Source organism: Thunnus thynnus, chromosome 6, assembly GCF_963924715.1.
Source record: "Thunnus thynnus chromosome 6, fThuThy2.1, whole genome shotgun sequence".
Taxonomy (NCBI): domain Eukaryota; kingdom Metazoa; phylum Chordata; class Actinopteri; order Scombriformes; family Scombridae; genus Thunnus; species Thunnus thynnus.
The window spans coordinates 18376817-18505190 of NC_089522.1; the positions used below are offsets into that span (position 1 = coordinate 18376817).

The 128374-nt window shown below is 40.8% G+C and overlaps 8 protein-coding genes and 1 long non-coding RNA gene across 15 annotated transcripts; 4 read left to right on the plus strand and 5 right to left on the minus strand.

Annotated features, from left to right (window-relative positions):
• The first annotated feature begins 874 nt into the window (after positions 1-874).
• LOC137184554 (leucine-rich repeat-containing G-protein coupled receptor 6) lies at positions 875-46634 on the plus strand. The gene is made up of 18 exons (XM_067592339.1): positions 875-5399; positions 24528-24599; positions 30922-30993; positions 32981-33052; positions 36217-36432; positions 36607-36678; positions 39002-39070; positions 39537-39608; positions 39764-39835; positions 40202-40270; positions 40702-40773; positions 41066-41131; positions 41262-41333; positions 41783-41854; positions 42398-42523; positions 43152-43306; positions 43999-44079; positions 44222-46634. Exons 1-18 carry the CDS (start codon positions 5155-5157, stop codon positions 45475-45477), a joined length of 2931 nt encoding a protein of 976 aa, XP_067448440.1. The 5' UTR covers positions 875-5154; the 3' UTR covers positions 45478-46634.
• Positions 46635-46661: 27 nt separating this feature from the next.
• On the minus strand, positions 46662-50316 carry ube2t (ubiquitin-conjugating enzyme E2T (putative)). The gene is made up of 7 exons (XM_067592346.1): positions 50174-50316; positions 49734-49843; positions 48268-48337; positions 48053-48158; positions 47834-47932; positions 47379-47462; positions 46662-46999 (listed from the first exon to the last, which is right to left on the minus strand). Exons 2-7 carry the CDS (start codon positions 49840-49842, stop codon positions 46883-46885), a joined length of 585 nt encoding a protein of 194 aa, XP_067448447.1. The 5' UTR covers position 49843; positions 50174-50316; the 3' UTR covers positions 46662-46882.
• Positions 50317-50413: 97 nt separating this feature from the next.
• Positions 50414-63473, plus strand: etv7 (ETS variant transcription factor 7). Of its 2 annotated transcripts, XM_067592341.1 has the most exons (9): positions 50414-50563; positions 57887-57939; positions 58214-58355; positions 58496-58660; positions 58753-58929; positions 61329-61472; positions 62351-62493; positions 62605-62705; positions 62792-63473. In XM_067592341.1, exons 2-9 carry the CDS (start codon positions 57907-57909, stop codon positions 62979-62981), a joined length of 1095 nt encoding a protein of 364 aa, XP_067448442.1. In that variant the 5' UTR covers positions 50414-50563; positions 57887-57906; the 3' UTR covers positions 62982-63473. The 2 variants fall into 2 exon arrangements, with proteins under 2 accessions (XP_067448442.1, XP_067448441.1); XM_067592340.1 differs by lacking the exon at positions 50414-50563 and having other exon boundaries at positions 57579-57939.
• Positions 51140-57441, minus strand: zgc:194242 (uncharacterized protein LOC100005854 homolog). Of its 4 annotated transcripts, none has more exons than XM_067592343.1 (5): positions 57297-57364; positions 53059-53092; positions 52311-52567; positions 51835-52015; positions 51140-51686 (listed from the first exon to the last, which is right to left on the minus strand). In XM_067592343.1, the coding sequence occupies exons 3-5, from the start codon at positions 52563-52565 to the stop codon at positions 51490-51492; spliced, it is 633 nt and encodes a 210-aa protein (XP_067448444.1). In that variant the 5' UTR covers positions 52566-52567; positions 53059-53092; positions 57297-57364; the 3' UTR covers positions 51140-51489. The 4 variants fall into 4 exon arrangements, with proteins under 4 accessions (XP_067448444.1, XP_067448445.1, XP_067448443.1 ...); XM_067592344.1 differs by having other exon boundaries at positions 53059-53089; positions 57297-57362; XM_067592342.1 differs by lacking the exon at positions 53059-53092 and having other exon boundaries at positions 57297-57441.
• A 1439-nt stretch (positions 63474-64912) lies between the features above and the next one.
• pnpla1 (patatin-like phospholipase domain containing 1) lies at positions 64913-67509 on the plus strand. The gene is made up of 8 exons (XM_067593613.1): positions 64913-65120; positions 65203-65435; positions 65552-65617; positions 65707-65910; positions 66196-66256; positions 66383-66634; positions 66962-67079; positions 67383-67509. The coding sequence occupies exons 1-8, from the start codon at positions 64913-64915 to the stop codon at positions 67507-67509; spliced, it is 1269 nt and encodes a 422-aa protein (XP_067449714.1).
• Positions 67510-79202: 11693 nt separating this feature from the next.
• kcna10a (potassium voltage-gated channel, shaker-related subfamily, member 10a) lies at positions 79203-97792 on the minus strand. The gene is made up of 2 exons (XM_067592348.1): positions 97528-97792; positions 79203-84661 (listed from the first exon to the last, which is right to left on the minus strand). Exon 2 carries the CDS (start codon positions 84481-84483, stop codon positions 82738-82740), a length of 1746 nt encoding a protein of 581 aa, XP_067448449.1. The 5' UTR covers positions 84484-84661; positions 97528-97792; the 3' UTR covers positions 79203-82737.
• Positions 97793-104433: 6641 nt separating this feature from the next.
• Positions 104434-112391, minus strand: kcna2b (potassium voltage-gated channel, shaker-related subfamily, member 2b). 2 transcript variants are annotated; one of them, XM_067592350.1, is made up of 2 exons: positions 112152-112391; positions 104434-110378 (listed from the first exon to the last, which is right to left on the minus strand). In XM_067592350.1, the coding sequence occupies exon 2, from the start codon at positions 110259-110261 to the stop codon at positions 108759-108761; it is 1503 nt and encodes a 500-aa protein (XP_067448451.1). In that variant the 5' UTR covers positions 110262-110378; positions 112152-112391; the 3' UTR covers positions 104434-108758. The 2 variants fall into 2 exon arrangements, with proteins under 2 accessions (XP_067448451.1, XP_067448450.1); XM_067592349.1 differs by lacking the exon at positions 112152-112391 and adding an exon at positions 111127-111494.
• LOC137184560 (uncharacterized) lies at positions 111577-119087 on the plus strand. The gene is made up of 4 exons (XR_010928685.1): positions 111577-111667; positions 115706-115828; positions 116674-116746; positions 117424-119087. It is a non-coding gene; the product is annotated as an uncharacterized lncRNA (long non-coding RNA).
• A 537-nt stretch (positions 119088-119624) lies between these two features.
• On the minus strand, positions 119625-126797 carry LOC137184561 (potassium voltage-gated channel subfamily A member 3). Of its 2 annotated transcripts, XM_067592352.1 has the most exons (4): positions 123688-126797; positions 121831-121905; positions 120680-120797; positions 119625-120543 (listed from the first exon to the last, which is right to left on the minus strand). In XM_067592352.1, exon 1 carries the CDS (start codon positions 126592-126594, stop codon positions 124999-125001), a length of 1596 nt encoding a protein of 531 aa, XP_067448453.1. In that variant the 5' UTR covers positions 126595-126797; the 3' UTR covers positions 119625-120543; positions 120680-120797; positions 121831-121905; positions 123688-124998. The 2 variants fall into 2 exon arrangements, with proteins under 2 accessions (XP_067448453.1, XP_067448452.1); XM_067592351.1 differs by lacking the exon at positions 120680-120797.
• Between the last annotated feature and the right edge of the window lie 1577 nt (positions 126798-128374).

The following is a 128374-nucleotide window of genomic DNA, read 5'->3' on the forward strand; positions in this document are numbered from 1 at the left end:
ATTTGTGTAGTCAGCATTCTCTATGAAAGCTACAACTCAGTGAAACCAGACAACAGAAAGACTCACAGTTCTGTCAGTGGCTTTTAAGTCAAATTGAAAAGTCTGCTGTTGTGACTGTTTTTGCTTTGTGTACAAATATCCTTGCTTTTAATTTATCTAACATACACTTTTTGCCAGTATGGTTTGTGTTACGTATTGTTGAGTGTAATTTTTTTTTATGCATATGATCCAGTATGTTTAGTGCTGTTGGCTGCAGATGAAACAATACATCAAATGGTAACATTTATATCTAATATTTTACAAGTTCCCCTACAAATAAATGAAATAAATAAATAAACATATAATTCCCACTGCTGGAATAAAGTATCTATAATTGTGAACTGTGATGTAGTTTATCTGGATTATTATAAAAGACACAATGCTGCTGAACTTTGTGCTTATAACTAAATTAGAGTTTTTACATCTGACTCATTCATTTGAAGTAAGGCATTAAAAAGAAACGCTTCGTCAATAAAAGTTCTTAAGTTTTACATAACAGAATGATGACACAAACCACCAGCCCTCCAGCTGAGGTGAAGAGCTCAACACCCCAACCTGTGATGGAGTGCTGTGCTGAACTCCATGGCTAACCACATCCCTAGAGGCCTACAATCGTCCCACACAAACACACAGGAAAATACTTCCACCCCTCCAGTGTTTTGCGTGCTCGCTAGCACCCCCTCCCCCCACTGCCCCACCCTTGCATCCTCAACCCCTTACCTCATCCCCCTTCCTCCATCCCTCTTTCTTTCATTCATTCCTTTCCTTTGTACTGTGAGATGCAAAGAGGAAGAGAGGGACGGGACGGGGGGGGGGGGGCTTTCAGGTGGTTGGCTTTCAGGTGGTTTCACATGAAAAGCCAGTGAACACACCTAGGTTGCCGCCACCAGCGACCCACGGCGTCTCACTTGCTTCCGCTGAGTATACCTGAGTTAGCCTTCAATTGCCTCTGTACGGCCCAGGCATGCACAAATACAGACACAGGCACATGTGTCTATAGACATGTGCACACAGGTGCACGCAACACACACACACACACACACACACACACACACTCCCGTTGACTTTTGGTCTGAAATTTAGTTTGGATGTGCAGGAGATGGGGAGGAGGTTTTCTGGCGAATGGAGAGAGTGGGTGGGGCAGAGGAGTTGGGTGAGGAGGGTGAGGTGGGATGGAGTGTGTGTGTGTTGGGGGGGTGGGGGGGGGCTGATTGCACGGCTACTCTCTCTGTTCTCTCCCTGAATGGACTCTTCTTGCTGCAAGGAGCTCAGGTAGCCTTGTGTGTGTGTGTATGTGTGTGTGTATGCGTGTGTTTTATTCCCAGGTAGACCACAGTGAGTGCTCTCAAGTTAGTGTCAGGTGTCAGGTAGCTACTTGTCTTTGTGTCTTCAAGGCTGCCGTTGCTTGGATAGTGTTTACAGCCCAGAGAGCATGGCGGAGAGAGAGAGGGAGGATGGGGGAGGAGAAGGGAGGGAGCGCTGGCTTTGATCTGATGTAGACTGTTTGATAGCGTGTGTGTGAGTGTGAGCGAGTGAAAGAGAGAAAAGAGAGAGAAAGGGAATAAGAGTGCACGCATACTTTTTCAAATGCATGTACAAATGTCTACACATGCTAACAACTGTGTGTTTGTTTGAGGCATTCGTTCAACCCAGAGCCGAATCGGTATCTAAAAAATTTGTGATTTGCACATTATTAACACACAGAGCTCATTAATCTAATACTGACATATACACAAGGGCCGCCATCAGTCCAAGCAGTAGATTTATCACACACCAAATGCATCATACAGACATAAGTAATAGCCAAGATACAGTAGCTGAGATGTGCCAATCTGGAATGAAATAAAAATGGTGCTTTTGTGAAAGAGTTTTCATGCTGGGAAATAGGACAGTGGCATATCCTGATGAGTTGTCAAGACACTGCTGTTGTTTGTTGCCCTTAACACTACTGGCATTAGCATTTTGGTAAGTTGAAAAGCAAGTATTTCTAAGCTGCCACTCTCTGTTGACAACTAAGTGACATTGCACGTGATCTGTCTAGTCATATACATCAGATAAATCTATAGAGAACGTTATCCTGCTGTATGCTGAATGATTTATCTTCACATACATCACAGTGTAGGTCAAACATCCTTAAAGAAGCATTTCCCCTCTCTGTTTGAGAGTGAAATCAGCTGCTACAGTGTTCAACAGATATGAGGATCTGCACACTCCTTCATAGCAGAGGAATGAATCACAGTGACTCACATTTGACCTTTCACACATCAATCACAACCGTGTCAAAACAGGTGCAATGTGAACAAATACGCAGCTTACTTCTGTAATGGTAAAAGAGCTCCATGCGTGGTTGTGTACAGTACAAATCTGTGATTGAAGAGAAGAGAAATAGACCAAAAAGAGAGAGCGAGAGACAGACAGAGAGACGGGCAGCAGACCAGACATGCATGTTTTTACAGTATGTGTGTTTTAGGGCTCCCCCGAGGCCAGACAATTAAAGAGCATTTAAAAAGATGACAGAGTTCAGCGCGCAAGAAGGGGGTGAGGCGAAGAGCCCGGGGAGTGGAAGAGTTTGCAGGTGTATGAAGAGCATGTGCATGTTTTTGTGTATGTGCGTGTGTGCCCATGGGAAAGAGTGTGTGTGCTGTACGTGGGTGTACTATAAGATCACGCAAGGCGCTCCTGTGAATTATGTGTAAATCTGCCTACAGAATGTGCATTGAGATAATTGCCCGTTCCGAGTAAAAAAAAAAATACCATAAAACATCACTTGATAACTCTTCACTCAGCATTTTTAAACTGTCAATAGACAAAGGGAGCAACAACAGACATTCCACTACAAAGACGAAGAAAAGCTAGAACAGAGAGAGAGAGAGAGAGCATGAGAGAGAGAGAGAGAGACTATGTGAAGAACAACTCTGAAAGAGTTTTTGTAGGGCCATAACAAAGGCCCCTCAGAAAACACAGTGGCATAGGAATGTTAATTAATTAATGAGAAACTATTCAGCCTACAGAGAATGGTGGAGAAAGAAAGACAGAAAAGGAGAGAGACAGAGAGACGGGTCGGAGGGGTAGACAAACTCGAAATGGGTGCAAGGCCATTTAACTGTGTAGCTCTATCTTTCAAATAGCATGTTGTGAACTTATTCTAGGTTCAGTTTCTATGCAAAGCTTGCACATGAATGATGTTTTACTTGGCTGTGCATGTGTGTGCATGTAACATACTGTCACTGCTGAATGAAAGCCTCAGTTCCTCAAGCCTCAGCTTTCCAGGAACTAAGAAAACAGCGTTGTTTCCACATTGACTTCCATGCATTTTTGAATTAATTTAGTGTGGTTTGAAAAGATTTTAAGAGCCCAAATGGTTGGCATATTTTATCAACTCATGGTTGACCATGTAATCCCTCTAGTACAACATGAAAATCACCAAAACTGGAATCATTAGGTGTGAATTAACCGAAAATAGAGTTATGAGATGTGATTTAATGCTAACCCAATCTAGGATTGCCGCAAATTCCTCAAATCTATTGTCAGCATTAGTTGGTGCGCTGTTTTTTGTATATTTTCTTCTATTGGAATAGTTCTCTATCTCCCCTCCTTACTGCGGCTTATTACTGGTTTGTTCTTGCGGCTGGGAGATACGCCTGAAATTTAACAAAAGGACAGAATAGAGACGCCACAGCTTTTAAATTGCATGCCGGTTTTTCTTTCTTTGATTTGTCATAATTATAGAATGCATCATTAGGCGGTTATGCAACATCCTGTGCAGGTGTACAGTATGTATTCTGCTGGAGTTTAACAGCTGCTGTATACTCACTCATTTTTCCTCAGCAGAAAAGCAGTTTTCTTTTTCAAAACTAAGTTTACACAAACTAGAATGATGTGTTCTAATAAAAGATAGGGGGTTCAGATGAGATTATGTTCAAGACTCTGTGGAAAAACTGCGAGTGAGCACAGATAGGCTTTTGCCCGAGGCAACTGACACTTCACAAATCCACACTCTTCTCTCTATGGACTGGAGTGCGTGTATGTGAAATGGATACGCAAGCTCCTTTGCGCTGGTCACCCATAATCTGTTATTTTCTATGGGTGTCCAAGTGCGTGTGTGCATGCATGCTTGCGGTGCTTTCTGTGAGTGTACGATCACGACATTCCAGCAGCAGAAACCTGAGAAGGTGTGACTTACGAGACACTGGATTCTGCTCTTTCTGGGGACTAAGGGGTGCTGAAGTGTCAGAATTCCAATTTCCTCCAAACAGTCACTCCCAGTCACACACTCTGACCCTCTGCATTTCTCTCACACAGCCAAACACACTCTACTGCCTTCATTCTTACCCTCTAGAGCTTTTTTTTTTCCTTCTTTCTCTTTCAGCTGTAAACACTGTCTCTCATTTTCTCTCAGTTCCATTCATAAGATCCCACACGGAGAAATCTTGTCCCACACCACAGTACTGTATTGCCCCCTACCCCCCCTTTCCCTTTCTCAAACTAAACACCCACTCTTTCTCTTCACATTGAGCTTCTAAGCAAAATAAAACAGGGGGAAAGGAAGAGAGAGGGAGAAAGAGAGGGAAGAGTTTGAGAATCGCGGGCCCCTCCCACTTTCCGGAGATGCTCCAGCCCATCCCTAAATTGTGGGCCAATGAGGGTAGCTCATTCACAACTCATGCGCTCCTTCTACAATAGGTAAGGAGAGAGAGACAGAGAGAGCAAGAGATATATACAAGGAGAGAGAGAGAGAGAGAGGGAGAAAGAGTGACTGTGTTTGGGGGAGAAAGACGATGAGAAAGTAGAGGGCAGAGTGAGAGGGAAGACAAGAAAGAGGGGAAAGAAGTAACAACAAAGTTAACCCCTGGGAATGAAGTGGTGACTGAGAGACAGAGAGGGGAAAGACAGACAGTTAAAAGCAGATAAAAAGGGATGAAGAGGTAGAACTTGTGACAAGTGTGGACAACCTGCACTGAAGAAAAAGGCAGTAAAGGGCTTTTGAACTGAGACAGAGGAGAATTTATAAAAGAGAAGAAGCTCTGGGACTTCCTCACTTTGTCACAGCTGACACTTCAAACATCAGAAAGGACAGAAGAGAGTGTGACGAGACAGGAATCCATACAGGTGTAGATGCAGACAGGTGGACAGTCAGACATGTTGCCTGTGCTTCTGATTCTCTGCATGGCTGGAGGAGTTTGGGGGTCCGCCCCCGGAGTGTGGGGGTACGGAAGGATCCAGGACAGGCAGGGACCGGCGGCACTGCTGTGCCCGTCTCCGTGCCAGTGTGAGGAAGATGGGATCTTTGTCATGGTGGACTGCTCGGAGTTGGGACTATCGTCTGTGCCAGCCAACATCAGCCCTCTCACCACTTACCTGTGAGTAAAACGTGTTACAGTTAAAACATAAAGTTCTTGGGTGTGTTATCTTCTCCTACTTTCACTTTAACCTCTCCACCTCCAGGCCTCTTACTGCTTCCTTGACCTCACTCATCCTTTTCCTGTCTTTCCACCTTGTATCTCATCCCAAACCCTTCTCCTTGATCCCCAAACTTCTTCACTTCCTCTCCCCTGCACCATGGTTAAGTGCCATTTTCATTGTAAATCCTAATTGTTATTCTTGTGGATGAAAAACCTGCTGAATTGTAGCTGAGATTTCAACATTTTTTTAAAAAATAGAGCATTAAGCAACAGTCGGTTGGATGTGCAACCAGGAAACAGCAGCATAACCCGCATGTAGATAGAAACGGACAGGGCCAAGTGGGAACGTGTGTGTGTGTGTGTGTGTGTGTGTGAGAGAGAGAGATAGAGTGTGTGTGTGTGTGTGTGTGAGAGAGAGATATAGAGTGTGTGTGCGTGTGTGTGTTTTGACCACTAAGGCAAAATTACTGGACCTTTTCTTTCAGTGTCAGGTTTCCGAGCGCCAACTGGAGATCCATCGTGAGAGTGTGTGTGCACATGTGTGTGCTTTGTGTATATGTATGTAAGTGTATTTTTTTGTGTGTATATATATATGTGTGTGTGTGTGTGTGTGTGCATGAAAGCTGGAAGCACATGACACAAACATTTGTTTTTGTGAATGAGGAAGTGTTTGAACACAGATGGCTAAATATGTTTGAGGTTTAATCAGTTTTCTGCCACCACTCCGCATCACACTGTTCTGTGACACCGAAACTCAAGGGTTAAATGGATAGAAATCGTTAGCATGTAACCTGGAAATAACTAGTGTCATTTTCTATTTTCTTTTGTTTGAAAACCTGACAAAATGACCTCTTTGAATGACTTAATTTTGCAAAGGCTGAAGACAAGTCAACATAATTTTAAATTATGATTTGTGAGCATGTGTTTGAAAGGTCGGCTAGAGCACATGGCATATAGTGTAAATACCACTAAAAACACGATAATTCACAATATTCATCAAAAGTTTTTACCACCAGGAATGAGAGTAGCTTTAGACCTATATTATGCAAAAGACAGGAGATCTGAGCACTTTCTTACACCACCCTGCTGTGGCTAACAGCCATAGACCGTAATCTATGCTTACAGCCAGATATTTCAAATTGCTTTGCTGCGTAAGCCTCTGAGGACAGATTAGAGACACTCTGTGATAACTGATATTGAAGTGATAGAAGTCAAATCCAGGAAACAGGGTGTGATAGAGCAGTTGCTCACCAGAGGATCTACAAGTATTATAACAGGGGAGGGACAGATTTCAAGGGAATGAGGAAAGATCAACAGTTTATGTAGCAAACGACTCTAAAGGAGACACATAAAAGACAACTCTATTTGAATAATGCCCAACTTTTGGGCTGTCATGGGAGCCTGCGACGGCCAGATTTCACTGTGTTCATTTGAAAGTTAAAACACATGTATTTGTTTATTTGTTCAAGTGGATCCCCATTACTATTACTATCCCCATTTCTGTAAGGGTAGCAACTATTCCTCCTGGGGTCTACACATAAAAATCAACATAAAACATACATGAACACTTAACAACAATACCCAAAACCTAGATTACCTCACACCCACCCAGCACCCCCAGATCACCGCTTAAACACACAGAACCCTCTCAGCTTCAAAGGTAGGGCTGAGTGATACGGACAAAATCAAATATCACAATATTTTGACCAAATATCTCAATATCGATATTTCAACAATATTGTAGGGATGACTATTGGTGCTTTCAAAAAATATTTACACAATGAGATTTTAGATAAACAATCATTAGTAATGTGGATACAATGACCAGATGGGTAAGGCATATAATAAAAAAATTATTAAATAATAGATAGGCAAAAAATAGAACAATTGGACAGTCTGGTGACAGCATCCGTGCCAAATCACGATATTACGAGAGATATATTCAAACAATATATTGCCCAGCCATACTCAGAAGAAAAATATACCAACAATAATGATAATGATAATAACTCTAACATTAAACAGAAAAAACAAAATAAAGAAAAAATAGAATTAAACAAAACTCCCAGAGAGGAAAGCACTAAACAAATAGAAAACAAATAAAACAGAACCAACTAAACAAAACAAAACAAGATCTCTGGGAAGGTCCACAACAAGACAACAATAATACCCAGAGTCATATACCAGAATACAGTTGACGCTTTGCTAGTTGATTTTTTTAGGGAACATGGTAGCATATTTCAATGAATTGTAGCTCTGTGCAAAACTGTTCTCTGCATTGCACAAGTTCTAGGTGCAGGAACTACTACATGACTGTGGCTGTCATTGATATATGAAATCTTTAAATGTAAGCTTTTAGGCTTGGCCATAGTACAAATATAACAAAAGAAAACTAGAGGATTGCTTAAAAATCTGTCCTCAACTTTTAGCTAGGAGAGAGCTTCATGCATGCCCTCTACACTCACCCTGGATGAACAGTGAAGAGATAGATGTGCAGCTTTGTTCTGCACAAGTTGAAGCTTGTGCAAATCTTTTTTAGTTGCACTTGACCAAACTACTGAACAGTAGTCAAGATGAGACAAAACCAGTGATTGTATAATCTGTCTGGCTGAGTGATCAGTCAGAAAATAGGCACACCCCTGATGACAGACACTGCTCTACCCATTTTGGCTACAATCCTATCAATATGACAAGACCAGGTAAGCTGCTCATCCAGGGCGACACCTAAAAGCTTTACTTCAGGGACCTGCTCCAAAGCTATACCTTTCACTGAGAGGGAGAGAAGCAACTCACTCCTCAATGCATGATTCAAATCAAAGATAACACACTTTGTTTTAGATACATTTAGCACAAGCTTGTTTTTTTCTACCCAATTTGACACACATTCAAGTTCATTTTGCAGAACATCATTTAGACCGTTATAGATGACTTATTTAACACAAGGGGTAGGTCATTGGTAAAAATTGAGAAGAGGAGAGGACCAAAGCAGCTACCCTGGGGAACCCCAAACTCAAGCTTTCTTGTAGCTGAAAAACTCCCATTAAAGTACACACTGTGACTGTTAGTCAAGTAACCTTTCATCCAGCTGACAGCCTTTTCACTGAAACCAAATGCCAAATGTTTTTTTAGCATTAGTTCATAGTCAATTACATCAAAAGCAGCACTAAAGTCAAGCAAGACAGCTCCAACAATTTTTTTTATCATCTATTTGACTCAGCCAGTCATCCGTCATCTGTGTTAAGGCAGTAAAGGTTGAGTGGCCATCTTTATAGGCATGCTGAAACTCAGGATCAAGGCCACTGACAGAGAAATAGTTTAAAATTTGAGAGAAGACTAGTCTCTCTGTAAGTTTACTAAGAGCAGGAAGAATACTAATAAGTCTGCTGTTCACCCCACTGAAGGCAATCCTGCTGTTCTTAGATATTGGAATGATTTTGGCAACTTTCCATGCTTGAGGGAAAATATTTTCCTTCAGGTTAAGGTTAAAAATGTGACATACTGGTTCAGCAATGTAATCAGCTATAATTCTTATTAATTTACCATCAAGGTTATCCAGTCCAGACTGCTTATCATTTTTTTACTGAGATAAGGTTTTTTTAACCTCCTCTAGTTGTATTGGTTTCAAGTTAAACCTACAATCTTTGTTTTTCATGATAAATTCTTCAGTTAGTTCTACAGACAGTTCAGCATTTGAGTTATTCATATTATGTCTTAGACTGTCAACCTTTTCAATAAAGAAGTCGTTAAAATAATTAGCCATTTCAAGGGGTTTTGTAATCTGACTCTATGAAGGATGGGTTATTTGCTTTTGACCTACCTAAAATGATGTTAAAAGTATTTCATAATTTCTTCCCATCATGCTTTAGTTCATGAATCTTGTTTTGATGGAGATATTTTTTTCAGTCTGTTTTTTTGTGATCTCGTTCCTGAGTTCATGGTATTTCTTCCATCGAATAGTCTCCCAGTTTTATTGCAGCACGTTTCAGTTCATCCCGGTCAGCCATGCATGTTTTCAATTCCTCACCGAGCCACAGGGCCAAAGCACTTCTCACAGTGAATTTTTTTGTTGGAGCAACAGTGTGTAACATCTCCAAGAACATACATAGTGCAATATATGTCTTTCACTGTGCATACCCTGTCCCACTGTAGATTTTTTATATCATTGATCAATTTTTCTTTGCAAAAGGATTTATAAGATCTTTGCAGCACAATCCTTGATCCAGCCTTTGGTCCTTTAGTTTTTCTTGCTATAGCCACTATATTGTGGTCACTAAAACCAACAGGGATAGATATGGCCTTAGAGCAGAGTTCACTGGCATTAGTGTAAATGTGGTCAATGCATGTAGCTGATAAGACTCCAGATATTTTAGAGCTCACCCTGATAGGCATGTTCATCATCTGAGTAAAATTACATACATTCATTACAACTAGTAATCTCCCTTTCAGAGCACAGAACAAAGAAAGCAAGTCAATGTCTAGGACCCCCAGAAAGTACATCTCTCTGTCTGCATCTGTAGTTCATATATCATTAGAGCTAGGGGGTCTGTTGCAACAACCAATAAGTACTGGTTTGATGTGAGGTAGGTGAATTTGAAGCCGAAGGGTTTCTATAACTAGTTTCACCACATCTTTTTTGACCCTAACTGGGATATGGTTTTGTAAATATATGGCAACACCTCCCCCATACTTATTTCTGTCATGTCTGAAAATACTATAAGCAGATATGGCTAATTCAGAGTCATTAGATATCTAAATGTGTTTCTGAAATAGCAATTACATTTATCTATATTATCATTGTTTAGTAGTATCAAGAGATCTTTAAGCTTTAGACTACAGATGTTAAGGTGTGCAATCCTTAAGCCTATCTTAGGTAAACCCAGAGACATTATTCATACAGTCATATTAAAAACACTATCCACTCGAGTTAAAAGCAAAACAGGTCTGCTCATTTAGCCTGGGTCTGATGCCTGGGCTGAATAACAAGTTTGTCATACCTCAGGCTGGCTTTGCCTCCTTTTTCTCTGGCTTCTCGGAGCTTATGAAGTATGTCTCTCCTCCTTTTTTTCACTATGTCAGAAAAGTCTTCATTGACAAAAATATTAGTTTCTTTTAGCCTTCTCACTACAGAGAGGATGGACTGTCTGTCTTTAAAATGAAGAAATTTAAAAACAATTGGTCTGGGTCTGCCATGTTGATGGAATTGGCCAACTCTGTTTGCACGCTCAATCTCCATGCACTCACTTCTCAGGCCTAGGTTTTTTTCCAGCATGGTTTTGATCTTATTTTCAGAAGTTTCTCAGCTCGCTCCCAGCTCATCAGTGATGCAGTCCACAAGTAAGTTGTTCCTTTTCGACTGATTTTCCATGTAGTCAAATTTAGACATAATCCCATCGATTTCCTCCCGCAACGTGCAGATCTCAGCTTCCATAGCCCGTAGTTTCTTTTCAGTGTCCTTTTCCACTTTTTTTTTTGATCATCAACAAAGCTCTGTGTGAATTGCATGTTTGTTTTCACCTCCTGGATATCTTTTATGACTCCTTCAAGTCTTTTGTTAGTCCCATCAACTATAAGTTGGATGAAAGACTTGAAGTTATCTTGCTGCTGGAGTAGAAGCTCCTTGTAGAAGTCCTTCTGCTGCTCTAACAGATTTGATAGTTGACTCGTGGTTACAAGACTATCTTCCTCAGGCGATTGCCCTTTCTTAGGAGGTATAGTGCTGCTCAGATGAAGGTACTCTGCAGTCTTCACACAGCCACAGGAGCTGCTGAGTTGTTAACTCCCTGCAGGCTTCACACAGCCACAGGTGCTGCTAAGATGTTAGCACCCTGCAAGCTTCACGCAGCCACAGGTGCAGCTCAGATGTTAGCACGCAGTTAGCAGGCTAGTTAGCAGGCTGTAGAGTTTATGACGGTGAAATATGGTCCCTAACTCCGTCCAGGAATCACTCTATCTATGAGAACATCAGGCGGTTGGCCCAACAATGGGGAACAGCACACACACATACACACAAGCAGTGATGAATCTGAGAGGGAGTGTTGAGCCTCTCAGTCCTCCTCTAAAATAAAAACAGTGATGACCTGAGACTCCCTCTGTGGAAATCTGCATTGCTTATAACTGCTCCTCTACAGCCACACACACGCACACACACAAACAAACACACACACAAACAGTCATGTTTCCATCACTTCAGAGAACATTACATTGACTTACATTAATTTCCTGGAGACTTATCTTAAACTTAACCATAACAACTACTTGCCTAACCCTAACCCTAATCTTAACATAAACCTACTTACCTTAACTTTAAACCAAGTCTTCACCCTAAAATTAACGATTTACGTTAAGGGGACTTGCTTTTTGTTCCCATAAGGGGGTTGAGTCCCCACAACATGACTGAGTAAACAGATTTACGTCCCCACAACATAAGGAATACCTGGTACACACACACACACACACACACACACACACACTCACACACACACAGATATGCACACAAACACACATCATTCACTACAAACACAAGAGTAATTGTTCATTTCCCCTCGTTACCTAACAGTGGAACTGGACCAATTAGTGAGTTTGAGGGCTGATTTAGAATAAGATAAATAAACTCAGCGACCAACCGCACACGCCCACACACACAGTCACACAAACCCACATACTTACTGCAGAGGGAACGCAGGCAGAAGAAGGGAATGTTGGACAGCATGAGAGATGCCGCAACAAATTAAGATACCACACACAAGAATCACAGATTTCTCTTTAGCCTCGCTCATAAAAATCATCAAACACAAATAACATCAACAACCTCCCCTCAACCTCCCTGCCCGCATGCATGCATACACACACACACACACACACACACACACACACACACACACACACACACAGAGTAGATGTGGCTCATCAAGCCAGAACACAGCACAGCAGGCTTCAGTTTCTCATTTCGTCCTGGAGTATAAAAGGTTACAATAGCGGAGAGCCAGTCCAATCCCCACAAAGATCTGCAGAACTGTCCAGCACGCCCCACTGTGCTGTGGAGGCTGGATTAGCCTCCCAGCACATACTGTAGGCTCGGAGGTCACAGGGATTTGGTTGGGAACAGTCCACATTACAAACCACATCCACGCAATGCTGTGAAACTACATGACATCATTCACCCGTGTCATCGGAGAGCTCTTCAAAGTGAGCGCAATTGTACGTGCTTTAGTGGCCGAGAGGGCAATCCAGGCTATGCATGATTCACTCTATTTTACTAGTGTTTATTTGCACACTTGGGCGACCCCACTGCATACAGGTACATACACAATGGTAATCAGCAAAAGCAATTGTATCATAACACTGATGTGAATGCAGGTCGGCTCTGCAGAGGAATTTAACTATTCGGAGGCAAAGGTGCTCGGAGCAACTCAGAGCAGAGTGGGCAGAGATTTATGACAATAATCGTTTCCGTGGGCTACGCATGAAATGAGCTGTCATGTGAGACGCTTTGAAAGACCTTCTCTTTGATATCAGATTAGAGGAAAGACAGTGCCCAGGGGTGTGTGTCTGTGTGGGTGTGTGCATGTGTGTTAATGTGTGTTGAGTTTGAGAACACTGTGTACAGTACGTACACTGGGGATCTGTGCTGTTTTATGCGTAGCTGCAAGCAAGGCAACTTGTCATAAGGGATGGCTTCATAGTGACACAGTAAGTAGCTTGTCTGTCACAAATGTTTGCTGGGAGCAAATGAATTAGTCAACTGTCCTCTTGATGGACTCTTGCCTATCTAAAGCAAATGTTTAATCATGTTGAAAATAATTAATATGTTCATGATCTAGCTGGAATGTTTGCAGGTGTGATAATATCCACAGACTGTCAGTTTCTAAAGTTGTCAGGTGCTTATGTTTACACATCTCACACATCCTTCAGCAGTTTTCAGTGTGTGCATGTGTTTGTGTAAGAGGAAAAGTGTGCGAGAGCATTTGTATGTGAGTCTGGGGCTGGTCTGTGACTGCAGTTGAGCAGCGATTAGGTGATGCTTTGTGGTAGCGGTGAGTGCGGTGAACTTCTAACGGTGTTTTGGCCGAGGCCAGGAAACCACAGCTAGCGCATTACCAGACAGAGGAAAACCAAGGAGTGTGTGAGTGTGCGCATGTCTGTGTGTGTGTGAAGACCACCCAGACTGCTGAGGGAATTATTTTTTTTTCTAGCCAGTGGAGGTGAAGCAAGAGTATAAGGAATATGGAGGGAGGGAAGATGAAGAGAAGGGGTGAAAACTGACAAGGAGAAAGGTGAGAATTAGAAATTGGTGACAGAGAAATACATATATTAGAAGATTTTGAAGAGCCAGTTTAAGTTAGGCAGGCAAACATACACACACACAAACAAAAGCACACACATACTTTACGTACACATGCAGGAGACAACATCCTGCCGCTGTGTGGTGGCTGTAACAGTTGTGTGCGTGTCATTTAGCCATTATGTTGATGGAATGATTCCTATCATGAGCGACCGGGGTCACACTGTAAACATCATGTCTGAGACAGAGAGAGAGAGATTGTAGGGGATGGAGGAGGAGGATTGGAGGGGGCAAAAATGAACAAAAATAAAAGAATAGCAGAGTATACACACACACACACACACACACACATGTATTGTCAGTGGAGGGTCTATACAGCAGCTATCAGCTCCAGCATCAGTGTCCTGGCTCCAGACGTCTATGGTAGCCCCCCGCCCCATCTACACTCCTCTCCCTCCCTCGCTCGCTCTCTGTCAATCCTTCCTCCCCCACCTATTCTCCTTTCTTCACCTGTTTCCTCTGGCCTTCTTCAGTTAGAACAAGAATCCATACATTAAGTGCTTGAGTGTGTGTGTGTGTGTCTTCGGAGCAGGTGTTGAAGCTAGTCATACGGCACTAAGTGTGAATGTATGATGTGCAATGAAAAATCAAAATGAATGTATATAGCTCAGGGCAGCAGAGTGAGAAAAGTGGAGGGTGTGTACCCAAGCAGTGTTTCCCCTACATTCATTCTGCAGCAGTGCACCACTGCAAAATTATCAGTGCCACTGCTAAAATTTCACACTATCATTAATATCAATGGGCTACTAAAGATTTTCACTCGCACACTGTGCGAGCACAATAACACCCTATGTTATTGTGGAATTGTTTCAAGTCATCCTCCCTCTCCTCATTCTTCAAAGGACATCTACTTGAAAGGCACTGTTATGTGTAGCATAGCTCATTTAAGGAATAAGGAAGTGCATAATATGTGCGCGTAGTGATTGTGTTCTTGAGCGAGCAGCAGAAAAGTGATGGTGAATGAGTGGAGTAGAGGAAAAGGTTAGCAGTAAGTTGTCAATATGGCAGTAAATGTACAGTGTAGGCTACAGTGTATCATTTAATAAATGCTGCAGCTTCTCAAGACCAAGAAAAGTCTCGTCTGTTGTTTCCCTAACTGCTGGAAAAGTTAGGGGGTTAGCCCTGAAGTTAGCGACAATGGATTAGCCTAACCTGACCAGGCTCACTTAAGGTGACTGACCTTTAAGGTGGACCAGTTATTCTCATTTTAGTGTCAATCTCAGCTGCTCTTAAACAGAGAATGGAGAAATGTCTGGCTGCTGACTCTCTTCTGAGTTTTGCTCAGTGCACCGCCCCCCCTCTCCGCCACCTCAAAGCAGTCAACCTAAGGGAAACACTGCCAAGCCAAATGGTGTAAATGTTTTCAAGGTGTGTATGTGTGCATACGGTGGTTGGGGGAGGTGCTCTGGCTACAAGCCAACTAACTGTCAGCTATGATCAGAGTTGGGGAAGAGAGTAGCGCACCTCTGATTATACAGAGGAAGCAAACAGTGACATATGCCATCATAGTTAATCTGTTCATCTTAAAAAGTTTCATAAAGAAGCATTTACTGCACAACTTTTCTCCATTCTTTCCTTCTTTCTGTCCACCCATCCTTCCCTCCTTTGTTCCTTCCTTCCTTCCCGCAAACTTTAAGTGTTTGCCTCCAAGTGTCAATTCTTCAGCTCTCTCCTAGATTCCCTGGAGGCCCTGCAGTGAACACCAGCAGAAAAAGCCACTTCCGCCTGCTACAAAAGTGATATTTATGCCAGAAGGGTGTTGGAGAGAAGGGATAGGCAGTTAGTGTTGGATAGTGCAGTGGTTTGTGGTTTCCTGAGAGCAACCTGGGAGGCATTTAAATGTCGCTCAGGGACAGACGGCAGGTAGGCAGGTAGAGGACAACAATGGAAACAATGACAATTCCCTCAGGAGCAGCAGGCAGAGAAGACACAGAGGCCATAGTGTGCTCTACCGCTCCACATCCTGTCCTTTAGAAAAAAAGCAGAAAGAAATCCCGACACAAGATCTTGAAGGGAACTAGGGTGGAGGAGGTGGAGATCAGGGAAGTAAAGTGGAGTGTATATGCACCAGAGCCTATATGTCACAAGCCCATGTGGACTAAACACAATAGTGGTTGGTATTTGTTGGGGTCAGACCTGTGCCCACTGACTGAATATCTGGATCTGTATGTTTCGTGTGATAGCAGCATGACGCAAGTATGACATGGGGGTTTGGAATGTGCTCCCCATGATGTGTGGTTGAGGGGTGAAGGGCTGTTTCTGACTGAGAGAATTCAGAATGCCTGCATGGCCCAGATTGCTGTTTAGCCCAGAATCCATGGGAATGTTTGCATGTGTGAGTGTGTGCACGAATCTGTGCAAGTGCACTAACCCTCTCTTTTCCACTACAGAGAAGGCATTGTCCTATCCTGGGCCAGGCCACGACAAATGTCCCTAATTGTCCTTGTGCGTGTACATGCACATGTGTGTACCTATGACCTGTGCGAGCTATCATTTATGAGATTGGTTGGCAGACTGGTTTAAACTTATTTTAAATACAGTTTTATGCTCCCACAAATCCAAACCTTGTTTGGTTTCCTGCTGCAAGAGGACGCTGTTTACCACAGTTCACCACTGACTTTCAATCATCGACTTTTTAAAATACGATTTTTACCCATCTTTAATATTCCAAATAAACACAATAAATTCCAAGATTTGTGTTGAATAAAAACAGAAAATAATGAGCCCTACACATACAGTATAGGACAATGTTAACATGAGTGCTGATAGCAGTCTACGTAGGCCATAGCTCTTTAAGTTCCCTCCGTACCTCAACATGGGTCTGTCTGTCTCTGTCTGCCTATCTGTGTGATCGCTGGCCAGGTCTGCTGACTAAAGTGGCTCATGTGGAGCTGGCAGTGTGCAGGTGATGACTAGTAAGAGCTAATGATACTTAATGCCCTTTCCAACAACGTACACACACACATACACATGCGCACGCACGTACCCACAGTACCCCCATGTGCACTTTATACACATGGAAACACGTTGCACATGCATAGGCCTATATTTACAATCATGCTTGCCTGCACACACACACACACACACACACACACACACACACACACACACTCACTCACATGTACAAACTGACTTAATGATGGTTAATGCCCTATCCAATCCCCCTGTGCAGCATCAAAGCATCCCACAGAGCAGTGCTGATACAGCGATGCTAGCAGGGATTAGGTTGACAGAATGGACCACTGGGATGGGAGTTAGCTAAAGGGAACAAAGAAGCAATCGCAGACACACTTAAATGTCACACACATGTGCGCACATGTGGGCACACGACGAGAACAAAAATGACCAGAAAGTGGAGGAGGGGATCTAGAAAACAGAAGGTGGAGAGAATGAAGTAGATGGAGAATTATAAAATCTGTTTCACGACTCTTAATTTCAGAGGGTTAGGTTAACTGATCTGAATGCAGAAACAGCAGTCAGGTCATGATGATGGCATAAGGCAATAGTATTACTTCTTTCTAAAAGTGGACTTCACAGGTGTATTTTCCATCTGCCGTAAAGGGAGGCTGCAGGGAATTCTGCCACTGCAGAGTCTCTGCAACTGCAGCCAGACTTACTCACATCTCTATTACATGTCTGAGAGGGAGCAAAAGAGGAAATCTGGACTTTTTACATGCATGGCAAGAGGCCAAACTAAATCTCTTTAAACCAACAGCAGCCACATGTCCTCACTGGTATGGGGTAAGATTTCATCAAGTGCTGATCTAAGTTCAGTTCTAGATGTTATCCATGGGTACTGTTAAATATATGGAGCAGATGAGCTGATCATAGATCTGTGAGTGCAGCAGTAAAGGAGGAGCGAGCCAGGATTGGATTTGAGCGGTCTTCTAACTGGATCCAGTGTCCTCCTGTTTCTGCCATTCAACCAAATGAAGTCATAATAGAGCCTGACACTAATACTCATCGGGTTTCATTTACTCCTGTGTCCACTGCTGTGAATCTGCCTCAAATCAATGTGCAGGAAAAAAAAATCTCTGTAAGAGATACCTTTTCAGGATGTGTGGAAAAGTAGTGAAATTTGTAACCCATTTACCACACATTTTTTCCATTATTTCAATAGGTTTTAGTGGCATGTGTTTGTCCTGTGCTCATGAAACATTTCCTTTATGTGGCATAAATTGTTAGCGTTGATTTACAATGAAAAATGCTCTCTGGCACATGTCATGTAAAGAACATATATGAAAGCCAGACAAAATATACATGCCAAAACAACAGATTAGTGGACTATGGGCAGGGCTATGAATGCTTTTCCGAAGCTATGTCCTACCCACAACAGCTGCCTGTCAGTCCTGTCCACATGTTGGAGGCAGTTGTATGTTGTGTAGCACCGACTGTTCCAACACTTCCTGTTCCATTACTGAAGTGCTTGACCTTTCACCCCCCTCCCCTCTGTCTCATGACAGGGTGTGTGTGGGAGGACAAGGAGCGGACATAAAGTGTGTATGTGCACGTGTGTATGTGTGTGTGCGGTATACCAGGGTATGAATAAGTCCCAGAGGGCATGAATATGTTTCCCATGACATGGCCTCAGACTAAACAGCCGTTCTCTCCACCCAGACATCCGCCTGTCATTCTCCCCTAAACCGCAGTAAGCGGAAAAGAGCACAAAACACGGGAATACAAAAACACAGACGCATCTCCCTTTTCTGTCTCGTTATCTTGTCTTTTCTCTTCCTCCCTCCCTCTCCGTTTCTCTGCTCTTTTGTGGCAGAGTCCTCCCCGTGGCCCTCCTTGTCCAGGTGAAAGACTTCTCCTCGCCCTCTCCCTCACTCTTTGTGCCCAGTGAATGAGAGAAAGAGAGAATAAGAGAGGGAAAGATAAAGAGAGAGTGCCTTTGGACACAAAGGGCAGTGTACCCCTCCCAGGAAGTCTGGGAGAGAGGGAGAAAAAAAAACACATCTTTAGAGGAAGGAGGAGGGGAGGACAGCATTGTACCCTCCTTCCTGACCCTTTGTGTGTGTGTATATATGTGTGTGTGTGTGTGTGTGTGTGTGTGTGTGTGTGTGTGTGCAAGCTCATGTGTGACCACGAGAGAAACTGAATGCCAAAGCAGTCAGTCTATTCAGATAGAAAAAAGCAAACACACTTAGACCTCACCCTCACACATTGTACACACACATTCTGCACTCTCTCTCTCTCTCTCACATACACACACACACACACACACACACACACACATGCTAATACACACAACCATTTAGGCCCTCTTTAAGGCGGCGCCCAAGCATTGACTACCAGTTGCATTGTGTGGAATAAAAGATCCTCTTTCATCATGGCTTTAACTGTTTCAAAGAACTAAGCGGAGAGGATCAGACTGGCTGAATCCGACTGAAGACATTACTGTCATAGTTACTGTAAAAGACAGCCAAGGTGTGGTTCAAGCACTGCTAATGCAGAACTCCTGCCCTGTGGGCAAGGCTCTGGTTGTTGCTTTCCACTAAAGATCTATTACTCTAATGTTCCTCACAGATAAGCCGCCTTCAAAGGCTCAGAGCTTACTGCCATTATTGGCTGTTTGTTTGGTAAGAGTCTCCACCTGAGTGAGGGAGAAAAGGATTGGCAGGGAGGCAAGAAGAAAGAGATCGAGAGCAGAGGAGGAAGTGAGAGGGAAGACCTCAGGGTATGGCTCTTGTGTGTGTGTGTATATGTAAGAGAGAGAGTCATGAAAAACATCCTTCACAAGGGCAACAATGTAAGCTAGTGCATGTGATGCATGCAATTTTATGCTTGAGCAACATGCCAGAAACTTTTCCATACAAAGATTTTCTTTTTACTTTGAGACTATGAATATCCTTCAAAGAGAAATGTATCAAGTCATCTCTCCTCAGCCTGCTCCTGCCCAGCTTTGTCTGACTGACACATTTAACTATTGATGCTAGAAACAAACACCTGACTGCTGATCGCATCTGTCCTGGTCTGAGGGTATATTCATTCACCAGGGTGGTCCATCATCCACCCCACAAAAGCCACCCGGAGCCTGGAGTGCGTATGAGTGCATGTGGATGTAGCGTGGGTGTGTATGTGTGTGTGTGTGTGTGTATGTCTCTGAACATAAACAGGAGTGTTTTTCATATGATGTGGCCAGTTGTTTTGCTGCGCTAAATCACCAGCCCTTGTCAGAAAGGCTTCCAGTTTGAAATTGGCTACAACGGAGCTAGGGGCACATTCACACCCACACACACAGTGCCTTTGATCACACAGCCGATAACATACTTCAGTAGTTCTGTTGACGGCGAAGGGGAAATATGATAAATCACATTATTGTAACTACCGGACTATGTAACCCCATGCTCCAGTTGAAATTTGAAACAGAGATGGAGGGAGAGAGAGTTAGTGTGAGCGATAGAGTGGCACAAGAGAGAAGGAGAGAAAGGGCTGAGGCTGATGAATGGAAATGTACCTCTGCTTCTTCATGCTTCTGTTCCCCCCTTAAGACAAGCTCCTTGCCATAGTCTACTCTATCAATCACAGCATAAAGCAGTCAAATATCCAGTGCTTTACCTTTCTTCCTATGCCAAGCCTTCCTCTCTTACATTCACATGCACACATGCATACACACACTCACACACTTTGGAACGGAAAGACTAAATGATCTATCAGAGCACATTGTGTATCTGCAAATCATGGAACGATACAGGGAATAGGAATGGAAAAATGTCTTTTTTTTTCCTCCTCCAATTGCTGTAATATTTACCTCAATTTTGCACGCGCTACTGTGCTTAAACACAAAATAACATGCATGCACATGAAAATCTAATTCCTCTCCAGGGAAACAGAAGGAGATCACTGGGGGCTTTGTCAGTCATTCTGCAGATTGAGAGCAGAGGGGGATAAAAAGTCAGTTAAGAGGCACATTTGTGACTGTGTTTGTTGAGGGATGAGCATGGGTCTCCTTGTCTGCATGCTCTGCTCTGAATATTGCTGAAGGAGTCTTTAGTTCATCATTCAGCAGCAGACGGAGATCTGAGGGGAAGAGATGGCCCGTGTGCCTCTGCCAGTTGAGAGATGTGTTGTCCGGCAAGCAATATCAGCCTGTTTTCTTGACGCCGCGATGGCCAAGATAGGGCAGGACGGTTCCCTACTGAATACTCACATGAAAAATAAAGAAAAGAAACCACATAAGCTTCCATTATGTCTCTTTCGTTTTGTCTCTCCCTCATACACATATACACACACACACACAGACCCACACAGCAATCCGTTTCCATGCCCCAACAGCGTCCATGTATGATGTGGTGAAGGCACGACCAGGGACTGTACCCACCACATCTGCAGGCTCACTGGAAAACAATAGGGGTGTGAAAATGAGCGACAGACATCTTACCACACACACCGCAGCCACCTATAAATGGAAAAAATATTGTACTGCACACACAGACACAGATACTGACACACATACTTGCACTAAGTCCCCCTCTCTTTCACATAACACACACACACATAAGAGATGCCCATAAAACGGGGACACAGAAACCCCAATTCTAATTGTGAAACTCCCATATACTGCAGAGGCTGCAAAATCTTTGAGCGCTCTCTTTCTCATTTCTTTTGCGGCCGTTTATTTGCGCTGAAAATATCTGCACGTCACAGCGCCAGCCGACACAATGCACATGTGGTAGTCATCAATCATAATTATCATGGTTTAAAAAAGCCACAGCTGTTATTTGATTTTAAAAACAAGCCATAGCGCAACGCCTTCCAACGATACGTCAAGTTGTCAGCGGAGGCCTTGGCCTGCAGAGCAGAAATGTCTCTCTCTCTCTCCGACTTCCCAATGAGCTCGTTGGAGAGCACAGCCGAGCTGAGCTGCATTCAACCTTTCCCCATGACTCACCACTGTGTGTCTTTATTTTTAAACATTTTCTCTCTCCATTTCTGCGTGTTTATTCTGTCTGAGTGAGGCCGCTGTTATGGACTTCACACAACGTTTGTTTATGGCTTCTTTAATCAGGACCAGATAATGGAGAGTTGTCTCCATCCGTGGGTGCATCCCCAGAAGCTGGGTGATGTGTGTGCCTGCATGTGTGTGTGTATGTGTTGCTATGCTTTAATGATCCCTCCTGAATGTTCCAATAAATATTTTTTCTCTATAGCATATTAATACACAGACAATGACTAGGATTAAGGTGTGTTTGTGTATTATTCATGAGGTTATTTGTGCTCTCTGTGTCATATGTGATGTCACCCAGGCTTGATTATGTCAACTGGTTTGCGGTTACCGCTAGATGCGTCATCTCCATGGCAACTCTGTTATCACTTATATTTACCTCTGACTTTAATCAGGCAGTAGTGCATTACACTTATTGTATTCATTCATTCCCAAATTACTGCCTGGAACTGCGCAGATTGTGCCAAAAATGGGACAAACACGAAGCATATAATTTACATGACATCACCTCAGTGCTTTTGTTCAGAGGGAGACCTGAGGTATCATGTCAGCAACAGTGTTTGGGGTCATCACAAGGACAAAGTAATAAATGACGCAATAATGCTTAAATTTACTGAATCGTTTTACTCATAATTACTTAAGAATTACTTAAGAAAAAAGTTAGAGTGTTTTAAATTTTAAATCCATTAAAGGAGCTGATGAGGTGCACTTAAAAGAACATTTCAAATTTGGGATTCATTATATTTACTATTTTGTTAACACAGCCATGTGTTATGTGTCACTCACTTGTAACCTTGATATTTTACTGTAAACTGAAGGCTAAATAAGATGAGGGGAACATACAGACATAGGTATATATAATGTCAATAATAAGGCCATAACATTTAAAGGTGCCCGGTGGAGTTTTAGTGTAAACAAAGACAGCATGCATTCAACTTTTCACTCCTAACTGCATTGTACGGTAATGCCTTACAAATATGTAGATTTAATTTCCTATTCTGCCAAGAGCAATCAAAAAGCCTTTTTTGAATGTTTTGATACCTGCATTGTTTACGCTAACTGCTGCCTTCTTCTTCTTCTTCTTCTTCTTCTCTTTTATTTGCCCATTGCTACTATTTATGGCACATTACCACAACAGCTCTCAATATGCATTATCACTCTCTGCAGGCTGCATAAATGTGTACAATGCCACTCCTGTGGTTGTGGTGTGCCAGCAGAACAAGAGATACAAACAATACAGCAACTTGCTCATCAAAAAATAAGAATAGAACACAAGTTAAGTTCAGTAATGGTGATGTGATCACTGAAATTGGAAGATTAATGGCCTACTTCTGTTCTGTGTTGTTCTGCATTGCCATTGATCGAAAGCACCCACCCTGCGTATGTGTCCTTGAGTAACACCTTGAACCTCTCTTAGCTGGGATGGCACTGTCAGACCTCCCAGTAGGGGGGCGTCTGTAACAGGAAATTCCCATGCAGGCAAACTAACATGTCTTTTATAAAGAAAAGATTCAATGTCAGCAGAAGTTGTAAAAAGGCTACATAATTATCTGACCTACAAAATGTGAAAGGACATGGGAAACGTTGCAAGCTCAATCACATGATGAGAACATTCCACACCAGGTGACAGTGGGAGGGGAGAAACCTAGAGTCTCATATTAAATGTTATCCTTGACAGAGTACCAAACAGTTGGTATACTGGATTTGTCTGGTCACAACTGCTAAATATGGCTACACAAATACCCAAATCTGAGAACCAGAGCGTTGCCGTGCAGTGTTTTTTCCACATCTCCCCTGAAGCTGAATATAGATCACGCCTGCGGATAGATCCATCCAGCTCCCTGTCAGCTTGGCTGACTTGACAAACAAACAGCGAGTGTGTCAAAACTCCCAACTGCGAAGGGCTTCTGAGAGCACAGTTTACACTTGCTAGCCCGGTGGTCTGGCTTTATGAGCAATGGTTAGTGTCACACACACACAGACACACGCACGTATGTGCCTCACTCTTCAAGACTCATGCAAGACCCCAAGGGCTGTGAAAGCAAAGAAGGGGTGACGTCACTCCTCCTTGCTTTCATTGTGTTTATCAAAGAGATGACCTTACATGACTGGGGCCACAAGGTTATATATGTTTTCTACCAGAGGCTGACACATAAGTTGTCCTCATATTGTCCAAGTGTTAAAAAAGTAGGCTTCGTATGTGTGCTGCATGTATGTGTGTGTGCGTGTGTGCATGCATGCATGTATGCGAGCATCCTGCACCTCTCCCTCTTTGACCGCAACGCAGCTGCGTCAACACTCACCCCCCAACACACCCTCTCACGTCAGAGAGTGTGTCAGAGAAGCAGAGAGAAATGGAGTGTGTCTATGTTACAGCAATGAACAAAAGGGGGAAGGAGGTGGTCTCCTGAGAAACCTGACGGAGGAAAATAAAGAACAGGAAAGACAGAGAGGGAAAAGAGATAGATATGGAAGGAGATTGAGGGGTCAGATCTGAGAGAAGGTAGAGTGAGACATCTGGAAAAGAGAAAGAGTCATTGGAACGAGGAGGAAATTACAGCTGCCCAACAATGATTCATTGGGGAAAATTCTCTTCTACATCTCCCTCTTCTCCAACCTCTCTACCTAACCCTCTAACCTCTCTCTGTGTTCTACTCCCTACTCTTGATGATTGATTGCCACATGAAAAATTTTAAACATTTGTAATTTACATGTCCGAAGTATCTTCAAAGAGCATCGATAAGGTATGAATTGATTGATACTTTGATTCTGATGTTCTTCTGTTTTCTCTCTCTAGGGATCTGAGTATGAATAATATCAGTGAGATCCAGCCCAGAGCCTTCCACCGACTGCACCTGCTGTCAGAACTGTAAGTACAAAATCATTCAACTCACATCCAATTAATAAAATTCTATTGCCACAACTCACACCTGACAAGACACAGTCATTCACCAAGCCGCTGATATGCGCAGACCTCAGTGATGGGGATTGATGACACTGGCCTGCCTCTAATCTCTCCTACCAAGAAACTGCCTGAAGCAATACACTAGTAGATCCACAAAAGAGGGAGGTGAAGGGAATCTGATAGTCACTCAGAGAGTGAATATATGGTCCTTAAAGTGTTTAGAGAGCTGGTTCTGTGCTCAGCATCCAAGCCGCTGCTTTCTTGCCCTCTCTGACTTTCAGCTGGACAGCTCAGCAGGAGCAGTACACACGTAGACACAAGCCTTTGCCAAGACAAACACACAGTATAGAACTTCAAGATAGGAAAACTGGGGAAAATGAAAAGAGCAAAGATTTATGTTTGTCTTGTTTATAGCATTAAGTATAGATACGGTTGGGTTTGTTATAGGTGTCAATACACTAAATGAGTTACTTTTCTTGGCTTTTCAGAAACAATACGTTTTTCTACAAAAACATTTAATTTTACAAAATAAACACTATCTCGCCATATAAGAACTCCTACTGAAAAAAAACTGTTTGAAATGAATGTGATTTGAATCTGGGGATAGATATCTGATCACAAAATAAGCAAACAAAACTAAGAATCTGACTCGGCAGTCTACGCCAAATTCTTTGATTGATTGATATAATCTATGCTGTGGACACAATTTGGTTAGTACTTCACAAAACAGAAAGTATTGGTTTTATTCTCATAGGGCACAGATGCCGCAGCAAAATCCAAAAAACGTTTTGAACATGTTTTCGGTCGACTTGGCCGGTATCTGATCCGTCCACTCAGCAGTATTCGGCTAAGTCTCGGTTTGACAAAGGCTCGCCACAGATGTGCCCCAAGGGTGTGAATGCGTGTGTGTACGTGTATGTGGTTGTATAGTGTGTAGTGATTTGTGGGGGCTTATGTGTGTATGTCAGCCTTCACCTGATTCTTTTACTTCTGAAGCCTGCAGTATACGTGTGTGTGTATGTGTGCGTGCATGCGAGTGTGCGTGTTTGTCTGCGTTGGGTGTTTGAAGAGTCCGCAGTTTTCTTTGCTAATGCTTGCAGCTGCAGCCTGTCAGGCATGTGCTAATGATGATGAAAGTAAAAGGTTAGCTGGATAACTATTCAGTAGACTTTGAGTCACAGTCAAACTGGATATGAACAGTAGAATACAGCTGAAGAATGAATTTAAGTGACACCTTGAAGTTGGAGAACTGAATTCAAGAATTTTATTTACTGTCGTTTATTGGATAACTGAGCTGAACTTTTGCTGTCGTAAAAATGGTAAAGGTCAGATATTGCTGATGGCGTAATAATGAGAACCACACACTGAAAAGTGATGCTGAACATCGATGCTGACATTTGCCTGCATTGGGGAAAAGGGGGTGGGGGTCTTGGATGCAGCTCCACCTGCAGTGTTTGTCCAGAGACGATAGTGTTTTACAGCCCCATTGATCTTGCTTCCTCTGTATCGCTCTCATGTTCTGACACTTTATGGAAGGGTTCTGTTGCTTTGTAATTCTTCCAAGGAGGATGTTCCTGCCCCAAAGCCAATTTTTATAGCTTGCTGACCATTTCTGGAGAGGTGTTGAGACAATTCCAAGGCAGGGAGAAGCACATTTCTGACATTCACTCCTGTTTAAAAGGTTTAGAGAGATGAAGCGTGGCAAGTTATGGTAAACACATTGCAATTACAACAACTTATAGCGCATAGAAAAACAAACCAAGGCCCTAAACACAAACATGGTCGGTTTAAAAGAGAGAGCGTTTGATGTGGGTCTACAGCATTTGTTGGTAGCTCAGGGAGAGGCAAAGGCCAGGCATGTTGTGACTGGTAGAGTGATAAATTGTTTGATGTTGGGCTCTACCTCCCTGCCTGCCCTCCCTCACTCTATCTCCCTCCTTTCCAATTCATTTCTACAGCCCCCCATCTCCATTTTACTGCAGGCTATTGCAAGTTGTAGTCACTGTCTTTGATAGTCTTTCTAATTTTTTCCAATTTTGGCTTTCTTCGTGTTCACAAACCAAAACAAATCTGCTTGTGGCAAGACGTCCAGCTTTCATCCTGTTTTACACTAAAGCGAGGAGTTGGGAATAAAATCTTATGAGCTACACAGAGTATCCTTCAGAAGCACTGCTCATAAACGTAAAGTATATCATGCTGCTTCTTATCTCTTCCCTCAGTTCTCACCTCTAGAGCACGACAGTTAATCCCTTTGAACCTCATACGAGGTGATTAAATGAATTCATAAAGCAGGTAGCAAATCTCGCCAGGCTAAACCTCCCTTTGATTCGTTGCGGCATTAATATTGATAATAAGATGTTACGTGTTCATCGCCCCTCCCTCCAGCCCTTTCACTACGTCTAACTCCTTATTTCCAAATCTTCTATTGATCTCAGGTCCCTCTTATTAAGCCTTCATTTAGTGCTTTGATCATTGAATTGCCTCTTAATTCAAACACACAAACCTGCACGCAACTGTCTGTCAGACGGAGCATGAAGAGAGGCGACTGAGAGGCAGACTGCGTGTCTATGGATTAATGAGAGGGCAGCATTGCCCACACTCAGGTACAGCCTCCGAGACTGGTTACTCATCTACCTGACATATCAAAGACATCCCCTCTCTATTCAAATGTTCCGCTCTAATATCAAAGATGCGCTGTGTATGTCTGATTTAATTGCAACTTGGAACGAGCCGAGGTGGTTTTAGGTGAAACTGTCCCCCTGAAAGCCCTTCCTGAAAAACACTTCAAAAGGCGAAAGCGCCTTCCGCCTATCATTAGTATCAAAGTCCATGCAGTTCCGGAGATCACATTTCACTCTGCCTTTTTCCTTTGACTCCGCTCATAATCATCTATTTGGGTTGAGTCTCTCATGCTCATCTTATCATTATCAGTAGTAATCACTCACCTCCTAAATACAAAGGTGAAATCAGTCCATTAAAAGTGACCTGACAGGTAAAACTACCTTACTGGATTTTTTTCAGATTCCCTCTCAGTGTTCGCTGTGCCTCTTGTTACCAGCTTAAGTGAATGTGCGTGGCGCTAGCACACGTTATCAGCTCAAGTCTGAAATTCTGATGAATCTGATCTCATCATCGGCAGTAAACTCCAAATCTGGAATATCCATTCAGCCTGGGTTTCTCCAGCTCCGTGAGAGTGCTCTCAGGTGCTCCGACTATTGTACAAATAAAATCCAAATGTCAGAGGAGAGACGTGGTGAGTGGAGGCCAGCGCTGCCCTGCTTGTCTTCCACTCAGTGATAAGATTGTCTGCTGATAGGTCAGGAGTATGACGTAGGCGAGAGTTAAGGGGTTACGATGTTGGCTGTCTTGATACTCCAGGTGCACCACACAGCTGGGACTATCTAGGTCAATTAAACTTTTTTCCTTTTAGTGTTGCCAACATAGGTTTTGTCTACTTGTCTCTTTCTCTTTCTCACAAACATGTACCCACCCACACACATAATCTTTCACATCTATATTTTACTCCAGTAATTTCAGAGGTTAACGCCAGGTTAAGTGGTTGACCCTCAGGCTGGACCTCCGAACTGAAGGAGGGATAAGATTTCTATTGATGGACCAAGGGTGGAAAAGGTCATACATGCATATGTACTTGTCCTTCCAGACACACACCCACACACTCAGAAACCACTCTCTCTGATAAGGCCTGTTTATCCTCTCCTGCTTCTTTCATCATCATCTCATATCAACCACCCTGGCCCTGCTGCCACTATGATGTTCAATCACTACCCTAGATAGTATTTCAAAATATGATGCTGTCTTTGCAGCCTAGGTATTTATTCTTGGTATTTTTTTGTTTATTATTTTGGGGCAATAAGACATGGTGATACATAGGATAATCAGCAGTTGGCATGCTTCAGTAAAACCCTCACTGATCGGCTATGATAGCAGGGTGGTCTCACCTTTATTACCATCAGCACCCCTTTCAGTGTTCTGCCATACGTACATTCTCGCATACTACACTGGCCTCTGTTATTTTATCTATGAATCACTTCAATAGAGCTGAATTATGCTGAGGTGGAATTTTTATCTACGTGGTCCAAGGGCCAAGAAAAATTCTAACCATCCCCAAATCAAATTAAAAGAAAAAACAGTTGGAGCCATGGTTTGACAAGAGCAAGGCGCCTTTCATTAGAATGAGACTGATGTGGAACGACTAGGAGGCTAAGTGCGGAACATTCACTCATACGTACGATCATTTACACACACGTACACACATAAATACACACTGATATCATGGAAACAGTTGGTCAATGGCAACTGCATGGTGTTCTGTTGATGTCTATCAAGAATGTCTGAACATTTCTTTCCTTTTTCAATATCCATCTTCACTTTCGACATAATTATCCATTTGACAAATGAAGTCGGCAAAAAAAGCGCAATTCCACTCTAATGCTGTTTTGGCTCCAATGGTGCAGCTAATAGAGAAAGGCTGGTTGGCAGTAGGACATGCACATCATATCATGGCCTTAACTACAATGTTTGTTTTCTAAAACTCTAAATTACTGGCCCTCCTTATCCCCCCATAGAGAAGGCATTTATTTTTCTTTGGTGCTACCTACGTACAGTATATCTTTTTTCCCTTCCAATGCGTCTGTAACTAATCACTGTATTTGAATAGGAACCAAAAGAAGGCACTTAAGGGTCTTTGCAGAAAGAGGCTTAGATCTCTTTTACTGGTGTCAGGACCTCAGCAAGGCCTATTGAAACAGTTACCTCTGGAAAAGTAGCTATTGAAATGGTCCCCGGTGACCAGCTTGTGCAATAGCGGAAACTGAAAAGGGATTAAAGTACCAGACCTATCATCCTCCGAGGGACAATGAATGGGCAGCATACAGGCCTCTTTATGAATGAAAATCTGACATGTCTTTAAAGTAGTTCACTTAATTTATGTCTTATCAAATTACAAGCTCAAACAGCAAATTTAACTCATTTATCTTGAAATAAGAATTAATGTTGGAGCCATAGGGTTGTAATCTACACAGATCAACTCTGTGAAACCTATATTGAGACATCATGTGGCACAGTTCGAGTCTGTTTGAAAGAGTTTTGACTGTGGTTTGAGAGGCATGACTAAATAGCACCACAATAGCTTGGATAACGATCAGTTCATTTTGTATTCTAGTATGCCGATCTATGTGTATATGCGGGTGTGTGTTGTTTTGTTTGTGTTGATAAATATGAGCTCTATAAGAGTTCTAAACTGGGCTGAGTGTGATATTTGGCAGGCACGGGTTGGGTTGTGTGGTTTGACACTGCACAGTAATAAGACTTAGACATGTCGACATAAGTATCAGTTGTCAGAGGGAGTTTGCTGGGAGCCCTCGTCCATTACCATCTGGATGATAGTGGTTTGGAAAGGCAGGCAGCGCTCTATATCACAATTTCAATATCCTGGCAGCGATGGAACAACTCAGCCAGATGCAGGCTGCTTAGCATAAGGCTGAAATGTCAGGAAAATGTCACCTGTAGAGCAATGGTGTGAGGAGAAGGATGCCAATGAGTAACTTTTAACGTGTGCGTGTGTTTAATAAAAGTGGGTGGTCTCGAGCTGTGAAGACCAAATCTGTGTTTAAACTGTGCTTCCAGCTCATGACCTTGAGAGTTACTTTGTTGGACTGAATGTTATTTATTTGGACATCTTATACACACTCACAAATGACCATTAGGTGCTGTGTTTAATAAACAAACTGATTGGATTGCTTGTGAGAATGTGTGTGGTTTCTCTCCCTCGCTGTCCTCAAGGCCCCTCAGAACAGGCCTAATTTACCCCAAGGACATGGAAAATAGCACACACATTCACACATGTGCACATACATATAGTATACACCTTTCTACACACACACACACACACATAAACATGCTCACATGCACACAAGCAAATATACTTTCACACTGCACTTGTTGACCCAATCTCAGTCTCATTCAATTCAGTCTTTACTCACTCATCAGAGCTCCCAGGATTGGTTAAGGTTTCAGAGTGTGCTTTGGGCCAATAGCAACCACAATGAAGGGAATAGAATATTGTTATTTGCATACTGCCCCAACAGTAACCCCGAAGCAAGAACTCGAGGATGAAGTCATATCGGAGCTCAATCCAAGAAACGTAGAATAAAGCAAAAGGGAAAACTCTTATGAGATTTGTAAATTTTTTGTATATGTACTTATATTTCATTTTTCACTTTTACATTTTGTTCTCTCCCTTTTGATCTCTGTGTTTCTCTCCTAGGCGTATCTCAGGGAATCAGCTGAGGTATATCTCAGGCCATGCTCTCCAGGGTCTCCACAACCTCAAAGTTCTGTAAGTAACCTCCTCATCCTTCCCTTTCTCTCTCCATATCCTACTCTGGTGGTTCAGTCCTCATCTCAGGTGGGTTGTTCCAATCTAGCCTTTTGAGTGGAAGGAGTTGTGCTCCCGCCTTGAATAAAACACACAGGCCACGCATCATTAACTGCAGTTAAAGTTTATGGGCTGGGGGAGACCTGCCTTGCAGTTCCTTCATTTCTGAACAAGCCCTGTTTCAGTGGCAAGCATGCACACACACACAAACACACACATACAGACATACACACCCTCACAGGTGTAATGCAGGGACCTCCCAGTCTCACCACCCACCAAGATTACAGCAAGTGACAAAAAATTCACTTAAAAACGCCAATTGAAGCTGTTCTCTTAACACCCCATTTCTCATAGTGTGTTCATAGCCTTATGATGCATGGCCACCAACTGTTCGCGCCGCCATGAAGTATTAAATCACAAAAAAGTGCAAAGCAACCATAAAAACCATAGTACCTTCTGACTCATGAGTGCGGCATCTAATGAGTTGAGGCCATATTTCTAGTGGGTGCGAGACAAGGGTATTAAGGAGGTTTTTAATAAGCCTTGGCAACCAACTCAATTCCTTTTGGACCCTTGGCTGAGAACGTTTGAGAAGCCCTGCCACAGAATATAAACGTAGCTAGAGAATTGTGGTTTGTAATTTGAGGGAATCTGGGGAATTACCAGGAACACAAGTTGATCCTCTTTCACCTTGTGTTGTGAAACTCACCAAGACAGAATGAGTGAACCAGCCATGAATCCTGGGCTATTATGTCATTACTGCGGAAGGACACACATATTCTGAATTCATGCACGTCTGCAAGCATTCATGCTTCACACTATAACATCCGAGCAAACTTTGGACGGTCTCTTTGACCTCAGAGCAGCTGAGCTGTCGGTTTCCTTCCTCAATGTATTAGTTAAAGTCAGGCCGTGTCAAACATAAATGGACCGCTGACCTTGTGTAGGGTAACCGCAAAGTCTCTGCTGACTCTCATATACGCACACACATACACACACAGAAGGTTATGAACCCAGAGTGGAGTACAGCGAAGCTTCCCATAGGGAATTTTTTTTAAAACAGGAAAAGACTCAATTTGATGTATTTATCATGGCATCATCATCCCAATGGAAACATTTCACTGATCTTCTCAAAACCTGAGCTGCACTATTTATACACTGAAGCAATCATCGAATTCGACACAGGGGATTATTGTGAAATACACTATCCTAAAAAAACATGTGACGTGTAAATAAATCTAAAAAAATATGCTCTTTACATCTTGAGACCTCCAGAATGTAATTTATAGCTATATAAATGAGGGGATAAATAAAGAAATACAAGGCTCAAATATATTACAAGTCTTTTGCACATTATCTCAGACATGCAAGAGAGACATCAAGGTTGCGTCACACTCACAAAGACTAAAGATAGAGAATGCTTCTATTATAATAACTTTACTGTAAACTCAGATTAACTATTGTGACAAGGCCTTACGCTCACAGACTCACAAAGACTGTTCTGACTGCTGTGGCACCATGATGCCATGATAAAGGCACAGAACGGCGCTGCTCAGTGCAACACACTGGAGACTCTAAGCCTTGTGCGCTAATATCAGACGACTGGTCATGATAAAAACTTAAAAGACAGAGAAAGCGAGGGAGGGAGAGGAAAGAGAGAGGGCTATTGTTTGCTCCCCACTTCCTCCTCGCTTTTTTGCTCCATTCTTCTGAGAATGACATCAGCAGGCCACCCAAGGAGCTTCTCTTTCTCTTTTCCTCTACCCTTCATTCTCTGCTTCTCTTCAAGCTTTCACTGGCCCTTTCCTTCTTGTGTCAGATTTCCCTCACTATGGAATTATTTGTTCTGCTTGATGTGCCCTCACGCACGCCACATACACTCTATCACCTATAAACCTATATTTAACTTTACTAATATGCCTATGAATAATTTGTATGTGCCTTTCAGAATGCTACAAAATAACCAACTGGAGAGACTTCCTGATGATGCGCCATGGGACCTTCCCAACCTGCTGTCCCTGTGAGTCCCTCTCTCCTACACACACACACACACGCACACACGGACACACACACACACACACACAACCTAATCATGCTAGTCTACCTCATACAGCAGGGAATGAAACATCCCCCTGGCCACCCACCCACACATCTCAACTCTAACCGCAATGCAGGTATAGAGTACCACTGACATATTACAGACCATACCCCAACGTCGGCTGTAATAGTTCTGCATTCAGCGCTGTACTGCCTGACGGTAAGAGTCACAGCCTGATTGTGTCAGTGCAGTTCATGGTAGCATCTGGAAGCCATGAGGGAAACAGCAGACACTGCAGGCCAGGGAGAGCATCTCCAATGAGCTGTGAAACAACCCCATTTTCCATCAATTCCCCCTCTCTTCCTCCTCCGCTCCTCTCCTCCGCTCTTCTCCCACCACCCACACCGCTATCCCCCTGGCTAATGAGAGTGTTTGGTGGCTTAATTGTCTCATCTGTGGGGTCAGTGTATATGTGTGCGTCAGCGTGCATGTTTGGGTGAGTGCATGTGGACCACCTCATCTGTAATTCCTCACCCTGACCCGTCTCTCCCAACTTTGTACCGCACACGTACTCCACATCCCAGCTTTCCAAATTAATAATTATTTGTAAATATCCATAAAGCCATTTCCTTCATCACACAAACACAAATGGCTGGAGTTGTAACATAGGAGGGGCGTGCACATGTTACTCCTCTACCACCTACGTCGTTTCCCCGTCTGGTATAAAGCAGGCGTGCGCTCCCTCAATATAGTCACCAAGCGTGCACACACACTCACACATCTGTACACATTGTACAGGCAGACACTCTGGCTCAGTTTGTCCTTGTTTGAGTGAGGTAAGTCAGACTTCACAATTTTCTGTCACAATGATTCTTATGTCTCTGTCTTCATTCTGTGTGTATGTGTGTGTGGTCCTCTCTCAATTGCTTCCCATAGAGATGGTCTCAAGTAATGAAAAAATACACACACACACATACACACACAGAGCTAGTGTATAGAGACGTACCTTGTCATTACAGTAATGATAAGCCCGGCAGAGAAAGATTACTTGAAAGGCTTTGGAGAGTGAAGCTTGTCGGCGCCTCTCACTGACATAAAACACACCAGGTAGAAAGAAAAAAGGAGAGACAGCCTCTGAGTCAGCACATGGGTTTTAAATCGGTATAAATGTATAAAGGAGGCTTTCATCCAAAATAAATCATCACTTAATCTCAGACAAGAATCCTTTTGTCAGTGCAGAACTGAAACAGAGTCAAGAAATTTGTCTCACCATTTGGAACAGGCTAATTACAACACACACACACACACACACACACACACACACACGCACACACACACACACACACACACACACACACACACACTGTGAGTGCTGTTGTTTAGTTGGATGCAATCATCTGAAGGCAGATGTGTTTTGGGTCCCAGCCCACAGGTTAAGCGGCTTAATCACCGCTGATGAGTTCCACAAGCAACACTAAATCTGTTTTTATAGATTTGACTCGATGGCAGTGAAATGTGCTCCTCCAACTTCCCTGTTGTACAAAATTTTGGCCATCTGGAGAATTGAACCAGTGGAGGCAGGTCCACAGATCGCTTGGATCATTTAAGAGAACTTTCTTTTGCTGTCTCTATTTCTCTCTCCCATATTCATACCTCAGACTTTGATGTGATGAACAGGAAATAGTTGCTGCTTTATTGGCTTCTGTGGAACATTCCTGGTTCTGTCTGGACCTTCTGGAGACCTGGCAGGTCCACCTAGAGGAGCAATTATTATTTTGCCCTGGAGAACAGACCAGAAAGTTGAACAGTCTTCCGTAGCTTTCATCCTGTGATTTGGGTCAGGGACAAACAATGTCCATGGTTAGAGTACACAGGATGCACAAGGACGATGTTTAGCGCCGAAAAAAATTGTGCTCAGGAAGTGGACAAGATGAAAATTTCTTGAAGCTGTTTGTGTGTGCGCACACACACACATTCATGTGTATTTACATGTATGCTTGAGGGTGTTTCTCTGTGTGCCTGTGTGTGAGCATCTGCCAGTGTACACAGTTGCCTCTCCTGATGGAAAATTTCCCTGGGGAGAAAAGCTCGGAGTTCAGAGTTCAAGTTCAGATTTCACTTTGATGATGCTGTTTGTTTGGTGAAGCCTCCGAGGGGTGAGGAGGCTGAGGAGGAGCTGCAGCGCAAGAATCAAAGTACCACAGTGGAAGATTGATAAGGGGGATGTTTGAAAGACGAACAAGAGTTAAGGAGTGAGATGCAAAGAGGTTCGCAGCAGCTGGGAGTGCATCAATGAAGATATAAGAAACAAAATGTGATTGTGAGAGAGGCCGGAGGGAGGAAACAGAGATTAATGAATGAGTGTGTGGGACCAAAGAAAGAAGAATAGCAGGAGGAAGTGGTCTCAGCTTGTCAACTCTGCCCTTAGGGGATCATTCATCACTATGGACAGTGTGTATGCATGTGTGCATTTACGTGGGGTGTGTGTCACACTCTTGCCTGTGGATTGAGGACACCAAGGGGAGGGACAAAGGTTTGTTAGGTTTTGTATGGTCGAAGAGATGAAAGTGTGTGCATGAGAGCACATGTGTGTGTGTCCGGTGTCACAAATTCATCAGTTGAAAGCGCTTGTGTTTGTGTCTGAGCAGTGGATACATCTGAACTAATGGCAACGGCGAGAATCCAATGAAAATAGTGAAGGAGGGAGGAACAGCTGAAGATGCATCTTTAACTGTTCCTCCCTCCGTCTGTCTTTTCCTTTTTCCAGACACTGAGAGAGGAACACTTTACACAACATAAATAAAGTGAGGTAGAATAAAACAGGCTTGGCAAAACCGTTCCTACACGTTTGAGTCTGTGTTTTTCTCATCTTACATTTCATACATGTCTGTGCTGGTGAAGCTAGACATGGCTTATTTAGCATGGGAATAAATCATAATGAGGAGCTTCTAAAAAGCTGCAGCAAAGATGAAAGGAGGAGAATAAAGGATGTGTAATGCTCATAATAACCTTCCTGTAAGCCAGAGTGTTTCAATGCCACGACACACAACCGCTAACACACACACAAGCACGGATGCACATAAGCAAACATACTGTACTTAAACTTGGTGATTATCTCGCTAAGCTTAGTTCCTCTCACCCCTCAGGCGTCTAGATGCTAACCTGTTGTCTGAGGTTCCGGCTGGGGCCTTTAGAGGGGTTCACTCTCTAAGACACCTGTGGTTGGATGACAACTCCCTAACAGAGATCCCGGTGACAGCGCTGGACTCTCTGCCATCCCTGCAGGCCATGACACTGGCCCTCAATCAGATCACACATATCCCAGATTATGCATTCACCAACCTCTCCGCCCTTGTCGTACTGTAAGTGACATCTTGATTTGTTTACTTTAAACTCTCCTGAGTTTTGGTTTCTCAGCTTACCAGGGAAATTATTTGTTCCGTTGATTTAGGCGGTGATGATTGCTGTGTGGAAATGGTTTTTTTTTGAGAGCGTAATTTCTGATTTGTTGAAAAATATTTGTGGCCTTTTTCCAGGCATCTCCATAATAACCAGATCAAGAGCATGGGCGCGAGATGTTTTGAAGGTTTACATAGTCTGGAGACACTGTGAGTATCACACACACACACGCACACACAAATTCCCAAAATGATTTCATTTCATAGGCCCAAATGACTACCTCCTCTGTTTCCCCAAACACTGACGCAGGCTTTGTAATGACAAAGTATCAGCAAGTATCAACATCCAATCCGTATAGTCATGTTTACAACAATCACATTGCCTTAGAATAACCCTAAGATATATAAGGATCTCCCAGAAATATAACCTCAGAAAGGTAATATAACCAAGGGCCATCAATTTACTCACATTGTGTGTCTGCCTCGTTTCTTTTTCTGTGTGTCAAAGTGTTTGGATACTTGGAACACCTGAAATTAATGTGTTTCTATAAATCTCAGGTATTAAGTGTGCCAAAGAATAATAAAGTGCAGCGCTAAATCGTAAAGTCATAATGATTAATGTCCTGGTAATTTCAGCAGGTGCTTGAAGGTTTCTCAGAACCACAACCAACAAATGAACGACAGGAATGTGAAGATGAAAAGTTGCTCTTTGATTACCTTGAAGTGACATCAACAGATTCCTCTGTGTTTTGTAAAAAGTAATTACTAAGCAGCGCTGGGGTCAAATATAGCTCAGCATGGCTACAGGAGGGTACGTGTTGTAACTTCAATAACTAGATCCTAACCACACACCAATATGGAAACCACAGAAAACTGACAGTCTTATGAAGGAGGTGGAAAGAGAAAGCGAGAGAAATTGCGAGAGCACGACCGTGTCTCCTGCAAAATTCATGGTGGTCTGATGAAAATACTCTTTCTGGTATGCTGCTTAACAACCTGTTGAAGTGTAAAAAATTATGCATTACTTTTTATGAGCATGTGTGTGGGCATACACATGTGTGTGCATAAGCAAGTACTTCTGCGTGTGCTCTCACAGAGTATAGCCAGCTTAACACTCAACTTAAAAGTCATTACCCTTGCTAGGAAATGTACGGTGTAAGTCCGGAAGCCACGCTTGATGGGATGAAGGGAAACGTAGAGAATGAAAAAAAGAGGGATGGAGCTCTCTGGACCAGAATAGTGTGTGTTAAAGTGCTGTGGCCGTCAGTGGTTGGGAGAGACGTATGATTCAGCAGGATAAGATGACAGGTGTCATTGACGTGGGGATTGTGCGGGTATGAGGTGTTAATCTCTCACAGCGGCATTGCTTATGAGAAATACTGATGGATATACTGTATGCATGTACTGTATTGACCATGTAAGGGAATTCTATACTATATGAATGTGCTGACCATGTAAAGGATTCTTTCCATGGCCTCACCCCTATATGACCCTCTCAGAATATGTGCCTCTTATCATGAACATAAGAAACATAAGGAAGGGGTAAATTTGGAATAGTGAAACATGTCTGAATAGAGATGTAGGGAGGACTTTAAGAATTCTATCAAAATGAACCGTGCAGAATATTCGAAGAGACTGTATTCAACATACTGTTCTGCTTCCCGACCGTAATAAATTCTGGGTTGAACTCAAGTTCTTTGTCTTTATAATCATCGCAATTGAAGAAAACCCTACAATATGAGAGACCATCTGCATCAGCACCACCCTCCCCAACCCCCAGTGTGTATTATAAAATCATTACTACGAGGAGCCGTCCAGCGGACTGCTGGAAAACGCAACAGCAAGACAGAGCAGATAGAGACAGACATTTCACAACATCCACTGAAACTTGGGGAAAACACGCATACTGTACATATCTTGAAAGAAGCACTTAATCAAAGGCATTTTTGCTGTCTTACTTGAAAAGAATAAAAACAAATCCAGTTGACTTTGACTTAGTATGTCTAGATATCCTATGACCTGGATGGCTAAGAATCTTCAAAGACAACATAGATAATATGCGTGCATACCCAGACACATGTCTTAATATGGGAAAGGACATACTCGTATGTATGCACAAACATACACTCTTTCATCAGTTCAGTACTGTACAGTACATACTGATAGACAGACAAGACGTACAGTAAAAAAAAAAAAAAAACTTTCCCTGACACCTGCGTATGAGCTGTGTCGACTATAGCAACGGTTGTTATGATACTGTGTTTCCTGGGAAACTAATCAGAGACAGACCTAAATAATCAGGTCAGAGCAGCAAAGGTCAATGGTCAAATCCAAACTTCACACTCTAGCTGTCTCTGAGAGTGGAGAGTAAATGACTATGCATACATATGCAATCAGACACAGTTTCTTACACACAAAAAATTATATATGGATGAATTATGATTTCCATTCCAGGAAAATAAAACCTCCATCATGCCATTTCAATATCTTATTTTATCATGACTGTTTATCTCTCTCTCTCTCTCTCTCTCAGGGATTTAAACTACAATGATCTCCAGGAGTTCCCTGTGGCCATCAGGACACTGAGTAAGCTTCAGGAATTGTGAGTGCACACGCACACACACACTAACACACACACACGAAAACACACCTGCCCAACATGACTATCATGGTTGCGTTATCCCAAGTAATCCCGTTAAGTGATTTTAATGTGGCACTCGGATACAATCTCTCTCGCCCTAAGCAGGTGCTGGCTACACACCCACACACCCCCTCGTCTGCACATACACACCGGCACCCGAGCACGTACACACAAACTATGTTTTCCCTCAGCTTCAGCAGATGTTCCGCAGCGTGCATATGTGTCACAGATACAGCGTATGTGTGCGTGTTTACATCTCATGTATCCAAAAATGTTTTTCAGCTGTGCAATGGCAGGTGCAACATGAGGACATATGACTTGCCTCTCGCACACAAACACACTCTATACCCCACCAGACGCACACGCACACACACAAAATCAGAAACATATAGACTGTCTGACTTACAGTATGTTTTTCTATTTGCAGGGGCTTCCATAACAACAATATCAAAGCCATCCCTGAGAGGGCCTTCGTGGGAAACCCTCTGCTCCAAACCATGTTAGCTTAATGCTTATCCTTGATTCTGTAACATGCATGTATTAGATAAACACATAATTGCTATTTCATGTCAACATCAAATATAACACAACTCATTCCCAAAAGCAAATTCATCAGAATATGTCCAAAATAATTATTCTCTTTCTTTCTTGCAGTCATTTCTATGAGAACCCTATCCAGTTTGTGGGAAAATCCGCTTTCCAGTTCTTACCTAAGCTGCACACACTGTAAGTATGTGGTCAGTAGAAACCATTCCACTAAGTTAGCCCAAACACTGTTTAAATCATTCTCTGTCCCTAGCAGTGAGAGTGGACATGTGTAATGGCCTACTGAATGATGTTGTGTTAGCGTATTGCTGTGCTGTGTGCTGTTGTGGTAAGAGAGAGTGTGTTGTAAGAACATGTTGAATGGAGTGACTTATGATGTCTAGTGAGACAGCCAAAACAGCCTGTGTTGATGTTGGAGGAAAAGTGTGATGGCTGAAATGAGCTGTTAGACAAGGTCTATGTGCACATGCATGTGTGTGTCTGTGTGTGTGTTTGTGTGTGTGAGAGAGAGAGTTTTATGACACTTTTCTCCCTGTTCTGCTGCAGTTCCCTTAACGGAGCAACCCAAATTCGCGAGTTTCCCGATCTGAAAGGAACCACCAGCCTGGAAATTTTGTAAGTGTTTCCCCCCGCCCACCACACACGCATAGGATTATTTAATCAAGTAAGGCTTCACCACATACAGCAACAAAGAATGTGAAAAGAGTCGACACTGAGGTTGAGGGCAGAGATACAATCCCCAGAGTCCAAGTACATGAGAGAAAAAGGGTGGAGAGAGATAAGGAGAAGAAAGAGAGAGAAACACAAAGAAAGCCAGGAGAAAAAAAAGAGATAATATGTGTGTTTTAGGATTCTAGGAGAGAGGGGGAAAGAACAGAAGACTCAGAAAAGGGATAGGGAGGGGTAAGCTAGTTATGCCAACCAATGACAGGTTTGGCGAACCTACACAGCTCCCTGTCTGACCAAGTTAGACTCACAAGATGGGGAATCCTTTCGCTTGCTTACACTTCAACAATGATCAGAGGATTCTCTCTCTCTCTCTATAGGACGCTGACCCGGGCCGGTCTCTCAGCTCTCCCTCTGGATCTATGTGAGCAGCTGCCTCGCCTCAGAGTGCTGTGAGTACAGACACACGAACACGCGCAGGGGGAGAGAGAGTGAGAGGTACAAAAACTGATACACAAAACCCGATTGTGGAGAGTTGTGCCCCCAAGCAATCATTTGTACAATCACGATGCTATGAAATCCAATCACTCCCCAAAATTATTGTCCTGCTATATCGCCTTGCTCACAGAGCCGACTGTTCACCCAAAGACTCAAATAATCCTGTCACCCCCATGATTTCCCACGCTATAAATCCACAGCTGGTCACTGTATTTATGTGTGTGTGTGCATTGTGTATTGTTGTAGGGAGCTGTCTTACAATCAGATAGAGGATCTGCCCAGCTTTTACCACTGCTCTGCACTGCAAGAGATGTGAGTAGTAGCCCCCCCCAACACTCAACAATCGCATGCACATATGCATCAGAATCTTTTTTTGTTTTTTTTGTTTACCTGCACATTTTGAATTGTGGGTGTGTATGCCTTTATGTATTTTTCTCAATAGAGGGCTACAGCATAACCAAATCAGGAGGATAGAGTCCAGCACTTTCCAGCAGCTCACCTCTCTACGAGCACTGTAAGTGCATTTTCCTCCATTGTCATATATTATTTTCTTGGAAATGCATTGTCTAGATCAGTGGTTCCCAACATGGGGATCGGGACCCCACCAAGGTGTCACCAGATGATGAATGGGATAGAAGAGAAGAAAAGCAAAATATAAATCTGTTAGAAACAAAATTCTGTAGATTGAAGTTCTCCAACTTTCCTCTGATTTTCTCCAAGGAATATTAAACCATCTGTGAAAGGAGAACCATTCTTGGTTAAACTGCTCATAACTCATAGTTTGGAGTAGAGATTAGTTCATTTTAAGGATTCAAAAGTCAAAAAGGTTTTGAGGCCATAATCAAGATCAAACTATGTACACTTATGACCCATTACTGACATCTAGTGGTAATAGACATACAACATTCAATGTGTCATTCCAATTTCTTTGAGTGCATTTCAGTTTGCTGTCTTTTCTGTCAGTGATCTGAGCTGGAATATGATCGAGTGGATCCACACAGATGCCTTCGCCTCTCTTCACTCTTTGATTAAACTGTGAGTAAATACGCTAGTCTTGATACATATCAGTCACTAAGCTTCTTCTCCCTTTCATCTGGTCCTCTAGCATTGTCACTCTTCTCCCTTAGTATTTGTGTATCTTTAATCAAAGTTAAGCTGTGTGTCAGAGCCGTAGCCTTACACAAACACTCTGTACTTGACTGTGTGTGCCACAGAAAACCAGTTGTCTTTGGCAGAGTCTACAGAGAGCACTGATATGCATTTATTGTTTGCAAAACCCCTTTGTGTGGCCAGGAGACTCATCTCAGGTGATGCCAATATAAACTGATTCATTGTGTGAAGACTAGTTGAAGTATGCCTAGCTAAACAAGCAAACTCACTACATCTGACAGGAAGTGTTATCTGGAGGGAATCTGATAGAGAGCCTTGTCTGAACAGTTCAAAAATCTAAAAGACAAGGCCTTTTTGTTACCGAGGATGACCCTCGGCAATATCTGAAATAAAAACACACTGGCTTGCTCTGATCTGACACCCACTCCCTTCTGTTTCTTTCTCAATTTCTGTCTATATTTATCTCAGGGACCTGACTGAGAACAGACTTAGCTCAGTGCCAGTTGCAGGTTTGGGGGGTCTCACCCATCTCAAGCTGAGGGGCAACACAGAATTATATGAGGCCTTCAGTCCTGATCACTTCCCCCGTATGAGGTAAGACACACACCATCCTGCATCTTTCTTTTCTGTCTTGTCTCTAATATTAACTTTTCTATTTTGGTTTCTCGACAAAAAGTGATTTAAGATGATAACATACTGGGTACATTTTTACTGCTCCAGGTGTGTAACCTGTGGCTGTAAGTAACAATGCATCCCTTCCCATCCCCTCAATTATCCTTCCTCTCAACTTACTATTAATATCTTCAATTTACCAAAAGCAGCCAAGTTCGACAATGGACTAATTACAGTGTATACCTGCGAGCCACTCCTGAACTGAACTCTGACAATGAGAAAGCATTTATCAGCAGCAAGTTAATTCTTGTTTCAAAGATTAGCATCCCTGAAGGCCTGGAAAGGTGTTGTACAATAAAAATGGAGAGTGAGTTTCAGAAGTAATAGGAGATGGCAGGTGATCAAGTGGCAATGTTAGCATGACTGTTGAACATCGCCCAAACCAGAACTCCTGGCAGAAAGACATTTGAAAAGCACTGTATATATACTGTAAAAGCTTGCATACAACCATCCACCACAAAGACTTCAGAAAACTGACAGTTTCACTCACATTTTCCCTATTGATGATATGTAATTTTGTTTGATTTTTCATCCCATCTGTCTGTTACAGGGTGATTGAAATGCCTTATGCCTACCAGTGCTGTGTGTATGGTTCCTGTGATAGCTACAAGCCAGCCAGCCAGTGGGACACTGAGCAGAGTAACACTGACGAGGACCTGCACAAGAGGACTGTAGCCATGTACCCTATCCATGCTGACACACACTGTAAGAAGGCACACACTTACAATATCTGTGTGAGCATACATACTGTATATAACACAAATGGTACCAATCTGGGTAGAGGGGTAAAGTCGTAAATGGAAATCTGAGTCCCATATGTCTGTGCTCACCGCCTAATTATTGACATAAGCCTGCTTGAAACATGTCAGAGCCTCGCTGAGACCACAGCTACCTGGCAACTGATCTACATTTACACTCGAGTGTTGACCCTTCCATGCATTCCTGCGGCAGGCATAAAATATAAACACCAATAAACCAAAATTAAGTTGAAATTAAAACCATTAAACCAACACCATTAATGCTGAAAAAATAAATTAATTAAAAAGTTCTGGGTGTACCAAAAGGTAACAATAGCAAAAGATGAACAATGACATATCACTGATTAAAATTTATTCACCTTTAATTGTTATAAAAACAATCATTATGAAATTTCATGGAGGTGTCTATTATCTTCTAGAAATATTTTTGTTTCACTGCGAAAGAATGTTAGATCACCTCCCTTATAAAGCCAACCCCCTACAGCCAATGCCACACACAATCTAACATGCATATAATCTGTATACCCATACAGAATAAGCTGTCATAGAACCTGAAACAGGCTAAACCGACCTTGTACAACAGATTGGCCCAAACATGTTGGACCTCTGATTTTTTACCCTAACAATGTGTTATTCCAGATGACCCTGACCTGGAGGAGTTCCAGCTAGAAATAGAAGAATCCAAACTACAGACCAGTGTCCAATGCACACCCACTCCAGGTAAGTGAAGTTACACCTTCAGTAACACAATCACGTTGTTATCAACTGGCTTGAAGAATGTTTTCTCACAAATACAGTATGAGGACATTTACAGCTTGTTTATCTAAAGCTGACTTGGTTTGTATTGTTTGTGGTGTTGCAGGTCCTTTCCGTCCATGTGACTCTCTGTTGGGCAGCTGGCTGGTTCGTGTGGGCTTGTGGTCCATCTCCCTGGTATCTCTCCTGGGGAACTCCCTCCTGCTCTTGTCCCTCTTCAGTTCACCCGGCTACCTGTCACCACTCCGCTTCACTGTGGCCTGCATGGGTGCTTCAAATCTACTTACGGGTGTGTGTACATGCACCCTGGCCCTTGTGGACGCTTTAACCCTGGGAGAGTTTGGTCACCACGGTGCCCGCTGGGAAGGGGGTCCTGGTTGTCAGGCGACGGGATGGGTCTGGGTGTTTGCGTCTGAGGCAAGTGTGTTGCTGCTGACTCTGGCGGCTGTGCAGTGTGGTGTGAGTGTGACATGTGCCCGTGCCTATGGGAAGTCCCCTTCCCTTGGAAGTGTGCGCACATGTGCACTTTTCTGCCTCACTCTTTCCCTCACCCTGGCTTGTCTCCCACTGGTTGGAGTAGGGGAGTATGGGTCCTCACCTTTCTGCCTTCCCTCGCCCCTGCCACCCCCAGCCTCTCGGATGTCATCCTCCCTAGTCTTCCCCTTGGCGCTCATTATGATGAACACCCTGTGTTTGCTCATAGTCACAGGTTCATACATCCGACTTTACTGGGAGTTACTTAGGGGAGAGTGTGAGGGCCTGTGGGACTGTGCCATGATCAAACATGTTGCCTGGCTAATATTCACAAATGGCCTCCTCTATGTGCCAGTAGCTTTCCTCTCCCTCTGCTCCCTTCTGGGTCTCCTCTCTTTGGGGGAGGAAGTGCTAAAATCAGTCCTCCTGCTTCTGCAGCCCCTGCCTGCCTGCCTAAACCCCCTCTTATTCCTGCTTTTCACACGAGACCACTCCCAGTTTTTCTTCTGGCCTCGCCCCAAAGCACGTCCACAGCTACGTCGGGACCACACTCTGGACTCACTGGTGTCTGTGGAGACAGAGAAGAGCTCCTGCTCTGATTCGTCGACACAGGTGTCACTCACTGATGCTGATGCCCTGTACAGTGGGGGTTCTTCTCTCCAACCTCGGCTGGACCCAATCAGATTTTCCCACTGCTCGTCTACTTCCTCTGTTCCTCTCATCCCTTGCCAGATACCCACTCCCACTGCCAGAGATAGAGACAGAGTGACAGAACGAGGGAGCCTGGATGACACTGAATGTCTGAAGAGTTTGGATCAAGATGTGATTCGTAACACTTGGCCCCTGTATCACTCTACTATGACTCCCTCTCTCACCTCTCATCCATGAGCCTCCAAGCTAGCTGTCTGAATAGTTGGGACACTATAGACACTCAAGGGCCATTATCGTACAGAAGCAGAAAGACCAGTTCTGAGTTATCAGTCTTCAAGCACCTCAGAATGAGTCCACACAGAGACTGTAGAGTACTCTAGAGAAGTCTATGAGAGCACAACAAAGTGCCTCTGAAAATGGAGAGTGCAACTAAAAGTTCCCTTCACAATAAAGACTATCAAAGGAAACATCACAATACGGCATTACTGTTCAAATAAAGGACAATTTCAGACACTATCCAGTGGACTGCAACAGTCATGGACTCACATGACAAAAAGAAAGCTGAAACAAAAGCCGTTAACTATATGGAAAATATAAGCATCAGACAAATCAGTGGTTTAGCCGGGGGGACTTTAGGTAGAGCAAGTAGAATTCTAAGTGTAAATGTTTATACTGAAATGTGATAATGAGACTTGCAGCTTAGAAGTTAAAGATTGTTCGGTTATATTTTAAGTGGAGTATCTAATTTGTTTTTTTAAATTTTATTTTATTATGAACTCTAACCTATTGCTAAGGTCTGCTTCAAATAAAGGGATTCATCATCAGACACACCAGGTCATTTTACCAGAGTAAGCTAACATTTTTCATTCATAGAAATGCTATTGTCAGATATATTGCTCTGCAAATATGTAATCGCTGTTATTAAAGTTATTCATGTGGTGGCAAAATGCAACAGGAAACAGATCGCACATACAATTTCATATGGTTTACATGGTTTTGTCTCAAATATGCAACTGTCGAACATGAGGCAAGCATACAGACTGAATGGGATGTAGCTATCTTTCTACAAACTTTAGAGTAGGCTAGCAATATGTACATACAATGTAACTACCTCTGAACTAGCATGGTATTGACTCACTACAGCCTTATGATGTTTGTCTCCCTTTTTATATGATAAACACCAAATATATAATTTTATATGTTAAGAAATAAATCCTTAGTTTGTAAAAAAAAAAACAATTTGTGTTGCTATTTAGGATGTACATACTTTGTATACAACTGGTAAGCATATGTTTGAATAAAATTATTATCTTTATACTGTATACATCAACCACTTTGTTTATGCTACTTTTCTGAAACACACTTTCACACCACTCAAGAAGTCAAGGCATTGTATGTAATACATTAATTTCAACAATCAATTAGCGTTAAAAAAAACTTTATTATTACAACACAAACATAAACTTTATATATATAAATATATGACGATATTTCAGAGTTAAGAAGACAAAAGCATACATGGTACATTAAAGTAGCTATTACCACTAATTAAAAAATAAAATTATACTCTACAAATTGGCAGGTATGCAAAGCATGGTGGCTCTGGAGAAGAGACCTGTGGCTCTAACAAGTGTGGTGGAAACTACACACAGTTTTTCTTTGCTGGCTCCTCTTCCTCCTGCTGTGCACTGAGGGCCTCTCTTTTGCGTGATGATGCTTTCTGATCTGGGGTATTTTCTTTGTTGCTCTCTGCGACTCCCTGAACACAGACAGATACAAACTCATTCAGACAATGACAACACTGGCCATCTTCAACTTTTCCATATCCAAAACTTAAAAGTTTGAAATGTTAAGGTCACATTTCAATATAAATTGTACAGGCTGCATCACTTTGTAGTGCTGAAGATTAAATTCTATAAAGGGCGAACAGCACCATCTTGTGGGTAGAAGATACCACTACAAACAGCTAATGCAATGACAAGATACACCAAGTCAACATGTCATTATTAACAATGCAGCCCACCAGAGATGGTCAGTATATAATAGAATTTTAAAAAGATTCAAGAGAATAACTGCTCAATTTATGAACAACAGCAAATACTTTAAAACTGCTTCACCTATAGGCTGGAGTGACTTACCGTGTTCTTCTGAACAGCATGTTCCTCTGTCCACTTCTTGGCCGTCTGCATGAACAGCTGTTTGTTGTATTTGAACTCTGATGACTGTATTCAAAAAATGTAAGTGTTTCTTTACGGTGTTCTTCAGGTGTATACAGTAGGGTTTCACAATCGATCACAGTCTCGCAAATACTCTATACTGTGATTTTAAGACTCTAGGAGGCTGTATTTTTGTGGCAAGAGGTAAAGGTGTCTACTCTGCCATTCAGCAAAACATCTGGCTTGTAAATCAATGGCATACTTGAAAGAGATTACTTTTTAAGCATAGTATCACTTAGTTAAAAAAAAATGTAGAAAAAACTTCACACATCAATATTTGTGTTCCAAAAAAAACAAACTAATCAAACAACTGCAGTGTGATTGTGCACAGTATCAATGCTATGCTATGTGTGATTGCAAGATCAAGTGCAACTCACAATATCAGCCATGAGTGGGTCATCTGGATTGGGCTCAGCCATGAGCAGCTGGATGGAGGTGAGGACTGTGGAGATGTTTAAGGATGGCTTCCAGGCACCCTGAATAAAAAAATAAAAAGCAGGAAACATAACAACACATGTAAGCTGGTGCATCTTATTTCTAACATCTTGATCCAAACTCTTCAGATAATTTGGTTTGTTCGTGCAATATGTTACAACCTTTGGTGGGAGTTTGAGAGCGTCATGGCAGATACGTCCTGAATTGTCAATGTTTGGGTGGTAGATTGGGGTCAAGAATCGTATTTTGGGAGGCTCAAATGGGTACCTATGAGAGGAAAGTAGCAGGTCAGTCCTACTACAGAGTAGTAATGGTTTGTAGCAAAGACATGGGGGAGAGCACTGCTTTAAAAATGTTAAACCTCAGAGAAATTTACCTCTCTGGGACCTTGATCTCCAGGGAGAAGAGTCCACCTTCATATGGAGTTCCTGCTCCTCCAACTATCTCTGTAAACCAAGGGAAAGAAAATAAAGCATTCCATTGAATCACAAACTGTATTAGAATCAGAAGCTATGTTCACTAAGAAAAAAAACATATAATGAATTTGTGCTGGTGCCGGTGTCAATACAAGAAAATAAATTAAGGCAACAAAATAGTATAATTATGACATGTCTATCAGTTGAGGAAGATTGTGCCACAGTATTGAAAGTGTCAGAACAGCTAGTGAATAGACCTTGTGGTGACCTGTTACCAGAATAAAACTGCGTCACTTAAAGTCCAACTGAAATTTTTTTCTGAAATATTTTTTTGCTACATTTACATGTCTGCTCTGTAAATACTGGAATATCGTTCTCTGTAGGAAGATGTTCATATTGACTATCAGCCAGACAGTAGCCTGCTATACAGCACAACAGCCGCAGACTTAGAACAAAAACTCTGAATAGCTTTTCTTGTCCTGCACCTTAGCTTGTTGAGCAAGTGACCAAACAAACATTCACCAGGGAAGAGGTACTGCTAATAACAGTTTTAATAAGCTGGTCAGCTGCTGCACATTAAACAGCACATACCTGCAAATATCACTTCTGTCCATTTACAGTACTGTGCAAAAGTTTTAGGCACTAAAAGTTAAGTGAGGATGCCTTCAAAAATAATGCCATGAATGTTTTATATTTATCAATTAACTTCATACAACGTGTAGTAAATGGAAAAAAACTGAATCAAATTAACATAAGCTTGTTCCAAGCATGTTGGAGAACTTTCTGTGGCTGTCTCAGTGTCTTCTGTCTCTTCATGCAATAGCAGACTGACTCGATGACTTTGAGATCAGGGCTGTGTGGGGGCCATACCATCTGCTGCAGGACTCCTTGTTCCTCTTGTCGATGAAAATAGTTATTCATGACTCTGGCTGTATGTGTGGGGTCATTGTCATGCTGCAGAATACATTTGGGACTGATCAGACACCCCCTTCTGATGGTATTACATAAAGGATAAGAATCTAGACATCTAAAGTGGCAAAACTTTTTCACCGTGCTGCTTCAATACGACCACTATCAAAACACTGTCTACCCATGACTTCAAAAGCTACAGTGTAAGTTTCAGAGAACTGGTGCCTGCCAGCTGCTGACAATCAAACACAGACACCATAGCACCTCCAGCAGCTTTGCAAAAGGAACATTTTTTATATTTACCCAATTATATTTTCTTCCTTTTAATATAAAAGATCCTTTGCCAACAAATTAAAAAATACAGACAATATCTTTACTACAAAAGAGATGACTAAATGTGACTTCAGTTGAATTTTAAGACAATAATTGATTATTTTGATGAAATATACAGTGTTCTTGATAACTAAATTAAGTCTTATTTTAGATCCAGTGTCTGGACCCTTACGATCGTACTTACGTGCCCGGAGGTCGTCTATCCGTTCCTCAGTCTGCCAGCATGTTATCCCGGGAGGTGGCTCGGTGCTCAGCATCTGAAGTTCACGCTTCAAACGGGAAGCCCTCTGCATCCTGTTCAACAGTGAATGGTGTAACTTAGCTATATCAATAAGAAGCAGTGATTTTGGCCCCGGGTTAGACCCAGACTATTGACTGATTAATTTGGTACGGAAAAAAAGTAATCAATCGTTGTATGATAATAAGTTTAGTCAGCTGGGTGTTCGATTACGTACATAAAACTATACTGTCACAAGCTTAACACTGCTTATAAGATACTAGCTAAAGTTTTAGCCTGGCAAACGGTGTCGCTATGGAAACATTAGCATGTCATTCTAATGTCAGTAACAACGCTGGAGTTAAAATAAGATGTTGTTTACTCGATATAAAGTTACATTCGCTTACTTTTCTCCCTCTTTCGCAGTTGTCGTCCACTTCTCAACAACAGCTGTTTGGCTTAACAACAGAGAGAGGCCGAAATGAGGCGACGTGGTTTCTGTTTTGGATTTCCCTCTCCCTACGTCATCAGCGCTGCCCGCGTTCAACTTCTTCTTCTTCTTCGGTATTAATGGCGCGTTGCACTCACCTTGAGCATGATCGCCACCCACTGTTACATTGAAAGTGTTATTGAAATAGATGAAAACACATGTCTTGGCTTGTTGGAGATGCTTACAAAATATTTTGAATCACGTTGAATTCGAGTTCCCTCCTTAACGACTGTGGCTGACTTCAATATTTTGGACAAACCGAAATGACTTTGGTGGCGTTTATCACGGTCTTCACGCTTCCAGTGAGGTATAAAGATTAATTCAGTCTTACTGTATGTCAACTATGTCTGTGGCTTCAACCAAAGACTATTAGATATTTTACCAATTTGCCTTTATTTAGATTATTTATATCTGTTTAGATAAATAGATAGTTCAGTGCTGGACACTAACACTGACAAGGGATTATTGCTATGCACTATTATTATATAGATGCCTGACAGTATGTAGACTACATTATTAATTTGGAACATTGTAACTAGTACCCTGCACTTTCATTAATGTGTTGCACCCTTATTTGTACTTTGTGGCCCCCTGCTTATTTCTATGCTACTTGTGCTTTTATTTTATTTTATTGTGTATATTTTACTTAATTATCAGTGCATATATAAGTACACTATTATACTTATTTTGCTATGTATATCAAGCATCATGCTATGGACTGTTATCAAGTACAAAAGTCTTAGTTCAGAATATTCAACCTTATCATAGTGAAAGTTATTTGAGGCATAAAGTCTGTCCAGTGGAGGAAGATATTCAAGCAAGCCAAGAGCTCAGCACTTTTGTTTTACACATATAAAGAGTTCGATCTCATGAAATGGACATGTAAAAGTGGAAGATTGTTTATTGTTCTGAAAAATAGTTTGATTACTGACTTTGCATACAATTTCTTACATTGTGATACTGATATCAGGAAATATCCTTGTTAATATGGTGATATTTCAACCATAGCAAATAGCACTCAGAATACAATACAATGTATTTCTGATGCTCAAGATAGGAGAATCAAACGTAGGAAACAACCTACAGCCAGTAGAAAGACATTTCTGATCATGTTATCATCATTATAAAACACAACATTTCCATCTTCAAAAGGAAAATCATCATATAAAACCTCACAATCACATAAATGAGGTGGAAAACTCACAATCTTTCACTTGTAGTTTGATTACACTCTCACTTTAAGGCAGTGGCGTAGATAGCCTGAAAAGTAATGAGTTTGTGCTGTTTGTCTTCCATTCTGACATCAGTGAAGCCTGATTCTCTCAGAGCTGCCATGTAGGCCTCTGGGCGCCAGTTCTGCCCTGGCATCACTCGCTTTGCTGCCATAGTAGCCACATTGGACAGCCTCAGCGTGGTCACCATCAGGCCCCCTGGGGGGATTCAAAAGGGAGAAAAAAAGACATAGTCAAAACTAGGAGTAAGGTCGTAAATCACCAAAGCGTCTGAGACAGGTTTTAATTTGCATGACAAATGTTCCTTACAAGACAGTCTTTATTACACCACAGCGTCATTACTTACCTGGTTTCATTACCCGGTGTATCTCTGTGGCTCCCTTCCTGAGGTCAGGCCAGAAGTAGTAGCAGTTGCAATGAAAGACTTTATCCACAGTGCTGTCTTCCAGAGGCATCGCTGCTACATCACAGTGGTGTAGGGTCACTTTACCACTGGCCACAAGTTCCTTTATACGCTCACTAGCCATCTGTAAGGGGAGAAATATTCCGAAACTGAGAAATGTTCCCCTTTCAAATACAATATTGTCCCACTATAGTTACAGCTTTTGTCCGCCTGCTTCTTTCTTCTATGTTTTCTTAATTATTGTTTCTAAGGAGCTGTTCCTTGTGTATAGAAAGGCTTACAGTTTGTATTGCTGGGCAGATTTGGCTTTGCTTTGTGCTTTTAAGCCACTCTTTTTGAAACAAACTTTAACACATGCATGTGATAAACAAACTTGAACTTGAATACTTTATTCCACTCTGACAGTAATTATACCTCACCTGGTGCATAAACTCTGAGTAATCCACTCCTATAAGGCGGCCTGTGGGCTCTGTGAGCAGTTTGGCTGCTGATTGCAGACCCAGACCTGGGCCATGACCCAGTTCCAGCACAGTGTCCCCAGGTTGGATCCCACAAAGCTGCACGGCATTCTCCTCAAGGACCTGGTTGTGCACTGTAAAGAACTTACTGACCAGCCATCCTGCCAGTGATCGTGTCGGTTTGCCCAACTGTTTCCCAACTTTTTCAGCCCACATCACTGGAGAAATATGAAAGAAAAGACAGGTGGGAATTGTTAGGTGGCTACAATACTATTTCAGATATTTACAACCACGAAAAGCAATACAAATCATTGTAACATACAGCATGACAAGTGACCCCATGTTTTACAAATCTTGGCTTTGTTAAGCACTTGTCTTCTATTGTGGCAATCTCATCATCATATGAAATACTTTCATTAAATGTTAATGCCAATATTTTAATATTTTGGACATGATGAACTTTGTGTGATACCTGCTACCACCAGACTCTCTTTTTCCAACAATCAAATGTAACTGAGCTTTTCTAATCCCACTTTTTTAATTTTCCAAAATTAAAACAAATGGTGTGGATTTCCTGTCAGATCCCACAGTAATCAGCAGACGTGCCGATTATGACCCAGATACTTTAACAATCGGGATCAGGAGAAAAACAGCCCTTTGTTGAAACCTTTCATGGTTTTTGCTTTTGAGTGAGTTGGACTTTGCTTACCTTAACTTCTTGCATTAAGATAATGTTCAATCTGCTGAATGATAGAACAAAAGAGAAGATTTTTTGGAATTTGAGTACCTGGTTGTACTGTATATTATGTATATTATCATAACTTTTATAGATTTTTGAAATAAGAGTAGCCAATACTTAAGTTGGGCATTGGATCTTATTGTGGCCTCTGAGTTTTCAACACTTTAACATGCACTATACTGTAGGTATATAGGTATACAAACCATCTACACACAAGCACTAGTTTATCTGGCCAAGCTTTCTCTCCAGCCAGAGGGATATTTTATCCTGACAATAGGAACGTTGCAGTGTTCCTACAATATGTTATGGTCAGTATATGCTTTCCGTCCATGGTAGGAAATTTCTATTGGATATACACTCACTGAGCATTTTATTAGGGACACCTGTGCAATCTAATGCAATCCAATACAACAACTCTGCCATAAAGTCTACTTTTACAAAGCTTATACATTTTCAGTTTTAGTTGACATTGTTGACATTGTACCCTCTGTCCAAAGCTCTGTTCAACTTGTTTGATAACAGGAACAACAAATATACAACGCATTATTTTGTTGCTGTTTGTCATGTGAAGAAACGGCGTGTCTGGAGATTTAAATAATAAAAGTTACGCTGCTGTGCCTCATGCATAAATGTGCACAGAGTCTCTCTTAATGGGGGTGGTCGCTTCAAGTATTTAATAAACTCAAGTAGATATCTTTCAACGTTACAGTCAAAATTCCCTCATGTTGTTATAATCCTTCTACTGCAGCTCAACAGGGAAACACTGTGTAGGAAAAGAAAAAGTGTAAAGCAGCGTAACATCATTGATTATTCAAAACTCCACACACACCGACAGGACCAGTTAGGATCTAATATTAATTAATGTTGATTGACAGTGTTTCCTGGTTGAGCTACAGAGGAAGGATTATTAAATACCTGCAGTGGTCACAACCCCCCCCCCCCACCCCCACCCCGCAGCAGAAACGATAAGTAGGGGAGACCAGGGACAGTTGTAACATCTACGTTGGAATAGTCCATTTGCTATATTATAAATTTCAATGTGTCAACTACTGAAACAATATATTTAAGTGGTTTTATGAAATATGTACAGGTTATAAAATTGATTTAAATACAGTCAATCCACTGTTAAACTGTTCCTGTACACTGGGACAGTTTAACACATGCCAGGGACGGTTGTAACATGTCTAAAATATACTTAATTAATCAATCAAATACTCAGAATGAAAAAGATTATTTAACATTCATGTTATTGTAACTATTCATTTCATTTAAAAAATGAATACCTTTTTTCACACTACATGACAAAAAAGAGGGGAAGCCATCAAATTATAATGCAAGAAAATTATTTAATGGGTAGAACACACATCCTCAGAAAAGTTTAAACATGAAATCAGAATGGATTAGTTTGAGGACAACATTCAGTACAGGGTCCAATGGCAAATGCTGTATGATCTGGCCACTGTCCTGACTGATTTGCCCTGTTTTATGCCATCTGAAGCCCTCTCCAGCAAAGGAAGTGGGACTCCCCTTTCTGTCTTTCTCTTTCTGATATTTAGCATACTGTAAACAAACGTGTTTCCACTGACTATTAGCATACAAATGATTATCATTAACTTAACATGTAATTTTATGATTTATCTATCTATCTAGTTTATGTAGGCCTTTAGATTTTTAAAATATAAATGAAACTTGGTTCAGGGATGGTTGCAACAAGGTGTTACAACTGTCCCAGTATCACCAGCCATTTTTCACCTCATGTGAACTAGCTTGACTGCTAGTTCGACACATGATAGCCATTTTTATTTTTAGCTTACAAAACAGTGATTCTAATAATACTTGTTTGGATTCATAGACATTTGATCTCAGGACAGTATCCAAAAAAATACATCTGATAGAAAAGTTAAATTTTTACCTCAAAAAACACTTTTGCTGATAACTGTCTCTGGGAGTTTCAAATGTGGCTCCTTTTTTGTAAGCAAGAAGACAATCTAACTGAGCACGTGTAGAGCAAGTGTAATCACTGTAGCTTGTTTCTGATTGGAGGAATTCAAGGTGTTACAACTGTCCCTGGTCTCCCTATATCACATTGTACATTTGTTCATCCTGTTATCAAACAAGCTGAACACAGCTTTGGACGGAGGGGACACAGACTGCTGTGGATGTGTAATGTGGGTTTAATTGTTTGAATTTGTGAATGGTGCGTCGCTTGCTGCCGCAAAGAATTGTGGGACGGAATTATCTCCTTCCTTTCATAAAGGATGGTCAAGTGTATCCTATGCTAAAGGGGATTAGAAAGGAAGCATTGGTGCGCCTTTCCTGCTCCAGCTCTTATCATGGCAGCCACTTAGATACTTCCGGGTCATTTCACTCAGTTAGGAACCTTCTTAAGCAAAAAAGACTATCCTCTCTTCTCATTTCTCAGTTTGTACATCCTCTATTCTCTCCCACCTGAAATGCGAGCAAAGGAGGCGAGGAAGAGACACGAGGAGAGAGGAGTCGAGGCAACAAGTATTTAATAAAATGAGACATCCTTGCTTCGGAGCCGTCATGTCAATTAAATATAACATGCAGCAAACCTGCATCATCTGTCCATTGTTTTGTTATTAACTACCGCTGTATTTTATGATCTCTGACAGATGAGCATAACAGTATCCATGACAACTTATATATTTACTTTTAATTCAAAATCACAACGTGATAATATATAAAACAAGAATGTACAGATGTCATACATTGTTATATTTTATTTAACACATGCGCATGCACACACACACACACACACACACACACACACACATATATATATGCAAATATGATCCCAAGCACATATGCGGTCAATTTTGAGCCATAACACAACAGATGTAACAGTTATTGCTCATTTTAACATATAAAAAAATATAAACAAGTTATTTGGGGAATTATTTTGTTTATCATTAGCCTCTCAGTGCCTTATAATGTATTTGCCTGTTCTGTTCATCATAAGCAATAAAATAGATACATTTTGCCCATTTTAAACTAAAAACATACATTGCAAGTTAAATGTGGTCTAAGGTACATAAAATATCAAAATAAGTATATATATTTTGGTTATGGTTGAATAACAAGTCACTTAGCAGATAAAACATGTTTTCAGTGCTTGTTAATGAATTCAAATGTTGTGACATGGATACTTCATCTCCATGAAAGAAAGAAGACATCCGATAACCTGAGTCAGATACAGCTTCTCCCCTCTCTTTGGTCGCTAATTTCTTCTCTGATGGTTAAATGTCTCTCTGTGGCTGTTGTGTGAATTTATCTCCTTAAAAAAAATGCAGCAGAGATCATACAATGTGCAGTAGGTAGTTTGCTTGTTGAAGTTACAGTGAGCTGTCTGGACTCATTCATTCATTTTGAATTGATCCAGTTTTTAATTGAGTCGTTGTTCAGTAACCTGTTGATGTTGTGTGATTAGTGAATGAGTTTGCAGGAGGTCTGGTCACTTGCTTGTGACAATTTCTTCATTTCCTTTTTAAGCTGAGTCATATATTGAGTAATAAGCTTAAAGTAACTAGAAAAACAAGTGTTGACACGTCAGCTTTGTAGACTATATTTTGTATGTTGTGCATATAAATAAGTGTGTAAGTCATGTATTTGATACATGCATTAATACTTTTTGATGTGAACCTACACTTTTACATCTGTGAATGTTTTTAGTATTGAATCGTTCTAGTATTCAGCACTTATCTGTACTGTATAAGATTATAAGCTTTGTGGTACTTTATATATTTCTGTATACCAAAAACATACACAAGAAACACGTGTAAATCATGTGATATGTTGTCTATTTTTGATGAGAATATAAATCTGTTGTCACAATAGAACAATACTATAAATTTGAATTTCACTTTCTTGGTAAAATGACACATCCTGAACAACTCCACGGCTAAAATGAGCACTTCTTTGATTAGAAACAATATGTATATGCTAAATGTCTTTAAAGAAGCAGCCTTTTCACCATCCATGGGTGTTTTTTGGGAGAGAGGAGACCAGGAGGCACAAAATACAGAAATGAGAAGAGCCCCATTCGACCGTAGCCTAGATTTGATTTACCAACATGTAGGTTGGGGGCGTTACATTGCCGTAAACTGAATTAAACTGAATGTAAACATGGTGGCTGCATTATTGAGAATACACATCCTAAACAGCACTTGTCTGGATAAACACCATACCTAGTTTGTTGCTCAGTGAGACGTTGACAGCCCCGTCACGGCAGTTGCGGGTGAACTTTGTCTTCGTGTGTGTAAAGAGGAGGAGGAGGAGCTCTGGACTATTTCTGTCATGAGCGCAGGCGCTGCTCATGTACGCGCCTCACACTCCTATGCTTTTAAATTACCCACTGCCTGCAATTTTTATTTATTTCCACCCACAAATAATCCTCATTGTTTTATTCATCATTATATTCACATTCAATACGATGGAAGTATGAAAAATACGGAAACAAATGATTGTTTATCTCTTACTCCGGGTGCGACACTCTTTCAGTAAACGCTGCTGGATCGCAGTCAATTGTATGTGGAAATGTCCTCTGCAGCAGCTTCCTCCAATCAGCCTGTTTTGTACACACCCCCGCCAGGATTATGTCTCTTTCGTTTTCATTTCCCGGAAGGCTCGAATGTGAAAATAGACTTTTATATCTTCGAAAGTAATATGAAATCTTCACTTAAAATGGAGACCAAGGAGGTTTAACCTGAAGTTTATTTCAGTTATTGGATGAGTTGTAAGTCTGCGTTTAAGGAAATCATCCCTTTTTTTTTTGTAGAGTCGATAAAGGACTTTTCTATGGAGAGCGTTTCCCTGCCACCTTTGGTCAAGGTAAATTAACGTCTAAGGCGCAAATGTGTTGTGTAATGTGTTGCCTTAAAAAGCACACAGAGAGCCTAAGTGTATTTTTTGGAGATTAAAAGTATTGAATTTTAGGTCATGTTAGCTGCAATTGTTTACTGAAAACTTTTTTTAAATTTTAACTAGGCTGTAACTCTGTATTTCTGTTTGTATACTGTAACAAATTTGTGTGTGTGTGTGTGTGTGTGTGTGTGTGTGTGTGTGTGTGTGTGTACTTATGTGCATACATGTGAATGTTTTGTAGCAAGAAAACAGAGAAAGCAGTTCTCCAATGCAGAGAAGGCAAGCCTGTGTTCCTTCCAGTGGGCATCCCTCCCCACCTAATCAGCTTCCGGTGGCCAGTCCTCCCACTCAGGAAGATCTGTGGCATCTACCTGGACGGCTGCGTGAGTCAAATTCTGTTTGAAATATCCACCTGTGTTTACCTGAAAGTTACCTACATGCAACAAAGTAGTTGAGCACCTTCCACCAGCACAATCACAGTCTGTAATTGTGTGTTTTTGAATGATATGCATCTATTTTCTAGGAATAAACCCATCACTGTGGGATAAGGACGACGTTGCCCACTGGCTCCACTGGGCTCAGAAGGAGTACTCGCTGCGCCGGCCTGAGAAGGGACGCTTTGAGATGAATGGCCGAGCCCTGTGCCTGCTCACAAAGGAAGATTTCAGACGCCGCTGCCCCAGCTCAGGTAAAAATGAGTGTGTATGCAGAAAGAGAGCATGCTGACTGCTTTCACGCCTGTGTTTTTCATATGCACTCCCTTTCCCCTGTTTTCTGCAGGAGATGTCCTGTATGAAATCCTACAGTGTGTGAAACAGCAAAGGAGGAGTGTTGTCTGTGACCCCCCGAAGACGTCTCCTTCCCTGGCAACTGGACACATCCAGACCACAGTCAGCCACCAGGTCCCCACTCACAATGTCCAAGAGCCACAACCTCCCACAGTCAAGGACTCTCCAGGTCAGTAACATTATACAGACGTGACAGAAAACTGACAGAAGTATATAGTATTCATCATTCTTTATTTCACATTGAATATAACTGAAACTCTGCTTTTGATTTACAACTTAACATATTATTTGATACAATAAAAGAAATGAAAATGGTATCAAGCGTTTTCTGTAACTCTGAATAAGGTATCTCCACATCTCCACTAAGACACAGCTTTATGACACTGGGCTCTATGTTTTGCTTCAAAATGCCTCGATAGTCTTCTGATTTCTTTGTGCCCTGCTCAGATTCAAGGCACTCAGTGCCTGAGGCAGCAAAGCAACCCCAAAACATTACTGAGCCTCCTCCATGTTTCATGGTAGTCATGGTGTTCTTTTCTTTGAAGGCTTCATCTTTTTCTTCTGTAAACATAGGGTTGGTGTGATTTACCAAAAAGATCTGACCAAAGCATATTCTCCCAGAAGGACTGTGGCTTGTCAACATGCATTTTGGCAAAGTCCAGTCTGTTTTTTTTTTTTGTCTCCCTCTTAGAAGTGGGGTCTTCCTGAGTCTTCTACCATGGAGCCCATTTTCATCCAGACAGCAATGGATGGTGCAACTTGAAACTATTGTAGCTTGAACTCGAAGATCAGCTTGGATCTGTATTGAAGTTTTCCTTGGTTCGTTCTTGACAATTCAAGCAATCCTTCTGTTCAATTTCAGGCCAATTTTCCTCTTGCGACCACGTCCAGAGATGTTGGCTACAGTTTCATGGGCCTTAAACTTCTTAATAATATTGGCAACAGTGGTCACAGGAACATCAAGCTCTTTGGAGATGGTCTTATAACCTTTACGTTGACCATGCTTGGCTATTACCTTTCTACCAATGTCTTCAGACTCTCACACTTTCTAGTTTTACTTCTGTTTTCCATGTTCAATGTGATGCACAGTGGCACTAAACAGCAGCCTTTAAACTGGCTGCATGATTGATTATAAGATTGAAAACACCTGCGATACTAAGTAAAACACAAAAGTCTGCTTAAAGTAACACTACAAATCATTTATTTATACAACTACAACTTCTAAAGGGTACCAATAATTTTGTCCAAGCTATTTTAGAATGTTTTTGTAGAATAAGCATGAATTCAGTTATTTTATTATAACAACTTTTTGTTTTGTTCCACTGCAAACCAAACATAGACATGCATTGATAATAAAATATATTTTTAATTTCAACACTGTTCAGGGCAAATGGTGCATTACTTTAATAAAATTCAAGGGTATCAATAATTTCGGCCACACCTGTAACATATTCAGGATCAGTCAGAATCTACTTTATTGGCCAAGTATGTTGTCACATTCAGGGAATTTAACTCCAGTTCACAATAGCTCTCAGTACATTCAAACACAGTGCAGAGAACAAATTTACAGGACGATACACATACAGATATACAGCTAAAGATATCAAGCTAAACAAGCAAACATGCATATAGCTATTATATAGAAGAAACTGGGCAACAAACTATCCACATACAGGTCAGATTGTTATGTACTATATGCACAGGGTTGTGCTACACATAGTGCAGTGGTGCATGCAGTGCAAAGAATACACACATACACATTCACACAGTTGATTGTTTGACTTTGTTGTGTATCAAATCAAACTTGTTTATCTTGGTTAGACTGTGGGTCTGAATACCTCCTGATCAACCACTTGCATGTGTAATCACCTCATGTAGGAATTCATGCTCTGTCATGCAGTGTGTTTAAAAAAGCACAGTATTTCCCTGTAACGTTGCAATAAAGTGCCAGCACCTCAAAACTGCATAAGTACAGTACTTGAGAAAAGTATTTTGTTGCTCTCCACTTGTGATGAAGACATTTTACCCTTCGATAGAGGAATACAAACTCATGCATTCCTTTTTTGTCCCGACCATAAAAAAGGTGCTTTCCACTCTAGGAAGTAGGATATGTGCCAGTGGGCGTGTCATGGTTACCTGGAAACCAAAGATCTCATAACTCCAGAGTCCAAAACAATGACTTTGTTGCACGCGCTGTATTCAAGTTGTAAAATGGCCTCCTGAACATTGCATCAATCTTTTGTACACACATTAATGTAAACTCTTCAAGCGGCTCACTTTTGCTTTCACTTTAGCTTACTGTCACAGTTCCTCATATTTCTTTCCCTCGCTTTCACCACCGCCGTGTCGGCAGCTGTTGTAACGACTGCGACTAGCCAGACAGAGCACATGTAACTTCTCAGAGATTGCCCCTTTGATCTTGCACACTTACCCTGCTCCTCTCACACATAGTAGTGGGTATAACAAACTACTTTACCACATTTGGCAGCAGTGTTCATCATTAACTATGATGTCTGATTATCTGGCCCTCTCTATCTCTCTGTCTCTGTATCTATCTCTCTTTCTTAGATGGACCAGCAGCTGTCTCTACATCTCTTCCAAAACAAGTTCAGGGTACTCCCCAAACAGAGTGCATCATCCAGGAGCCTCTCAACCTGTCTAGCCGGGAGAAACCTAGGAGCCCACTGCACAAAGCTAACGGCCGCATCCCAGGTAGTATTGTGTTGATTTATTAACAGCTGTACTATTCAATCTAAAAATATACAAACACAAATACATGTCATCCCAATGAAAGTGCACAGATACAGTAAATATTAAAGAAAATATTTCAAGGCTGCATCAAGCAATTTTCGACCAGTAGGGGGTAGAATAGCTCTATATCATCAAGCCTTTGTTACACAATCAGTCTTCTTCCTAGCAACTAACAAATTTAAGTCCAATATTATATATAGTATCCCACTCATCATGTAGCCCTGATTTATGGCCTCTTAAAAGAAATATCTGTGTCTCTTTTACTTGCTATGACATTGCTATTCAACCACACTTTTACTCGTAAGCTTTCATTTATTTTACTTTGGGTTTGTCCATGAGGATGAGTACAAGGTCCACAGTAATACAGACTAACAGACCTGAAACAGTGAACTGAAAGTGGCTCTAAGCTGCAAAAGCTGCAGACTGGGGGTTGATTCAGATGAGTCATTTTATTCACTTGTACAGTAATTCACCAGCAAGGACCACATCATCAACAAGATATGTATGAGTGATTTATCAAAGAAAAGATTGATGAGGCTTGTTCTTCCACTTGTTTGCTTGTTTGGATGTGTTGTGGGGAGGCTTTGCGGGGAATCCGCAGTGGCACTCGGGTTTAGGTGTGGTCCTGCTCCTAAAACTTTACTAGATAAGCTTCAATAGCAAAAGTATTGGCATACACACATGGACAAGCCTACAGGTGTGATATTGAGTTGTATTTGATTTGATCTCTTACATTACAGGTACTTACTTAATAAAGCTTTAAATACCACAATTTAATGATAGTACTATTGTACAAGTTTTCATAAAATGATTTTTATTGCTATTTTAAACATGGCCAGAGTGCAGACTGCTGTGGGACTACGTGTATCAGCTGTTGTGTGATGACCGTTACCAAGAATACATCCGATGGGAGAACCAGGACAGCCTGGTGTTCAGGGTGGTTGATCCCAACGGGCTGGCTCGTCTCTGGGGAAACCACAAGGTGAGCAGCCAGGTCTGTGTGGTTCATCTTACAGGGCCAATAGAGACACAGGTGGAGAGACAAAAAGGTGAAGCTCTTGGCCCTTGATGATGTGTAATTTATTTTTTACAGAACCGAGACAATATGACCTATGAGAAAATGTCCCGTGCATTGCGGCACTACTACAAGCTCAACATCATCAAAAAGGAGCGTGGACAAAAACTCCTCTTCAGGTCTCTGCCCTTTTTTCTTTGTCATTCTCTTTTTGTCTTCTCCCCACAGCAACAAACACATTCATTGTTATTATATCTCTCTTCAGGTTCCTGAAAACCCCACAGGACATCAGGAAACAGCAGGCTGAGCCTCAAGAGTCCCCAGAACACACTCCTCCTCAGGACAAGGACTTTACAGACAGCAGTCCTACACATGAGTTCAGTGATGACCATTTTGAGGTTTCCCCTGATCGTGCTTCTCCACAGCCTCCTCCAACTAGTGCTCCATGCAGATAGAAGAGCAGGATTTGATGCGCCAAATATGATAAAAAAACAGTTATTACAGAATAAAAATGGAGATTCTGGATATTTATCTTTTGGTTTCAGCTTCAGAAAACAACTCATTGTATGTACAGGTTTAACAAAATTTACAGCTTGGTGTACTGTCTTGGATTTTTGCACTGTGAGATAGCTTTTCATTTTGCTGTGAATCAATGTATATATTACTGTGATCAGATTGAACACTAACATTAAGGGACGATGAAAACTGTGAAAGAAATCACATCAATATCCAACCACCACAGAATTGAAATTTCTCAGGCTTCTCAACATAATTGCAATACAAACAAAAACACATACTATATGGCATTTGTAGGTAAGTGAAGGAAATGACTGCGAAAGTGTTCCAGTTTGTTACAGATTGTTCTTAGATGGGATGTGGCAGGGTGGAGTGATTGTTAGTCTTCACAAACACACACACACACACACACACACACACACACACACACACACACACACAAAACAAACAAAAAAAAACATTTTTTTGTGGCAGGTTGAATTCCAGTTTGTACAGGCAGTTTTTTCACAAATAGTTTGCTATATCAGCTTCAAGACGAGGCATTTGTTGCAAAGTAACTAGTTGGAATAATCTATAGACTAATTGTACTCACACTTTACCCTGCCACGTCTCTTGACTAATCTTGAGTAGTCTGTAGGTTAATTGTAAATGTTTTTCCTGCTTTGAAAAATAAATATTTTGTATGACATGGAAAGTGTGTGGCAACTGTACAGTGTTTTTTTTATCACTTTGGTATCTCTCACTACCCAAATGATGCAACATGTACTACATTATTATTTTATTATCGATAATGATGAGATTAACCCCTTTGGTGAATAATTCTTCATGGCATGTAAATCCTTACATGGAGTAGACAAACTACTGAAAACAAAGGTAAATTAATGGTCAATGTACAGAAAATTTTCTGGGACAGAGATGAAATTTAAAAAGTAAATTGGCACCTCACTTGCAGCATTAGCAAGCTCACAAGATATAGGCAACATGAGGAAAACACACAGAGTGCCACTTCTTGTCTAACCAAACCTCAAAGATGCCATCTGTGCCTGCAGGGAGTGCTGTGGTCCCAACAACTGGCTCAGCTGCTGTTGAATCCCAGACATAATAGAAATTAGGACAATAGAACGGACAGTGTGTTTGTATATTGGTTCAAAAGTATAACTTATCTCATTGACTGTCTGTGTATGATATGAAACTAGTGATTATTTTCATGGAAACTCTTGTGGTGTACTACTAAGAGTTAGATGACAATATTAGCTTTTGCTTCTTGAAGTTCTTAAGAAAAAGACAATTAAAGATGAAAAAATAACAAAAGATAAAGTTAAAAAACATATATATATATATATATATATATGTTTTTTAACTTTATCTTGTATATTGAAATAACTAACTAAATAATTTTGTAGCTATAGTGCTTAAAGTACTTTACTGTGAAATCCTAAAAATGTTTTTTTGTTTGAGTCTGTACTAAAAATACTAAAAGAAAGGGCTTATTAAAGTCTGCTTTGTTGATTTGTACTTTTGTGGATTTGTACTCCTCATTCATTAGTTCAACATTGCCAAAAATTTGGAGCTTTTCACTATCACATGGAAGCCAGACTGAGATAAGCCAACCAAAACTTGTTCAGACCAGAAATAGATAAAACACTGTGAGTGTTGTATGCTATATCACATGGGCATGACCAACTTGGTATATCTAATTGACGTTAGTTTAAAAACACTGATTGCAAAACCATCAGGAACTCTCCACTGGATAACTCATCTCAGCTTGCTTTAACCCTGCCTATTTCTAAAAGACAGTTGAATTTTTCGAAGAGCACTCATGCTTTTCACCATCTACGACTGAAAACATTTCAACTGATAGCCTTTAAAGATGGCCCCAGGTGTATCCAGTTGTCAGTATAGAGAAGTTCCTCTGTCCATCTCCTTCTCTGGATCTGGATTCATGGCCACCTACCAGTTAGGGGTTGCCCAGTGTTTACGAAATTATGCACCCGGGATAGTGCGTGCAGCACCTTGCGTCATTGGTGCATCTGCCGGATCTCTGGTAGCAGCTGCTGTAGTCTGTGAAATCAGCCTGAGTAAGTGACTTTATATTTTGTCATAAATCTACTTCTGCAGCATGTAAATACTGTTTCTGACTGAAAATCATCTCTTTCACAGTTGCCGTTTGTGAAGAGATGCTGCATTTTGCCAAACAGATGAAGGGTCTAACACTTGGACCACTTAACCCTTCAATCAATGTTCTCCACTGGATAAAGTATATTTTACATAAACATCTTCCTTCTGATGCACACCAAATGGCCAATGGACGCCTCGCTGTGGCTATGACCCGTCTGACCGATGGCAAACAAACTGTCATATCTGAGTTCCACTCCAAAGAGGATGTGGTACAGGTTAGTTTTCACTACAGGCTCAAATCTTATTGATTTGTAAGAACCCTCAGCAGGTTAGACCAGCAAGAAAAACACCACAACCATTAACCATTTTTTGTTCATTATTCTGTCCTTAGGCTCTGCTATGTAGCTGCTTTGTGCCTGGTTACTGCGGTATACTGCCTCCATCCTTCAAAGGAGTAGTAAGTATTTGATGGCATTCTCACAAACTCACTTCGAGCACATTGTTTAGTGTGTATCATAGATGTAAGTATTTGATCTTATCTCCCAGCATTATGTGGATGGTGGTTTCAGCAGCATGCAGCCTCTACCCTGCAGTCACACCTTAACAGTGTCTCCATTCTCTGGAGAGACAGACATCTGTCCTGCAGACACACCGTGCATGTGGGACATGGTAGTGAGTGGAACCACCTTAAAAGGCAACATGGCTAACAGTTTCAGGATCTTCAATGCCCTGTACCCCATGGCTTTAGAGGTCAGTCCCCTGTTGTATGTCAATAGACGCTACTTGCCACAATATAATACAGTATATATTAAACCATAAACATATCTGTCAATCTAACTGTTTAAATGACTTCTGCAAAAAAAACAGTAATAGTAAACTGAGTCAAGAACGGTTGACACTTCAATACACACCTGTTGATGAATCACCATCAACAATAACAAAAGGATAAAGACTTACTAAATGATTTAAACCATTAATTTGTTTTTGTGAAATCTTTTTATATATCTGTTTGTGTGTTGTTCTTTCTCTCTTCAGACTCTGGAACAAGCCTACCATAGCGGCTACAAAGATGCCATTCATTTTCTTCTGAGCAATGGTGAGTCAACTATATCCACAGGAGGGGAAAAAAGTAACATTAGAGATGCTTTTAATTTCTGTAATGTATGGACTTGATCTGACCTACTTTCTTTATTTCTTTTTCACATCTTCCCCTCGCATGCAGGTCTTGCCCCATATTTGATGATACACAAAGTATCCCAAGGGGCCCACAACTATAACCAAACTAAAACGTTGATACACCTGGAGACCACTACGGAGGAAGAGGAGGAGATGAAGGTGGAAAACAAGACCACTACGCTGAAATCTTTAACAGACAACAAACGCGTGCAGACAAGCAGTTCTTCCACTGAACACCAATCGACAGGAAAATTGACGACTAAAGAACCTCCTCTCCCTTTTGACACAGTAAAGAATGGTACGGCTGGCACACACACACACACACGCATGCACGCAGGCACGCACACACACACACACACACACACACACACACACACACACACACACACACACACACACACACACACACACACACTGTTATAAGGTGTACAGAAAAACAACAAAAAAGGATCTGTCTGAAGTTTGTCATATTGGTCTGTACTGTATATGTAAATATAGATTTATCAATATTTAGTAGAACAGCTGTTACTGTCACTCGATTTTTGTAAGTTATGAATGTCCTATAAAGCAAAATATTCAAATTGTTATACGCAAAATCTTGCTTTTGCCATTATTTGTGTTTCAGTGCTGCTGGGCAACCTGGTGACATATCTGAGCATGTTTGGACTTCTTGCAAGAATTGTATCCAGCTTGCTCCTACCTCTCATGCTGTCGTTCTTAGCTGTGCTCCGGAGTAGGCGCAGGTAATCCACTGAACATACAGTACATAACAGAGACAGGACTGTGACAACCCTTCAGGAACAATGAGGTTGTGCACTCGAATTTAAGACAGATCTAGAGGCAACCATACAACATTTTTACACTAACCAATCCAGACCAATCCATCTCACATCACATTTTACCCTGCCAATCTCCTGACTTTGGTATTAATTAGGTCATATTTTTGACCTTATACAGAGACGCAAGCATAAATTTAGCAATTACAAATGCAGTGTAATTTGACTTGGTGACTCATCAGCAGACTGTGTCTTCTCTGTCTTCCGCAGACTGGAGTTGTTGTTCAGGCAGGCTCCAAAGTTGGTTGTCTGGGTTTGGCATGTCCTGAGACATTTTACCTTCTTCTTTTTCAACATTTTTGTCTGTAGCCTCAAGAAGAACATAAAAGACAGGTAAGACAACATCCTTAATGGAATAATTACACTGGAAATTGTGCTCAATGCTTTCAGAATTACCATTTTATTTCACTACTCTTGATTATTTCATTCTGTATACTAATATTTTTTCATGTCTCATCTCATCTCAACCTGACTTGATTGGATTCAACTTGACTGGAAACGACTCATTTCTGCATTTTAGGGTAATGCCCATTATCTTGCTGTTGCAATGGCTGAAAGTTCAAGCAGAATATGAGGTTCCTCGAAGACAGAGGCATTCGACACCTCACCATAAGCTTTCCTCTTCTGCCCACTCAGAAGATGCCAGGCACAGAAGTCTGCACAGACGGTTTGTCACTCCATCACGGCATTACAAGAAACCAGAATTACAGAGAGAGCCTCTGACTCTAAACACAGCTCACCCAGCAGAAATGTAAAAAATGTATTCTGTGTACAGCTGGTCGCATGTATTTTGTAAAGTTAGGCTTTTTCTGAGTGCATATTTCCATTGACTGGAGCACTGAAGATACTTGAAGGTTGAGTTTGGTTCCATTTGAAGGGGGCTTCATTTAAGCAAAGCTGGTTAAAATGTTTTTATTTCATTGTACTTTTCAAACTGTATCACTGTATCAGTATTAGTTTTAGTAGTAATTGGTTCTTTTTAGCGTTGGTAGAATAGTTACAGCATGTAAAACTAACCAAAAAGGTGCCAAATATACAAGCAACACTACAAATATATAATGGAAAAGTCCCATAAGGACAACCAGTGTTTAGTCTGAAAGTGGCAGTAGGTGAAAAGTTGTTGGCTGACCAAAATCAGTTTCCTCCGACTGAGAGTATGAATGTGAAAATATTGTGTGGTTCATTAGGGAATGGGTTCTTGGAAAGCGTTTCTTGCTCTAAAGACTTTTGCCAACAGTGATTTCTGTTATCACATCACAAAAATTGAAGTGTGGATCTCAGTGGTTCATCAGCTGACTTGTGTGAAGTCATGCGTCCTGCCAATAATAACAAAGTTCTAGGGGAATATTCAGCACAAATACACTTTAGGTTTGAGTCCAGTTGAGAGTTTAGCTTCAGGGTGCTTATCCAGAGCGTTCCTAATTTCATTTTCGCATGAGAGGTAACAACTAGTCCTGTGATGTGCCATTTGAACATTGCACTCTTTCACTCCTTGTCCCCTTGAATGTAAGCATTTGCTATACCTCATCACTGTATACCAATTCAACACTGAGCCTCGGTGGCCTCTGGCATTTCCGCATCTCTGGTTTAGAATTGGCTGTAATAAAATCTATTAATTCTGAAAAAGGATTGTAAAGTGTTGCTTTATGACTCTTTAATGTTGTAGGAGGAGAAACCATTGACTTCCCCTATTACTCCATTGTAAAATATTGTAACCATCATGAAAATGCTTTTGGAATCCAGTTCTAAACTGCAAATGAATAAAGTGTTCATCTTATTTGTCTTGTACAATGTTCTTTTTGTTTGCTTGCTGTCACTATTTGAGAAACCTCCAGCTACCAGTTAAAGCAATGATTGAGCCTACTGTAAAATTTTTTGACAAATGTCTCTATCTGGATGCAGCCATACATTTGGATACAAACTGCAGCTCCCTGAGCTCTGTAGGGTGATTTTTCAGGCCTGCAACAATGTCTAATGCTGCTTGATTGTGACAAGCAGTCAAACATCTGCTCATATACATATTAGGCTATGGAAACATCGGATCTAATTCATACACATCTTTATTAGTTTTACTCTGGGGTGGGGTGAAAATATTGCAGTCCATCAGAAGACAAAGAGCTGGTGCCTATGACTGGTTTACTCATTTTGTAGTTTTAAAAACCTTTTATCTATCTATCTATCTGGCATTTTATTATGTTTGCCACAAAGCAGTTTTTTTTACCAAGTCAAGTGGAGGGTAACACTTTAATTTATAAAATGAAGTATAGGATTCAGCCCTCCTCCTCACTGCAATAATTTTTGTACAGTCCTAATTTAAAGAGGCTTTCTCTTGTTCCTATCTCTTCTCATTTCCCAGCTGCAATGGAAGAACTGACTTTAGAATGAAAACACTATATGACTTATTGGTGACACTGATAATAAATCTTTGAACATCTTAAATGCTGTTTCATTAAATACCCACAAGGTGGAGTATTGAGCACAAGGGTGGAGCACAAGAGTAAACAAATGATCTTAAAAAAAAACAATCTCTCTCTTTGGACTCCTTGAACTGAGGAGGCCTTTCAGATGAAAAGTCAAATCACAATCAATCAAAACTCTAGTGATTTGGATTCAACTTTGCACTGGCCGCTACTCGGTACACTGTACTTGCTGTCTCCATCTACTTGAGAATACTCTTTAGATTAATAAAATATGTGAAATATGGTGATAAAAAATGTAAAAATATGTCTTGTTGTGAAATTACGATGAGTTACGAGACTAACAATTAAGAAAATTACTTTATGGGCATTTTTATGCCTTTATTAAAGATATCAATGCAAAGGTCCCTAAACAGGGTTGAACAGTTCATGGTCGGTGTGTTAATCCTGAAACTACAGGGGCCCCCCACCACAAACACGCTTGATCAGCTAATCCACCTTTCACACTCCTGCCTGAACAGTAACATGTGTTGGCACTGAGCTAGAACTGACCATTTGATATCTGTGCTCCATGTTCTTTTTATACAGATGGCCTATTACCTGTGGAGCGATCCTCTTATATAATGAATGTGGATGGATCATACGGATAACACACACATCTGCTGCTGTCCTACACCAGCCACTGATCCGGCCAGTCAGCAGGCAACCAGCTGGCCTTGTAAAGACAGAGAGGAGGCAGAGTGTGGTGTCTGTACAACTGAAACATGTAGGGGCTCATACATTCAGGATGTGCAGGAAAAGAACAGATTCTGTAAACTGAAAATCACAAGCATGTTTATTCTCTATTTCTTTCAGTTGTTTTCCTCTCCTCTCCTCTCCTCTCTTCTTGTCTCCTCTCCTCTCCTCTCCTCTCCTCTCTTCTTGTCTCCTCTCCTCTCCTCTCCTCTCCTTTACTTTCCTTTCCTTTCCTTTCCTTTCCTCTCCTCTCCTCTCCTCTCCTCTCCTCTCCTTTCCTCTCTTCTCCTCCTCTCCCCTCCTGGAGCATCAAAGGCCATAAAAATTTGATCAGAGGAAATGACTGACATGGCTAAAATTAGAGCACTGGCTGCGTCCTGTCTCTTTGGTGATGATACCTCTAAAAGTACACGACTTTTTCACTAATCCGCTTGGCAACAGAGTGAAAAGCATGTATTTAGGCTGTGACGACACACAAGCAGGTTGACATTTGTTTGCGTGTGTTCATCATAATTTTTGATTTGCAGAAAGAAGGTGTAGGTTGACAGATAGGGAGGTTGGCTGATTTCATGCTGTCATTGCCTCACTGTGCCTGATCAATGGAGATGGAGCACTGAGGACAAAATGAGGATGACCTTTGAGGTGATGAAGAGAGGTTGTGACCTTTACCGCCTGACATACAGAGTCTCCATCTGATCTGTTTTTTTTTTTTTTTTTTTTTTTTTTGTTAAAACAGGCTCACACATGAATGAATATGTCAAGTTAATAAGTAAAAAAAATAAATCAGAAATTGCTCTTTCTGTGCTATCAAATGATAAATGATTTGAAATATCAAGGAGACGCAGAACAAGAGGTGAGGCAAGGTGGTTGTTTATGTCTGACTGGGGAGTTGTTCAAAATGAGAGACATAAAAAAGAAAGGGAGAGGTGCTCCTGTGGTAAAGGGATTAAGGTGCCAACCATAAACTGCACCCATGGTTTCAACTGGGCAGGGACCTTTGTAGCATGTCATTCTCCATTTCTCTTCCATCATATCCTGTCATCTCTCTCCTGTCAGCTGTGTAAGAACTGATGGTATAAGACATTTGGCATACACAGATATTTATATTTGTAAAGGTTCAATTGTTTAATTGTTTACATATTTACTTCATTTTCATAAGCTAACATACAGAAAATGATCGTAATAAAAAAGCCTGAATAAATGTGTAGAGAAAAATAACAAATACAGCTATCTATCTATCTATCTATCTATCTATCTATCTATTCAGAGGAACAGTGTTTATCCGATCATTTATTCCTTTAATTTGTCACCCATCAGTATCTAAATCTAGCATTTCTGTTCTCATGTTGTGTCAATGCATGCAGGCTTGTGTTTGTGTGTGTTTGTCTCCTGGTTTACACTTGAGAGAGGGTTTAAGGCATTAGAGATGCATTCCGTGCCTCGTACTGTATAAACACTCACTTATGGTATTATCTCAGTTTGTGTATATATTTGTCTGTGTGCATTACTGTATGTCTAAGTGTGTGAGAGTGCGTGTGTATGTGTGGGGTCAGTCAGTCATAGCGAGTTAGTCTAGTGTTTATTCTCCATTATGTGACTGCTGAAGAAAAGCCTTTAAACTCTGTGATTCCCATATTCTCAACTCACACATAAACACTAACGAACAGGACTCACTCATAGATTTTTGTCTCTGTTCTCTTATCACATGCACACACACACATATACACACACACATTATTCTACTGCCACAATCACCTTATGTCTGCAAGATTCACCTGGATATGTCTTGAAATAACATTGTGAGTTGGTATCACAACTATCTCTCCTGTTTGAATGAATGTAATGTAATTTTTTGATGAGTAGCACTACTGTGAGCATTTTTGCTGCTTTAACTGCATGAGTTATTAATCTGCCAGACAGGAATTTCCAAGAAATTAAAGCCATAAAACTAAAATTAGACATGGGAACAAAAACACTGCAGTATGACTGTTTGTAATAACAAATCGTGAAAAGATGTGCAAGTTCTAGAAAATTCTTCATTTTGAGATGCTCAGGACATATGTGACCAACTATCGCTGTTTGTTTGTCTGTCCTGAAGATGGGTAATCTGTGGGATCTCGAGGGGATAATTCGGATTAATTCCGTCCACTCAATCAACAGAGCTAAACAGATGTTGTCAGGTTTCACTAGGGAGCACAACTTACATGTTTTAATAAAGGAGTGTGTTTTGATTTGTGTCTGTGCGTGTGAGTCCTCCGTGGATCTCTCAGACCCTCAGCAGGATCCTGTGATCTAACAGAGTAATAAACAGCAACAGATTGACAGTTTTCTGTTTTTAATCCTTTCCTCCTCCTCCTCCTCTTCACCCTCCTGCGTCTCCCAAATTTAGAGCCCAGTTGATTAGACGAAGAAATGCTGTCTTAAGGTGATGATGCCCTGCACTAAGGAATGTCTTTTCCTTGTAAAACAGACTGGCAGCTCTCTATTTGTCTTAAATCTGACTGTTTCACATCTTCACATCTTCACCTCTTTCCTCTCCCATCGCCTCACTTCATCAAATCATCCCTTTAATTTAGAAAGTATTTCCTGGTGGGAAATGTACCACAGTGTAGAGTTTAATAGTCAAAATAATTGTTCTAATTAGATTTTTGTGCAATTTAAACATTGTGATTATAATCAGTTATATTAACATGATATTGGCAATATCATCTCTGTTAATTACATCACAAATAATAATGTAATTCAATTGTGGATTGGTACATCCAATAATTTACTTACAGGGAATAATAACCATTTGAAATCTATTGCAAGTCCTTCAAGAAAAACGAACTTCGGTAAAAAAAAAAAAAAACACACACACCCCTTTACTTGCTATAGCTTCTCAATGATATATGAAAAAATTGTAGAATTGTTACAATGGTTTGATAAATTTATCACCAATCCCTTTTCATATTTATCGTTTCTCTGAAGCAGGACTCTTGAGTTGTCAACTAGGTGTCAACTCCAAAGATGAGTCATCTACAGCCTGTTACACACTTGTGTGTTACAGTAAATGTTAATGACAAGAGCCAGAGGTTACCACTTGAATGTATCTCATGACTGGTTACAATGAAACACAGTTCTGTTCTGAGTTGATCTCGTAAGAACATGGTTTAACCACCAATGCTCTGTTATTCTCTCATGAATGGCAGATAAGTACATATAGTGGAAAACTTTCCCGATGCACAGTTGAGATGATTATGTCCCTGCATTAGCCTACTTTTTTTTTCACCCACGGCCTCTGAGATTGATGTTCTCTATTTCCAGAATGACCTGCTTCCCAAACAATTACACACATTCATGCTGTGTATTGTACAACCACGGCCTGATTTGTCAGATGTTCCAGTGGAGCACTTGAGGGTTGAAGGCCTTACTGTATTTCTCTAATTGTGCCATGGTCTATTCTGTACGAAATCAATTTTTTCCCCTTTACATTTTTTTTTTAAGGGAATTTTTCCGTATTCGAATCGAGGGTCTAAAGATAGAGGATGTTGATGTACAGATTGTAAAGCCCCCTGAGAGTTTGTGATTTGTGATATTGGGCTATAAAAATAAAATTGACCTGACTCTTAGGGCACTTAAGTAGTCGTAATGCCCTCATTACGAGAAGTGAGTGCTGCTCTTTCCATGGGTTCCTTGGAATTGACCCTTCCGGCTTTTAGTCATAAGTACAAGTATTTAAAAATTTGGACAATAGCCACCAGTGCTGTGTGTGAGACATCAGGACTGATCAAATATTCATATTAACCCTCTACTCACTGTACTTCTAATAACCAGGTTTTATTTTTTTCATACTCGTAATAATTTTGGAATCAATGCACAACTAGAGATACTTTCACATTTTCTTTAGAAGCCATTTGGTATTCAATTCAATCAATGGCCAATATCAGAATAAGAAGAGTTATAACATAAAAAGACATATGATTAATTGTCATACCTGTACTGCTACTACTACTGTATATTTGATTCCTCTTGACAAAATCAAGGCATTTAGTTTGCTTTATTTCATTAGTTGTTTCTCATTCTTCATAGTAAAAGCCCAGGAAGTCATGGTGACCAGAGTTGTGAAAATAATTACAATAATAACAATTATCTAAGATAAACCAACTTTTTGTCATGACAATGCTGACAAAATTTGAATGTTTAAGTCATAAAATGTGCATTCTTGCTACTCTGAACTTTTCAGATTGATTAGAAAATACCAGATTCGATCAAAAAGTTAGAAAATTTAGCAAAGAGTTATTATTTTTTTTAACCAAAAACAACAACCAACCAATAACAAAGCTTTTTGCTCAGTGGGCCACAAAAAACTGCAATCTGGGTCTTTCCAGTACTGTCTGTATGACAGTAGGCTATTATCACCAGACAGTTAATTATAGATGAAGATGCAAAAGAGTGAATAACAGACACACACACACACACACACACACACATGCACACACAGCTTGAACAGAAATAAACACTGTGCCAGTTCTTTTCTGTGTGTCACACAAACTCTCTCTCCATTCTACGCCTATTGTGCCCTCCTCTGTCTGTCTTCTCACTCGCCTCCCATATCTCTCACTCCATCGTGGAACTTTCCATCAAAGCATCTCGTTAATGATGGAGAACTCTCATGCATCTTTAAGCGCTCAACAGGGATCTTCCACTGTGCTATTTCAGCCCTTTGATCACACAAACTCACACGTTTTATACACTTTCTTTTTTTTTTTTTTAAAGTTAACAATGTAGTTTAGTTAATTTGCACTTGAATAACAAAAGTGTAGACATAGAGAAAATATACTTCAGCTGAAGTGGAAAGGTAGGCACTGTAAGGAAGAGCAGAAGAATCCTGATTTGGCCCAAATCTGTATTTATGTAATGAGTAAATGTGTGAAAGTATATATTTCTTAGTTGTGTGTGTCGGTTTATGTGTGTGTGGGCCTTTGGAAGCCCAAGCAGTTTAATCTTATGTCACCCCAGCAGATTAACTTCAAATACTGCATGCAAAAATAACACTCCTGCTGTCACCTACACAAACACGATCATGGGTGTTTGGCTAAAAAAAAAGGCTGGAATCTTCCTGAGTCAGTCACGAAAATTTTTGCACCTGCATGAGTGTGATCCACACTCCTGTGGATGGCTGTTGCACTCAATCTTATTATGTCTTTAAATTCAGATGCATTCCTGTTTTTTTAAATATGTGTAGGAGTTTTGTGACCATATATAGCACAGTGGAGGATACAAAGACGCAAAGCCATGATGTCACGTCTGGGCTGGCCCCTGTTCCACAAACCTCTGTAGCTCAATGCAGTCTCTCATTCAGCTTTGGTCTTTCTTAAACAAATAGTGTGTTTCTTTTCATATTCTAGGACCAACTCGTATCTACTACAGCACTTACTTTTAGAAGTTGAAACCTTTGCAATTTTAAGTTAAACAATCACTTTTTTTCGCATACAAAAAACTACAGCTCCCAGCTACAGCTAAAAAACTGTAAGTGTAACTTGGTTCAACATTCATATCCGTAGTATTCACAAACATAAAATGTTATAACTCTTTAGCTGTAAATTCTGCAGTCTTAAAGCTGTGACATTTAACCTGTGATGGTCTAAAATGGGAAATGGGGTTTGTTAAAGGCTGCTGCGACAATGATATTAGATCTTAAAAAATAAATAAATAAAAAAAAGACCATCCTTATATGAACATATGGAGTGACCAACATAACATACTGTTGAGAAAGGTTAAGGCTGCTCGCATTATTACAAATGCTAATGATTTTAAATGAGGTTTTCCTATTTCTGGTACAGAACCTGGAGGTTCTGGTTACACTTTGGCTCCCTAGAGAGTATGTGTATTGTTGTGTAGGCCCCTTGAAGTTAAATGACAGACAAACCCTCAATCCAAAAACTAAAGTGCAATGCTCTTTAGGTTTTCTGTCTCACACACTTCAGAAACAAACAAATAAAACCAGACTGATTACATTATACATTAAAGATCATTATAGATTATATATTTTTTGTTTTGAAAAAGTAGAAGATTATTTGGGTAATCATTTTGAAGTGAGATTGAGAAACTTCATCAAAATAGACTTGTATGTCTCCTAAAAGCAATAGATATAATTTTTGGTTTGTACAAATACAATTTTTCTATGATTTTGTAATTTAAGATATAATTCTACATATAATACCTTATTTACTTCTACAACAAATATGGAAAGTAATCTGATAACATCTATTATTGAGTTTGGATAATCCCTTGGATTACATTACTGATTACAATTTTGACGTGGCATCTAGTGACTGTACTGGAATACAATTTCAGTGACCTACCCGACCTTGCCAAGGATGCAGTTGGATTGACTGGCTGTGGCTTAAACCCGGCAGTGCCATGAAAATATGGGGTGCACACAAACACATGCACGCACACACATTCTTGATAAATCACCAGAAAGAGACACTAGGATTAATATCAAAAGCTGTTTTAATCCTGGCTGATTTGATGGCTGATATTTGGATTTAGCATTTTGGATGGGTATATCATTTTCAAATATGAGTTTGAATCCATGGAAATGACTAGGCTTAACCATGTTTCTGTTCAAAATTCAGCTGTTATTGCAAGATTAAAAACCTGGATCATCATCTGACAAAGATTCTTTTTTAGAGAAGACACTCTCTTAATCTGTGTAATGCGTTAGTAAATTGGTTTAACAGTAACAAAGTATTCAATAAGTATTTAAATGTTTAAACACTGACCAACACAGAGTAATGATGCATCAGTTTAAATGAGAGGTATAAAAACAATGCTAAATGGGGTAAAGAGACTACATATGTCAACATGTATTTATGGCATCATGGCATCTGAAAAAAAATGGCTTATAATATTTTAATAAAAACCTCTTGTTTCTGTAGCATGTCTCTGGAGAGTGTTGTGACTATCTGCTACTATCACTGACCATTTAAATATCATGTTGAGTGAATGGTGTATCAGCCAATCAGCCTTTTATAGATTCAAATATTAAATAAGTGCCTTCAGGGATAAAGCCTTTGAAAATTTTACACTCAACAATGGTACTAAGAACCAGCTGAAACATAAAAAAGTTAATTTGCTTTCCATTCGTTGTGTGTTTGTGTTTGTGTGTGTGGGAACAGATTTATGTGTGTGCCAGAGCTCTATTTCACTCGTAACCTATTTCCACACCTGTGTGTAACTTATCTATGTGGCTGATAATCCATTACCAGAGACCAGGTAGCGTGAACTCTCCTTTCCCATCTCCTCCCGAGTAATGTTCATCCCCCATTTCTCTTTTTCCATTGGCAGCTCTGTTTTCACTCTTTGTCCTTGGATGTCCCTCTTTTTTTTACGGTCCTGTAGTAATAGTCTGTATCATACATCCATTCATCGTCTAGGATTCCTTTCAACCAGACAATGATTTGGGGAGCAGGAGTTGTCAAATAATACTCATCTGCACCTTTCAGCATCATTCTGAGAGTCTGAAATATTGGAAACACTGTGTTTGTGTTATTGTAACCAACCCTGCATAATAGAACAACAGCTGTGATGAGACACACACAAAAAAATCAGCTTGAAAGTTGTCTGTGATACATCTTAATCTGCATTGCTAATTAGACATATCTTGCAAATCAAAAGTTGTTATATTAGTTTTTGTTGTGTGTTGTGAGTCTGGAACAGTCAAATCTCATGGGTAATGTATATCTTCTGCATGAGCAATTAGGGAAGGACTTAACACCACCTCTGTGCTCATTTTTTTTAGTCTTTTTTGTCTATGTTTAGATTTATTTAAGTCTCTCAGGGCTACTGTTAACTTCTGATACATATACAGACTTTCATTGAAAAAAAAGTATTTGTAAGTGAAGTGCACCCACACCTTATCGCTTGGCTTTGGGAATATGAAGGATTTCATTAAAAAATGCTAAATATAAGTTAAAAAAACCCTGATGCTACCTGATATGTGTTCACATTATGATGGTGTACTCTTATGATTTATTTTCTTTTATTAGCTGTTTTAAAAAATCTATGCACATTAACAATATGAATATATTATATATTTGCAACAAGCAATTCCCTGCTGTCATGAGATGCCATCTTGTTAGTGCTCTGATCGCTTCTCTGAATGTATCATATCTGGCAACCTACTATCAATATACATAAAACATTTTTATTGGTGCTTGGTATAAAGAAATCAGGACACCCCACTTGGAGAAAGTGGAAAATGCTTTTTTTTTTAATCCCTGTTGCTGACTGTGAGATGTATTTTATATGATATATAAAATGGGGAAGTGATGTCTTATAATTTTGTTCTCCTGCCACAGATTATTGCTTTGAGTGAAAGAGATGCGCCGCATTTACTATATCCATCTGTTTAGCTGGCAGGAGCCTTCCTCAGTCTGAGACGAGGTGTTGAGGTGAGTCCAGTGAGAAGGGTATCAGGTGAAAGCAACCTAGCATCAATGGCTAACAGATTGCTCCAGGTCAACCAGAGACTGGCATCCTGTTGTTATCTGGATGACTTCCAGTGATACGGTTGCTACACTGCCCTACTTGTCTTGTTGATGTGACCTTTATCTTGGTGTGTGTGTGTGTGTGTGTGTGTGTGTGTGTGTGTGTGTGGAGGGGGTGGTGGGCACTAACATTACAGTGAAAGCAGAGACAGGTTACTGAAACTAATGATGAAATCGTATATAACAAGAGGAAACACTGATTGAGATAAGGAGAAAACAAAAGAACGCTAACTCTGTTTCTCTCACGAGCACACACACACACACACACACACACACACACACACACACACACACAGTTCTATAAACACATCAGAGCACAAAAAACATGAGGAGACATCATGTAAAATCCCAGAATATATTGCATCTACATTACAGTAAATCATATACTGAAATGTTATCATACGTACAAATACAAATACAGTGTACTGGTCTTATTGGTGTAATAAACCCCAGCCTGCTGTAGCTATGATGACGCAGGTAATCACTTCAGGCCAATCTACCTCTGAACTTGTACAACAGTGACTTTCCCAATGAGGGTCTGACTATATCATAACAACTGACTTCATTACCATAATCATCATCACCATGAAACTGATTGTCAAACACAGAAAACACATACATATAATCCCAGTTTCATCATTATGCTGAACCAGAAATCCAGACAAACATTACATGAGTCTAAAGCTATTTTGAGATAATATTATAGCATATTCCTGGATCTGAATTAACACGTCACTTTCCAAGATTTCTTTTAAACATGTTATAAAAGAAATACTAATACATTACACTGATACAGCATAATTAACATTTACTCCTGCAAAATAAGATGGGTCATAGGACATTTTGGCCCAATGTCCCATGACCCTGTAACAGTTCCCTTTATTCCCTTTATTCAGCAATTGTCTTTGGCTTCTATCTTCTTTGTCTCACTTTCTCAGTGTTTTTACATGATTTTACGTGTGACTGAAAAGTTTACTTTCTTAATATGATATTCACAAATTTACAAAATTGATCATGTTTATAACATGAAATGCAAATTTTGATGCCGATTTGATCCCCTATACTTTGGACATGTTCAATTGTATTTTATGTCAGAATGTTTTTTTGTGGGACAGCATTTTGAAAAACAAAAAACTCCTCTTCAATTTTGTTGTTAAAATAAGATACAGAGTTAGCTGCTCACAAAAAAAGACAAAAGGCTTGAATGGAGAAAAGTTACAACTTTTTTTTCAGCCACATTCAAGCTGAAATAAAAAAAACTGAGCACATATGCATGATAAACATACAGGTATTAAGATTATGTATGGCAAAATTAAAAGTATCCCAACATTGCATGATTTAAGGCACTCTATTATAATACATACTGTGGAGTCAGATTGCTATCAATAGTGGAGGATTCTTGTCCATGCTACTTATCAAACAGAGTGAATAAATACAATAGAAATGCGATACATTTTTTAAATAAATTAATACAACTGGGCGATAATCTAGAAACTATACACAAGTTACTCATTCATGACACATAAAGGAACATTTTGTTTGGGATTTTTATGTGTTTTTAGTTTGTGTTTATGATTTTTTTTTAACAACCTTGCTCTTGTATGTGATTGGCCATTACTCCTATCAGTTATGATTTTGCACAGTTACCTGCACATTGTGGCAGTGGTAGCATCTATTGGAACCCACAGAACATGTGTCTTAGACACTGTTTTTAAAGATGAAAGATGAAAGGTAATATCCACTATAAATGCCATCTCCAGTGTTACCTTGTGACAAGGAGTGTCTGGTACACCAGGGCTAGACCCAAATGCATGACTCACACAGTCAGTTTCCAAAACAAAGTCTTTACTAGGCAGGTTTGGTACATGGGCGGGCAGTCAGAGAAGACAACAAGACAAAAAGGGCTAGGCAAAGGCAGAGTCAAAAAACAGATCCGGGGTCAAAAACACTAGAAGACAATAACTGGGATAATAATGCTGGAAAAAGGCTAAGACGAACTGGCTTAGGGAGCAGGGATCACACAGACTAAATACACAAAAGAAGTGAGGGTAAAGAGACACAGGTGGATGACATTAAGGGATGATGACGAAGACAGGAGTGGGAAACACACAAGGGCAGGAAGTGGATCTGAAACGGGAGGAGAGTTAGATACCAAAATAAAACAGAAAATTCAGAACTAAATGGGAAAGAAAAAACAAAACATAACCTTAAGACAGGATAGGCCATGAAACCTTGTTAAACTTGTAGGAACTGTGTGTTGCACAGACAGAGTTACATGATCTGTTACTCACCTTTCCATAACCTATTAACCATTGTACAAATACAATGATTTGTCAGCTATTCCAGCAGCAGAAAGGTAATTCCTTTAAACTGAACCAGGAAATAGCTCTGCAATGCAGTGGACAATTATAATCATGTGAACATTTTGGGTTATGACATTTAACTTTTGACTTTACTTTTCATTAAAGTTGGAGTGTGGGACTTTTGTCTCCTCCCTCTGGCAGTGAGAGTTATTAAAAAAACACTATTGACACGTGCTTACCTCGTGGGCTCCGTGTAGCCTACTCTGTTGCTACTGTTGTGGCTGTAAAACAGTGAATACATTTTTTTGAGTGTCACACAACTCCTGCAAAATGACTTGTTTCACTATCAGAATTTAATTCATTTGGCCAGATAACATTTGGAAAGTCTAGAAGAGCCACACAATTCAATTATTTTATCACCATTGAAATTAGCAGAGGGCTAACCAGAAGTTAGCCGCTTGGCCGGCAGAAGTCTCTAGTGTGCATGCTTTGCCCATAGAGCATGCATGTTCATTTATATTTAAAAGTTCTGCACTGCAGATTTTGCAGACTTGATTTATTTAAACCTTTCTGAGACCCTGAGCTGTTTTAAGAGTCCTTAACACCTTAATCTCTAAAGTGAACCCCTGTCTCCTAGAAATTACTGTATATTCATATATTAATAAACTGTGACAGCAAAAAAAAAAACTTATACTTTGATTTCTGTTCCAATCTAGCAGTACAATATCCAATGGTAGTACAGCATTATTAACCTTTTTATGGTTACTTTTAGACACTGGCAGCAGTTGTTTACATCAGAAAAAGATCATTATTATCATTTAACTGAAACCACAATCTTCACTAACCTTAACCAAAGTGCCTTTGTTGCCTATTTTTTATTTATTTATCTATTTTATTTGTAAGGGACCATTTACAGTGTTAAACATAAATGTTACCATTTGATGTACTGTACCAGAGTTAGCTTATAGCTAATTTTCATCTGCAGTCCCTTCAACCACACATCAAAGACAGGATTCTGGACACTGGTGTCGACGTCCTACATTTTGTACACTTGCCATCCATGTTTGCCAACACAATGTGATTGGGAAAACAATTTAGTAGTGTATAAACATAAAATTCTACGAGACAGGGTTGCCACTGTGAAGCTGGTGAGTAAAATATTGTAAGAAATAGGATTAATGGCCAAACAATGAAACCAAATTATAATTATAATCTTTTAAACATATATACTGCTGAAATATAACAATAAAGGATGTTATTCTCTTTCTATGCAACTAAAATTCTTAAACCAAAGTAAATTTAAAATATGTTGACATACAAATCCTGAACATGAATGTAGTGGATTCTGTCCATTATCTTCACTGAGTCGTTTTCATATTAGACACAAAAGAGGTAAGTATGGTACATCTTGTATATCATTATAAAACACATTTTTCACAAATGGAATATCTCATTGATCCCATTAGATCAAAATCAAAACAGTTTCCTCTATATTCCTTTCTTTCATATTTCTTTCCTGCTTTGTGGCAAAGTCTTTCTAAAATACTCCCTAAATACTGTTCTTCTACAGTTATTACCCTTTGCCCATCTGCCAGATGCCATTGGCTTTATTCAGCGAGGTGTTGCTACCCTGTTTGGTGTCTGTGTCAGACTTCATGGCTTGTTCAACAGCATCTGCCATGGGCAACTTGTCCTCTGCTTCTGTCTCTCTGTGGTAGAAGTAGTTGAAATTGGAGACAATGACAGGAACAGGCAAAGCAATGGTCAACACACCAGCAATAGCACACAAGGTGCCCACCATTTTACCCCCCATGGTAATTGGACACATGTCCCCATAGCCTACAGTGGTCATGGTAACAACAGCCCACCAGAAGCCATCAGGTATGCTGACAAACTGTGTGTTAGGCTCATCTACTTCAGCAAAGTAGATAGCACTGGAGAAGAGGATGACACCGATGAAGAGGAAGAAGATGAGTAAGCCAAGCTCACGCATGCTAGCTTTCAGAGTCTGTCCGAGGATCTGTAGTCCCTTGGAGTGACGCGAGAGTTTGAATATACGAAACACCCTGACCAGACGGATGATACGCAGAATGGCCAAAGACATGTTCTGTCCTGAGTTCTCTTCAGGCGTTGTGACCAATTCTGTTACCACAGTAACAAAATAGGGGATGATGGATATAATGTCAATGATGTTCATGAGGTTGTGGAAAAATTCCTTTTTGCTAGGACAGACTAAAAATCGCACACACAGTTCAAAGAAGAACCACGCAATGCAGGCCGTCTCAACAATGAAGAAGGGATCAGTGAAAGTTGTAGGCTGTACACCAGGTGGAGCCACAGAAGTGTAGCCTCTGGATTGGTTGAAAGGCTGTACTGCTGTGGGCACAATTGTGTCAGTGTCATCTCTGAATTCTGGCAGTGTTTCCATGCAGAAAATAATGATGGATATGACAATTACAAAAACAGACACCAGTGCTACACCCCGGGCCGCATTGGAGCTCTCAGGGTACTCAAACAGCAGCCAGAATTGCCTATAGATATCATTATCAGGTAGAGGGATCTCAACATCCTTTATGAATCCCTCGTCTTCTCTGAACTGCTCCATGGCCTCGTTTCCAAGCTCGTAGAACAGAATTTCATCTGCAAACACATCCAGGGGAACATTAGCTGGACGTCTGATCTTACCCCCTGACTGGTAGTAATACAAGATCCCGTCAAAACTGGGTCGGTTCCGATCAAAGAAGTACTCGTTCCTCATGGGATCAAAGTAGTCCATCCTCTTAAAAGGGTCTCCTAGCAGCGTGTCAGGAAACTGGTCCAATGTTTTGAGCTGTGTCTCAAAACGCAGACCAGCAATGTTAATAATGACTTTCTGGTCTCCATCATTCAGCCCTCGTTTATCTACAAACAGATCCTCGCAGCACTCCTTAGTGAGCCGGCTGAAGATCATCTCACTCTCCTTAGTGCCCTCACTTCTTAACAGCAATTTCCAGTTGGAGATCATACTGGCACAGCTAGTGCGCCCCTGTCTGCTTGGAGTTGGCATTGTTGGAGACTGTGGTACTCCCAGTGTATGTATCTGTGGAATGGGCAAAGACGAGGTGGAATCCCAAATGCAGGAGGTCACTGAGGGACTGTGGTGGGAAGGCGTAGAGGATGGTTGAGGGATTTGCAGACGGTAGCTGCTGCCTGGGCTGTTGTGCTCTGGGGGCATGTCCACAGTGAGAGCTGTGGTCTCATCAGCATCAGTGTCCATTTCATCCTCAAGGCTGCCATCAAGGTCATCCAGGCTTTCAAAGTCTACCAGGGCCACCTCCATGGCTGCAGTTCAGCCAATGCAAAGCTGTGGGACCCCAGGATAAGACAATCACACACACAGAGACAGACAGATGGGAGGCTCAGTCGTCAGAATCAGCAGCAGAGCATCCAGTCTTCAGCAGAACCTACAGTAACAGGACAAAGTGACAACCGCCTGTATTTTTTTCCCCCTCCAACACCTGTAGAATGAGAGACAGAAAGAGAGAGTCAGTGTGTTTTTGACAGTGCATGCTTAAGGGCTTTGTTTGGTGTTAATTAACAAGTGACAAGAATATGACGTCTGAAAGCACATGTTCTATCGTGACTCCTTGTGTCTTAGATACCTATCTCTTTGGAAACCAGCAGTGAGAGAAAGAGAGGTGAGAGAGAGAGAGATACAGAAATGGGGGAAGAAAGTGGAGGAAGAGGGGAAGGCAGCAAAATGATGGAAAGAAAGAACAAAAAAAGATTTTAACAACAGGAGGAGATTCCACTTCTTTTTGACAGAAAGACAGAAGTAATCTTCTTGCTACTTTTTTGACAGTCTGTTATTGTGGAGACAGTGTGATGATTCATGTACCTGTGAAAAAAGGAGACAACAAACACAATATATATATATTTTAATTTGTTTGTAAGTGTAGCTTATTTGTTACATGTTGAAATATTTCTGGTTGTTCAAATCATTTTTCACACATACTGATCAGCCACAACATTAAAACCACTGACAGGTGAAGTGAATAACAGTGATTATCTCATTACAACGGCACCTGTCAAGGGGTAGGATATATTAGGCAGCAAGTGAACTGTTAGTTCTTGAAGTTGATGTGTTGGTGGCAGGAAAAATGGGCAAGCGTAAGGATCTGAACGACTTTGACAAGGGCCAAATTGTGATGGCTAGACGACTGGGTCAGAGCATCTCCAAAACGGCAGGTCTTGTTGGGACTTCCCGGTATGCAGTTGTCAGTACCTACCAAAAGTGGTCCAAGGAAGGACAACCAGTACCTGGTGACAGGGTCATGGGCACACAAGGCTCACTGATGCACGTGGGAAGTGAAGGCTAGCCCATCTGGTCTGATCCCACAGAGGAGCTACTGTAGCACAAATTGCTGAAAAAGTTAATGCTGGCAATGATAGACAGGTGTCAGAACACAGTACTTTGCAGCTGCATATGGGGCTGTGTAGCTGCAGACTGGTCAGAGTGCTCCTGCTGACCCCTGTCCACTGCCAAAAGCGCCTATAATGGGGGTGTGAGCGTCAGAACTGGACCATGGAACAATGGAAGAAGATGGCTTGGTCTGATGAATCATGTTTTTGTTTTACATCATGTGGACGGTCAGGTGCATGTGCGTCCTTTACTTGGGGAAGAGATGGCACCAGGATGCACTATGGGAAGAAGGCAAGCTGGTGGTGGCAGTGTGATGCTCTGGGCAATGTTTTGCTGGGAAACCTTGGGTCCTGGCATTCATTTGGATGTTACTTTGACACGTATCACCTACCTAAACATTATTGCAGACCCCTTCATGGCAATGGTATCCCCTAATGGCAGTGGCCTCTTTCAGCAGGACAAAGCACCCTGCCACATTGCAAAAATTGTTCAGGAATGGTTTGAGAAACATGACAAAGAGTTCAAGGTGTTGCCTTGGCCTCCAAATTCCCCAGATCTCAGTCCGATCAAGAATCTGTGGGATGTGCTGAAAAATAATTCCGATCCATGGAGGCCCCACCTTGCAACTTACAGGACTTAAAGGATCTGCTGCTAACGTCTTAGTGCCAGATACCAGAGGACACCTTCAGAGGTCCTGTGGAGTCCACGCATTGATGGGTCAGAGCTGTTTTGGTGGCATGAGGAAGACCTACACATTATTATGCAGGTGGTTTTGATGTTCTGGCTGATCTGTGTATTTGGCTACAACTAATTATATTTTTTAGGGTTTGTGCCCAAATTATAAAACCTAACCCCAAGCTCTCTTATTATCATACACACATTATTTGTCTTCCTTTCTCTTTCTTACATGAACATATACATAACACCTTCTCATGGGAAAGGGAGTTGAGGTACACACCCTGTACATCTTTGTAATGACCCCAATGAAGGTTGTAGGAGGAGAAGATGGTGCAGGGTAACTGGGACTGTGCATACATTAGTGCATAATTAACTGGCTGTGGAATGATAGCATGGGCCTCACTTCCTCCAGACACCAGGGCTCTCATTTGAACTGCACTGTGCCATTTAAGTCTACTGTTACTGTTACTGTTTAAGTCATTGTTCCTGTTTTCCTGTTTGTGTCTGCATTTAAATTTACCCACTACTTTTCATCGGCATAAACATCAAAACAAATAGTAACTTATCTGTGAAGTGTGCATGTGTTTGTCTGAATGCTGTGTGTGTGCTTATACTGTACATGTGTGTATGTGTGTGACCGAGTGCTGATGCCTGCAGATGTTTAATTAAAGACTCCAGAGATGAGTCACCTCCTAAAACCAGTGCCAGTGATACCAATCCTGCTGGGAAATAGAGAGAGAGACAGAGAGAGAGAGACCGAGAGAGAGAGAAAGAACAAGATGGACCAGCTGAGTGAATAAGGAGGATGACATGAAAATTGTTGGGAAGACGGATGTGGGAGGAAGGACGGGGTGGGATGAGGACAGAATGCAAAAGAAGGAAAGTGACAATGAGATAGAATGGGAGTTGATAGGTGGGTGGATGGATAGACAGGATGATGAGAGAGCAGCCCTGACAAAAGAAGAGGGGCGGCTAATCAAGAGCAGAAGAAACAGATGACGATGAGTGGGTAAAAGAAGCAAAAACTGTGACAGACTGTGCATACTGGAAGAGGGCTAATTTGAAACTGGTAAAGATGTCTAATGAGAACAAGTCAGAAACAGAAGAAGTAAGACTTAAAGGATTGTAAAAATAAGATAAAATTACATAATAAATTATATGATAAAGACCAAATCAAATCAAACCCTCAAGAACTCTCCTCCCCTCCTCCGCTCCTTTCTCCTCTCCTCATTATTTGACCCTTCGAGCAACCAGAACTTTTTCATGATCCTAAAATAGAAGCTGCAAACCAGCGCACCCTGACAACTCTGCTGTAACAGTAGATCAATACCTGGAAATTAGCCCATGATATTGCTCTGCTTGACCAGTTCCTAATGTTTTTTTTCAATAATTCAATATGGCATCAATATTTAATTTTACTTGATGCAACAGAAAGAATTGCCAACTCCTAAATGTCTGTCTCTGAAAGTAATGGAAAGTGACTGCTGTGACTGCCCAAAAAGACAAATGGTTTCCAAAACAGATGGACACACTGATTCAGCTATTTACCTTTAATTACAGCGGGGCCAAGATCTGCTGAGAGTGATATGTCCTCTGAGTGAGATTGAGACATATGAAATACGCTCTCTGTTTTAATCATATCATTTCATAAGCTGCAATGCAAAAGCTGCTCTGCACTCTCACTAGAAGAAAATGGGAAATGGGAACTATAAACTACTCAGACAGATTCACAAAAAGAGCGCCAAACAGCAACACAAACACAGCTTACCTTCCTTAGCAAAAGCTCTACAGACCATGTGTGTACAATACGCTGTATGTGTAAAATAGCAAAAACAGGAGAGGGAGAAAAGGTTCCTCCACAGGTTCTGCTACTGCTGCAGCTTTCTTCTACCTTCTCAACTGGGATCAGAATGACTAATCTATCACAGACTACACTGGGTAACCTTATGCTGGAGTAGAAACCAGAGCTTTGGCAAAGGCCACATGTGCACACACAAACACACACAAACACATGCAAACAAGCATGCAGAAACACAAACAACTTGTTCAAGATTGCTTCATTTAGGTATATCTTATTGTTATTATTGTTTGCAAGCAATTGTGTGTGTGTGTGTGTGCATGTGTTTGTGTGTGTCTGTATATAAGTGTACATATCTGTATGTGTGTGTGTGTTTAAACATAAGTGCAATAAGCTCTCGGGTGATGTGCTCATGGCCTCCTAGACTAGAACGGTGTGATTACATCCTCAGATCTCTTCATGCTTGACTCACTCACCCTACACACACACAAGCACACATACACACATACTCACACAGTGATAGGCCGTCTCCATATCTGTCTTATTTACGGTATCACCATAAATAATGGATGTTTAACAAATCCATTAACATGTTGAACGAGAGCAACATTGACAGAGGATCCAAAGCTTCCTTCCTCACTCCACACAGATTTCCACTTTCACTTTCAACTCAGTAAAATCCGATATTATCACCTCCTTGAACTCTGTACTTCACTTTCTTTAACTGTAAACTTTAAACTGTGCAGGTAGAGAACAAGCATTATTAATGAAATACAGTCTAAATTATGAAAACTCCATCTCTCACCTTCTACAGTCAAATATCTTCCATCATTAGCAGGAAACAAAAATGAAATTTAAACTCTTGAAGGGTTAGGGTTAGGTATTCTTTGGCTCCCGCAGGGGTTACAAGTGGTCTTATGTCACATTCCACAGATTGACACTCAAGACACACCCAGCCATACCTCCTCACACTGTAAAACATATTTGTACGCACAGGCATGTAAGGAAGCTGTCACTCTATTCATATAATTTCAAGAGCATGTATGAACAACACCTTGTCAACGCTGATTAATCAACATGTCTTATTCTGTTTCCATTCATATTTGTGTAATTGTGAGATGACTTAAATCCTGTTTTATGTTCTTCAGTTTGATTTGTGACTAAATTTAAAGTACTCATGCAAGGATATCAGTTTTGTGCATTTCAGCCTAAGTAGGGTCATCATGAGAACCAGTCACGAACATATTCACATACAGTATATCTACTGTACTGTATACAGTATATCTACTGAATGTGAATATGCAAATGCTCAAACATTCCCCCCAAAAAACAACAGCAAAAAATCTATACAACCAACCAATTAAACAAAAACAAAAAACAAAAACAAAACTAACACATACTTACAAATGCTTAAACACCTCCTCCCCACAAAAAACAACAAAAATCTATACAACAACCAATCAATCAAACAAACAAAACCAAAAACAAACAAAAACAAACAAAACACCCCTGCCCTAGTAAACAACCAACCACCCAAATCAAAACAAACAAACAAACAAACACAAACAAAAACAATACACACTGACAAATGTTGTACATTGATATAAAACACTGAACAAGCTTTTAGTCTCATGAATTAAAAGATAAGCCAGTGTGGATTACATATGCAGATATGTGCTTAAACCCTAAGCAAACAGTTTTGTATATAAATATATATATGTATATAATATTTTATATATTAAAAATTGAATCACAATCAAATCAACTATGCTATTTGTTTACATACTGAAATTTAAGATTGCTCTTTTGACTTCTTTCCATTCAAATAATGTCATGACTATCTGAGGTTCTGTGTTATATTTGAAATTACAATGTTTTAACACATTGGGGGGTTAGGAATTGATTTTAGGATTAACAGGGCTTTAAAAAAATGGAAAAATTAATGGAATGAAAAATGAATAATTACTAGATATTTAAGATAAAGAGTTTGCCAGACAACAGCAGCTGTGCTCTGTAGCAGTGCTAAATGCTTGAAAGACGGCAGTGTGACCTTGACTCGTGGTTTTACAGCGTAAAACAGAGGTGTTGTGTGGGGCCCATGCCAACCCATAGTGCTCCATCTATTCTTGCTATTCTATTAATACACAGCGAATCATAGTGGGAGAAACCCATGAGATAACAGCTCTTGCCACATGTGATGCTCTAATGTACACAAACACAATATTGGAATCTGCATCAGAAATATGGTATCGCATGCTGTACATTTTAGTAAGCTAACCCCTGTGACTTTACCATGTGTAAACATGAACAGATGTTCAGGCAGATCTAGCTTAACTACTAGCCAATCCCTTCCTAGCTGGTTGGCAAGAAATGCATGTATGTCCAATATCCAATTTTTAACGTACACATATCATAAGTCCTCATAACATTTAGTATTAAGCTTTTCTGATTTGATTAATACAACAGAGGATTTACAGTGTTTCCACATTTAGAATGTATAAACATATATTGATGCACATTTATTTGAATCATGTCACATTTATGTCCCCTCCCCACTGACAACACATTAGGTCCATTTTGTTTGTTTGAGGAGGAACTTGATTGCTGATGTCAGACCTTTCAAGACATACTGCAGAAGGTTTTTAAAGCTATAGAGGTCAAACTTGAGACAAACACAGTTTATTACAGCTATTACGTCTCCCAAACCTACTACTATGGTTTAGAAGCAGACATTAGCTATAGTAGGTTTTTGTCTTTGTGCACGTGTATGTGTGTCCTAAGTAATTCCACTCAGGCTTGAGGCTTCATTAAAGTTTTATGTGATCTTTTCCTTGCAGCTGATCCATGTGAATATTCCACATTTCAATCTTAGAGGACCTCGGGTCTGATTTTGTCACAGCTGATCCTAATTAGTCACCTGGAAACATGGGTAGCAGTTTGCCTCTTATTCTTCTAGTCCATTAGTTCTTTAATCTTCTTACTTTTTCATGACTTTTAGCCCTTTCATTTATTATTTCTGCCATTTTTTCTTTACTGTATTGTACTGAGGTATAGTATATAGTACTGTACTATACTAATACTGTACTAAACTCCATACTGTATAAACTATATACTATGCTGGTAAACTATTATGTAAATTTGCTCTAACTATTACGTAAAGCTCTGCTGCAGTTGTTCATGCTTCCTGCTTAATAGACAATGTCTGTGTCTAAATGACTGTTCACTCTCCTCATCACATACTGGAGTCCTAATTTCAGCATACTTTACTGAATAATATTCATTATCACAAGAATAAATCTGCAGTGTGCCAGATGTTTGTGGCTGAGCACAGTTGGTGTATCTGCTAAGTGCGCTTACACAAGCGTGCAGGCATTATGGTTAACTTTTCACTCTGTGTAGAGAACCTTGGGAGGCATTCTCACTTCATGATGTACAGTACATACAGTATGGTTGACCTTGTATGTTGGACCCTTTGTTATGCTCCTGTAATTTGGTGATGTGGGGGGTCTTTGTCTGTGTGAAGGCATTGGTTGGTGAAGCTGATATTTTTGGACCAGAGTTTTGACCCTATTAAGCAGATTAATGCAGGCTGGGCAGCTCAGTGCCATAAGCCGAGGGATCTCTTCCGTTGGATCAACACAGATACTTGCGAGCCATCACAGATAGGCACACAAACACAAAAGTAACACACACACTCACATACATACATATATATATATATATATATATATATATATATATATATATATATATATACACACACACACAGGGGAGAAACATAATGCTGCCTGAGTCATATTTTTCTCTAATGTATGAGACAGAAGGTGCAAACTGAACATACAAAATGTTCACTGTTAATATCTTATAACTGCTATGCCTGAGAGTGAAAATTCTATTTAAGTTATGGTTAAGCCACCAAAATAACTTGGTTAAAGTTAGGGAAAGATTCATACTCAATTAACAATTACAATTTACAATTTCATAGAAGCAGATTTTATTTTATTTTTTCAGTCCATCAAGTGCGGAGGTGTTCACGAAAGAGCTAGGTTTTTAGTCTTTACTTAAAGATTAAGAGGGACTCGTCGGATCAGATGGAGTTTGGTAACTCGTTCCACCAGCGGGGAACTACAGAAGAGAAGGGTCTTGCTAGCAACCTAGGGCCCTGTTGTGGTGGTGGTACCAGGTGCCACACTCGTCATACTACTGCACTTCCTGCAGTCATATATGTTCAACATCTACATGCTCCCACTGGCTCAGATTATGGAAAACAACAAAATATGTTACCACAGTAATGCAGATGACACACAAATTTACATGACCTTATCACCAGGGGACTGTGGTCCAATACAAGCACTGAATAAGTGTACTGAACAAATCAACGATTGGATGTGCCAGAATTTTCTTCAGTCAAACAAAGATAAAACTGAAGTAATTGTTTTGGAGCCAAGGAAGAGCGATTAAAAGTCAGCACTCAGCTTCAATCAATAATGTTAAAAACCACAAACCAAGCCAGAAGTCTTGGACTCAGACCTGAATTTCAACAGCCACATTAAGACAATTAAAAAGTCAGCCTACTATCACCTGAAGAATATATCAAGAATTAAAGGATTTATGTCTCAGCAGGATTTGGAAAAACTTGTTCATGCATTTATCTTCAGTAGACTTGACCACTGTAACGCTGTCTTCACAGGTCTCCCTAAAAAATCGATCAGACAGCTGCAGCTGATGCAGAACGCTGCTGCTTGAGTCCTCACTAAGACTAAGAAAGTGGATCATATCATTCCAGTTCTCAGATCTTTACACTGGCTTCCTGTCTGTCAAAGAATTGATTTCGAAATACTACCGTGGGCTATAAAGCACTGAATGGTTTAGGGCTGAAATACATTTCTGATCTGCTGCTACATTATGAACCATCCAGACCTCTCAGGTCGACTGGGACAGGTCAAAACAAAACATGCAGAAGCAGTATTCAGTTTTTATGCTCCATGTATCTGGAACAAACTCCCAGAAAACTGCAGGTCTGTTGCAACTCTCAGTTCTTTTAAATCACAGCTGAAGACTTTTCTGTTTGCTGCTGCCTTTAATTAAACCAAATTTGAAGGTTAATATCTTACACTGCACTGTAACTTTTATTCTCCTGTTTTATCTGTCTTATTCTATTTTAGCTTCTTCTTTATTTCAAAATTTAACACTTTTTAATTGATGCCTTTTATGCTCTATGTTAAGCACTTTAAATTGCCTTGATGTTGAAATGTGCTATACAAATAAACTTGCCTTGCCTTACATTTACAAGCACATACAATTAAATAGCAATATATTAATAATAATAATAATAATAATAATAATAATACATATTAGCATTACAAACAATTTCAGACAGTATTACAGATGGAAATTTAGAATATATTTTAAACTATCAAGCATTTCGAGCTTTTAAATCACTCATGAAAATGATAAATTACAAATGTCCATTTGGCAATGCAGGTCTCAAAACCAGAGCCAAACGCTGCTTCTCATTAAGCTAAAAATAGATGCAAAATAGACTCATAATGATCTTCAGTGGCAGTAAAATGATGCACACTATCCTGTACGTTAGTACAGAGTATGAACGTGTATGTGTGTGTAATGATTTTTATTTGTGGATGCTGTGAATGAGAGTATTATTGTTTTTGCAACATTGGTTACATGGCAACTTGTTTTACCTCAATTATTCAGGTTAACTTCACTAATTCATGTTATTATACTATAAAATTCATTGCTGTATATTACATATTTTAGCTGTAAAAAAAATCCTCATTATTATTTGGGATTTTTAGGGTTGCAGAATTAAATGTTTATCATTATTAATTCAGTAGTTTTTTCACCATCACCTCTAATTCTGTTGAAATTATTGTAGATCTGTAACATTCAACCTGAACCATTAATTTTAGCTCAAAATGCAGTCATATGGAGGAAAGTTGTGAGTGTAAAAAGGAGTTTGATGTGAATACCAAGAGAGGGAAGTTGGGTGTTTTGTGTTGTGCACCTTGCTGTGTTAGCATTGATTAAAGAGGATTATTCTAAGGGAAACTGTGGACTGATTATTACCATAGTGACTAGTTATATCAAGAATTCAGGGACACCAGTACATCATTTTGGATGACACAACCACATCACTCTGAATTAAAGACAGCTGATATGAGTTTCTTGATAAAATGCTATAAAACATCTAAATATCATTTTTACACATACCCATCCCTACTCCATGTGTCTGTGTGGAGCAGATTTGTGGTCTACATGTGGTCTCCGCAAGGCATTCATAAGATGTAAGCTGCTGATGCTGACATGGGTGTGTCTGCAGGCTCCAGGCCAAGTCCCTGCGCACAGCAGCTGGGACCCAAATCCTCCCTTGGCATTTTGACAAAACCCACACATACTACAGCAACAACAGCACGAGCAAAACGCAGCCAAAATCACTTCCTAATAAATTATAAACTTCCTGTAGAGCATCTAAAAACAGCACATACAGTAGGCCTACTTTAGATATTGACAGAACTGTTGGCAATTATACTCTGGCTTTCCAATAGGTACAGACGTCTGTTTTTCATTCAATCAGAGAAATAAATCAACAGATTAAGAAGATTTACAGCTGTATTATTGAGGTCAATATCTCAAGCCCACCCACCGGAACAGAGATTCGGGCTGTCCCCAAAATACTGCATTTAGCATGCTGTGCTTAAGATTCACACCTACCTCTCAGTCAGAGCTATGCAATGGTTAAAATAAACATCTAGAGATAGATAGTGTATATATACTCTTTAACCTACTGTTCTGGTTCAAGAAAAACACAGATAATCTCTGAGGTAGTAAGCCTATTTACTGTAAAGTAGTCACCTTTGTAGTTACATTTATTTGCTTCAGTGCCGCTTTTGAAGTATCGAATACTGAAAAAAAAAAGAAAAAAAAGCCAAATCAACACTCTGACAGAAGGACATCCTCACTTACTGGCACAGAGATTGACAAAAAGACTGATGTGCCAGCATGGGTCTGTCTGTCCTTAGGATGAAAGTGTTACACACCCACCGACACGCGCGCAGATATCCAGCCAGAGGCTAATCATTGTCAAAGCATAGTTGTACATAAATAGTACATGCTTCAACTTGATTCTTCATGATAACGGCAGGTTCAAATTTACAGCACACCAGGTCATACACTTAAACAAGTACCCCAGAGAACAAATCGGAGTATTTTTTGATCACATAAAATATTCATGCAATATTCGTTCTTCGAGATTCTGTTTAAAAGTTGCTAAATCTTTACTGGTGCACGTAAGTACATATCACCTTTTTCTGACTGAGCCACACCCACTTCAAACTAGTGAGAAGACTTCAGGAAAAAAAAACCCACAGAAATCTAGAAATGTGAAATAACCAACCCTGTTCTGACTTTGGCAGAGAATAGTATATTCCTATAGGATCCCATTACTCCTAAAGCTGACTGAGAAAAAATCATGACCTATAAGACTCATTCTGTCAGTCTAAGTGATCTCCCTACCATATATAGTTTCTCATATTTCCTGAGACAAGAGAAACTGAAAAAAGGAACAAATGTTATTATCTCTTCCCATTTCCAGATTTTTTTCTTTAACTTGTTGCAAAGAACACTTGTGTGCCAGATGACAAGCATCGTCCATTGTTCCACAAGCAATATCGTGCCATGTCTGCATTACCTTCCCTTACAAGCATTCATATAAATGTCTCTTCATGTAACTAAACTTCATTGAAATCTGAATGACTATCACCTATCACAATGTAGTAACAGGTTATTTCCTCACAAAACAGAGCCAAATTGTTAAATACTGTCCTTAATTTTACCCCAAGAGCAATGAAATACATGCATGACCTCTATTTCCTCCCACCCCACCCCAGCATTCTTCCTCCATAGTGGGGATTAAGCCTGTCTCATTTACAGAAATATTGCATTATGTTTTAGAAACCCTTTTTTGTGCCAGACTTTTGTGCCAAAATACGGCCATCTGGTCTGACTCTCTATTACATATCACTAATCTCAGGTGCCGTACAAACAAGCACACACGCACGCACGCATGCACGCACGCAAACACAGATGCCAAAATACACCATGCATATTGAGTGAATCACCACATCTGCTGTTAAAACAACCATATGACACGCTGTGTACCCCTTTTGACCCCTACAGACTTTCTTTCTCTCTCTCAACAACAGCTTGGACAGCATGGACTCATTGCAACAAGTCTACAACTTTTTGTTTACCAGCTTGTGAAAAATGTAACTGCTGATGTTAAGGTAAATAAGAAAAAGGGTAAATTCATTCACAATTGTTTCACATACTGTATTTAAAGATAGTTAAACATCTTATCCTTAAAACAAAATCTTTGCTCCATAGTGTGCTATAAATACCACAACAGGTGGATGGAGGATGGAGGTGCGGTGGAGATTTGAGGAGTTCTGGGGAAAATGAATGAGACGCTTAAATATTCAAGGAATCTCAAATCAGGCATTCAGGTTGCCCCAAAGCTCATTCTGTCTCCTGCATGATGGCAGGAACAGTGTAGACTGAACCATTGTTAGTCACCAAGTACTTGAAAGAAAGTTTGCTTAGAGATAAATTATAGTTTGAACTTCAATGGCAGCATGTAACCCTGCATGAGACAGAGGCCAACGCAAACAGCAACAGTGCATAAAATGGTGGTGGAATTACTCAGGTGATCGGTATCTCTACCTCACACCTTTTTTCATACACGGGAAAAAAAATTACACATTGATAAAAGAGCAATATAATGCTGCAGAGGCATGTTATCACCTCTGGCCAGATGTTGGAAATAATAAGTGACACTTTTCACCTGAAGGTTTCCATTTCATACATTTCAAAGTTACAGTAAACATCCTTCTTTTTACTTCATTACATTTTTGTGCCAGCTGTATTTACAGCTTTCTTTGCAGATTAAGATTTTACATTAAGTCATTAAATATCATAGCAATAATAGCTGTTTATACTCATAATGCAAGAAAAATCAAGCAGGTGCTGACTTTCCTAAATCCTGAACATCTTTGACAATAACTGGAAAATTAGAAAATGTACATCACAAGACAGAAGGGTCCTAAAGAGTGCTGAAATAATATTCCCAAACTCTACATAGAGAGAAAACAAAATATCACTTGAGAAATGTTGACATTTACACAGTTTCAGAAACAACTTTTTATACATTCAGTGAAAAAACATATAGTATGGAGAGATTACAGGCCCTTCCTGTTATTCTGTTTGCCTTAACGTCAAGTTTTCCATTCCTAGCTTTATTTAGAAATATTTAGATGAAAGCTGTGATTTCTCAGTTGATCCAGCGACACACAGTAACGCCGCTCCTGCAGCGCGACTGTGCAACAGCTGGTTGAACTGAAACGATCTCACAGAAACCGTGTTGAAGCACTTGTTGAAACACACTGTTTAAGGAGAGGAAAGTAGCCTACCTTCATTTCCGTCACGATCCCACAAACTTCCGGACGTTGCTGGTGAAAGTTTGGCGCTCCGGGCCGTGCCGGAGGCATGGTTAGTGCGCACTGGATCGACTGACCACAGCGCGCATCCCGTCACCCCGGTGCTGACCACACCGACAGCAGGCACGGTGGAGGTCACCCCGGGGCCAGATGTGAGAGTGATATAACAAGAGCATGATTACGTTTAATTTGGCCAATTCCCTGCTTGCAAAATCCCTGTTTTTCTTCGTACTCAAACCAAAAGCTGTGTCGCTTTATCTCGAGGGGAGGGACAGAGGAGAGAGAGAGAGAGAGAGAGAGAGAGAGAGAGAGAGAGAGAGAGAGAGAGAGAGAGAGAGAGAGACTTAGAAGATTAAAAAGGGTTGTTTTCTAACCTCTGCCGGCTGCCTTATGCTCTCTTGACTGCACCACCATCAGTCATGATCACTTTCTCTTCTCATTTCTAATCCCAATGCTGAATGAAGCAAGGAACCGTTTTTATCACAACAAAATCCTTAAAGGAAAGGTTCACTTTTTTTCAAGAGATGCCCATATGTACAGTGAAAGCATTTTTGGTCACAATCCTCTCCATACTGACTGTGAAAACATCTCCTCTTAAACCTCTATTTCAGTGTGATGGGACACAAAACCCACAGTGCTCGTTCCATGCAAAAATGTATTCTTAAATTCAGCTGAAGCTAATACAAGGCTTCACTGGCCTGAGTTATAGATACATTAAGTGGGATCTTCCAAAGTTACAGTCTTTTGAGACAGTGTTTCCTAATAAGGAGAAGCTGGAGGGATTGTAACACAAAGCTGGATTTTTGTCGTGAATAGACTGTAACTTTGTAAGATAGTCAATTGATTTGGAATGACTGCAGAAGACTCATATTAGCTTCAGCTGAATTTAAGAATTAATTTTTGTACAGGATGAGGATTGTGGATTTTGTCCTTCATCACTTATAGTGAAATTGTTTAAGAGGAGATCTTTTCACAGCTAGTATGACGATCAGGATTGATTACAGTATATAATTCTTTCAATGTACATATGGGAATATGAGTGTTGTTTTAAAATAGACCTGAGAAAATATCCTAGTCCAGGATTCAGTGCAGGCTTTTTACTTTTGACAATGCCATCTGCGCTACTTTGTTGTCTTCTGCGTATTCACAAGTAGCCTAAGTACCGACAGTATAATGCATTTTAAATAAGCCATGCAGGTCAAAAGGGTAAACTCGCTGTAGTTGGATAGGATTGATTCACTGCATTGCTTAGTGTCATATTAATCTCCCATCATCGCTCTTTAAATGGATGTGTCTGGCACAGATGCTCTCACTGGCTGACCTCTGGACCTGCATGCAGCCTCAGGCTGGGGAGGAGATGCTACTGTCTGGCTCATGACTGAGCATGGATGGCACAGAGTCACATGGGCAGTGCTGCACAGTATGGATAGGCTTCCCTCTGCAGGCTCATGGTGGGAGTGCACTTTGACACACTCAACTTGGAAGGAAGAGAACAGATTTGAGACTTTCTTTTTCAATTCTTTACACAACTTTTGACTGTTCTCCCAATTTTTAAACTTTTAAAGCCATACGTACATGAGCCATATTTATTAAGCCTCATCCAGCACTGTTAACATGTCTTCTTGATTTTTCAAATCATCACCCTATATATAGATCAGGCATTCCCCACGGCATGAATCTTCACTGCTAGCTGTCCAGGCTACACAGCCACATGAGTCTAGATAATTCTGACTGTTAATGTCTGTTTCCAGCATCCCTATTCATGAGTTGCACCGCCTTCTTCCAGGAAACCTAGACTGCATGTCTCAACAGGCCTGATCTCCTGCTCCTCTCTCACTCACTGACACTTCTCTGTTGTCTTTATTCCTTACGAAGCTGTTACCGCCAACATTCTGCATCTGCTCCACTTTCCCACTGGAGTTACAAAAATAGGCCAAAGAGAATAGGGTTAGGAAATTTCAAAGACAAAGCTGGAGTGAAGACAAGGGGAAAGAGAAAGGATGCTGGGAAGAGTTTGTACAAGTGTTAAACTAGGTTTTCAGTTTTGTCAGGAGAGTAAAAAATCTACTTGTTCATCATATTTTGCCTTAATCTGTGGCCTACTGATATCTCTTTATCGAGCTCCATCCAGGAATTCATTTGATTGGTTGGATCTCAAATGTCTTCTTCCATGCTTGGTGCTGATTAGTGATGAACAAAGAAGCAGGTGGAAGGTTAAAAGTCTGGGTTACTCTCCTGCCATATCACTGGTTTTCTGTCTAGTTTCTGACTCATTAAAGAATGCTATAATGCTGAATTTTAATAAGAAAATAGTTACAGTCTTCAAGGGTTGAGATAAATAGAGGCAGAATAATCAACCCTTGAGTTTGAGATACAATTACTAAAGTGAAGTAACCATCAATGGCTAATGCTCTCCAATTACCACCCCATTATGTAATCCACTTCTGATGCATTCTTGATCAATACACTAAGAGGTATTGAAAAAAAAGCACAGCGCTGACTAGTGTGTGTGTGTCCAGTGGTTTTACATTGTGCTTGTAAGGAAAGGCAGATTCAACTTGAACCTGAAACTTGAAACCCACCTCCAGAAAGACAAATATCAATGGGACCAAAAGAATGATGGAGAAACAGGAAAGAGGAATAGAGACCAGGAGGGATTTTAGAACACGGTTTTTAGAATTTTTGAATTATTTATGTGGGTGGGATATTTTAAGCCCCCTATATCATGTCTGTGACCAATGAGTGGGCGGAGGTACAGAGAGGAGGAGAGGAAGTGGGTATCATTTGCCTGTTTCCTCACTGTGGTGACACACGGACACACACACACACAGCTTTGTCTCTCCACATGGACTCATACAAAGAACCATAAAAGAGTCCATAATGTTCATCAGCAAATTGGAATGCTAGTAGAGAAAAGCTCTCTGTTCTCTTGTGAATGGGTTTTACTGTGGTGTACGGAAATTGAGATTTTTTGATCGTAATGTGTCCGTGGTGTCACAGAGCCTCTGATTCATTTTATTGTAATAAAGCAAAAAACTGTAAAACCACAGAACAAGTGTCTTTTTCAGAAAAAGTAAAAAGAAGAACGATGCGTCACTCCTCTTCTTTGTTTCTTTCCTTCATTCATTCATAATTTCATTCCTTTTTGGTGACGAAGTACTTGTGGAATTGCATTTCTTTTTTTTTGGCAGATATTAAACCTAGAAAGATAAAATCTTGATTTGTCTGTCTTGTAACATTTAGTTTTAGGGTTGCATGACATTTACTGTAAACATTCTTATTTAGCACAATTTGACACCTAAACATTTACATGTGAAATCAGTTGGCACACAGTATACTCACTACTTTTTTTGAATAAAGAGGAAATAAAAATGATGATAGATTTTTTTTTTTTAAATATATACTGTGCAGACACGTAGTATAAAAGATGCAAAGCATGCTGCACAGTATACCAGCATTACAGAAAGAAGGAGAGTATGAAAGTTTAGTCCAATTTTAAAAAACAATACACTTTGCCATGCCTCCTCATGGACACTAGGGGGCAGATAGGAACACAGTAAGGAACTGAGTGAATGAAGAATAGTTATGTGTTAAGTTATGTGAGTTACTTGCTGAATGCATGGCTCATAAAGATTGAGCATGAATCAGCAGAGCAGGAAACTCTGACGGAAGCCCTTTATCTTCTGTCCACCCATCTGATAGATATCTGCATGACTCATGAGAGCATCTGCTCTCAGATTTACCTCACATGAAATGTCTCAAAACTAGTGTTCATTTAAAAAATCTTGAAGTATGTATGTCCTTGTGATACAAGTTCACTGCTTGCACAAGGCTCAGCTTCATCTCTTCGGGTCATCCATAAGTACATATATATACATATAGCAGATATAGCATTGTTTATGCTAATGTATTCGTTTACACCATTTTGAAAGAATAATGCATGATATAAGATATTTTCCTGGGAGTTTTTTCTCTGAAGGTCATGTCAGTGTTTGCTATGCTATGTATATACTTAAGCTGTTTTTGCTATTCCTCTGGAACACATTTCTTGGAGCCATGTGCTTTGTTTTGCTTCCATGTTAAATTTTGTCACTTAATAAAGACAGATGATATACACAGCATGGCTGATTCACATATATGGAATCAACATCAATTGGTAACCTTATCTACTGGACAACAACTGCAAATCAACTGCAGACACAAGATCAAATGAGGGGTTTTTGCGCCAAAATTCTACATTTAATTCTACATTATCTATAAATATTTCTTAATTGAAATTGGTGGGTTTCGTGGATTTCTCCTTGTAAAACAGAGCTCTATAAACAGCTTTTATATATACTACACAGGTATCTTAAAGTCTACATTGAAGACCCTTACAGTACTGTGGTTAGCTGTAACTACATATATATGATGGAGAGCAGCCTACAGAATGTAGGCCAAGCCCGTAAATCAATTCTGCTCATTAAACACATCGATGGGCTGGAGCTCCCTAGTGGCGTTTTTCTTTTCTCATATGTTCACCTCCTCTTCAAAATCTGACCCTGCTCCCACTCCACCCCTTCCATTATTCTCTCCCTCTTTCAAACATGCATCCTTCCTGCAACAAAAATGTTTTTTTTAGACCTTTCTGAATTTAAAAAAAAAAATTTTTTTTTTACATTGCAGTTCACATTATTTAAAAATATCTATTTAGATTTTCCTTTGTGTTCGACAAAAACTACAGATCTAACACAAAATCTTAGTCCTCCACACCAGCAATATACACAATCTTCTATTTACCTATTGAAAGCAAGAAGGAGGCATTCCCTATAAACACAAAGGAAACCTGCTGTATGCGCTATTAATAGAAGAGGTGAACACAGGGGGCTTCCACTGTTGGGACAGGAATAATGAAAAAAGGGCTTCCCCTCCTCCACATGCACACACATAAATGAACAGATGTGCACAGTACACACAGAGGTTTCCCTCATGGAAGCTGGTCTGCTATAAAGCAAGTTCAGGTTGACAGGCCATTAAATGGGCTGTGTATTAGGTTATAAATCAGCTCATACTGCAATGGGCAAATGTTCACAGCGTGTGAGGCATTCACTCGGTCTATTGGGTATTGCCTCATACAACATACAAACACAAGTGCACTTGTGTCCATCAAAATGACAGGCGTCAGAAGAGGATATAGGCAGGGAAACTTAACTGTTAATATATCAGTTTTATTATTTTCTTGTGGCCGCTTTAAATCATTTAATGAGCCTTGCCTTCAAAGTAAGTCAGGTCAAAAGCAGGGAATATCCTCGCATGCATTGTAAGACAGGATAAACCAAAGATTTGTGATATAGGTGGCATATTGGCTGTCTAACGGGCTTTAAGAGAACTTGAGCAAAGCTCCTTTTACAGCAATCAGTGGATCAATATCCATCAGTTATCTGGAAGGCTGCCTGGCTACTGTCCTTAGCTGACATACCGGAACCCAGTCCACCTAGACAACCAGATGGAGCATTACTCCTGCTAATATATGTCTGAGAGGAGAATCAGATCACCCACTGTGCATTACTTTGGTGCTTAGAGCCACTGGAGAAGCAGCAATGGAGGGAGAGAGAGAGAAAATGTGTGGGAAATGAAATGTGAGAGGGGAAAATAATAGAGAGAGCGAAGCCAGAACTCAAGGAGCAGTGATGAGAGCATAAGGGAGTTACAACAAGAGGAGAGACAAACATTTCCACCTACTAGGATGTGTGAGACACTACTAAATGGCACGGATACTACAGAGTGTTTGTACTTGTCCCACTCCATGTTGAACCAGGAGTCGAGAGCATTTTGCTCTCTACACTCCTTCTAAATCTCTCTGCCTCTCTTTCCTCCTCCTTGCTTTGTATAAATAGACCACTTTGCTTTCTCAGTAAACCACAGAGAGTGTAAGATTCACTTATGGGAAACGGGACACAAAACCATTGAGAAGGTGAGGGTCAACAGTCAATTCAAATATACCTTCTGTAATGGTCAGGAATTTCAGTGGTGCTTTCATAAATTTATGCTGTATATGGAACCTTCAGTTTTCATTCCCATGACTTAATTCTCTTTGCATTAAGTGCACCTAATAAAAGGAAAAACTGGTACAGGTCTAAATGCTTGACACCTACAGTGAGGGGGTCTGGTGGCTCTGTTATGCTATGGGAGTCATTTTGCTGGCATTGTTTGGGTCCACTTATCCCCTCAGAGGGAAGGGTCACTGCAAATCAAAACAAAGTTGTTCTGAGTCATCACCTTTATCCATGTTAAAAAGTTTCTATCCTGATGGGAGTGGTCTCCAGGATGACAATGCCCCCCCATCCATAGGGCATGAGGGGTCACTGAATGGTTTGATGTGTATGAAAATGAAATGAATCTTATGCTACGGCCTCTACAATCACCAGATCTCAACCCAGTTGAGCACCTATGGGAGATTTTGGATGCGTTAGACAGCGCTCTCCACCACCATCATCAAAACACCAAATGAAGGAATATCTTTTTGGAAGAATGGTGTTCATCCCTCCAGTAGAGTTCAGAGACTTGTAGAACCAATGCCAAGGAGCATTGAAGCTGTTCTGACAGCACATGGTGGCCCAACACCTTACTAAAACACTGTATGTTGGTTTTTCCTTTAATTTGTCACATGTCTGTTTATTGTTAAGGTGAAAAACATCACAGTTAAAAATCATTATCCCAAACACCTGGAAAATTGATGTGGCCTTTGGGACAGTATGGGCATCATTATGGTCCAAACTGATCTAAATCCCCAATTTGAATTACAAATCCCTTTGCTTTTTTTAAAAAGACACTTGTCTTCACACAAGGCCTTTTGTAAAACATCCTGCATCACGAGAAAGACACAACAGCAGCTTGAGGTTATCATAAAGATGTTATTATTATATCATCATCAAGACCATTATTATTCATAGTAGTTTTATAATTTACAATTATTTTGAATGATGAAAGAATCTCTGTGTAGATATTCTCTATTCAATCGGTTTATATCCATTGGAAGTCCTTGTGAAGGGCATGTCAAGTGTTCAGATCCATATTTCCTTTGTGTGTAACAATGGACAGTTTGCGTCATGGTCTTACAATGGTAGAAAAAAACACAGGCTTTATACAGACAGAGTATAGACCACTATGAGCAGAGGCCGTAATACAGTGAAGGAGCTGAAGATTTGTGATTGGCAAATAGATGAATAAGGTAGAGGAAGTGGCATAAGTAGAAAGTAAGTGGAGGTGGTTGGCTAAGGGTAAAAATATAAAGGCAGAATCTATTTGTCCAAGGCTTGCATGTGTATTTTAGTCAGACTTCAGCCCCTGCACTGTGTGAGGCTCAAAGGTGACCTAATAATGACATTCAAATAGAAAAACATAGTGAAAAAAACAAACAAACAGATCAATTATACAGTGTCTGATGACACAAATAAGTTAAAGTTCTCATAGAAATTATATTTCCTTTTTGATTTTTTAATATACTTCCATCCTTTGTCCCTGGAGCATACCAAAACTAAGAGATAATTCACCTACAGCACAACTTTAGTTTCTTGGATTAGTTCAGCAAGCATACACTTCGATTCCCTGCTACACAGGAATCTGAACATGGCAGAAGCTCAATTTAAAGCTGAAGCTTTAGGCATTTTAAGACATCATTGAAAGCAGCTTATAGATACATTGTTTACATGGCTACGTTTGTTGATCACCAGCAGTGGGTTGAAGTCCATTCACTTTGTGGCCTTGATGTTTGATAGAACCACAGGTGACTCTCCTGACAGCAGAGGTGACCATGAAGGTATATGTATGTTCACAGGCAGTGTGTGTACACTGGCTGTATATGTTTAAAAGTCTTTGAGTGTGTATCAAGTGTCCTCTAGTCTGTATTATGAAGTACAGCAGAGATGTGTTTTCCTTGTGTTCGGATTATCCTGATGTGCCGTCAATGTTGGTTTCTCCCATGAGAATGTTTTTGTCTTGACAGAGAGTGTCACTTCAACAGTGTGCTTGGTAACAAGAGTGGAAAAGACGGCAGTCCAGACGAAGCTTTCAGGCCACATAAAGTCACATAGGTGTTCCAGCACATAAAAGCTTGTTAGGAGAAATACAATTACACATCAGAGTAAAAAGCAAAGGAGGGTGTGGGCAGTGTTTATCTAACTTTCATTAACATATTTTACTTCCCAACCTTTCCTCTTCTTTCCTCTATTTCCACTCCACAATTCCCAGTAACTGGCCTTGGCTGATGCCGTAGCATATCTCATAAGTCAACACATGCTGATAGATCTGATCTGTAGTGAGTGTGGCAAGACATTCCCCTCTGTTTACCTGTCGAATATACTATATGCATTTGTTGAATAAATATGCACAGGCTGTAAACAGTGTGCTGTGATGGAATAGAATATACAGAGCACCATAGTCATTCTGGCCGATAACTGCCAGCAAGTTGTCTCTAAGAGCTACATGCTCAGCTTGTATCTAAAAGCTCTGTTTCTCTCACAATCTCTTTGTCTCTCTCTCTCTCACACACACATACACATACACAGAAAACACTACACACTGAGCTTGATGGACCTATATATCAGAGATAGGGGCACTCAGACAGTCCCTTGGAGCATTATGATACACTTGGCTGAGCAAAAAGTCTAACTGACCAACTATTTGAGTCTGCATCCACTGTGCTGGCAGCAGATAGTAGGTAGCTGTTGTTGTGCTTTCACTATGAGACACAGTTACTGGGCTGTGACTGAAACTGACTACAAAGACAATAAAGCTAAAGGGAGCAGCACACAAGTTAAAGTCTGAACTGTGGATCATATGTTTAGCTGTCCCTGTGGCTTTGGACTCTCTATTTCACCAAACTTCCTGTTTCCTCTCTTGTTTAACCAGCTCTTACTTTATCAATCTTCCTTGCATTATAAACGGAAAACAAATCTTCTCGTGGGCACACAAAGCCCTCTGGGTAAATACTTCACATGGATTTCAAATAGCAACGGCAAGAAGGTGCATATACAAAGTGTACACACATCTAATACAAGACACTTGTCTTTCATATATTGCACATACTGCCGGTACCTATAGAGATATTGGAATATATTTAAGTCAATTTGCCTTTTAAGTATTATTCATACTAACGCATGCTACAATGAATACTTCAAAGGACATGCAGTACTACAATAGCAGAACAGCATCTGTTTGATAAAAAGCTGATGAAGAACATATAGCCTACGTCCTGCATTAGAATATGGGCAAAATGCACCAATGTAATGATTGTTCAAAATGCATGGGTACAAAAAAGTTAAATAAATAAATACTGAGAAAACAATAAATCTCTTTTACAATCCAAGATAAGCCAGGTGGCAGCACATTTGTCTTTGGTGACCTGATGATTGACACTTGATGCTGTAAAATCTAACAGTGAAATAATTGCAAAATATTTTTATCTAACTTGTTCCAGAGGCAGACAAAGCTCACTAATTTTGATTTGTTGTTTTAACGGGAGAACTATATGGGAGAGAGGGCATGCCAGGATAAACTGATGATGCTAGATCCTTCATGCATTTAAATTAGCTAGGAGCAATCGATTTCATCCGTATTGCTAATGGGTGTCTGGATATTATACACAAGCTTACAGTAAGACTGAATAATACAAAGCTGGCATTGCTGGTATGACAATAGATGGACCTTAAAAGTCTCCTAAATTGATTTCAGTTGGCCTGATTGAGCTCATGCTTTGGTCGGGCCTTTAGAATTGTGAAATATTAGGGTTAATACATTAAAAGCCTTAATTAATTGTACATTGAACCAGTTAACTTTGCTGCCATGAACCTTTAACTGTTACAAAACTGGATTCTGACAAAAACAACTAACTTAAATCTCACTGTAGTTGGTTCCTTAATCTCATTTTATGTATTTCTACAAACATGGAATGCTATGAAGTCAAGAACAGCAACATTTATGCTGGGCAGTAGTGTCAAACTAAACATTACTCACTGCACATCTGTTACAGTGGACCCAGGCGGCAGCTAAAGAGACACTTAAAGGTACAGTTAAAAAGGTGGAGAAATAGGCACTCACACAGAACACTACTTATATTCATTATCTATCCTTCCACGTTGGGTGTTTCAACCATAAAAAATGTGGGTGCTCACCCTATGAGAGTTGAAAAGCACACATTCATCCTATTGCTAAAGAAGCACACATTGATGGAGACAAGTAAAATGTACAAACACGAATAAATAAACAAGACATTCACTCTGTTTAAAGACATATTTCTTTCATCCACCTGCTAGCCTGCATTGGCTGTAAACAAAAAAAGGCAAAGTCTTGGTATGTGTACATGCGATAAATCCTCTTGAGCTTCATCAAGAAACAATGGCAGGAAAAATAAGGTGGTGTGCTGTTGTGGTCCAGAATTACAGCACAGCACTGTCATCTATCTCTTGGTCTCTATAGAGGCCACTAGTTTGTACTAGACAATATATAGTTAGGGCCAAGGCAGGAATGCTAGTGCACTCAGGTCCATTGAATGAAGCTTTTTTTCTCTCACAGAGAAAGCAACACACGACCATTTGGCCAAAAGCATATTAGTATCACTCTTTCTCTTTCTTTCTCTGTTGCTGAATTCAGTTTCGCCCTGACACAATGGCTGTGATCTCAGTGATTTTGTTTTTCTCTGAGTCAGGACCTTGGCAGTTAGAGCAGCAGAAATTGCTCATGAATGCTGATAGTATGGCCTGTTTTTAATCACAAGTTGATTAATTAAGTTACATTTTAAAATAAAAGTTACGCTGATCTAAATTATTGTTGGCGTGCATCTTCTCCCGGCGGCAGTTTGAGAAGGAAAGTAGAAACAGGTGGTCCCTTATGCTGTTAATATAGATTATTACTGGTTAGGCTACTATTTGGCTACTGTTGCGAGCAGGACGACTACTGTCACATAGGTAAGACTAACTCCATGCAGACACAAACAATGTCCCAAATAAGACGGATGGCAGTTCTATGATATGCTCTGATTGGACCTTCGGACGTGGGAGAACATGACGTTCTCTCTGCTGACCTCTTCTCCAAGTTAATCTCACTCGTCTGCTCTGGACCTCCATACTGGGTGCCATACGTTGGTCAGTACAGGGAGTCACACCTTCATCCTCCTGTTACAGTCCCTGCAGACCCGAGCTTAAGTTAACCATCTACAGCAGCTGACATTATACATCTGTACGCATCTTAGTGATGTTTACATAGTTAGTGTTGGCCAGGGTGCAGTTTCCTGTTTTCATGGCCTCTGGTCTGAAGTCCTCAGTGCTGTGGTTCACAGCCTCCTGGATCTCCACATAGTCGGATTTACTGAGAGTGGATCCACTGCCACTCCGTCCACTCTTCTTCAGATCCTCAGCTGAGTTGGCTTTAGGCACACTTGGGATATTCAGATACTGTGCCTGTTCTTCACCCTCCGTCTCTCTGTGGTAGAAGTAGTTGAAGTTCGACACGATGACAGGTACTGGCAAGGCAATGGTCAGCACACCGGCGATTGCACAGAGAGACCCCACAATCTTCCCTCCAATGGTAGTTGGGACCATGTCTCCGTAGCCCACAGTGGTCATGGAAACCACAGCCCACCAAAAGGCCTCAGGGATGCTGCTGAACTGGGAATGTGGCTCGTCTGCTTCGGCGAAGTAGACAGCACTGGAGAAGAGGATCACGCCGATGAACAAGAAGAAGATGAGGAGGCCCAGCTCACGCATACTGGCCTTCAGAGTCTGCCCCAAGATCTGGAGCCCCTTGGAGTGACGTGAGAGTTTGAAGATACGAAACACTCTGACTAGACGAATGACACGGAGAATGGCCAAAGACATAGCCTGCTGGCCTGCTTGGCTGTCCTCTGGCCTCTCTGCTAGCTCTGTGCCCAGGGTGATGAAGTAGGGGATGATTGCCACAATATCAATGATGTTCATGATGTTGCCAAAAAATCCAGCTTTACTTGGACAGGCAAAGAACCTGACTAGGAACTCAAAAGAGAACCAGATGATGCAGAGGGTCTCCACAATGAAGAAAGGATCTGTAAAATATGTAGAGCTGTCATAGGTAGAGGTTACGTTGGACATAGATTGGAATGGATAATTGTACATCTCCTCATCTTCGTTTCGGAAAACTGGCAGTGTCTCCAGACAGAAGCTGACAATAGATATAAGAATCACCATGACAGAGATGATGGCAATGATGCGAGCAGGACCTGAGCTCTCTGGGTACTCAAACAGCAGCCACACTTGTCTCTGAAACTCATTCTCTGGCAGAGGCCGCTCCTCTTCCTTTATGAAACCTTCATCCTCCCTGAAGATTTCCATAGCCTCCTCACCTAATTCATAAAACCGGATCTCCTCAGAAAAAATATCCAGGGTCACATTAACAGGCCGGCGCAACCTCCCTCCTGATTGGTAATAATAGAGGATAGCATCAAAACTTGGTCTATTCCGGTCAAAAAAGTACTCGTTTCGGAGAGGATCAAAATATCTCATCCGTTTCTTGGGATCGCCCAGCAGTGTCTCTGGAAACTGGGACAAGGTTTTGAGCTGCGTCTCAAAGCGTAAGCCCGAGATGTTGATGACGACCCTCTCACAGCACTCATGATCCGGCTCCGGGTCATATTGGTCATGAGGCTGACCTGGATGTGCTGCTGCTTCGTCCGCAGGGTCGCCGGTCGCAACCGTCATACTGGAGGGAGATGGGACCTGCAGCTTTCAGACAGGGTGGGGCCACGTCAGGCCACGAGGAGATAAAGGCTCCACACGCTTGTGGGTTCAGGTATAGGCAGATCTGCCTGTGAGGAGCTAAAAGACAGGACAGAGGGCAGAGAAAGGCTGTGATGTTAGCTGTGATTACCATGTGTGCCATGTTTTTGTCTTTTGTACTGGATGAGCATGAAAGATTTTAAGCACGCACATTCAACAACTTGTATTAATTGGCATATATTTCTAACCTACAACTGTTTATAGTCTCTTTATTTTGTTAAATGTAACATTTCCACAGGCTAAGTAATTCCCAGAATTACTGATATTACAGATATTACTATTTCAAGACCTTCATGCAAACAGTCAAGTGCAGGACCAGTTGAAAATAACAAGCGGGGGGGCCGAACCATTTGAGCATATTGGTTCCATTGTGTCTATGTGTATTAGGTTATGAGTTCTCTCTCATAAGAGCACACTGCAGGATCAATATGCTCGCCAGTAATACTGCATCAGCTCTCACAGGGTGCAATTACAACCAACAAATCTGATTATATACTGAGTGCTCCATACAATCTCTGAGATGAATTTCCTCTCTCTGTATATATGATGTGACCAACATTCTCTTCCAAAGCCCAGAAAAACTTCAGCAAATCACTGATTTAATTAAATTAATAGTTCCATTTAGGGAAATGTGTCATAGCCAGTAGATGACATATAGGCCAGTGACATATACTTCACACGTCATAGGCCATGGCACAAAAGCTGTCTTAAAATGCAGGTGTATTTAAGGCTACTTTAGAGACACAACCAAAGTTGCAATATCTGAATGCAAATCAAAAAGTCCTACCTATTTTCACAGGCTCTTCTAAGACTTGTTTACAGTCTGCCCTCTGATTGTCGTGGTGATGCGTAACGGGCCCAGCAGAAGTGTCCAAAGTCAGCCCCCACGGTCAAAGCAGCTCCTTTCTGCCAGCCATATATCACCCGAAGCTCTGCAGCAACGCAGCAGTGGGAGTGGGAGAGGGGACAAGGGATGAGGATGCAGGTGTTACCTCCCTCGCCTCAGTGACCGGCAGATACATGCTGTGATGCAGCTACAGTAGGCTACAGGTTGAAGTCAGCTGGAGGGGCGATGATGTTGTGGTGGGAACAAAGTAATTTTCGTGAAAGTAAATCTTAAAATTCTGACATCAGCAAAATGTGACGCCCCCACTTCAGAACAATATGCCGCCGCTGTCAATAACAGCAAAGGTAATCCTCTAGCCTGATATCTGCAGACTTAAAGAAGGGAGGTTGCGGGAGGCGCTGCTGTCAGTATTTCTAGTCGGAAGCGCCCATACATCGGCAGATTTCATCAAAGGCGAAATCACCTGTTTGATCCCAAACAGGTCCGTATTCCACCATTATGTTTTTTTTCATCTGTGCTTTTTAACTCGTTAAAATGTTAATTTTTATTTCATCTCCACGTAAGTTCCACCATCTTTTTTCTAATAGGGAATATCCATATGAATACACCAATGATGCACATTAGTAACAAATGGAGGCTTATGTTCACAACCCATTCCATGGAATAACACGTCCTCTGATGGCGTTTTTAAAAGGTGAAAAACATTTTTTCTCAGAAAATATGTGTCAAAGCAGCCAAGTTCATGCACTGGGGTATTTAAAGATTAAATGGCAGTGTTGTAGTTGATTGATAAGTGCGAGTGAGTTAGTTTGGAGTGGCAGGTGCCAGACATGCTCAAGCCATTTGCAACCCTCTCCTGTGTGGATCATCGACAGCCACAATATACTCCATGCACTAAACAAAGCAACATAGCATTGTCTGTTGGACTACAGCATAATTTCAGATAATGGCATGCAGGAATTCACCCTGATTCTCTTGGTGCGCAGACGCATGTATTTGTATCCAGTTTGTCTCCTCTTAAAAGGTGCCTAGAGGTCGTGAGTCCATTCCATCATATCTGTCCTTCTTCCCTTATTTGACTAATATGTCCAGCGGCTGTGTCATCTCATCACGACCAACTGTTTTTGAGCTGCCGGCTCTTCCCATGTCTCTCATATTTCACCATAATTCACCATAGTTGAGCTGCGTGGGCTGCAGTTGGGCATCGCAGCGCATACTAAGAGCTTCTTGCGCGCCTCGCCCCATCCCTCTACGCTCCCCCTTTCCCGACACTCCTGTCCTCACTGCTCCACATTAAAGGGGAAGCATCGCCCACCACAAAGTGGAAACGGGTTTCAGCAAAACATACTCATCTCATATGAGAGTACTTACAAACAAAATGTTTAGAAATATAAACTGATAACAAATACCCCTAAAATATTCTTTGCAGCCTGCCATTTTCCCCTGATGCATCTATAATTGGCAACATAGGCCTACATGATACAATACCTGTAATCATTGTGTGAACAGAACACCAAAGTCCCAGGTCAACTCGTCTGAGCTAAGAGAACAGTAACAAATTGAGTAATTTAAACATCATTCTCCAATATTGTATGTGTTTGTGCTTTATGTTTGCACAAATATGACACTATCTGCTAAAACATATTATGAGTAGCTTTGAAGTATTTTATATAGTTCAATATCACAAATAACAAATTTTCCTCAGGGGGCTTTACAGCCTTTACACACTTTATCCCTAGACTCTCAATTTGGATAAGGAAATCTCCCCAAAAGAAAGCCATTTAACAGGAAAAATCCCCCTGTGAGGTCCTTAACATTTGCAGAATGTAGAGGCAGGCTTCTACACAGTATAATTTGTCGAGCCATTGATGATGCTCTGATTATTTACAGACCTGTTTACTGTATCACAGTCCACTAATTATTGCCCAGACCAATTAAGCACATGCAGGCACAAATTCACACACACAAGACTGATGCTAACAGCTCTTAATGCAATCATAAACTAAAAATTATGGAATTAATGCTGGAGAGTCCAATGATTATTCCCTGCCCTGCTTTCCTCCACTGCTTCAAAGTGGGACAGGTGAAAACCCAGATATGTCTTCAGGCAGAGAGCGGGAATTGCACATGAAAGAAAAAGAGACTCCACAACTCTCCAGAGAATACATGAGGAATACTGCACGTCCTCCCCCATACATTCTCCTTGCTCTGCCATTCTGTACTGCCCAAGGACAGGTTCAACATGATATGCAATCTTACTCCAATCAAAGTGTCAAAATACTGATTAAGATGATGATATGGGACCACAGGGACCACAGCAGTGGCTCACTTTGCACAGAGCTGATAAGCAGTTTTCCACTCTGGCTGAAGGTCTCAATGAGGAGGTATTGACACTCTCACATAAGCAGGCTGATTGATGGCCAGGAACTCTTAAATCCTCATCGTCCAAGAATGTAAATGAAGAGGGACCAATATTAAATGGAGGGCAGTTGAGAGCCCGGCCACCAATATCCAATGCTGGGTGTCAGTAGTGTAATGATTCATCATCCACCACCACATTCTCAACAATTATCTATAACACAATTTTAGTAACAGGATGGAGAAAAGGGCACTTAGAGAATGGGAAATATGGGATTGAGTTTGCTGGGATTGGGGGAAGTGTGGGTCATATACTGTATTAAATGTAGTTTCATTTCATTCTTGCAGCTATTCTGCATTAACAATTTTCATATGGTGGCAACATTCACATCACATCTCATGTTAAAAGTCAGTCCTCATATGAATGAACATTCTTATGATGGTCAAGGCAAATGGCCATCCACGTAGAGCCCGGTTCTCCTTGAGGTTTCTTCCTGTTAAAGGGGAGTTTTTCCTTGTTGGGTCTCTATAAATTATAGAGTACGGTCTTGACCTGCTCTATGTGAAAAGTGCCCTGAGATAACTTTTGTTATTATTTGACGCTATATAAATAAAATTGAGTTGAAAAAAAAAATCCCTGACCTCAACCAACTGGTTTTAGTTGCACACTCTAAACCATTCTATAACCTTACGATTCCCGAAAAATCCCTTTACAGCTGCCATGCCACAGGGATTTTTTGGCAGATACATGCAATAAAAATATTCTGTTGGATACACTGAAGAAAATGTTCAGCTTCGGATTTTGCCAAAAACATATTTAAAGATCCCCTCCAGGCATGTATTAAGAAATATAAAAATATACTTTGGATAAAGTCAAAAGTCAAAGTAAAATTTATTTATAGAGCACATTTAAAAAGAACAGGTGTTGACCAAAGTGCTTGACTAAAGTGAATACTGATTTGTTTCTGAAATGGCTTTTCCTCAAAGGTTCAATTACCTTGTTAAAATCCTCAAAATGAATTCTGCTTCTGCTCCCTCACTGAAAAATCCAGAATATATGAATTTGCAAATATTTTTCATTTCATAATTTTAACTGGAGCACTGGAGGCTTCAAGTTTCCACATCAAATTTGTGTAAGTTGCATACTGGCCCATTGGCTTCAAACTAGTTGTGATGTCACAAATCGCACTCATGTACATGCCTTTAAATCAGATTTAAGGTTAGCACAGCAATGAATATGAAAACAGCCTTCCGGTGTCAAATTCTGCACATACACAATTCTGCACAGTGAAGCTCAAACATCCAGGTAAAGTAACAAGATGAAAAACATTTTTTTGATTAGATGGAAACTTTAAATAATTCAAAAATAGCTGCATATGAACATAATCTGTGCGAGATACAGTTGATGTTAATAAACTAATCTCTCTAACTCAAGCCATTTGCAGTATACTCTGTCTTGTAGAAATAGTTTTACTGGAAGCTGATCAGCTGTTTTGAGGGCCATTAACCCTCCAACCATTTTAGATCCTAAATTCTGTCTCCAGTTCCTTCTTGTATTCAGGTTGTGCCAAGTCTCAGCAGGATGGAACCATTGATTCTGTTTTATGTTCAGCCAAGCAGACCAGATGGAACCTCGTGGAGGAACTTAAGAATGTTTTCCAACTAATGACCCCACATGGCTGCAGTAACTGTGTGTGAGCATTGTTGCTGCAGAGTAGTGTTTTTTACTGTATTAAACATCTTTTTAAAAATGTATTTGGCAATTTTTGCTTTTGCCAGCTGGTGCACTGTAGTGACTGGGCAAGGGCCCCAGACTCAGGGGGAGGTTGAGTATGTCTAGACAGAAATGTATTTGTGGCCTGAGTTTTGTTTGAGCTGTGGACAAGAAAACAGATATTTGTTGTAGATCAAATAATGATGGTCAGGACAGGAAAGTACAGGGAGTGTGCACCATGCCCACTTGTGCACATTCAATAAATTTACTGAGAGAATAAATAAACTTCTGATCATTTACATTCATGAATTTCTCTGCAATCCAAGAGAGGACCCACATAAATGGCTCCATTGAGATTTATTGTGAGTGCGATCAGCATGTTTATGTATCAGTGTGTGAGTCAGCAGACCTACTGCACACCTAAAATCTCCACCCTTTTCTATGCAGCAAGACATGTAGAAGAGAGAGAGGGAAAAGGAGAGTGAGAGAAGAGGGCGTTGATCCAACTTATGACAGCAGACTGCAGGGGAGGAGCTTTGTCCTGGATGACCTCTACTGGTGCTGCAGCAGGTGATCACTCATTTACAAGCTACAATACACACACACACACACACACACACACACACACACACACACACACACACACACACACACAGATGTAATACACAACATGTGCATGCAAAAAAGTTGTACCATAGGGTTAGGGTTAGGGTTACCCTAATCCTAACCCTAACTGCACATGTTTCTGTAAAGTAAAAACATATGTGTAAGAAAAATTGATATGCTAACATACACACGCACACATGCTTGGATAGTGTCACACTAGCTGCATGTGCTTCCTAGTTGATCATTTGATTTTTTATCAAACTGTATACAACTTAAATGGAGAATGGGGAAACTTAACCAAGTGCATACTCATGCATAAAGTGGCATTAATGATGACACCTGCGTTGTTACACACCTCATATGGCTAAATTACAATTTAGTTTCTCCCTGAGCGACAGTTCCAAATGCCATCATAACCTTTCATTCCACTATGAACAAATGAAATCCCTCTTTCTCTTCTTAATTCATTATGACATTTATTAAAATAGTGCTCCTACAACAGGCATTGGATTCAAGGAGGGAGCCTCCTCCTCGATGACAACCAGCTAAGTAACTTAATTACAACATCAGCTTACATTGACCCCTCATCCTTTTTTTCCCCTACATTTTCTCCCCTCACTCCTCTCTCTTTCTCTGTATGTCTCCCACTGGGGTCCCTCTGTATTTATAGATTGCCCTTGGAAGTTCTCTACCTGCCTGTTGAGAGCAGCCAGGCTGTTGATGATCATTGCTTTCATGGTGTTCTTACCAGGAGTATAGTACTCCGCTATTGATTCTGGATGTGGTTTCACTTTCTGCTGTTTTCTCAGCCTAAGAAAACAAGGAAAAATCAATGAGAGCCTAACTGCCCTGGATGTGTGGCTTAGCTAAAAGAGGAAACTTGTGAGTATATTAAAGATGTTAATACTGCATGAGTACGTATATATGGCAGAATTCATATTAAATATACATTATATACAAAGATCTCTTTGCTTACACATCCACTGAATGTGCAGTGACACTGAGAGAAATCTCCCCTAGCAAACGTTCTCTTCCCACAATGCAGGCAGCTGTAAAGTGCTGGCTGTCTGGTCAGTTCAATCAACTCAACAGTTAATGTATACGAGCCACAGCCTGACAGCCACAAGCATCAGCTACCAATCTCTCTCTCTCTCTCTCTCTCTGTGACTCATGTGACAGCGACTTTTGGGAACATGTGGTAATATTGTGTCAGACCCAGCATTAATCCCTGGGGGAAGACAACACCTGACTCCAGAGCAATGATACGAAACAAAAGAGGAAATGGTTGAAATTGGGTCGGAAAGAGCAGATATATGTCACAAAGAAGAAGATGACTGGGAGAGGGAGTCAGGGGAGTAACATAGTCAGCAGGAAATGTAGTTAAAGGTGTGCAGAAAATGAAAATGAAGGGGAGGGATGGAACAATAACGGTGGAGAGGGTAGCAGATAAAGGTCACAGTGACAGAGTGATGAGTCATCCAGTAGAGCACAGCAGCATCTCTCTCTCCCTCTGTTTTGTACTATAACCCTCTCTGCCATCTGTCTGTTTGTTTTGACAGCATAAATGGAGATGACTGGCAGCAGATCACCCCTTCCACCAGCTAGAAAAAACAAAATGCATCTTAACATCTGGGTCTGAACTATGCTGCATATATTATTTTCAATGTGTTTGTTTACATTGAGTGTGTGTATGTGTATGTCTGAGACTGTCTTGTGTGTGTGTGTGTGTGTGTGTGTGTGTGTGTGTGTGTGTGTGTGTGTGTGTCTTTGCATATAGAGCATATATCTGGATGGGAGTCCCGCCTTGTCTTCTACGCCTGTGGCTGAAAACTGGAACTGATCAGCCAATAAGCATCCAGGAATAATCTCATTTTTGTGGGAGCACTAGCAACAGCATCATCATCCTTAGCAACAATATATGCTTGCGCTGCCAATACTGTGGCTCTGCTGGTGAATGTGGAAATATCACACAATTGAAAAGTCCTAAGAAAAAAAGTAAATCACATGTACAAAAGGTTGAATGTGTGAAGCTGGCAGTTCTAAATGATTAAATCTATGAAAATATGTCATTACACGAATGAGTGAATCAATATATATGTGTGCATGTTCATATAGTAGGCCTATGTTTACAGCATACAGTGTAGCCCAGAGATTAATGGTTTTATCTTATTGCTATCTTTGTTATGTATGTCAGGAACATAATTAAAACAACATGTTAAGAAGCTAAATTCATTTAAAGATGCTGAAACGCAGGTCTTTTTTAATGTGCCTTGTTTAGCACTTTAAAGTCATTCCATCACACTTTCCTCATTAGCTGTTGTTGGCATTTGGCTCCATAATATCTCTGCTGGCATTGTCTTAACTCCACTTAGACCTGCTGTCAAATGGAGTCCCTGCATGGTGAGACCCAGTCTGCCTGTAGGGCAGTACGCTGTTCCTCTGCCAGAGACACACATATACAATACCCATAAACACACACAGACACAGATGATACACGGCCAACCCCTGCCCTCTCAGAGGCTGTGTGTGTGTTAACGCTGCAGCAGTTGACACTGATACAAACAGCTTAAGTGGTGATCCCTCCAATGCACCTGCAGAGGGCTGTATCTGGTCTGTATGGTCATTCTCTTTATCTTACCAACAACCCTCCCTTGTTGCTATGGAGATTTCCTATTGTAGCGACATGGCTGGTGGTGAGCTTTCATGACATCATACGCAGGTACTTTTTTTTGTGATCTTGAAGGCGGTTGTGTACCTTTCATTAACCTGTTTAACAATAAAAACCAAAGAGAGAGAAAAAGAAAATATCAGGAAAAGAGCCAGAAAACAGTGTAGGATAGATTTGTCCATAATTGTGCTGTACTGGGGAGTATTTAATCTAGATACATCTTCACATTCCATCTATGCATCACATAGTTTGATACTCACGGCCACACAAAAGCCGAGGGAGATGGCAGAGTTATTTGCAAGCTGGTGGGCTCACTGGAGCAATAAAGCACACTTGCTCTTGCACAGCATGACAGTGTGATGGCTGTAAACCTCTGCTAGAATGTTAATATTTATCTCCCCGGCAGAGAGATGATGAAGTTTTCCACTGGCTTGGTTATCCTTTTACAGAGAGGTTCCTTTGTTCTGTCTCTTCAGAACTACAGTAGAGATTTCTGCTGTACAAGTGTGTGTGTTTCTCTGTCACCAGCTGTCTAAAGGGCTGCGAGTCAGTGTGGTTTCCCTACTAAAAGACTCACTGTCACAGTCTCTACCTGGGAAACACTTGTTAATCAGTGATATTTCCTGTATGTCAACAGCATTTTCTGGATACTAATGCTCCAATTTACTCAGGAAATGAGGACAATATTGAATGATTAAACCATTAAAAATGTGTCACTATTTCTTTTATCATGTGCAAAACCACAGATCATATATTGTATGAGTACTGGAACCACCTGATCTAATGGCTTACTGTAAACAATTTATCATGTTAATGATTAAAATGGAATAGGTTGCTTTTAATGAATAACAACATATTGGAGTGAATAAGAGAAGAGGATTAACTGCACACAAACAACCACATGGGTTATGTTGTTTCAACCCACTCTGGTCATAGTTGACATGATTGAAACATACTGACTGTACACAGAATAGATAATAAGGTCTATAATAGACCTAGATATTCCCCAAGACATAAGTGAGTAACATTTTCTAGATAATTGAGTGAAAGCAGGCTGCAGCTCCTGTCAAATAAAGACAGTACAACTCATAATCTCTTTATATGAGTCATGTTTAAGACAGCACAGAATAACACAGAACAAATACTGACATACACAGTCTTCCCCTGACAACATTCTGCCCCATCCCAAAAAACACCAGTGCACTCTGGGAAAAAAAAGAGAGCCTTCCACAGGCTTGCGTATACGTGTGCGTGTGTCTGTGTTTGTGTGCATGCCTTTGTATTGTTCTCCATGTGTAGGTCAGGGGAATAGCAGCAACCAGCACATGTATGTACATATGTGTGTGTTTCACATATTAGCAATACAGAGCGCACAGGGCTAACAAAGGCATATGGCTAACAGTCTTTGATTTGTATCACAGTTTCATATCAGCAAATCACGACCGGCCTCAGTTTTTGCCACTTTTGACTGGAAGCAAAAGCTGTTTGTCAGTTATTGTCCGTAATGGAATATCAGTTCCCAGAAACATGAATACAGAATGTAGAAATCCTTGTAAATCCCAGGAATTAAATGTGCTTTACAAAACTGCTGGCTATTTCCTGAATCTGTCCTTTTGAATTTCATAGAGAAAGCAGTATGGTGAAATGTCAGAGTCCGTAACACAGTTCCAGCTGAATTCTGTCACTGCCTGAATCACATTTGATCCTGTGATCCACTCACAGTGCGTTAACTCCAGAACAGAAGCAGTCATAAAACTGCGGCTACAAAACCATAAGTGGAGTATTTACAACTGTTATTTTTGTTAATTCTTGCATTTCCTGAATTTTGGATTGAGTGGTGATCCACTGGAGGGGGAGAACTGCTAGGCACATCTTTTTAGAAGTCCAGGTTTGAAGACACCAGTCAGGAGGAAGAGGGCAAGGGGAAGAAAAATTGATCCAGTGGGAGTTCTGTCTCAATTCTTAACTTTGGCCCATCTGGCCCAACAGGAAGACCAGAGTTATAGCATCCCTAAGGAGAAAAAAGGGTCACTGCAGGTTAATGTGCTATTAATCTTTATCAGATACTGTAAGTTCACAATTTTTTAAGTCTGTTTTAAAGCAATATTCAATCTCAAATAGCTTTTTATTACCATTACCGTTATTACCGTATGGAGGAAGCCTCCTTAGTCAAATCAACCAGATGTCTTTCAACGTTATCGTCTTTTTTGTACCAAATTCCCTCTTTTTGTTACTATACTTCTGCTGCAGCTCAATATGGAGACACTGTCCGAGGAAACACAAAGAGGGAATTTTATACTAAAACAAATGTAACTTTGGAAGATATCCACTTCATTTGTCTAACTCAGATGGCTGAAAGTTATCTTTTACAGTTTTTCTTGATTGCTAAGACGCATTTCTTGAAATTATGCTCCATTTCCCAAAACTCTTGTTTAACTGCACACTCATCTTCACTAACTTCAAATTTCCATGTCAAAACCAAACTCTCCACTCAAAACCATGTAATCTTACATCTAAACCAAACTTTGCCTTCAGAAATGACACAAAAGCCATCAAATACACACACATACACACTAGAAAATAGCTGGTTACACACTGGTGAGATCAATTCAAAACACTACAGTAAAAACCTGTAACTGCAATGAATCATGGTGCTTATGATTTTCCCCCTAGAACAACTTCTTTACATGATGAACTGTATTCTTTACATGAATACAGTAAAATCATTTTCATGTATTTACCAGTATAAACCAATAGAATCCATTGTTTGTGGATCCATTGTTCCAAATCAAGTGAAATGACCCATGGCCCTTTTATCTATCTATCGTGAGCTTCTGATTGGTGTGTGAACAGTTTTGACTCTTAGTGTTTCCACCTGCAGAATTGGGTTGGGTTAATTGGGTTCCAGCTGTGATGACTTGAGTTAATGATATTGAATGCCAGTGATTTCTAAATGAGCACATTTGAGCACATGAGTGAAAACGGGAATGGTGTTTATAGTTTTTGGAAATGGGTCTGTCTTTTGGTAGATGGCGTCATGGTTTTTAGTTAACTGTCCCAGTCATAGTGTGTAAGCGATTGAGAAAAACTGCAATAGCCAGAATGAACAGGATGAATGATTACAGTGAGCAAAACATCTTTCAGTGTTCATATGGGACTGTTGTTTTAAGACGGACTTTAAAAAATTGTGAACCTATCCTTTAATAATGAGAAAACCGTTATCAGTGATTTTCAGTGAATGTTAATTGAAGTTCAGTCATGTCATATTGACTCTCCTTATCAAATATAGTCTATTAACCTGTATGGGAGGCTGTCTGATTGGGGTCATCGGGGGTTCCAGGAGGTCTGAGAAGAAAAATGGAACAGCTTTCACCTGAGAGAGTAAAAGTGGAGGAGGAGGAGGGTAGGGAAAAGAACAAGCACAATTGTTAGAGTCGGACAGTGCGGCCAGACCCATCACACAGCTCAGTGGTCTTGTTGACAACACAAGGCTGCTCCGCTTCTCCCTGCTGTCTCATTACCATTCATGCAAAAATCAAACTGTAAACACTGTCAGCTCAAGAGGAGAGGAGAGAAACTCAATTACTGCAAAGTACTCTGTACAAGCTAAATGCCTACACTACAGTAAATTTAAAGAAACAAGAGCAAATGTAAGGAGAAACAAGTGTGAAACTCAAGTGAGCTGTGGAGATGCACATCAGGAGAGGTGGACAGAATAAGAATTGAAAAGATGAGTATGCATGGTAATGTATTATGTCAGTGTTTTTGTCTCTTTGCCAATCCATCCTGCCAATTCCCATGAGAATAGCTTCTAGACTGACCAATCTTATTAGATGACAAACAAGTAGCTCTTGTCTCCTGGATAATATATCTCTGATCAATAGACCAGTGTTTCTCCTCATTGGAGCTTTTTGTTCGACCTGAGAAATGAGCAAGCCATTTAACTGATGACCAGTATGGAGGTTTTCACTTAAAAATATGAAGTCAAGGTCAAGGGTCAACATGGAAAGGAATAATCGATGAAGAGGTCATTCTGTGGGACCTCCCACTTTGCCTTCAGGATAAGCTGGCTAATGAGAATGACCTTGTTATCACTCAACCATGACTGGAGAGGCGTAAGTATTATTACTCTAGTACCATACAAATGCAAGTGCACACACATGGTTGCTTGATAGATTCCCCATCCTGTCTTTTAAATTTCTTATGTCCTTCGCACCATCGTCTCTGTTTCAGTTAGAATAATCACATTCAGGGAGGACACTGAACATAAATTTAGGCATACAGTAAATCTGCAGCGATAGCAGTGCAGCAGTTTCAAAGAGAAGACTGTGGTGCAAGAAAAAAGGCGAGGTGGTGGCTCACACTGTGGCCAAGAGAATTTTCAACCCAATTCACACACTAATACAAAGAAATTATAATATATTGTTTTTTTTAGCTCATACAATACATAATAAAACCTACACAAAAGAAAATACTCTCTTGTGTATTCATTTGACAAAGCAGAGGTAAGAAACAGTAAAGTATCCAATAGTGATACAAGTATCAAACCATAGTCTAAAGGTTATTTGACCTCTGTGTCTCTGTGTTGTCATTGGCAAAAGAAGACAGAGGTCACAAAGCCACCTGTTCTGTTAGTAGGGGATGGTGGCCACCTGGGGGCAGCGCTGAGACACGCAGGGTGGGCACGCTGTAGGTGCCCATTTCATGCCTCATTTTATAGACAAAGTCAGCTGAAGGTGAAAGACAACCTGGGAACACTACATGAACCTATATAATGTACACAGTCAGGATGATGGAGATGTAAACATGTACACATCTGCAGCTGGTTAGACATCACTGTATTGTTAAGGATTAACATGAAAAACTAAAAGAGAGAAAGAAAGAAAGAAAAAGAAACAAAACTAGCTATAAAACGCATATTTGTACTACAGTGTTTTGGTCTGCACCTGAGAGTCGAGGTCATGTCATTTCAATAAGGTGCATTCTCTTGAGAGTAATTCTCTAGATTGGGAATCAAGTCAATATCGGCTCTGCCTGAATTGACAGGTCTATAAAACACTTATGTAAATCTACAAACAGTAAAAACGCTGGTCTCATGGCTACAGGCAAAAGAGTAATTCACAAGGAGACGGGCACGACAGTGCTCAGAACTTACCAATGTTATCAGTGGGAGAACAGCAGCCTCTGCTGATAGCCCGCAGTAGCGCACTCAGGACAGCCAGACACAATGTGCTCCCAGTCCATTCATAATTCCTTATGCTCTGCCTCTCCTTCCGCTTCTCGGGGTTTAGCACCAGTTGAGCCTGGTTCGTTTTTTGGGGGGGGCAGTACATGGTGGCAATTTAATAACAGACCTCCTTACTCCAATTTGTCTTTGGGTCAATGTAAATCACTGAGTGGGCTCGTTGATTGGCGATAGTGGCGCTGGCATGCTTTGGCTTGTATTTTACGCACGCAGAGTGATGCGCACGTGATGACAAAACAGTCTTATTACAGACTGGAGACAAGCTATTTAGATGATAATCTTCAATATAGCTTCCAAGCCATCTGGGAGGTTACTGTGGAAACAGAGGAGCCATGGCAACGGTGACTGGGGTTACCGAGGAAACGACCGTCGCCATGGAGACTGCATCACAGCGGGCTATATTTGAGGCATCCAAAGAAAAGCGCGCTCCATCTTTGATCGCTGTATGTGTGCGTGAAAGAGCTCTGTGTTGCTCCTCTCTCACGTGTGTCTTGCGTCGATAATGACACACTGACAGACGGCTGGCCCCTGTGTTTACATGGTGCCGTTTACGCATTAAATAGCTACCAGGACAGTTAATATCAAGGAATTATAGGGGATTGATTTTAAAGACAGTAGCATTTGGACTAGACTTTAACGCACAATAAAGGCAGAGCACAGAACGGTCTAATTGAGATAATATATGCTGAACTGTGTTTTTAATACATTACATGTGTTTAAACACACACACATATTTAAATGATTCTGAATATTATACACAGGCTATGACTGACGAATCACGACTCATAACGCATGTTAATACAATGTGAGTGTCCTTCGAGTATAGCATACATTTGCAGTCATCTTTCACAGTTATAAAGCGTCTATTTCTACCTGTTGTGATAATATACTGGCTATTGCACAATGCACAACAGGTCAATTCCCCCACTCAGAAAGGAATAGCAGGCCTAATACTTTAAGGAGCTCTTTCTCTCCAGGCGCGAATGGAAGAGAATTATGAATTCAGATCACTGAAATGAAAAATCCTGATTCTTTGAATGGAGCACAAAGCAGCGTCTCTGAACAGACAGGGTTTGCTCTTTCTTTTTCTCTCTCTCTTTATTCCTTTTTTTCTTAATCTGATCTACCGCTGCTTCAACACACTGGTGCGCAACAACAGAACCAGCTGTGTGTTGACACATCACCCATTTCCTGTGTTCAGGGCCATGAGACTAATACTGGCTACACGTCGGTGAAAATCTTTTTGTTTATGTTCACACAATTCTGCGAGTTGTTCTGTGTGTTGGTGGGGAAGTTGGGCTGCTGTTTGAATGCGCTGTTGATCCCGTGTTCCTCTATCACCATATACTCGCTCTTGCTGAGTGAGGAAGAGGAGCGAGTCTTCCTCAGCTCCTCTGTGTCTGCCAGAGGCTGACAGCTGCCCACGTGCAGGTATTGTGCCTGCTCCTCGCCCTCAGTCTCTCTGTGGTAGAAGTAGTTGAAATTGGAGACAATGACAGGTACAGGCAGAGCAATGGTCAGCACACCGGCGATTGCGCACAGAGACCCCACAATCTTCCCCCCGATTGTCACGGGGTGCATGTCCCCGTAGCCCACGGTGGTCATGGTGACAACAGCCCACCAGAATGCGTCCGGGATGCTGTTGAAACCCGAATCTGGGTCGTCTGCCTCAGCAAAGTAGACAGCACTGGAGAAGAGGATGACACCGATGAATAGGAAGAAGATGAGCAGGCCCAGTTCACGCATACTGGCCTTTAGAGTCTGTCCTAAAATCTGAAGCCCCTTGGAGTGACGCGAGAGTTTGAAGATGCGAAACACCCGAACAAGTCTAATTACGCGCAGAATGGCTAATGACATGGCCTGCTGTCCATTTCCTTGCCTCTCTGCCAGCTCTGTACCCAGGGTGATGAAATAGGGGATGATGGCCACGATGTCAATAATGTTCATAATGTTTTTTGAGAACGTGGCTTTACTCGGGCATGCAAAGAAGCGCACCAGCAGCTCGAAGGAGAACCAGATGATACACAACGTCTCCACCACGAAGAATGGGTCAGAGAAGGGGCTGATGAAATATGGGAGTGTGCCATTTATCACAGGCGCAATAGTTATCGGATCCCTATTCTCGTCCCTGAACTCCGGCAATGTCTCTAAGCAGAAGATGACAATGGAGATGAGAATGACCAGGACAGACACTATCGCTATGCCCCGGGCGGGACCCGAGCTCTCTGGGTATTCAAAAAGCAGCCACACCTGTCTTTGAAATTCATTATCTGGCAAAGGCCGTTCCTCCTCCTTTATGAAGCCCTCATCCTCTCTGAACTTCTCCATAGCCTCCTCACCCAGCTCATAGAAGCGGATCTCCTCAGAAAAAATGTCAATGGGCACGTTTACGGGTCTTCTGATGCGCCCACCAGACTGGTAGTAATACAGAATGGCATCAAAACTGGGTCGGTTCCGATCGAAAAAGTACTCGTTCCTGAGAGGATCAAAGTACCTCATTCTCTTCTTGGGGTCCCCCAGCAACGTCTCTGGAAACTGCGAGAGAGTCTTGAGTTGTGTCTCGAAGCGTAACCCTGAGATGTTGATAACCACCCTCTCGCAGCATTCGTGATCCGGTTCATAACGGTCCAGAGAGTGGTGGCCCGGGAGAGCCGCAGACTCTTCCAGCATGTTGTCACACGCCACAACCGTCATCACGTCGGCCTCTGTCTCGGTGTATCCGTGGTTCACCAGGTTGTCGCCCCGGGTTTTGGTTGCGCTCGGCGGGGGTGATTGTAGGAGGCTGAGGTGGTCGTCCATGCGCGGATGAAGACGCATACAGGGGCGGCCGCCTCGCCCCCTCCGCGAACCCCGGTCAACCACAGCCGCCGCCACAGCCTAGTCTCCTCCACCGTCTCTCTCTCTCTCTTCCTGCTCTTCACTTTCACTCTCTATCGTTGCTGTTCCCGCCCACGGCGAAAGATCTGGGTTTATAAACAGGCCTTTCACCCGCCCACAGCGCGCCAGCGCTGGGTACCTTTCCCGTCCTCCTCCAATCGCAGGACGCACCGATGTACACAAGAAGCAACAGACGAGCGTCATTCAACACCATCGTTTGGGCGTGCCCGCCTTGCTTTGCCCCTCTCTCCGTCTTGTAGACACGCGCTCATGCACACACACACTTAGGAGAGTCCAAACAATCTCATTTTTAAACAAGGTCATTGCCCACAGACAGGACATTTTCAAATGGGCTACTCATAAATATGTCAGAGCCTAATTTTTCCAGGGCAGACGCACCAGCATTACCTTTTGTTACAGCTTTAGTTCATTCAAAAAACGAATTTGGGTGTGCCATGGCACAATTGAATGGAGGTGGAATACAGTTCATACTACTGTCGTTACTTTCTTAATTACGCACAAAGAAATCTTGTTGGAATGATTGCCATCCCACCTGAAAGCTGAAGTGTTTGATCCCTGCGTCCCAGGGGAAAGTGGCGATGGTACGTGTTCAAGTGAAGAGGAACAAAAAGGGAGGGCAGGGATGGGAAAAGGGAAAGAGAAGAAAAAGATCGAACAGGTCGGTGTAAGAGAAAATGTGTTGCTCACATAAGAGCAATATGAAAAAGAATGAATGAACTACCACGTCCTATATGTCATATAGACATAATAATGATCATGATATCGTGGGCACACATGGACGCTAACCCCATATAATATTTAAGGACTAATATGGTGAATATCAAAAGGGCAAATACAGGAGCATCACAGAGAGAGACAAAGAGAGAGGGAGAGAGAGAGAGAGAGAGAGAGAGAGAGAGAGAGAGAGAGAGAGAGAGAGAGAGAGAGAGAGAGATTCCCGTTTTTCTCACCTGAAACGTGACGAGTTTTTGTTCGCACAGATTACAAGCTCCGCTTTGCTCATTGGTGATGTTTATCCTACTTTACAAACATATGGAATGAATTTAATGATATTCGCTGCCAAAAATGACCAGGCATTTTTGCCACTTGACAAGTGACCAAAGATGTCATCATTAATACAAGACGAAACTTATAAAAATGAATAACAATGATTCATCACAAGCAGATAGGCTGGTGAAGTATCAAATAGATTAATACATTGTTTTAGAAATCAGTCTCTGATCCGCCTGCCTATACAGATTATCCAATACTAGTTTGGTTTTCAAAATTCCAGTCACGGGGATTTTGTGAACCCCAGGGGGCTGCTGTCCGAGGTGCTGAAATGAAAAACCAATGAAAACTACCACAAACTAAGAATCTTTTTATATTTCTGAGGTAAAGCTTTCTGCAGGCAGAAACAATCTCATTGGTTGGTTCATATCCGAGGATCCAAAGCACTTCAGCAAATACAATAAAACCTAATAAAAGACAAGAGGTCATACAGATGGCAATCGATATTATGAAGTCTAGCCATTGGCTGCAATTGGTGATCTCCACTAGTTATGCTGTGGTCATGTATTAACTGGGGAAAACACTTTCTTATATGGCACCCTTTATAAAGGGTTTATAAACCCAAAGAGCCTAACACTGCCTAACAACTCAAAGGTTGTTCTTATTCATGGATTATAACTGATCTATAAAGCATTATAAAAGGGTGCCA

What these genes read in the sequence shown, in the direction of transcription:
- LOC137184554 (XM_067592339.1), top strand. Translation starts at nt 5,155, where the DNA reads ATGCAGACAGGTGGACAGTCAGACATGTTGCCTGTGCTTCTGATTCTC. An exon ending in CTGCACCTGCTGTCAGAACT is followed by an intron (nt 24,600 to 30,921) that starts GTAAGTACAAAA and finishes TTTCTCTCCTAG; the next exon opens with GCGTATCTCAGGGAATCAGC. An exon ending in CTTCCCAACCTGCTGTCCCT is followed by an intron (nt 33,053 to 36,216) that starts GTGAGTCCCTCT and finishes CTCACCCCTCAG; the next exon opens with GCGTCTAGATGCTAACCTGT.
- ube2t (XM_067592346.1), bottom strand. Translation starts at nt 49,842, where the DNA reads ATGCAGAGGGCTTCCCGTTTGAAGCGTGAACTTCAGATGCTGAGCACC. An exon ending in GATAGACGACCTCCGGGCAC is followed by an intron (nt 48,338 to 49,733) that starts GTAAGTACGATC and finishes CTTGGTTTACAG; the next exon opens with AGATAGTTGGAGGAGCAGGA. An exon ending in ATGCTGTTCAGAAGAACACG is followed by an intron (nt 47,000 to 47,378) that starts GTAAGTCACTCC and finishes GTCTGTGTTCAG; the next exon opens with GGAGTCGCAGAGAGCAACAA.
- zgc:194242 (XM_067592342.1), bottom strand. Translation starts at nt 57,426, where the DNA reads ATGAGCAGCGCCTGCGCTCATGACAGAAATAGTCCAGAGCTCCTCCTC. An exon ending in CTCACTGAGCAACAAACTAG is followed by an intron (nt 52,568 to 57,296) that starts GTATGGTGTTTA and finishes ATATTTCTCCAG; the next exon opens with TGATGTGGGCTGAAAAAGTT. An exon ending in ACTCAGAGTTTATGCACCAG is followed by an intron (nt 52,016 to 52,310) that starts GTGAGGTATAAT and finishes CTCCCCTTACAG; the next exon opens with ATGGCTAGTGAGCGTATAAA.
- etv7 (XM_067592340.1), top strand. Translation starts at nt 57,838, where the DNA reads ATGAGTTGTAAGTCTGCGTTTAAGGAAATCATCCCTTTTTTTTTTGTA. An exon ending in ACGCCGCTGCCCCAGCTCAG is followed by an intron (nt 58,661 to 58,752) that starts GTAAAAATGAGT and finishes TGTTTTCTGCAG; the next exon opens with GAGATGTCCTGTATGAAATC. An exon ending in CACAGTCAAGGACTCTCCAG is followed by an intron (nt 58,930 to 61,328) that starts GTCAGTAACATT and finishes TCTCTTTCTTAG; the next exon opens with ATGGACCAGCAGCTGTCTCT.
- pnpla1 (XM_067593613.1), top strand. Translation starts at nt 64,913, where the DNA reads ATGGCCCCAGGTGTATCCAGTTGTCAGTATAGAGAAGTTCCTCTGTCC. An exon ending in TGTACCCCATGGCTTTAGAG is followed by an intron (nt 65,911 to 66,195) that starts GTCAGTCCCCTG and finishes TTCTCTCTTCAG; the next exon opens with ACTCTGGAACAAGCCTACCA. An exon ending in TCATTTTCTTCTGAGCAATG is followed by an intron (nt 66,257 to 66,382) that starts GTGAGTCAACTA and finishes CCTCGCATGCAG; the next exon opens with GTCTTGCCCCATATTTGATG.
- kcna10a (XM_067592348.1), bottom strand. Translation starts at nt 84,483, where the DNA reads ATGGAGGTGGCCCTGGTAGACTTTGAAAGCCTGGATGACCTTGATGGC.
- kcna2b (XM_067592350.1), bottom strand. Translation starts at nt 110,261, where the DNA reads ATGACGGTTGCGACCGGCGACCCTGCGGACGAAGCAGCAGCACATCCA.
- LOC137184561 (XM_067592351.1), bottom strand. Translation starts at nt 126,594, where the DNA reads ATGCGTCTTCATCCGCGCATGGACGACCACCTCAGCCTCCTACAATCA.